The sequence below is a fragment of the Bombus bifarius genome, unplaced genomic scaffold (assembly GCF_011952205.1).
Source record: "Bombus bifarius isolate JDL3187 unplaced genomic scaffold, Bbif_JDL3187 scf7180000008138, whole genome shotgun sequence".
In the NCBI taxonomy this organism is placed as follows: Eukaryota; Metazoa; Arthropoda; class Insecta; order Hymenoptera; family Apidae; genus Bombus; species Bombus bifarius.
Window position 1 is genome coordinate 1,141,129 of NW_022884466.1, and position 124,530 is coordinate 1,265,658.

Here is a 124,530-nt window from a genome sequence, read left to right on the forward strand (position 1 = left end):
AAGTCAAGGAATGAAGGAGAGACATGTTCTTTAGCATTCGTCGAGCACATTTATCAGAAAAAGTCAGTCGGCAAGAAATGGCCGTTCGTATTTGTACTGTACACGTGAAGCAACGACGCGACGCTCAAGTTGCTGGTGGTAAATGACGAATGAACTGAAATAGATGACTCTCGTGAGCAGATTGCAGAAAAAGTTAGCGCAAGGACGTTAATAACAGATCATTTTCACGTGAAAACTTTAATCGCTTGATTTAAGATTTCGTGGATTTATCAATGTTGAGTGAAATTTGCGATGTATACGAAGTGTGTGTCGCTTCTGTGCCGCATAGGTGCGTGAAGAAAATCTCACGATAGTCACGACTTCATACGTAACATTCGTGTTTCTGTTTAAAAGCTTCGGACTTTTCATCTAGATCAATATATATCAATATTTTATATTCACAGAGCTTGATCTTTTCCATAAAACTTGATCTTTTCAGCTATTAAAACAAACTACATTCACAAGTTTTCCATTTGATTTTCACTTTGTCTTTTCACGAAATAATTTATTCGGTTCCTTCACAGATTGGAGTAACACACGTATGTTTCGATGAATTATTGAAAATGCAATTTTCAGCCCGCGCCCTGACACGTGACAATTCGCAGAGGATTGAAAATGATCGCCAGGTTATGGGAAGTAAAGGCGTATTTCTTTTAAACGCGGCAAAAAAGTAGCAGGTCGAGCGAAACGAAGTAATATGGTAGCACTTCGTGCCTCTACGATGGCGATGTTACACGGACAATCGGAGAAAAGAGATACCCGAACGATTTATCATGTCCCACATGGTCCGTGTCGTACATTTTCTCTCTTCTTCTTCTTCTTCTTCTTCTTCTTCTACTTCTTCTTCTTCTTCTTCTTCTTCTTCTTTTTCTTTTTACCTCAGCCGATGCTATCTTTCGTTTTAAAGGGCTATATCGAACGCTTCGAAGCAGAAAATTCCACATGAATTCCGGTCAAAATAAAACAAAGGTAACAATATATAGTAATAATCGTTTTAGAGAAAAAGTATAAAACAACAGATGAGCTATGTATGGCAATTAGAGTAAAATGGCAAAATCCGGAGGAGTGGGTATTCTCAGAGATAGCAGTTTCGTGAAACTTAAGATAATTTAAGAATAAATTTATGGACAACATCTCTCTCTCTCTCTCTCTTTCTTTCTAACGCTATATGTGTTTCAAGATCTATGCATCTATATCTCTTAAATTCCACTTTATTTCTTATTTCTTTAACATTCTACTCTATTTCCTGATAATAGACTACTTGTAACAATTATCAATTTCAAATCAAAGTGTTAAATGGAAATCAAATGATAATCCTTTGTCCTCGTAGGGAAATTTCATATATTCGTTTAAATAAAATAAAAGCTATTACGAGAGGAGATACTAAATCCTTTTTAATGCAACGTAGCAGATAATTATTCAAAATTACGATCGATATAAAAAGTCAAAAAAGAAAAATTCACCTTGCGTGGAAATATTAAATTACAAAGCATAATCTACAAGTTTACAGCTGACGACGTAATATATTCTTTTAACGAACATCTATAAGTTATTTCTTCGTGTTTCTCGGCTCATATTTAACACGTGTTCTACTGACTAATTGAATGCTTTCTCCGTTATACCCGGTGATCTCGACAGCCCAATTAACTTGAATAGTCTCGCGAGTCCTGTTTAATGAATGGAAACGAAAAATAAAGAGACTTTATATTTTCTGATCTTTTACTTTTGTATAATAATTTATTATTGCAAAAATTACCTCGCAATAGAAAATTAACATTGATTATTGTACTATCATTTCGTAGAGTTTCCACGTTGATTAAAATTTTACAAAGAATATTTTGAATCTAGTAATTCAATATAGAATATAGAATATAGAATAGTATAGCGAAAATTAAGAACGAACATAATTGAAATATATTATGTTCAACTAATAAAAATAGTTGACTCGAAATAAAATGTGTTAAAAAAAAATTGAAAGATTGTTATCTTATTAAATCTACTGCAGTCGCTCATACATCAACCAGTGTTTGCTGTAATTATTTTTATTCCTACAGAAACGCATTCGTTTCCATCTGCTATGGTAATCCATCTACTTCTCCATGAAATCAATCTATTTTGAGATTAAAAGACAAAATTATCAGTACAAAAGCGAAATAAATTTTCAGAAAATACAATTTTGCTCTTTTTGTAAGTCTTCGTAAGCGGATATTAATTTATAATAATGTTCCACATTTATAGCTGGAAATATTTTCGAGTGATATAAATATGTATTATGTTTCTTCAGTTAACAAGGATCCTACATTTACCAAAAGATACAACTAAAATTAAATAAATAAATATACATAAGAAGCTACATAAGAAGAATATACATAATATAAATATACATAAGGAGAAGAAAGATTTTATTTACTAGAATTCCTAAAAATTAACACCGAGATAGAGAAACAGGAACGTCGAATAGAATATTCAAGATCTAGGAAAATCGTCAAATATCTTTTAGAAGCAATTAAAGTTCTCTAATTTGAGGGAAAAATTAGCGCGGAAACTTTTCTTCAAGCGCTCATTCTAAACTCTGGGCTTGGCAAGCGTTTATGATGTCTGTAATTACTGCCTGTTGAATGGGAGCAACAAAAATCCAACCTTCTGTGCAGCTCATTCTTGCCTATCAAATTCCTTATTCTATTAATATTTTATCGATACTCCAGAAACATTTTATATTTTCAATGAAAATCATCTATCATCATATATCCTAAATATTGAACACGCAAATATTATAAAAATTTATTAGGAAAAAGGAATTTTTATTATTTTTCGTAGTATCTTCGATATTGAATTTCAATGATGTGACGTATTTATTTTTTGCAATGTAATTTCTGTTTTACAAAATGAAATTCTTCTCCGTAAAGTAGGAAGCAAATACCACTTCGCGATCGTGTACACTTGTTCCTGATTGATCGGTACTAATGCCCTTGTCTAACACGAGCATATATGTAGGATATATATGCATACATATGTATCCACTTTTATTACACAATATTTCGCTCTTTGTACCACACGCGATATACGTCTATCCTTGTCTCACATTATTGCGCTTATTGTTTCATACACCGTATATGTCTATTTTTATCTCGCACTATCGTGTTGCTTGTCTATGGACAAATCATGTATTGCCATCTATTGGATACAAAAGTAACAGTAATTTAGAGTATATACGGATAGATAGCAGTACATAATTACCGGCAGAGTACGTTGTGATGTCGGCCTACCGACGCCTTGCTGTTTTACCGACATAAGCAATTTTTTATCTCTCGCTTCTTCGTATATGACATCCGAGATCCAGGTATGCGAACGCGAGCCCCATTGTCAATCTTAATATCAACATCCATCAAGGAGGAGCTGCATCTTCATGTAGACCAGCATCTGACGTACAGCGATGAGCAGGGTATAAAACGACCTGTATTACTAGGCCTAACTCATTCTTTCATTGTGAAACCTCGTATGTGTCGCTATTTTCATTGCGTTATCAATTCTTAGCGTTAGCGTTACCATTGTTAATATATCTTATAGCATATAAGATTTGTAATAATCATATCAGTTTTGGATTCTTTATTATTGAATATAAAGATTTTAATATAAGTTCTTGTTAATAGTTGAAGATTCTATTCAGGCGACGAAGTAGAGAGAAATAGAAATTATAAATTTAGTGCTCGTAAATTTGAGTTGCAAAGAGGTCCACCGCGTAACTCTTGGGTGACGGGAGTGAGGAGATCCGCACGCTGTGGAAGCAATTCTGTACCTTAGTTTTAATTATTACTAATAGCCCAATATTGAAGATGCATTACATCGATCGTAAGAGTCAGTTGCGGAAACCTGAACTGTGGAAAAGCCATCCAAAATAACTGAGGACACTCATATCATCACGCCCGTCGTAGGTAGGTAGATACGTAGGTAGGCTAAAAGTAGAATCGCTCCAGACGACTGTTACATCAGAAATTTACACCATCTTCTCCTACCTCCTGGAAACTACAGTCCATCGACGCACACCCGAGTCCCCCCAACCTCAAGGATTTCTGCATACACAATTCGACAAACGATATGAATCTTAGGTATCGCCAAGCTATACTTCACGCCTATTATGGCGTGAATATATAGGCTCTATGCTACGTTTTTCGATAAAATAATGGTTAAATTGATCAAATAAATAAATTTTTACGCTAAAGCCTCGATTCAAAGATGTTTTTGTCTTCGAAAACTTCTTGCATAAAATTATCAACAAAAATCATACTTTTCTTGCTTCATATAGAGATCTTCGAAATTATCATTAAAAGGTTAGATGTATATACAGAATAAATATACAATTAAATACACTATCATAATGAGAATAATAAGAATGATAACAACTATTTTCATAGGCGAGTATTAAAATGATATAATAAAATCATATTATTTCTTAGTAAGTGTACTATTTTGAGGTGCATAACCTGAGAGCACTTTTATAAAAAATATATTTTATTCTGAATATCCATAATATGGCCCCTCATAGTATGCTTTCTCCATATCCATTGAATTTCGTCGAAGTCGTCTTCCAACGGGTTCTAAATCATTATAACACTTGGTAAAAACTCGCATCACAGCGTCCATTGCTTCCTCCTTTGGTATATTTTTTATAGCAATTAGTGACCTAACAGCCTTGTCCATAACACAGTCCTAAAGCAAAAATATAACTATAATAACAATTGTATAATATGATTATAATATATTCTATAATGTAAAATGGGATTAATATATTTTATTTGCATGAAGGGGAATATTTTGTACAATATTTACAATATATGTACAATACTTACCTGATGTGCCTTTTTAATATGAAAAGGTGAAGCAGTTCCTCGATACCATGCACCAAAAAAACTACAATGACATTGATTAGCTGCTCTTATTTCCGTACAAGCTAAATGATCTATATTGTTTAGATCAAGTTTGTTACGGCAATAATCAAACATATGTATCATCTCATGACTTAAAGTGCTTTGAACTCGATTTCTGCTCCTAGCAGTGTTTTGGCAAATTATAATCTAAAAAATATGAAATATTTTATATTACTTACATATTGATACATACAAAGATTTTTAATAACATTTACCTGATTTGTGTCAGGATCATAACCACCAGTAACTGTATTATCACATACTTCACATGAAATATGACGACCAAGATCAACTTCACTGAAATTATCTATCACTTATTTACTTCCTAGAATATAACAGAATAAGAAAGTATATAAAATCTAAATATTACTTACCATCCTGAACTTTTTAATGCTGCTAACATTAGTTTCACTAGAGGACCTAAAATATATATAATTTATTACTTACATAATTCTTTGATTAATATATAGCATATACTGTATAATATAAGTGATATAAACATATATATATTAATATTTGTATACAAGCAAAATTATAATATTAAATATGAGTTTTCCAATTTTGCTTCAGAGAAATTTTCTCATAATTACAGTTTTTAATTTAAGAAAAATATGTAGCAAATTTTGTTTTTCTTTGTAATATGAATTTTTGTTTATTTTTAATGTCAAAATAATATTTCTGTTGAGCACAGTTGAGATTTGAAAAATATAATAACCATGTAGTACAATAATAACCAAAGTAGAACAAACTTATTAAAAAAATGTTTAGAAATAGATAGAAGAATCTTACTCTTTTTTACACAGTTATAAACATTAATTTCACAGTTTATCTTCTCGTAATTTTTCCTTTTTTCATTAAAAGTAATTACATCAAACCAAGTACGGGATTGGTTTTCGCCACTTTGATTTTTTCTGCCTGGATAAAGATCAGAATATTCTATTTCTTCAATATTACTACGTTTCTCAGAATCTGATTGTTTTTCATTTTTTTCATTTTTGACAGTCATTATTTGAAAATATTAGTCTATATTATTGCTTTGAAGAGCACTAGTTACAAAAACAATCGAAATATAGGTTATGATACGGTATTACGTCATAGAACCTAGAACTAACACGTACATATGAACAGATACAGTGTTACAACATATACTGGAGATAAGTAGGGTGATCGCCGGAGAGCATTGCAGAAATTCAACCAAAAGTACGAAATTGGCTAAAATCAGACGTTTAGAAAATGTGCAGCGGAAACGCAACGCCATACTAGAGTAGTTTTAAGTTATTAGATTATTATACACAAAATTAAGAACTCATTGTAAAATTGTACTATTATTGCTTATGAATTGAATTAAATAAAACAATCTAATATTGCAAATGGACGTCTAACCATATAAAATCTTTTCAATATCCACGATCCTCAAATCTTTTTCAATTTTCATAGGTTTAAAGAATAAGTTATAAAAAGAGACAAAAGATTTCGAGAAAATTGGTAAGTATTGATAAGTATTAAGAGAATAAAATATCATGAGAGGTATTCGAAACTTTTTTAAATTCTTGGAAACGACGTGATCTTCTCTGAGAAAATTAAATATTAGTATAGGAGGTGGTACAATTTCGCCAATCCTTGAAAATGATGTTGTATTCCAGGAATTTTTCGAAGTTGAAATTTTTGTGTTTTGTTTTGATATAATATGTGTAACATATATGTTATTATGAGCTCAGAATATGCGGTTTGCTGGAAATAAGTCACAATATCGTAGATGTTTGTATACAACAAAGAAAAACTGCACTGAAATTACTCAGTAGTCATTACTCATGATCTATCAACGAGTAAAAATTACAGTACAATATTATATAAATTTGTAAGTATGGGACGCGGAAAAAAATTGAAAGAGTCTGAAAAAAAAACAAATTCTTGAACTAAAACAGCAACGGTTATCAGCAGTAAACATATCGAAAGTAATAAGAAGAAGTCGTAGAGTAATACACAATTTCTTAAAAAATGTTGAAGATTATGGCAAAAAGAAAAATACTGGTCGGCCGTCATCATTATCCGATCGTAGCATCCAACTCGCAGTTAACAACGAAACAAATAATGGAGAAATGTAGTATTAGTGCCAGTGTTTCAAGTGTTCGTCGAGTTCTACTATCCTGCAAAAATATCAAGAGGCTAAAACTGAAAAAGAAACCTTCGTTAACAACGAAACACAAAGTAGATCGTTTACGCTTTGCAAAAGAAAGAATGCATTGGAAAAAGAAATGGAGAAGGGTACTATTTTCAGACGAAAAAGGATTCAACTTGGATGGTTCTGATGGGTTCTAATATTATTTTCATGATATGTCAGCAATTCGACGACAAATGGGAGGAGGCAGCGTGATGGTTTGGGTCGGCATCGGTTATTTCGGCAAGATAAATACCTAGTTCATCAATGGGAGAATGAATAGTGTCCGATACATAAGTTTAATCAAAGAACAAATAAACAATCATGCAGAACGCATTTCTGGAACTGATTACATCCTTCAACAAGATAATGCATCTGTACACACATCAAGATTGGTCCAATCATATTGTAATGAAAATAATATATCTATTTTGTCGTGGCCCGAAGCTCCTGGGACCTTAATATTATCGAAAATTGCTGGACAGAGCTTGTTCACGATGTATACACGAATGAAAAGCAGTATCAAAACGTATAAGAATGGGATAGGTTAAGTCAAAATTATATCCAGAAACTGTATAAATCGATACCAAATCATATAATAGAAGTAATAGAAAATAAAGGGGGATGTACCCATTATTAAATAAGTATATATGTTTGACAAGTAATTATTATTAATTACAATTTATGTTGATTATTAATTTTCATATTGTATATATGTTATCATTTCGTTCTTAAAATAAAACAATTTTTTTTGTTACACACTAAACCTCATAATATTTTTAATTATTTTCAACGAACCGCACATTCTAAGCTCATAATGTTTTAATATTATACGTTACAGACGAAAAACTTTACACGCGTCATTGAGAAATTAAAGATAGCACACCTGGGTTATCTTTTTGACAAGAAGTGTATGCACAATATAAATGCGTTACAAATTTTTGAATGAACGCAAAATATATTATATATACAACTATTAACTTAATTAAGGCTATTATTATTAACGATAGAAAATTGTATGATAAAAAAAATAAAATATTTAAACAACTGTTATAAAGATATGATTTTAGAGCCTTTAATGTATATCATACGTTTTAAATATTTTAGGAACAGTATTTCGCTTGATTAAAGACGTCATTAGCCATATTTATTTTCGATCAACAAACACGTGTTAATATAGTACTTCCTTTTCATTGTTATACTCTTGCGCTATTTGACAACCGACGATATTTAATGTTGTCAATGTTATTAACATTGGTTAACAAATGGAAATAATATTAATAAGAAAGAGGTGAAGATTGTTATTATTATTTTCGCGTTGTTGGAACATTGTAACAACAAGAGTGTGTCATAATGAAGATTTTTTATACATTTTTAACATTCGCCTCTTTATATGCAGGTAAAGAACAAAGAGATTCATGTGCACATACTATTCTGTACATACTAGTTTCTAATATAAATTTGATAAGTTTGTCTTTATCTGTTGAATGAAACAGATTTCCATCAATCCTTGTGCGAAATTTAATGTTTATAGAATATCCTTGCATGCAATTTATTTAATGCGATATTTACACAAGATTACAGAGTGAATTCCATGTTATATTTCTGTATGCACATGGAATATTATTATTTAGAATCTAGAATATTGCAATGTGTTTGTATATAATTAAACTAACATCTTTAAATAGAAACAGTATTATCATATTTTTCAGTTAAGAGTCAGCGTATGCCAACAATATCTTACATTTCACAAGAGCAAATTAAAGATACTGGTGAAACTGTAGAGTTCCCATTGCTCAGTGCTAAATGGATCTGATTTTCCAGTTATATGGACAAAAATTAATAAAAATGCTCTTAATGATCAATTACCACTTTCACATGGTAGTACTTTAATTATAAGAGATACTAGATTTACACTCAAATATGATGATACCTTATCTACCTTTAGATTACAGGTAATATAATATTATGTGCAATACATATCGTACTTTTATTGTTTAACGTGTAATTCAAATAGTAATATAATATATACTTCAGATAAAAGATATTCAAGAAACTAATGCTGGATTTTATCAATATAAAATTTTGATTTCTTTGAATAATTATGTATCTGCAAATGTTGAACTGCAAGTTCGTAAACCATCCATTGTAAGTGACAATTCAACCAGAGCTATAGTTGTTACTGAAGGACAGCCTGTGCAACTTGACTGTTATGCTGGTGGCTTTCCTGCACCTAGAATCTCATGGTGTAGGGAAAATAATGCCATATTACCAACTGGTGGATTAATTTATCAGTAGGTAGTTATTTTTTGTTCTATGGACATTTAACGACCTTTTTAAATAACAAATCAAAATATTACAGTGGCAATATATTGAAAATTCCTATAATTCATAAGGAAGATAGTGGGACATATTATTGTATAGCTGAAAATGGAGTAGGACATGAAGCTAGACGTAATATTAGTGTTGAAGTTGAATTTGCACCTGTAATCACAACACCAAGACCACGACTTGGTCAAGCTTTACTACATGACATGGATTTAGAATGCCATGTAGAAGCTTATCCTCCACTAGCTATTGTTTGGTTAAAAGGCGATGTTCAACTTTTACAACTACAGATCAATATATTGATACAACAATTAGAGTGATCACAATTGGAAAAAAATAATATGGAGAATATGTATGCAGAGCTGCCAATAAATTGGGAACTGCAGAAACAAAGATCGAATTGTTTGGTGTGTATTATGAATTTTATATATATATTTATACAAGTTTAGTAATATAAGTCATTTATGAAATGTTGCTTTTGTTTTTCCACTTGCAATTATATGTATACAGGGTATTTTGTTTAACTGAAAATAGTAGAATATTTCACAAGGAATTAAAGTTATCAAAAAAATATTTTAACAAAAGTTCTTTGGTTTGAAGACAGACATCATATGAAGTAAATTATTTTTTTGCAGATCAAACAGTGTGAGAGATTCTAAAGTTAACTTCATATTTTTGAATGGATATATATATGTAATATCGTGATATAATATATTTACAAGGAATGGATGATACAGATGTTAATCGGACAGAAAAAGACGATTGTTGTTCAACCTGAACTATTCACACCAAACGTACAGAAAACAGCACAACTAAATAATTAGATTAATTAGATAACGACTCGACTTTCACAAAATGCAATCAACACTCTCTCGGCAACGCCACTCGCAAACTCTGTTTGTTGATTCCTTTTTTCCCGTCCCTTGGCAACCGCTCGTGGCCAAGATCACGTAGGCCTCCTCTTTCCAAAACTACGCGATCGAAAACAAACGCCTCGGCTCTCGCGACATTCCACGCGGTTCACCCGCCAACTCCCAGGCCTCTCACTCACGATACTACATATATATATGTTGGAGATGAAAGGACACAGGAGCCTTGCCTTTGGAACTTTGGGAAAATCCCTTAACACTGTAATCTAAGAGATCTGCCCGAGCAGCCGAGCTAAACGGACGTGTAAAACAGTACTTCAGAGAAAGTGTGGCAAGTGGGGAAAAACAAGTTGCGAACAACAACACCCATAGCCAAATGGTGGAAATCCGTGTCTTCTACTAAGAAGACTATTATTAAGTCTAAAATGCAACAACACATCCCACCGATAAAAATAATTAGTAAAGATGAACATACTACATAAACAAAGCGACAAACATATCAAAACCAAGCCAGTCACTAAACGAAGAACAGGAGTGCTCAGTTACAAACGAAATTGAGATGGAACCAATACCGAATAACAAACTAACCCACCAAGATGAAAGCTGGAAAGTGGCAAGTTACAACAAAAAACGAAAAATAACACCAAACACAAACGTTAAGAAAGCTATAGAAGCAGAAAGACAATAATGACTACAAGAAATTACACTCTGAGACTCCTTCAGCGCACTGCCAGAAGAGAAAGAAACAGACCAGGCCGGAAAACCAATAATCCACATCGCCAAACCACCGCCAATTTACATTGAAGCTCAAATAATAGATCCCTTCATTAAACTACTTAACAACACGGCAGGAAAAGAAAATTACCAGAGTCTGGAGCATACGTGTGCCGTGGACTAGAAAAGGAGATACCCGAAGAGGAGCGCCAACTATTGGTGGAGCGATGAGCTCGCTACATTAAGGAGCGAAACTATAAGAGCTAGAAGAAGAGCCCAGCGGTATTATGGCGTCTGGGAGTCTGTGGATCTATATGGTGCACCGATATGAGCCTCCTCCCTGGGAAGAGAAACAGTCACGGGGACTTTAATAGTAAGCCCAAGATATTCCGACTGAGCGAGGTAGACACGTGCGACTGCGGAGAGATAGAAACCCCTCATCATATCTTGGAAGATTGTCCAATCTTCAACGAAGATAGGCAGAGACTGCGGAACGCAATAGGAGAACTGGACTTGTACTGGCCGGAGGAAAAGTGGGAATTCGTGTCCAAGGATATATATCCACACTTCCGCCTGTTCAGAAGGAGTGTTCTGCAGGCAAAGGAGCAGAAGAGAAGGACAATCCAACGAGAGAGAGGGGGCACGCAGTCGCAGGGACGACCTCCAGAGAGGAGAATTACACAACATGGCGAACTGATACACCGGCCTCCAAGAAGAAGTCCAAGACTGGCACGACGACTACCCGAACAGCACAGAGGCGGAGAGGAGGAAGAAGAAGAAGATCCCGCAACGCTGGGCAATATAGGGTCCAGTGATGACGACGATGGTAACACCAACAATGACAACAACAACAACAATCACGGAGTAGACTAAATCTAATAGCGGAAGAAGAAGTCCCACAAGAAGAAAAATTGGAACAACAACGGCATTGGATTCAAGATAGGAGAATTAGTACAAAAGAATAGAAAATAATAAACACAGAAATAATACAAGGAAAGGAAAAACGACAAGAAAGAACTGGGGAGGAAACCCTGCGATCGTCGGTGCAGGCGGTATTCATGCAAATGAATACTGTGACGGTGCAGGGAATAATCGGCTGGAAAGCCAACCTACTGGGACCGAGCTATACGCTGGCAGCTCCGCCTCCTCGTGGCCCCCGCTGGTAACGGCGCGGCGAGATGCTCGCATTGCGCCGCGCCGGCTAAGTAAGCTGCCGCCCGAAAGGGCAGGTTCAACTTGTCCAATGACCCGAAAGAAGAGGGCAGGGTTTTTCCAAGTCGCGTGCTGACCACCCATGCGCGCCGTTCCCCGGGCATTGGGCGCCTGAAGGTAGATGGTAATTTAACGAACACCTGTTTAGCGAAGCCAGTATGAGTTTTATACTCGAGGAATGGCGCGGTCGGCCTCAAGCCGAGCCCTTGCATGCTCAGACTACTTGGGAAGAGAAACACTCCGCAGGGAGGACTTGCTTATGTAAGTCTATGGGGGCTGGCAAACCCACGTTTCCGCAGCCAGGGAGGACCGTCGGGACAAGCGTCCCGCTTACGTGAGTCCTCTATGTACATCGCAAGGAAGGTCGCCGGGAGTGTAGGCAAGAGGCTCGTCTATGCTCTCTCTACGTGGCCTTGGGTAGTAGCGCACCCACGATCCTGATGCCAAGGATAGGACCGTCGGGATAAGTTCCCGGGTACTTTGTACCTTGAAGCCCCCGCTTACGTGAGTCCTATCTGGATCTGTCGAGTACGGTTAGCAGGTCGCCGGCCGGCAGTGACGTGGCGGTACATCCACACGGTAGTCCCACCAATGACATAGGATGGTACCACGGGCGGTCGAGTGTAAGCCCGGAGGGAGTAGCGACCCATCTGCTCGGCCAATTGTGGGTTTGAACTATTGGTGGCAGTGGTTGATGGCCAAGATACTGGCAAGAGGGCCGATTTAAGGGGTAATGGCTCGCCCCGAATGGCCTTCGGCGAGTGAGCAGCGTCCCACCTGCTCCGGAACCATCCTGGTGAGACGGCAGGGCTTAGAATCGCCCCGTTCGACCTGTAACGAGCGAAGGCCCCTGCAGGCTTAACTAATCAAGGTAGCAAGGCACAAGGTGCCTTGCGCGCTGGTTGGGCGTATCCCAACCCCTATGGCCCTAGGAGTGCCCGGGTACTGTGTGGCGATAAGTTAACGCCGAGAAAAGCACCCGTTAACAAAGACTGACAATACTTGGGAAGAGAAACACAGGACAGGCCTACACTTTTGAAACAACTCGAGGGCGGTCAAATATAGATATAACCCTAGCGAATCCAGAGGCAACACCGCTCGTGCGAGAATGGAGAGTTCAAGAGGACGGAACCTCCAGCGACTACAGAGTCCTGGAGACGCACCGGGTTTTCGGGATAAGAAGTACCGAACAGCAGCTTCAGGAGAAACGATACGATACACGATTGGGAGGTATTCCAAAGAGTTATCATAGAGGAGAGAGAGACACTCCGAGGGACCACCCTCCAGCAAGCTGAAGACGTAGAACGAATGGCCGAACAAATGCAGGCGGTCCTTATAAGAGCCTGCGACGCGGTCATTCCTAAGAAGAAATGGCATTACAGATCGGTACCATGGTGGACGCCCGAGCTCACCCGAGCAAAGAGGAACACCTACCGAGCAAGAAGAAGGTATCAGGGGGCTAAGGACCCCGCAACGAGGGAAGAAGAGAAGCTGCGGTACAAGGAAATTAGAAAAGAGTACACGAGGTTGATCACGAGACAGTCACGGGTAAACTTAGGGGAGAAGAGGCAGTATCGACCCTGCGGACGCCACAAGGAGATACCTCCAACTGGCGAACGACCGCGGCGGCAATGCTGTCCGCCCTCTTATCCGGCGACCAAGAAGAAATGGACACGCCGGAGCAGACAGAGATCAGGAGGAGCATGACAACCCCTCCAAGCGAAGAAGACACCCCAGAGTTCCGGTTCGAAGAACTCGGCGGCACTGTGAAACGACTGAAGAGGGGCAAATGTCCTGGCCCCGACTTGATCGAAGCGGAGATAATACAACGTGCCTGGGGGGGGGGGATCCACCAAGAACTCCTCAGGCTCATGAATGGCTGCCTCACTTGGGGGGTCTTCCTAAGAATATGGAAAGTGGGGAACGTCATTACCATCCCGAAAGGACCAGATCGGGACAGAAGTAGTCCGAAGTCCTACAGACCGATTTGCCTACTATCTATGGTGGGCAAATTGCTAAAGGATGATGGTTACAAGGATGGCGACCATTTTTCACATGCACGAGATGTCCTCGGACCGTCAATACGGCTTTCGCCCCGGAAGATCGACGGTGGACGCAATCATCAAATTCAGAGAAACAGTCGAGCAAATGAGTGACAAGAAGTACGTCCTTGCTATAGCATTTGACATATCAGGAGTTTTCGACAACGTCTGGTGGCCGAACGTAATGCACGAGCTGAAGAGAAGAGGCTGCCCCAACAACTTGTATCGACTGACGAGGAGCTACTTCTCGGATAGAACCGTGCAAATCACCGGGAAAAACGAAACAGTCATCAAACCCGTCACGAAAGGATGCCCGCAGGGATCGGTCCAAGTTTCTGCAACCTAGTATTCGATGACCTGCTGGCTGAACTAACGACAAGCGCGATAGAATGTGAACCTATCGCGTACGCGGATGACATAGTGATCCTAGTCGCTGGAAACGCAAGGATTGAGCTACAAAAGAGAGGACAAGATGTAGCTACACGCGTTTCCACGTGGTGCACCAGGAAGAAACTATCGCTATCGGCGGAAAAGACGGAAATGCTGCTGGTCAGGGGTAAATTGGACGCGGAGAGACCACCAATCATCACGATCAACAGCAAGAGTATTAAAATAGGACAAGTGATCAAATACCTGGGAGTGCACCTTGAAAGAGGCCTGAAAATCAATCGGCATGTGTACGAAACAACGCAAAAGTGCCAGAGACTATTCAACAGCCTTGCAAGAGTGGCCAAGACGAAATGGGGACTCGGACACGCGGCCATGAGTATCCTGTACAAAGGATTGTTCGAATCGATAACAACTTACGCCGCAGCCGGCTGGAGCGACCTGTTGAATGGGAAAATGGTAGGCATGCTGATAAGATCACAGAGAATGACACTCCTCCAAGTGACGAAGGTCTATAGGACAACGTCAACGGAGGCACTACAGGTCATTGCAGGTGTAATACCCATCGACCTGCTAATTGAGATCAGGGCGAGAGCCCACAAGATGAAAAGAGGACTGGACGAAGCAACCAATCACAGAGAGCCATCGTCAGGAAAGCCATTGAAAAATGACAAGAACGATGGTAGACCACACTGAAGGGCAGAACAAGGTACAAGTACTTTGACAGTGTCAAGGATAGGCTTGAGGACCGCTGGGTAAGACCAGACCTCTACATGACACAGTTCATCAGTGGTCACGGGGTTTCAACAGCAAACTCAGGACATTCCGACTGAGCGAGATAGACACGTGCGACTGCGGAGAGATAGAAACCCCTCATCACATCTTAGAGGATTGTTCAATCTTCAACGAAGATAGGCAGAGACTGCGGAACGCAATAGGAGAACTGGACTTGCACTGGCCGGAGGAAAAGTGGGAATTCGTATCCAAGGATATATATCCACACTTCCGCCTGTTCAGAAGGAGTGTTCTGCAGGCAAAGGAGCAGAAGAGAAGGACAATCCAACGAGAGAGAGGGGGCACGCAGTCGCAGGGACGACCTCCAGAGAGGAGAATTACACAACATGGCGAACTGATACACTGGCCTCCAAGAAGAAGTCCAAGACTGGCACGACGACTACCCGAACAGCACAGAGGCGGAGAGGAGGAAGAAGAAGAAGATCCCGCAACGCTGGGCAATATAGGGTCCAGTGATGACAACGATGGTAACACCAACAATGACAACAACAACAACAATCACGGAGTAGACTAAATCTAATAGCGGAAGAAGAAGTCCCACAAGAAAAAAAATTGGAACAACAACGGCATTGGATTCAAGATAGGAGAATTAGTACAAAAGAATAGAAAATAATAAACACAGAAATAATACAAGGAAAGGAAAAACGACAAGAAAGAACTGGGGAGGAAACCCTGCGATCGTCGGTGCAGGCGGTATTCATGCAAATGAATACTGTGACGGTGCAGGGAATAATCGGCTGGAAAGCCAACCTACTGGAACCGAGCTATACGCTGGCAGCTCCGCCTCCTCGTGGCCCTCGCTGGTAACGGCGCGGCGAGATGCTCGTATTGCGCCGCGCCGGCTAAGTAAGCTGCCGAGGGCAGGGTTTTTCCAAGTCGCGCGCCGACCACCTATGCGTGTCGTCCCCCGGCGGCGGACGCTTGAAAGTGGATGGTAATTAACGAACACCTATTTAGCGAAGCCAGTATGAGTTCTATACTCGAGGAATGGCGCGGTCGGCCTTAAAGCCGAGCCCTGCACGCTCAAACTACTTGAGAGGAGAAACAAATAGGACGATTATGAGAAGGGCGCAAAGGGCGGCGTTGATCCGTACGTCTACCACCTACCGTACGGTGTCACATGGGGCTTTGTGTGTGCTTACCGGCAGCATGCCGATTTGCATCAAGGCATGGTTGCGGTGGAAGCAGTATGGAGTATCAACGAGAACTCTGAAGAAATGGCACATGTTGGGCAAGAAGAAATGAAGGATTTGGAGACGGAGGCAGAGGACAGGTGGAGATTGGAGTGGGCGTTCTACAACCCCTACAATTGGACTAGGAGACTGGTAGAAGATCCGCTGATCTTCTACAAAAGAAAGAGGAAGATCAACTGCCACACGATGCAGATCCTTACGGGACACGGTATCTTTAACTGTTACCGTCGGCAAAGAGTCGCACACCAGTTGTTGGGATTGTGGTGCGGTGCTGGATGACGCCGAGCATGTGCTCTTTTGTTGCCCTAGATGGACGGAGGAGAGAACGGAGTTAGAGGTCGAGATCGGTGAAGATTTTAAATTGGAGAACCGGGTCGCTGAGAAGATGGCCGCGGAGGAGCGGTTGTGGAATAGATTTTATGATTTCTGCACTAAGGCGATGAAATGCCGGCTTTTTAAGGAAAGGGAGATAGAGGCCAGGAGAAGAAGGGAAGGAAGGAGGAGAAGGATCAGAGTCGAGGAGAGAAGATAAAAGTTTGGGTACGTTGTGTAGATGCCAACCCGAAGTAATGTCGAATGACCGTACCGGGTTGGTGCCTCGAGTACCGTAGCAGAGGGAGAATGAGGAGGAGTTTTTAGTGGGTATGGCGATGTCACCTGCCGAGTCCTACATAATCCAGAGACGCGGGTCTCTGGGTATGCGCAATAGCATTTTCCCCTCCCCGCGCGCGCAAAGAAAGGGGGGTACCGCAAGGAAGCGTCTCAGGTCCAATATTACACATTATACACAGCCGACATACCAATAGCAAAATACAGACATTCGCGGACGACACGGCTGTACTAGTCAGGCACACTAATACAGAAACAGCAGACAAATTACTACAACAACATATCACAAAAATAGAAAAGTGGCTGCAAGATAAATAAATAAAAGCAAACCCCGATAAATGCAACCATATTACATTCATACTGTGAAAACATACACCACCAAACATCCTACTGAACGGCACGCACATATCGCAAACAAGGCAAGTCAAATACCTAGGACTCCACCTAGAAACACAACTCACATGGAAACAGCATATTAAATCAATTACAGACGAAATACAGACAACAAGGAGACAAATGCATTAGCTAACAAGTCGAAAATCCAAATTAAGCATAGAAAATAAATTAAAAATATACAAAACGATCATAAAACCAATCTGGACGTACGGAATACCACTATAGGGGACAGCAGCAATGAGCCATATAAACAAAATAGAGACAGTACAAGCTAAAATTCTTAGAACAATAGTAAACGCCTCATGGTACCTTAGAAACGAGGATATACGGAAGGACCTGGGAATACCAACGGTCAAAGAGAAAATTAGCAGATACTCAGGAAAATATAAAGAAAGAATAGGAACACACCCAAACCGGCTAGCTGTGGAAACGATCAACACCTCAAACATGGATAGAAGACTGAAAAGGAAACACCCAGCAGACCTCACAAAGGACACAACCTAGCAAACACGAAGATGGTATCCTGCTGGGGGTAGCCACCCACATGATAATCAAACAGCTAAAAAATTCTACCAAATGTCAAACTGGACAAATTGTGAATGTAAAGAATTAAATAAAAAAAAAACTGTAATCTAGAGTCTATCATAGCCGTAATAAAGCTCAGCGAGAAACGCTTAGCATAGCATATAAGAGATAGAACAAATGCACAAAAATGTATTAGACATTTTGTATATTTTGTGGAATATTTATTGCCTTTTTTATGTAGATGTTATCAAAGAGTGATAACAGTGATTGATTATAGTCGATGTGACGGACTTACTGTTATTACAATTGGATCAGAAACATGGCTCAAAAGAAATCCGACGCGGTTCAAATAGAGTTCATAAATGTTCGAAACATTACTATAATAATTTTAGGCACCCTTTTTTTACGTGGAGGAAATCTTCATAGACATCTTCCTTCAATTATTGCCGAATCCTGGCCGGTTAAATGGTGGTCTACCTCAGCACGTTAGGGAGAGCTTCCACAGTCCTCTCTCTGCGCCTCATTCTTGACTCGTCCTCTGGGAGAATACATCTACTACTAAAATGCACTTCAGTCACACGACGCTATGTGACTACACCATAGTGCCGCGTCATGTGCGATCGCAGTCTTCCCGAAACCCAATGAGATAGAATGCTCATCTTTGTGTAAAAATCGCAGAACTATTGATAAAAATAAGATAGAACAATGAATCTTGTTTAAAGTTAAAGCTAAGATATTGTAGAATAAGGAAAAAATGCAGAAGAAACACAAACAAGTCTCACAAGTATCACAAGTCTCACAAGTACAGAAGTATCACAAACAAGTTTTGACTTTGAAAATCTATATTAGATTTGAAATTTTCTGACAAAATTGCGATTTATCCATTACTATGTATTATTGAATTTTTATCACGGCTTATTATATATCATTTACTATAGATTTTAACATTGAATTTAAATCTAATCGCGAAATTTATCTAGTCCTTCAGGATTCTAGGAAAAATGCGATTTCAATGAAAAAATAAAATCATAATTTTTCTGGTTTACTTGCTTCGATAAGACTAGTTTAAATTTATGCATTGTATTTATTCATATAGAAATGCAAACGAAACGTTGGTCATTCCTAGAGTGCGACTGTTTATGTACATATGTATGTATTTATAGATATGCGGATTTTATACTTCGTCTGTGATAATATAATACTCGCGATTGATAGTAAATGGTGGTGTTGTTAATAATATAAAATTGATGAAATAATATAGATATTAAACTGAAAATTATTTTTCGAACAAACAAACAATAGATTATAAACTTAAATTTTTGGAAATTAGAAAAATATATTTTTTGTACAAATTACAGCAATGAAATATAGTATAAGATAACAAACAAAGAAAATATACATAATTCTTTTAAACAATAAAATTAGTGTCACATGTATGTTAGTTATACGACGTATAAATAATAAGTACAAGTATTTGGAAAATTTTTTCTTTGGAATGTCATTTACTATTGACTGTAGAGACCCATCCACAAATTAAAACAGCAAGCATTTACAAAACCTTCTATTAAATTATATGTGTCTTCTACACAACATGGAGCATTAATCATTTCTTCTGATTTACAATAAACTGCATACAAATCCTGAAAATAAATGAAAAATTATCATAAGTTTAATTACATGTTGCATGTGTATATAAAGTACATAAACAATAAAAACATAAAAAATGATACGAACCCCTCGTGAAGCATGTAAATCTATAGTTAACATCATGAAAACTTGAAAGAAACTTGGATGTAATATCAGTAGATGAGTAATATTTCCATCTGGTGTATTGAATTGTTTATGATGTTCTTGATATTTATTTTGCAAAACCTTTGATAAAGTTTGATACCAAGAAATTGGTTGATTAATAAATGGCCTCAATCTTGGATCCAAGTTTAATAAAGGTTCAACGTGAGCCAAAGAACAAAGTTCGGAGAATTCGTTATAATTCATTACAGATTTACTTTCTAATAATTTATTCCATAAAAGATGCGTTCTACATTGTAATGCTCCGCGTTTTATCATATTCATTATATGCATGCGAGCCGCATTTGCTTGAGACATTATTGTTTGTTGCATGAGTTGCTCGTGCGAGGAATAATAACCTAAATAATTAATCGATTCTTGTCGTATTTGAATTAAGTGTGGCGATGAAGAATTCACCGAAACACTTGGAGGATTTACATTTTGAGTTAACGGAGAATTAGGTACTGGTGGAGGTGTTGGTGCTCCCGTATTATTACAATTGGTACCAAGAGTAGCACTGTATAATTTAGTATCACCCTTTTTATCATTTGAATCTTGTTTACATTCTTGAAGATCCGAAGAAGATTCGTTTATAGTATCCATATCAGCCTCGGTATAAGTACTTGGAGATTTTTCGACACTGTACACCGTACGAAACTTCCCAAGTTTATTGTTTTCTACTTCTCTTTTTGGATATAATTCTCGTTTGCTTGTTAACATTAAATAGTATTTTAAAGTAATTTCGGTTTTTTCTACTTGTGGAGGCTGTCCTAAATGTGATACAATCAGAACAACATCGAAATCATCGGTGTATTTAGTATCTTGTGCGTCGCAGTAACTAATTAAAGGAGTACTTTTTAAGCTTACTAGAACATATTCACTTTCTTCAGAATGTTGAAGATCACTTTTCATTATAAATACACGCATATTATAAGTCTTCTCATGAGATAATAAGTAAGAATATAAGGTCCGACCTGATATCGCTAAATTGCGAATAGTCACTACATCTAAAATATAAAAATACGTTTATTGTAACTACTTATTTGTTTATTTGTGCTTTTCGCGATAATAAATCCCATACAACATATTTTAAAAGAAAACTAGAAATATTTTATTTTATTTCACTTACCACTGTATATAAGATTTCTCGCGTAATTTGGTGCTTTGCTATAATATTTGTTAAAATCATCAAGAAAATGAATCAAGTGATAACCTTGCTGTACTAACAAGGGCCCAGTCCCAGCTATGTACGAATGGATGGAACGTAAATGAAAATCATATGTAAATGAATGTAGATGCATACTAATTTTAATTTTATCACATGCATCCACGAAACTTAGCATAAACTGTAACAAATTAAAATTTTGTTATATTCTTTAATTAAAAAAAACAAATGAAAAGTATATAATTATAGCATATCAAAAAAATAAGAAAAAATGAAGATCTTATTTTTCTATGAAATTAAATTATAGATACACATGGAATTATAATTGAAGTTTGTAATACACTTTATAACATATTTAGTTTAATATCAAAAAACAGTACACGAGAAAATAAAAAAGTCAGGTAACTTACTTGATTCACTAAAGCGCTACTGGCTTTTGTTTGAAGTCGACTGCATTCAATAATATGTAATTTAACAATGAAAAATGGCTGTGATAAGTGAATTTCAAATAGTAATACTCCTCCAAGCATTGACTTCTTGAGATAATAAGATTGTTGCTGAATTGGTTCTTCAAAACTGAAAGTAATATTAGTTAATTATATAAATATTATTCCGTGAGATAATTTTCACAGAAGTGAAGGGGACGTATTGAAAATTTATAGAGTTAAGCTAGTGTTTCTAAATTATACTCCTATTAGCATTGACATAATATAAATATTAAAATTTTTGAAGGCACATAGTCTGACATTATCCTGTTTTTGAAAAATTTGATTTCTTTACTGAACATTAAGTTATTTAAATTTTAGCAGAGCTTTACCTATTATCAGGTGATTCTATTTGCACTGAACTAAAGCCTAATGAGTGAAGATATTGCTTGTATTCTGACAACATCAAACTGCACAATTCTTTATGCCATTTTATAAGGTTTGTTTGTTCATCTTGACCTTTTTGCATTTGTTGAGATAGTTGTTGACATACGTTGATGCCTGCATTTAAAGACGATTGTGCCGAAAGTGAGTGATCTCTTGTAGCCGCAGACTGTAAGCGCCATGAAGGTAAAAATAATAACGGTGTGTGGCAAAAATGTATTAAACGAGAATATTGTTTAAAAGTATTTAAAGCGATGATTGAGATTGGGATATTCGGAGCAGCATTTCGATTTTGCCACATTGCATATAGCTTGTTCAAATCTTCTGAAAATTGTAAAATAATTGTATAAGTATTTAGTTCCAAAATTTAATCGTGCTGTTTTACCGTATAACATTTATTATATCGTAATATTAATATTGTAATATATTAATATTTAAATAGTAGAAAAATTAGTCATATGTAATAAATAGAATAAAATTTAATTTCATTTCTTCATTTACCTTTCACCTTTTTTTCGCGTAATCGCAAGTCTTGTAAATCACAAACTGCTTTTATCGTCGGATCTATATTGCTATGAAAGTAATTATTAGGTTTTACATCACGCATTGTTTGACCAATTACTTCATTCCATGAAAATTGATTATGTTTTATATTTTGCGTTCTGTTATTCAATCTTATCCACTCTTTCCCATCGTTGTGTGGCACAGCAGAAAACTTTGTAAGACTTTCCATGTCCATAATTTGCAAATATTGTGAATTTGCATGTTCCCTCGAGAAACTTGGTCGATGGTGGAATATACCTAATTTTTGCATTATTACGTTTGTAAAAAAGTTTGATCTTGATGATAGCCACGTGCCCAAATTTGTAGTTTGCTTTATTAATTTTTCAGATTTCTCTTTTGACCAATTATACGTATAAAGAGCTATCTACGGTTGTAATTTAATTTGAAATTAATGGTACGAAGAAAAGTAATTTCACCTATTTATAAATATTTACATATATCTCTTTTAACTTACATTATCACTTCGAATTTCCGCAAGTAATATTCGTTGTCTTGATACGAAATTAGATTCTAATATCAGTGGATTGAACTTTTGCAAAAGTTTTTGATCTGTAATAAACAATTGCTATATTTACTTGTTAACTTTTTAATATTCCTTGTACTAGCAGTTTTAATGGATAGTAGTCAAAAAGAGACCCCTATCTTATGGCTATAGAAAAATATAATTACCTTTTGGGATAAGTAATTCTGGCTGTACTGTTTTGCTGAACGAAGCTTTCCATTGATGAAAGTTTCTAGCTATTAAAATACATTTAGTGTAGGTACCTTGTACATCCTTACTAAAGTCACATGGTATGTAAACGGGCAAATCTAACTTCCCTTCATTTTCTAACACAGAATAGTTATTATTTTTTAGTTTAGTTAATAATTCCCCATTTGAAATATATTTTTCGATGAAGGGTTGTCTATCTTTTAAGACAAAAGATCTGCTGGATGTATCCGGTGCTTGACCTTGTATAATAGCTTCTAACTCTGTAATAATCGTAGATATAGGATGTCTGTGATTAAGAATTACTTCATGCCTTTTTACCGATGGAACTCCAATTTCTAAAGCAAATCGAAACCATTGCGATAACGTTACACAGTAGATACCGTGTAGTTTTCCCTCTTCACCCGACTCGAATCTATCAATTGTTAAATCATGCATTATTTTTGGCAAAGCATCAATTTTTACCGAAGTTTGATTTTCTTTATTTTCAATAGATATCTCTTGAGCATCTTTTGTAAGTGGTTCTGTCAGAGGAGTTAACAAAAATTTATATTCTGTAACTAAGTCCCAAATTGCATGTTTAACTGCGGAACATAGCTTTTGTAATAAAGAGTCAAGATTAACTCTGCCTTGTTTCCAAATTTTAAATTCGATCAAAGGAGGTGATTCCGCGGAACTTTGATCATAAATTGACGTTGATACGATATTTTTAAAATCTTCTACGTTTATCGTTTCAGGGAAACTATCTACTGGGAATTTATTTTCTAATAATTTTATAGGTTCACCGTGTTCTCCTGTAATTGCCAAAGCTATACAAGCGATTCCTACACTCCCACTGGAGTGACTTTGATTACACAGAAAGATGTCTGATTCAGAAACTCTTTTGATAGATCCTTCGAGTTGTGAGTAATCTTGAAAGTGATATTCTGGTCTGTTATCAGTATATTTTGGTATATACAAAAATTGAAGTATATTTTGACGCAAATAAAATTCTAAAGCAGTTATGTATAATACGCAATGCTTCTGTACATTTAAACGTATGATAGATTCTGGCGATTTTGGCGGTTGAATAAAATGAACGTCCGCAGGTGTCAATTTACACATAGGATTTCTTGCTAACATAACAGAAAGAACTTCCAGAACCGCATCATCTAAGCGATTTTGTAAAGCTTGTACCAAATCGCGTTTAACTTCCGGCCCCGCGTCGGAAATTCCATGTACCATTAAGATGATCGAATCTTCAGTTTTATTTAAAACGTTTGATTCTTTTTCGCTAAAAGATCGAACTCTAGGTCTTGTATCATTTGCCGTAGCATTATCATTCAGCTTAACTTGTGATAGGGAGACTACACTATTGCTCCGAGAAACGACAAGTTGTTCATCGCTTTCCGATAATTTGTTTTGTAAAGTTTTTCCATCGCTAATTTGTTCGTGTAATCTTAAGTAAAACACGTTTTTATTATTTTCTTGGTATACAAACATATTACTCCGGTTACTAACAGCCAATCTATTAAGCACACCGTGTAGAACTTTTATACCTCGAGAAAGTCCTGATCTCCCTGGACCAGTTTTTAATCGAGGATGCAGTCGAAAGGTAAATTTCCAAACAACACGACATCGAAACATTCCTGGGGTGAAATTTTGTATTAAATCTCTATTTTGTACAGCATTACTAAATTCACTCGTCATCTCTGATTTCCAGTTATAATCTTCACTTGATTCTGTTTCTAAAAGTTCCGAACATTTACTTGTTTTGTGAAGATTTTGCAGAAGTAAATATTGGTTTACTCGACGACAAGTACTCTTTATTTGAGAGACCAACATTTCTTGAGTATGCCAATAACTATTTACTTCGGGCGATATAATCTCTAAAAACCTATTGATGATAACAATTTTTATTATGGTCCATTTCTAAGATATTTTTGATCTTTACATTTCATGAATGTTAAATATACATAAATAAAAAGGATAATAAATTGTAGTTAGTTTAAAAATTAAAAAAAAAAATTGATTGTAGTAGTTTACAAAATTTTGAGCAACCAAACATATCAACCAATTTTGAATTTCATCGATTTTTAGATAGAATTTTCAGTTGATACGTATATATAAAAACATATCTAAAATTAGAGGCAAAGGATCGAATTTTTAATACCAAATACTTGTTAAAAAATTTTCTATTTAAATTTGTATTATAAAATTTATGTATGTACATAAGCAAGCAGTTCATTTTAAAATATAATGAAATGAAATTATTTTATGTTTTGCTTTAAGAATATTATTACTTACCTACAATGAAAGTAGACACTGACATAATCATTTTCAACGTTTAAGATTAACCAAAAATTGGGTAAGGAACTTTTACGATTATCCAGATCTATTAACCATTGAAATCTGTTTTCCGACGTATTACTTTCTTCAAATCTGTCCTCAATATTTTGGTCTTCATATATTAAATTAATACCGTCAGAATAAGATTCCTCAGATTTAAAATTTGTATTAGGCTTATTTTCTGTACGACAGCTGTTGTTTTCTTGTTGTAGCTCTTGCGGATTTTCTTGTTCCAGATTTTTTAGGGCATTATCTGGAATATTGGCGATATTAAAATTGATAAGTTTTCTAACAGACTTTTCGTGTTATGCGTTTTAATCAAGTTTCATATTCTATGTACTATTAAAAAATATTCTACAGTAAATATTATACATATTTAGTGTTATAAAATGTTTTTGAGAAAAATACATACTATCTTTTGTTTTTGATTCCTTTCTCTCGTTCTTAGACTGTTCTGGTACAATATCGCTCACTTTTTCCATATTTTTCACAAAATAAAACAAGTTTCCTTCTTGACGAATACAATATTTATCAATTTGAAGTTTCTTTAACTCACTTATAAATTTTGGTTTGCTATCATCCGAGGGGAATACAAAATATAAAGGAACTTTTTCCACTTTGCAGCTAAATCTATCCGTTGATTCCGAAACGTGATTCGCTACGAAATTTAAAACGTTCTCGTTTATAACGGGTTGATCTAGGAACGCGGTTGCGGTTTCATCTTGTAACAGCCACTCAATTTCATCTTTTAAATTGCTTATAGCATTGTGTTGGCTTAAAGGTAAGTGAGACATTTTTTCTTGAAAGAATTCGTTTTTAGCATTATTTTCTAAGCTGCTTCCACTTTCCGTTCGCAAACTGCCTATAGGCGAACCACTACAAAAAGATGTTGCTCTTAAACCAGAATACCGTTCTAAGCTTACTTCCAATACTTCTTTTGGGAGATTCAAACAAATGATGTCCAAAGTGATTTTTAAATCAGCTAAGCTTAAGCCAGCTATATTTCCATCTTTATAGTCTTCCATCTTTTGCAAAATTTCCATGAAACATGTTGGCAGAGATTTTACAGGGATGCTACTAAGACCAGATCTAGATTGGAATCGAATAGAACAACTTAACTGTAAGAATAGCGGTTGCTCTCTTCCGAAAATGCTTTTTCGCTGGAAATCGCTGTTGACAGATTCTATAGAACCATGCCGTGAAATTTTCGGAACTTTGTTGACATTTGCGCCTGGCCACGTTACATTCCCTGATTGTACAATTAAAAATCAAACATTTATTTTTTATCTATTACCTATTTATTAGACATGTTAAAATTATATTAAGAATACTCTTATATATGCATTAAAAATATATACATTTCTACGTAATATTAAAGATTATTTAATTCGAAATATTATTATGCTTGTTTATTTTAAATAATTAAATATCAGTTGTAATATTTTTATTTTATATCGGTCAAAGTTATTTTCTGATAATCAAAACCGAAAACGAAAGAATTATCCTTTCCTATTCATTCCTTTCAAGTCGGAAGTTTGTTTTAAAAATTATTTCGTATTTACCTTTTCCATTGAGATTGCGTGATGTACCATCAATATTTATCGAATGGAACATAAGATTCTCTATCTCATCGTCATTGTCTGATTTTTGACATTCTATAAGATCCTATTAAATATTAAGATTAATTACTTGATTAATTAATCTTATTTATTAATTACTATTACATTATTTTAGCAACAAACCGTTTCATGTTCTGACCAAGAGGGTGAACAATAATAAAATTCAGGGTGTGCAGGTACAGGCCTAAAGGCAACTGTAATTATTCTTTCAAATTTTTCTTTAATTAAATTATGCAATGGCTCAACATCGTTACACATAGAAGGATTTAGTTCGCCCAATAAATTTTTATCCGATAATTTGCTCAAATGTCTGCATACAGATCGCAAATAATTTGTTATATTAATTTCAATTAGAGTTTCTTCGCATTGTTCTACTGCAGCTTCCATATCATTGTAAGTAAGAGGTTGTTGCAATACCAACGATTTATAAACTGCAACTACATAGCAATGACAGTGAGCCAAACTTAATACCTTGCAATGCTCCACAAGACTTCGTTGATCTGTTGTATAGAAAATTATCATTATTTTATATCAGTCTTCAAAACATTAATGTCACAACTTAACTATTTAAATATCAATTAAACTCTAATCATCCAAATATTAACATCGAACTACTATCGGTTGATTAATGGAATCAAGAGATTATTAATCAAGAAGTCAGGCGTTAAATAAACATTACTGTAAGAGTATACTGTTCAGGAAACTATACAAAAATCAACGTTATTCGCATTTTTATTTACCACTTGCAGTATTGTCGGAGTCCTCACTTTTTGGTTCCGGAGTCGGAGGTTTTGAATTATAATCAGATTTTAATTCGATAAAATCTTTACATTCCTGCTGACCAACTCTGAACGTGTGATCTTGATAAATATCCTTATTGTGCGAAATTTTTAATTTATCGACCAATGTGTCGATCAACAAAGCCAGCGAACAATCATACACATAAACTGGAATAACGAGAGATTCTTCGCAATCGTAAAATCTTTTCTGCGTATCTGTGTTTATTATACTGTCCTCGATACATTGACCATATAATATCGAGTCGTTATTTTCTAATGATGGAAAATCGGTTACGTTAATATCCATCCCGGTAGTTTTCGAGTACGTATCGTCTTCATTCAAATCCATATTGAATATGGTAGATTCGCCATTCCTTTCGGAGTTGTTGCTTGCTGATTGCTCTTCTGTATACGAAGGAGACGTAAATAAACGTACAACGTCTTTTTCTGATGCAGGTAATATTGTGATAATTACATGAGTTGTACTAATTCCTTTGATAAAACATTTCCAACGCGGATAAGAATTGAACTCAACGTTGGAAGAGAGCCTCTCTAGAAATAGTTTTAAAATCAAAAGATACGTATCCATAATATGTGAAAGTTGCTAGAAAAAAGTTTGTATAATTTCGATAATAAAGATAATACCTTTTTCAGAAAGAAACGGTAAAGGTGGACCACCGACTCGACGCCTGTCAAGAAGCATTTTTGTGAATCTTTGTGATTCAGCAGAAGTTAATAAAAGTTCTTTATTGTGTAACTGTTTCATATGTTCTAAGAAATTATCCATTAATATTTTATTTGCACTTCCTTGTCCCTTATCGTTGCCAATTGTACCTTGAAATAATGTGATAATTTAATATGTATTCCATTGTTGATAAGCTCATTTTAGTAATAAAAATATAATATGTATCAAGTAATAGAATGCAACCGAAATAAATTTTAAGTGAAAAGAAAAGGCTTTCGTGTATGAGTATTTGTTATTTTATCTTCCTTTGTTTTATTTCTTACTTCAATTATATTACGTTTTAAATCGAGCAAATCTGTATAACTGTACGGAGTACGAATATTAAATAACTGATCGAATAAAATTTTTACCATCAGCAAACATAGAAAATAAGAGCTCGGCTTGTTGACATTTTGGCAAGATATTCAATGTGTCGAAAGAAAAATGCATCATGTATATCTTTTCATCGATAGTTGGTAGACCTTCGCATGATTCTTCCACGGTGCAGCTATTAGTTTTGATGTTTTTGTTATATTTTTTCGGTAGTTTGACGTCATGGTGGGGGATTTGTCCATAAATAATTTCTGTATTTTTTTCGTTCGGTATTACTTGACTCAATAAGCTTAAGTACTCCAAAGTTAATAATGCATTGATGCATTCCTCATCTATCCGAGCAATCTAATAACGAAATATAACATTATTAGAAAAAAGGAAAACGATTTTCAACCTGTAAATTTCATAAAATTCCGAAATTTCTAGAATTGTCATATTTTTGTATTACATCAATATGCTTCGAAATAATATGTGAAATTATCACTAGATGCACTGATCCGATCAAAATAGTCCATTTGCAATTTTCTAAAAGTAAATTTTCGATATTCATAAATACTATGGTCTACAATTGTTTGTGCTTGTTTCTTTGCATGCTTATTTGTATTTGTGTTCATACTACAAACTTTTTATTTTTTATTTTCGAATTACATATGTTTCAAGCTATATAACTCTAAGTATATCTAAAAGGATCATTTGAATCTCTGTACATAATATCATACACAAAGTATCCGATTTCAATCTATATACACATATGTCTATATACATGCAGTCATATCGTAATATGCATATTACAAATTATAAATTATCTATAGTATGATGATCACAACGATAGGTATGACATATCTAATATATTTTGTTATGGAAGGGAAGTAAAAATAGGTAATATGCCAAAAGATTGTGAGACATGTGGTGTCAAATTATTTTTCATTTTATACAATATTGATATTCCACAGACAACATATTAAAACATTGGTAATATTTGTGGATTATAAGACAACAGATCTTATAAAGTTTTAATATGTAACTATTAAAAAAAGATTAAATCTTTTACGCATAAAAGATATGAATAATTTGAATTTGTTAACGTTTAAAGTATATTTAAATTTTTATATAAACGATTAATTTATTTTTATTCATTTATTTATACATAATCCTTGCCTTGCGGTTTTAAATGACTCCCAGCTTACCTTATTCCTACTGTATGCTCGTCTCAAATGATTAATTTATTTTAAACCTTTAAATTCTTCAACACACAAGAAAAAATGGTATAAAAATTTGGTGGATAATTATAATAGATAGATGCGTAAATATTTGAACAATAATGAATACCATAAGAAATATTTATTTCAACTTTCAAATAATGCAGTTTATAAAAATCCGATTTATTTGAAAAATACAAAGGGATACAAGTGTTTTGACCGCTTAAAATAGCACGACAAATAAAACTGGAAAAACAATATTCTTAAAGAAAGTATATTTATAACGCACAAAGAATATTATCGACTAAATTGAATCGCACGAACAATTATACGCAGTTAAACGCTTTCACGATAAGAACCGTTTTAAAAGATTTTATCGCTATTGCAACATGCCTGTCCAGCAAGGTATTAAGAAGCGCCAATAGAATGATTCCACGAAAGCTTCACTTATCTTCACTTACATTACTGATACATCTGTAGCGAAAAGATATTCTGCAGATAGAGAAGAAAAGAATAAAGAAACGAGGAACTTCAGGGATCAGGATTAAGTTGGAGGAGTTGAATCTCACTTTAATTCAAAGCGTAGAGACCACTTCTCCACTTGAACCATGAACCCCTTTTTTCTATATATTATTCAATTCTGATGTTTCGTTTGAATTTCGATTTGGATATCGGTTTTGATATGACGAGAAATATCCATTTCTTACGAAAAGATGATAATCAACAAGACCTTGAGTTGGAAGAGTTAGATCTGGCAAGTTATCAGAGCGCTGCTGCTCACTGCCTAGATCCTCACTTCCAACTGCAAGTCATGCAGATCACAGCCCATGCAACGCCCATGCAGTATCAACGAAGGAAATCAACTTCTTTTTGCCAGCTCACCTAGAAATCTTTCAAGAGATTTCGGTAAATTTGTAATCTTTACTGGAAAAAAACTTCTCTTTTTATTCACCAAATATCGATTGCGTATTTGAATTTTGATAGAAAAACATTTTTTTAATACAGTGATATGTGAAACGTTAAATAGAACTATAAATAACACAATGCACGCAAGATAGGATAAAGATTTTTAGATAATTAAAAACAATTAATTACTAATATATTTGTTAATGAAATAAACTTACATTGTTTCTGCTACGAAATATGTATCATAATTGTACTGCGTTTTATTCAAATTAAATTTTAATATATTTATCTTCCGATTAATTTTAAATCAATCGCATTAATTTGAAAATTAAAATACTTACTTATGTAGGATCACAATTTTATCAACATATTCCAATTCTAATCGATATGTGAAATCATATATTATGAATCTGCAACATTTTTAGCCAATTATAAAATATACACATACAGTTTCATAAATTTTTAGCTTCTCGATATTTTTGTGATATTGGATCAACGTTTTCTTAACATACCTGACCCCCGCAGCAACAAAATGTAACAAAACTAAAGTCAAGAACTACTACCAAAGAATTATTTCAAATTGTCACTGGTTAATTTCACCGACACTTGGGAGGTTGCCAGAAGAACCAATCGCAATTATTTTGTGGACAAATACTAAAGATCTTTATCACTCTTTAAACGTTCCACTCACATAAAACCGCAAAGATGCTTTGTGCGTATACGGTACGATACGAACGTTAGAAAACCTCTTATGTAAAAAAAAGTAATCAGAACACTAATAAACAGACGACTACGTGGTGGGCTTTATATATACCTGAGCTAACTGATAGAAAAATCTTGTTCTGAGTACCCTCATCGATATCGAAGCCCCACCTCAACAATGATAACGACACGTAGTGATAGACAACTTTATACACATATTGCTCCTTATTTTTGCCGGAAATATTACTTTAGTGGTCTATAACACAAACTAAATATAAATATACAAGTTATACAAACTTATATAAATATACAAAGTAAATCTAATAAATATGAACCTATATAAAAATAATTTTGAAAATTATTAAATTATTCTATTCTAATTCTAATTATAAATATTTCGTTTCAAATATGAAATATGTGAACTATTATATTATTTTTCTAATTTATTAAATTGAAATAATTAAAAAAAAGTAAGATAGTAACATATAAAAATAAAATGATAAGGCAACTATGAAATTAAATAACGAATTGTTTCATAACAATTTTTCAATATTGTTAAACAGGAAAGCCGAACTAAAGATGGTTTGACTGAATTTTCTAAAAAAAATGTGCAGGAAAATGAAATATAGCCATAATATATGACCGTTACAGTTTATCAAAAGAGACTTAAAAAATAATACTATCTTTTCCTATTCATCATTTGTCAATATATGTTTAAAAAATGTTTATCTTATTATTGAGTATATGATATCATACGGCATTTGTAATAAGGTTAACGAAATTTTTAATTTCCAAACGATTTCTTTGTCATAAGCAGAAATATCGTGACGATATAATATATGTATATAATTTAGGGTAAGTACATATTCGTGTAACTTTTTGTAACATGAAAGCAACATAAAAGGTGCAACTCTGTAGCGGAAAAATCATATTTAACTTTTTAATATATTTGAAAATGATCTTCAAATGTTACAAATAAATTGATTTCGGGCTAAAGATGCTGATGCAGATACTGATGAGATCTATTACTGTACCTAATAATAGTATAATACCTTAGATCTTTTGGCGTTAGCTTGAGTTGATTGATTGTGCTTATCATATTTAGAGAATTTACTAAAACACGATAGCAGTTTACGTGCGACTATTTATAGACTTTCCAAAAAGAAAAAGTATTGGAAAACAAAATATACCATTGATTCTTGTGTTTTATATATTTTAACACTGATGTGGCCATCACCACAAAGAGTAGTAAAGAAGAAACGTACAAGAGTAGAGTAGAACAATCAATGAAATTGTTCATACATATCAATAAATATGGGGCTTTGTTAGGTAATATATAAATAGAAGATGAATGGTAAGCAGCATACGGAAAAGAGACGTTAAATTGAAGGTTTCATAGACGGTACAGAACATACAGGCTCAGAACAAGGTAAAGTAATAAACACAGGATAGGTAATAGAAATAATAGAAAAGAATGGTAAGCGAAAACATGTCGACAAGTGCACCTTGAAGTTTGGTCTTTTGATGATTCGTAATCACCTTCCAAGCAACGAAACCTTAGATAACTTTTATCTTACATATAAAGTATATTTATAACAAACATAGATGAAAATTCTTACTTTCTACTTTTGTTACAGATAAGGTAAGAAACTGAATTATACAATTTTATAACAAGATGTAACACGATTAAATTTGTTTATTAGTTTCGTTTGACATTAGCGAAAAATACTTTAAACGTTATATATAAAAGATATATCTTCATCAACGAATTATATAAAATAATTTTATGTCAAAAGATTAATATCTAAATGATTAACTTCAATTGTAAAGGTTAATTGGAGTTTCTTTGTTTATCCAGAAAGTTGCAACTGTATTATTATCTTAAATAGGAATAAAATTGAAAACAAAATAGATAACATCACACTGTGACCATTGGCAACCAGTTAGAATCAAATCTTATCCTGTATATTTTTGAAGAACATCATTATGGCTATATCATTTTATGTATTAACATCATAACCAAAGAAAAGATAAGATTAAAGATAAATCAAATCCATTCACGTTCAATACCAAATGTGTTTCATAAAAGAAAAAATGAGACTGAATTAAGTTTGTTCGTGTTTTTCTAAAAAAAAGCGCTAAATTTACTTATATAATCAATGATGCATATACAGTTATATTGTACTAGTCCCTATAAATGTAACAAGTCATTTAACTTACTTATTATTATAATATTTTTTTGTCTTGTTACGGAAAAATTTAAGTACGTATACTATATTTATAATATATTTCTAACGAAATTGCTTGATAATTTCTCGCACAAAAATCTTTAAACTTTCAAAGCAGATAGTTAAAAATTAAATGCAGTAGAATCCAGTGGATATTTGAAGTATCATAAATTCCAAACAGATATTGTAACAGTCATTAATATATTCAGAAAATGCACAATCTGATATATAGTACAAACATCATAATTATTGTTAAGAGAATTAAAGAAATATCTATCCAGATTATATTTGTTTAGTTATGTTTCTAAAAATATGGATTAGTATAAAAATCAGAAGTGTAAAAAACTTGTTCGTTTTTAAATTAACAGTACTTGCATTAATATTTATTATAATATCTATTATAGAACACAAGACTCAGCAATCTACAAAAGAAACCAAAAGTGCTAAAATCAACGCAAAATTATCAATACGTATTTAATCTTTGAACGAAGGACCTTATCATAATCAGGATTAGCTAAAGTCAAGAATAAAATGCACAACATCAAGGTTATTTGCAGACAAATAAACATAAAATTTTGTTCATATTTCTCTGAGAAACATATTTTTTAAGGTGGATTATACACAACAATTTTATACTATGATAAATATTTTATATTATTCACGTATCCATGAATACAGTATGAATAAAAACTTATTCTGAAAAATAATATAACATATGTACAAAAATTATATTAAATTATGAATATCAGCATATTTACATGTACAAACCAATGATCTGATCAATCTATTTCACTGATAGCATTTCGAAATAGAAAGATAATCAAACATTCTTAACGTATCACTAAGTAAATAACGTTATGAACATGGTCTCTTTACAAGTGGAAAAGATTGGGGTCATTTTCGCCCCAAACGACATTTTTCCAAACTCTATAATTCTAATACATATTATTTTTTGCATTGCTTAAAATGAAAAACTGAATTGTTTACAATGAAAAAAGAAGAACAAAGGCTGTATTATGATTTCTTATTGTATCAAATATTTGACACAATCAACATTTTTGAAAAATGTCTGTTCTGCCGTTTGATTAAGATGTTGACTAGTCAAGATATGTTTATATGATCGTGGTGTGCTCTCGCGGTGCCGCGGAGTTCAACATATCCTTTAAGAGGTCGTAAAACCCACTTCCGGGCTGAGAAGCCGTGACTCGGGAAGAGTATCGGATACGTTCATCCTCGAGCTGGTTTTTAAAACGCGGTGAGGACGGTCACCATGGTGGTTTTAAAAAGTAAAATTCCTATATACCAACCCGGGCCGACCCCAGAATCATTTCATGATTCTCATTACATTAAAAATAAAATGAATCATCGATGGCCGGTCTAACGCAGGATTGTTTGATTGTTTGTATTAGACATGAATTATAAAAAAGATCTTAACGAATGTTTTATCATTTAACACGGTCTTAGTTATAATTAGTATGTTGAATGTAACAGATGGTTTTCCACAATAAACAATTGGGAGCGATATAATTGAAAAAATTCACCTCTTTTTTGATTCATCGGCTTATATCTTGGAACTGAACGAATATGGAGACTAATATTTCGTGTGAAAGTTATAAATGATTAAATATCGTACAAAATGAGGTATGTTTTGTCAAGATGGCACCATTGATTGAACTGGAAAAAATTAAAATGTGCGATGTTTTTCAGATAAGGAAATCTCAGTGAAAAATGTGTACTATTGAAAATTATAAGTAAGGTAACTCTGGTATTCCCGAATAAGTACCACCAAGTTTTGCCTCGTTGGTTAAAAGCTCTTTTGTATTATCAAATTATCAAATAAAACATTGAACGCTTCCTGTAGGCTGCCATAGGCAAGCAACATCGTTGCTTCCGGTTGTAATGACTTCTCCATGACTTAGATATTAATAAAAAATTTAAATATTTAATAAAAATTGAAACAGAAATAGGCACTTCGATTCTTCGGAAATTGCCTTATAAGTTATAAATGGAATAACTTTTGAAATATTTATGTGGAGGATTAGTCGTTATTAGGTTGAGCGAAATAACGAGAGCGAAATATTGCTGTTGCAGTCAGCCAAATATATTTTTGAATAAATAAATAAATAAATAAATTACAGACGAATGTGAGTCTTTGGTACAAATATAAGTTGCGGAATAAATACCTGATAAATACTCGGAGAAACTCTGTAGATCACTTCGGTACTGTTCGATAACTCTCTCGCTCGTGATGGCGTCCGTTTATTGATACTGGTCGGAGGAGAACGGGAAAATTTGAATTCGTCTACGTTTGACGGTTCTTTCTAGCGGCGACATTGTTTTTCCCGGAGTTCATTTGTTCTTTCATTACTTGTAACCTAATGGTCTTGATACTCCGAGGCAAAACAACAACAGAATTTGAATTGTCCTGACTCGCGTACCGCTACAATTACTTAACAAGAATGGCATTTTTGTATTGAAAAATGCTTATATTTGCGTGAAGTTAGAAAAAATTTTGCCTTACGTTGATGTGAAATCGAGATACAATCGTTTTTTTTCTTCTAAATTCATGTCTCAAAGGCACTTCAATATTAAAAGCTGAAATTTGCAAGTGGTGCAGAAAAAAGTTTAAAGTTTATGATACATACAATTTGAAATGAATTAAGCACACTGTCTTGTGAGAACTGAAACTGAAAGTTGATGCAAATGCGCGATGTCTATTATCATAAAATTTCTATATATGAAGAAATGTGATTTCTTCCAGTTCTGAAACAGGCTAATTTATTTGTACGTGTATGAGAGAATGATACAATGTATGGCAATAGTGCTGTAAAGCTAAAAATATTTTTTTCTTCGATGTATACGATCACAGATTATTAAGAGAAGTGAAAAAGGTTGGCAAAAAATAAAAAAGCCAACAATCACACGGAGTTTCCAAGTGACCACCCATATAAGTATTCTCCGTACCCAGTGTTGTTTAAATTTTTTGTAATCGGACGAGAATGTGTATACTCGCGGTATAAGCGTTGACTGGAATAACTAGTTTTGTTATTTGATATTAATGTACAGAAGAATAGTCAAAAAAACATGTAAATATTTGTGAAGATGAACAGTATTTGTATACGTGCATTCAGATGTGTAAAATTTTGCTTCACTTCATTTTCAAGAAAATGGACTACGAAGCCGTGCACTTCAGGTGTAATGAGAGTCAAGTGGACGGAACTTCATAATTGATTTTATCGAAAACAAAATCCTGTATTAAAAATTGTCATTTTACATTTTCGATATGTGTTGCACAGGAAACTACCCCCTTATGGTTCGTACTATAAAACAAAGTATCTAACTCCGAAGAAACCTGTTCAAATGATCGTCATTGCCTCTCAAGCATACTTGACGAAACTACACAGTCAATTTTTTAGAAAATAAAGTCTAGTATAAAAAATTATCACTTTACATTTCCAACTTGCTTTTGCATGGAGAATACTGTTTGACCTGTACCACGATTTTCGGAATACCCTGCATAAATACTAAAAATACAAAACAAATTTTTCATAGAGACATCGTTGTCTGAAAATGTTGCATATTTTAATTTTTAAAGCCAATTTTCAGCTCAACCAGTAGTGCCGTCTTAACTAAACATATCTAATTTTGTTGTTTCATCATCTACAACTCTCACACGAAACATTATTCTCCATATCCGCTCAGTTCCAAGATATAAACCGATAAGTAAAAAAAGAAGCTACTTTTTTCGATTATAGCGCTTCCAATTGCTTATTGTAGAAATTCATTTGTTACATTCAACATACCCTCATTCCTACTCATACTCAGGACCGTATTAAATGAGAAAACATTTATTAAGATTTTTTTATGAAATGGTGTATTTCAGGCCTGAAACCTCGTTTTCACTTGCGACTAATCGCCTGACTCGCCAAGTAATGCGACTGAGCCACGCGCGACGCCGAAATTACTCATAGACAATCTATAAATACATTATTGAGAAATATATAAACGAGGCGTAAATTGAGTAAGGTACCATTCTAAAATTATCGAAGGTATCAAAATGAAATTTGTCGAAAATTAATTAAGTTGATCAAAACCGTATAGCAGCATAGAAAAGTAATAAATATGAGAAAAGATCACAATGCATCATGACCCAAATGTTTAATTATCCATACAATTATCCATATCCAATTATCCAATTATCCAAATGGATTCTTACACCACGTTTGGCACGCAGCTGGGCTCGCTGCGCGGTGATGAGATTTGTGACCCGGTATTTGCTATTGAGGCAAGGAAAAGCGAAAACAGAAAATTTGGAAATACATGTTGTTTGTGGAAATTACTGCACGGTTGTTTGAATGTTGCTACCTAGATAGTAGAAGATTAAATCTTTCTCTCAAAAATAATCAATCGTCTTTGACCGTGTTGTAAATCTCGTATCACTTTGAACCTTCGTGAATGAGTTGTGAGAATTATTCGGAAATCGAACAAAATTCAACTTTATTCTTGTTAATGGAACCATTCATTTTTTAACATATTAATCAATCTATCATTCCTTATAAGAAGTTATTAATCTATTTATGTCGAAAAACTATTAATATAGAAAATAAAATTTTAATAAATGAAATAATTAAATTTTTTGTTTAAAATATTAACAAATAAATATATGTAGTGTTACGATAGACAATTTTTCATTATTATAGTATTAATTGTTGAAGTGGTTACCACTTCTAAGAAAACTCTACATCTGGTCTTTTTTAGTTTTCTCAAGCACTGAAGCCATCGACAGCGCGTAGACAAAAGACTGCGACGAAGTCAGGCCATAAACAGTAGACAGGCGACGTTGGCTTCGGGGTTTTTCAGTTATTAGGTAACACAGCTAGCGTGCGGATCTGGACCAGCTCAAATTGTATTTTTACTTATTACACTTCTATTTAAATATATTTTCTACCTTACAATTTATCCACGTGTTTTCTCTGTTTACACACCGAATAACCTCAACAGGTTATGGGCCCAGCACGCTTCCACTGCGCCACTCTGCTCCTTGTCCAGTAACCACAAACATTACATAACACGATAGTGTATGGTCTATGGCAAAGGCACCTATTCGCAGGTAAATTGCTTCGAGCTATCCCTCTTATAATTATTACCTTTTGTTACCAGTGCCACCGATGTTTCCTGGTCGTCTTTCTTCCATCTAATTTCTTCCGTCATCAGCCTGGTACTAAGCCTGTCTAAGGTCTTCTTTTCTTCTTCCACGGAATCCCACGCACTGTGAAAATGATCGAATTTGTTTGGTAACACCGATAAAATGCGTGTTATCAGCATTTTCTCGCCAATTTCACTCCCAAGGGCTTTCATCTTCGCCGCTATGAGTTCCAACTTTGATAGGTTGTAAGAGACATTTTCAGATTCTTCCCATTTAAAATCGAAGAACTGCTTCTGGACCATATTTAAATTCTCATCCGACTTCATGTCATATACTGTATTCAGCTTTTTCCACATTTCATGTGCTGTCGTGCAACATAAAAGAAGATCCAACGGTTTCTTTCCTACTGAGGTCACGATTAATTTTCTCGCTAATCGATCTGCTTTCAAAAATCTTCCACGAGCGATTTCTTTCTCCGCGCTGTTACCTGGATGACACAAATTCCCTTCACACACGTTGATCAGGTCGTCATCTTCCTCCAAAAGTGTACGCATAACAAAACGCCACTGGAGCCAATTTTCTTCGCCGCGTAACATCTCGACCTTCGCACTTGCTGATTCCATTTTAGCACTATCCCTTATTTTACTAAGCACAACACTTTAATAATTTATTCACTTCACGTTGCTACCTTGCAATTTACAGCCCTGGGCCCATAACCTGTTGAGGTTATTCGGTGTGTAAACAGAGAAAACACGTGGATAAATTGTAAGATAGAAAATATATTTAAATAGAAGTGTAATAAGTAAAAATACAATTTGAGCTGGTCCAGATCCGCACGCTAGCTGTGTTACCTAATAACTGAAAAACCCCGAAGCCAACGTCGCCTGTCTACTGTTTATGGCCTGACTTCGTCGCAGTCTTTTGTCTACGCGCTGTCGATGGCTTCAGTGCTTGAGAAAACTAAAAAAGACCAGATGTAGAGTTTTCTTAGAAGTGGTAACCACTTCAACACCCTCCCTAAAACTCTACATCCCTACAAACAATTATCTCAAATTTACAAATTATCTCTTAATATTTTCTAACTCTTGTCGTAAATATCTGAAAATTAATTTGTCAATGCCTTCTCAAGTACATTTGCCAGCCGCCTTTCTCTTTTCCATACAAATTAATTTATTACACAAAAAAAACTAGAAGACTAAACAGATCATGTAGAGTTTTTCCTCTTTTTTTTTGAGAAGTAATAATCACTTCGACATTAATTATTTATGTTAAAGATATTATAGATTCTAGTATTATATATTATTATATAATAATAATATTATTATATAGTATTACAAGTTAATAGTGTTATATACTAACACGTCCTCAGAAGAATTTCGCACATTCTAGCAGTAAAACAACGTTCAGTTGCGACGAAGAGTCATACACGTGGGCACAGCGCGTATATATTCCATATACTTTGTAGTCATATGCAACTGATCTGTCACGGTGAGCCTTGACTTCGCAGTCGCGCGTAACCCGTAATCGCGGCAACGCAATTGGATATTCTGCCATATATGATAATGAATTTTGTAGCTGCGTGCTACTAGTCACAAGTGGATAAAAGACCTAATCCGGCAGGATTAGTAAAGATTTTAGCAGATACGAAACCGGCACTACTGTCTATAAAGATTTCACCCATGTAGAAGAAAGACAAAGGTTGAGTGAAGTTTATGTACGAACATGATTATATCATATTCGTATGTTCGTAAAGCGATGCGTTTGTAAGTTCCACTTTTCAATTTGTAAACACAGCGAGATAAGAAAGAAACTCACCTTAGCTTAGCTATTCGAGAACATACACATACTTCAGTAAATATTCGAAGTTTGAAAAAGTCGGGTGATCTCAGCCCAAAGTTTTAGGCTTATTCGAGACAAAGATGTCAGGTGCTTAGATTAATTATACATAATAAAGTACATATACTCACTGCATCTGGAATCTCATGATATTGCAAAAGATGCATGTATGTTGCTGTGGATTGTACAGGTAATTGAGAAAAGCCACACTGTGGTTCAATCCAAATCTCAGAAATAATTTGAAAATCTCCAGAACTCTCAGCATCTTCTACACTTATTTCGCCATCTGCAGTACCTAAAATGCATACAAATTTATTGTCAAAGAAATATTTTTTATCTAATAACTATATATACGCATTTTCATTCGTGATCGATATACTGATAAATAATAAAGCTTCGAAAATGCACAGATTTCAAAAGCTTATGGAGAAACAATCTGCTGTATATCGATCATTTTTACACAAAATGTATTTGTAAACGTAGAAGAAAACTATCTTACAAAGAATGTTTTACACGGAATGTTACTGCTTTTTTGGTTATATACTACTTATTCACAAGTATTCTCTTTATATTATAAAATAATATAATGTAATATAATTATGTAATATAATTATGTAATATAATTATGTAATATAATTATTTCTACAAACATCAATATCTTTACCTTCGTCAGTATCTTCTTCCGATGCACTATCGCGTTCTAATGTTGTGTTTGACATAATATGTGGCGGAAATAAAATATATTGAATAATACACGGGTATGATGTATCATTTTCACCAACTCCTTGCATTTGTACTTCAAGAACCATGTTTATAATACCCGCTGCTGAATATGTGAAACTGAAACCCTCAGCCAAACGCATTCTACGAATAAAAATATATAATATTCAAAATTATTTCTTTACTGGTGTAATTGACAATGAAACAATAACGTTAATGTAAAACTTCTTTAAAACAAAATAACATACGTCGTTATATAGAATAGCAAAAAGAGGTATTAATATAAAGTACTTACTTTGTAATTGTGGAAAGAATCCTTGCGATCGCAGTTATATTCAATCGTGGTAATACAATTCCAGGAATGGTTTGTACGAATGGCCGTTTTACATGCCAAAGCCATCGATTATGGTATAAGTATCTAGACAAACTAGTCGTCAAAGTTCCACCTAACATTGGTGTAAGTCTCGTTGAAATAGTCTGAGCCGCATCGGGGAATACAATTAAACTCAAATCAGTTGGCATTCTCTCGTATCTAATTAATATCTTCTCTAAAGATTTATGGACAATAGTGCAAGAAGGTATTTCTTTTTGCTCCGTAGGTCTATTTGGTAAAGTAAGTTTAGACAATCGATCTAAAAGATCGACGACAACATTATGTCGAACAACTCCTTCTGTTCCAGCTGCGAATGCGATATTAAGAATGACACAGAGAGCTTTACAATTAATACGAATCAGCGAGAATGAAACTGGGGGTTTATCCGCTTCTCGATAAATAAATTGTACATATGTATGATTTTCGACAAGAACGAAAGTTGCCCAATTCTTTAACATGGCATAAAGGACAGCAGCTGCCTGACGGCTTTGAACACATTGAAAACGACCACTTTGATTTGCTTGATGTAAATGCCTTGGCAACGGTCTATCGTGTGATAAAATTAACGTTACTCTTTGTGTGTGCATCCAACGAGCCCACTGTAAAGGATTTAAAGACACTACAGGTTGCCAAATTTGTCCGAATTGTGGGCATGCAGCATCGCTAAAAATAAGTATATTCCGTGCATAAATTTCTTAAATGAACTTAGCTTCCGTTTACTCAAATTGTATTATAGTTTAATAATGCCAAATATTCGTGTGTTTATCTATTTAGTTATTAAAATTTATTTATTTAGTCACTCATAAAATTACGCTTAAAAGTCATACATACAAAATTCAATTCACAAACATACCTAAGTTGCACCGTACTAGGTGAAGGATAGGCCGATAAATAAAAAACTGGCATGCCGCTTCTGATTGTATCTGGTACACTATACCAAGTCCAACCAAAATCAGGACTCCAACTGAAGTGTGCAAGCATACTGTCACCTTCCGTTAAAGATGTTAAAGTTGCCCAAAATCGATTGACAACACTTTGTCGATATTGCGATTTCAATGGCTTTTTCGATAAACAAGTGATATCGTGTAAAAATTCATAAGGAGCTGTAATAAATTTGCTTTTAACACAAAGAATGTCTTACTTTCAGTTGGTTTTGTAGAATATTTGAAAACGATCAAGAAGTCTTAAAATAATATTAATATATTTTATTTTAATTTACCTTCTGTAGTAATTGTGTACTGTATTGTATTAGATGTAGATAATGATTTTGTTAACCAAGGACATGTTACTACATATTCTAATAAAACACTAGACTTCCACAATAATACAAAGCAAATTTCAAGTACTTCGTCTCTCACATTGGCACGTTTTATTAAATATCCCTCGCGGAGACGACAACACAATAAACTACTTAATGTACATGTCACTTTATCTTCAATTTGTTTCTTTTGTAAAAGTTGTGTCGATTTTTCTCCATAAAATAATAAATTCTTAGAATGCCAATTTGAATAATCTGGTACAATGTTACAACATACTTCACGATATAATTGCCAACATAAAAAGTTTTTGTGATAAACATTCATTTCGGTTTCGTTTAAATCTACCTGTAAAAGTTAATTAATTTATAAAATATATATTATATATTATATGTACATATAAATGCGTATCCTTAATTACTATAAATTAAATATAAATATGCACACATACATATGTGTTATCTGTAAAATTATAACAAAATATTCTTCAAAAGCTCGCAAGTTCAATAATAAAGCACATTTTTATTTAAAATACACATATTGTGTAAAATTGTCCCGATATAAATTCAAATATTTCAACTACAAAATCTAGGATATATAGATTTTTTCATCTGAACCTGAACGAACGTTTCGAATTGTAGGTGTAAAGAACTAAGATATATTGTATGTGTTGAAAATTAATATGAATAAAATTGTCAAGTTAAACCATTACTTTTTATCAAGATAGATCAGGAAATATTTGCAAGTACATAGATAATACATAACACATAATAACAATATACCATTAACAATTTCGAATAAGAAGTAAAGAAAATTTAGTAATTTTTACTTCTATGAAAGAGATTAATAATAATGCAATATTTAATATCTTTAGTATTTAAATATAAAAATAACGTAATGAAATATTACGTACACGATATGGAATAAAAGACATGTAAGTACCCAATGTAGCTCTTGCAATGAAATGTAATAAATCTTGATAGGGGACTAAACCATCAGCAGAATGTGGATGATATGTACTTCCAACATGTAGAAAACTGCATGCAATTGTTGTTGCACGTAACTGTTGTATAACAGAATCTAAGACATGAACATCGGTATTTCCTACTATACCATCCGACACAATTATCATATCTAAAAAATTCAGTACATTCTAATTAATTTTAGTAATAAAAATCTTTTTATTATTATATTACGATATTATTACGAATTCAGAAGCAGTGTCACAATATTTAAAGTAATATTTTATACTTCAGAATTAACAAAATAGTCGTAATGAATCTTTGCACCTAAAAATTATTTGTAACTGTTGTCAGAAACAATAGCAAATAGCTATTATTTCTGACCCAGGGCAATATTTTTGTTGTATCACATGAAAAATACTAATTTAGCGTTAGTGTTAATTGGGAATTAACTACAGATATACATATTGTAATGTTACGAACTTAAATATGTTAAACAACTTTTCTGTGTATAAAATTTCTAGTTTAATAGCAATTGATATATCGTAATCTTACTCTTCTTGAATCGAGGGCCAAACGAACAGATGGACAATTACGTATGTGTGGACAAATAGATATTTGGATAAGGATGTATTTGAAAAATCATGAACTATCTTGAGCAATATATTCTCCAAGTTATTTAAATATTCTACAATATTATCTAAATCACTGTACTACGTCGTCCACCCCCGATCAATCTATGAATTAATTGGATCAATTCGGAAAATTACTCGGAAAATTTACGCGGATACATCTGAATGGATTTAAATGAATTACCTCATATTTTTATTTTTATTATTGTTCTTTATAGAACATTAAAAAAAACAATGCACATAGTAGTATGTCATATAGTCTGTAATTTGATTGACAAAAGCAATGTATATAATATTATGAAATTCAATGGTAGTATCGTTTACCAAAATAAGAATTCAAAAAATATCCTACATTTCTATAAATACAAGAATCATATTTCTTCTATATATTTATATTTCTACGCAGGGATTCTGGACGAGAGGCTGAAAGCGGAGACCGAAAACAAACTAGGAGAGAGTCAGTTCGGGTTCAGGAGAGGAAGAGGAGTGATGGATGCGGTGTATGTGCTGAAACACATACTGGATAAGCAAGTAAGCAAAGGAAAAGGGAAGCTGTTCGCGTGCTTCGCGGACCTGAAAGCGGCGTTCGACAGGGTAGACAGGGGAAAGTTGGTGGAAAGAATGAGGAAAATGGGGATCAATGAGAAGCTGACCAGGAGAGTAAAAGAAATATATGAAGACACAAGGAACATCGTGAGGATAGGTAACCAAGAGACAAGAGAGTTCTGGACAGTGAAGGGAGTGAGGCAAGGGTGCCCGTTGAGCCCGGCATTATTCAATGTATATGTGGCAGGGCTAGAAGAGGAGTTAAGGAAAGGACAAGCAGAAGGCATAGTGGTAGGAAATAGGAAAGTGTGATCACTCTCATACGCAGACGACATCGTTCTGATAGCGGACAGGGAAGAGGAACTAAAGGAAATGATGAAGAGATTCGAAGCATTTCTGAAGAACGCAGAGCTAGAGCTGAACACAGAGAAGACAAAAATAATAGCATTCGAAAGGAGAAAGAACAAGAGGAGACAAAGGACATGGAGATGGGGCGGACAAGAAATAGAAGAAGTGGAGGAGACAAGATACTTGGGATACATTCTGCAGAAAAATGGCGGGGACGAAAAACACATACAAGGCAGAAAGAAGAGAGCAACAGTAGCGATGAAAAAGACATGGAGCATAGGAGAAAGGGCCTTCAGGTCGGATTTCAAGAGAAGGATGGAGATGTTCAGAGCGCTGGCGGAGAGTGTGGCGCTATTTGGTGCGGAAGTATGGGGATGGAACGAAGAGAAAAAACTGGACAAAGTAAAAAGAAGATACACAAAGTGGATCCTGGGCCTAGAGATAACAACGCCGAACCACATCTTAATAGAAGAGAGCAAGATAACAGAAATAGGAGAAAAAGCACTGAAAAGAGCTGCAAGGTATGAGGAGAAAGCACTAGTATCGAAGAAGGAACTAGTAAAGGAATGTATAAAAGAGAGAGAGAAATTGGGGTAAAGTAAAGGCCAAGAGGGGAAAAGAGCAAGAGAAAGAAAGAAGAGGTTAGAGGAAGCAAGAGAGGGAAGGGCACAGGTGGAAGCAGAAAACGGACAAGAACGGCTAACAGCAGACCAAATCGTGGAAGAAAGAAGGAAGAAGAAAACAAAGGAGAGAGAGAAAAGGATAAGAGAATCGAGGTATAATAGGTATTACCTAGTAAGTACCTAGAAGGGAAGATGAAATGGAAGGAGAGAAACACGCTCGCCAGATTTAGATGCGGCAACGTAGCTAAGGCAAGGGAACACTGGAAAGAGGAGGAAGAAAGAAGCTGCAGGCTGTGCAATAAAGGAGAGGAAGATATGAGACATATCCTGGAAGAATGTGAGGTAACAGGGGGACCAAAGGGACTGGAAGAGACACTAAAGGAGACAGGAGAGGGGCTAGCAGTGCTGAAAGAGATAATGGAGAATACAGCTAGAATCAAAGGCCAAAGAACGACAGGCAGAGGGGTTAGGGCAAAATAACAAAGTGCAATGTAACATATGTCGTATTACAAGGTAGCATAAGCGTACTGTAAGGTGACTTAAGTAGTAATGTAAATAAGTATGTAAACCGGAAGTCGTCCAAAGCCGAAAGGCAGGGACTAAGTTTAATAAATAATAAATAAAATAAATAAAATATATATTTATATTTCTGTTTACACATATATTCTTTTTCCCTATTCCAATATGTGTTAATACATATGTATATTCATAATACTTACGTGCACAACTATGTTCCGGTAGCAGAGTAAGTGCTAACATTCCATATCTCAACATATTGATAAAGCTTGATTCCGGGGAAATTAATGAAGTATTAGTAACACAAGTATTATTATTTTTATTTAGACAAGTATTGTTCTCTTCAAAAAGACCTCCGACTAAACGTTCGTTTTCAGCTTTTAAATTTTCCAATTGTTGACTAGCTACAGCGGTAACACATGCCACTTTCTCTTCTAATATATGAAGTTGGTTTTCTATGAAATTTGTAAGCTGTTTAACGTTATCCAAAGTTACAAGCCAACCTTGTACTAACACTTGCTGCGCAGGGCTTGTAAAAAAGGGTGTATGGGCTATTATGGTTACATAAATCTCTGGTTGCATTATTCTTTTACTTCCTGGTATTGTAAACTACAATAATATTAAACTCGTTTGTGCAATAATTTTATATTCATATAGAACATTTATTTGTTCTTAATTTTTTAAATTATAGGTATACCTTTTGTGAGATAGTTTCAACGGAAAAATGACACAAAGTACATTAAATACATAATATATAAATTATGACAATTGTTCTTAAAGAGATTCTATATAAAAATTTTGAGGTTCGATCAAAACTCGGTTTGACCATAAGATGTTTTAAACATGTATAATCTTATACGCATTTTTTAGATTTGGTTGATAACTATTACGCGTAAGGTATATCTATTGTTGGTCGAAAGTTTGGTTTCACTGCACGATATAAGTAGTACATATTTCGCGATATTATATGAGTTTGAAATAATAAATTATTACTTACAGGTCTAATAATGCTTTCCAAGAAATGTTTAGTAGCCATATATACTTCATCTATGACTATTTCACCATGTTGTATATCCTATAATAACAATAAATATACGAGAAAAGACTTTTTACATTATATAAATATTTTAATAAATATATTTTTAATTTAAGAATTTTTACATGTCATAATACATATACGTTTTTTTAAGATATATATAGTGTCAGCATATGATCGAATTGAAAATGGAATTACAACTATCCCTTGTGATCATCGGTTAAGTAGCAAATATTTAACACTAAACCTACCAGCGGCGGTCAAATTGACCGCTCTCGAACTTCTACACAAAGTTAACCATATTTAAACTTTATCATATCGCTTCATAATTTCTGACTTTTCCTAAAACATACATACAATATATTTTTCGGTATTTACTTTTAATTTGCTCTTTTATTTTCTGGGAAAAATTTGTACTCTGCCTTGCCTACCGTGAGCGGTCACTTTGACCATCCGACAAAATATTTTCGTTATTCTTAAAAGACTATCTCATGGTTAAATGACAAACAAAATTAGTAATAACAAATAATAACAGCTGTTACACCCGTAATCTTGTCATAAAGCATGATCCATCCCTCGATCAAGATGGCCACCAGCTATCAAGACATACCAACTCAGGTCCATAATAATCCTAAGGAACCGCCGTAAAATTTAGCATTTTTCACAGTCCATTGTTACAAACATTTTAAAAGTCGAGAAGTTTCTTAGGGTTATTGCTCATTGCGATGAAACACGCGAAAAGCTTTCCCAACTCCACCCTGGAGTAACCATTGGTGGAGAACGGCCAATACTCATCAATATTTTTATATAAATATCGCCGTCACAGGCCATATTCTTATTTGCTATTGTCCTTTCGACTAGAATACATCTCAGTTTGTTAGTCAATTAGTCGACATCTAATTGTTATCTCTAAAACTCAGACAGAAAGCATCGCAGAGCGTTTTGCGTAAAGCATATCAAATTTGACAATAATTTTGTATTCCGTACATGGTATTATTCTGTGATAAATATTTACCCTAGAAATGTCAAGATTTAAAAAAATTATAAAAAAAAATTACGGACATAGAAGACTGTTCAGTGTGCGATGAACAAGAAACTTCAGCAACTGATAAAGGCATGGAAACACATGAAAAGCTATTTACAACCGAATCAGAGTTGAATATTATAAATAAGTCCAGGGTAAAAAGGAAAGAAATTATCGTTGACAACAAAGAGTGAGACTGATGTAGAGAACCAACGTATCAAAACTGGACCCGATAGGACAGTTTGGAGAGAAATAGATGCAAGTCCCAAACCTGGCAGAATATCAGTCCATAATATTTTTAGGGATATGCTAAACGGCATATTATGAAAGGACAAGTAAAGACGGCATTTTATCATTGATCACCTTATAAGGGATCATATAATAAAATGTACGGAAGAAGAAGAATTAAGAGTATTTGGGACTAAGAGGGAGCTAGATACAACAAAACTACATGCATTTATTGCTCTGCTATATAAAAAATTTAGATGTCTCATATTTGTGGAATAAAATTTGGAGACCTGCAGTTTTTTCACAAATAATGGGCAGGAATGACTTTGCTGAAATTATGAGGTTTATACGATTTAATAAGAAGAGCGAAAGAAGCCAACGTTTACGAACCAATAAATTTGCAATGGTATCTACAGTATGGGGCCAATTTACAGAGATTTCACAAAATTGTTATAAACCTGGTGCATACATTACTTTTATATAAAGAATCGCGAGAAAAAAACCATGCAATAAAACTATCAACAAGTTCAGATTCATCACTACAAAAAACTTGTCAAGTAAAAGGTTGTAAAGGTTACAAAATTACGAACATTTGTTTAAGATGTGGAAAATATTTATGCGGCAAATGTACATTTGATAATAAGATAATTTGTAAAAAATGCAGCAAAGTTGAATAAGATATATCTCTATATAAATAAAAGTGTAATTCTATTTAAATCTATAATTGAAATTAAACAAAAGTAAATTTGGACGAAATTTTATGAAAGCTCATCATTTTATATACATTTAGTTATAAATTAACAATTATCTAAGTTAAATCATAAAAATTGTTACTTCTTTAATCACCAGTCATTTTGACCGCACACGGTAGGAATAGGTATATATAAAGTGTCGATAGGTTTAGTGTTAAGTACTTTTAGTATTATTTTATATTATTTAAGTACTATTCGTATGATATATAGCGTCAACCAGGTTTTATTCGTGCAAAGATCAGAATAAGAAATATTGAGTGTGACCGAGAAAGAAATGTTTGTCAGATGCTCCACAGTATCATTGATCTATGTACACAGCTAATCCCTATCAGTGAGTAGAGAGATCGACTATAATGCAGCAATTTACCTATTTTAAACAATCATCGTACAACACCGAATTTCCCACAGTATGTAAACTTTATTAAGCATCAAATTTTATTACTTTGCACAATAAAAAGTTTTTTTATAACAATACACCTATCTTTATATATTGCATTGCATTTACACTTCGATATAATCAATAGCATATCTAAAATAATATACAGTTTTGGAAGTTTTTCGTTCCGCAACTCTCTGCTAGATAAATGACACTGTGATAAGTTCGCAGAATTTGTATAACAGCGTAAGACGAGTTGTGTTTGAGAAGGGATTCCTAGCGAAAATTGAATTATTTACAACTTGAAAAAATAATCTTCAACCGATATTTTTGGATATCAACTTTCCTTTGTTCCTGATCCTTCAAAAGTGACCACACATTCATTAACACTCTATATGAGCTCCTATTCCAGTTCCTAAACTGAATCGTATATATTACGAATATACGATATAGATGTACGAGTAACGTTATTAAATTTACTTATTAATATTAAAAAGAAAGATGTTGTGGCAGAGAAAAAAGGGATGAGTAAAGATGTTAATATATTATTAACAACCGACTAACCATGTCGCTAAATAAAATCATTAAGAAACTTTAATAATTAGTGTGTTTGTAAATGTGTATAGAAACTCTACTCTTACAATTTACGCTTTAACACCAATTTAATTGCATAAATTCACGTCCAAGTTATAATCTTTTATTGTTAGTAAAAATATAGAAAAATATAATACTTGATTCTTTATCTTAATTATTTTACTGAATTTAGAACTACATACTTACCACAGTTGCGAGTGATGGACTTAAGTCCAAATTAAAAACCATCCTGTACTTATGCGCCAGAAATATTACTGAAGTTGTAGAAGTCACTTTGTAAAGATACTGATGACATGTTTCAGGGGACCATGATCCAGATTTATTTTTCGGTAACACTGATACAATTTCTAGTTCTGCTGCTTCCCTCGTTTTAAAACTTGAACATTGGATACTTATCACAGTATCTAAATGTTCTAACATCCATTGAGCTCTTACATTTCGAGATATAGGAAATCCTTTTTTCATTAACAAAAAAACAGTATCTGCTTCCAAAATAACTTTTTCCTGTAATATAATATTTCCTTTGTACAATATAATATCAATTTTATCAAATAATGAGATTACATTAATAGATTTGATGATGTGGAACCCATCTTACACAACAGATTCATGGCCGATTATCAACAACAGACGAAGTCGATTAATGGTTATTATTAATTAAATAAATTAAAATTTTCTAATTAAATAAGCAAACAATATTACATAATATTGAACATACATAACATTACATACTATTAAATAAATTAAATATGATATTATACATTCTTTATTATTATACAGGGTAGAGAAGATAAAGTGTAACAAGCTGTTTTTTTAGAAACCATTACAGACGTAAACTTGAAATTTTCAAGTATTAAATGGTGCAGAAAACCTAACATTTTAAGATGTAAGACATTGTATGTAAGATATTGTGGGAGTGAGTTTCTTAAAAATAAAGAGAATGCTACCCCAATTTTTTTAAATGGGATTGCAGATAAATTTTTCAATATTCGAACAGATATTATCAAACCTAACAACTTTTATTTAAGACATGACAACATGTTTAATTTATGACAACTTCTTAACAAAAAATCATAGGTACATGTTTTCCTTACATCTACAAAAATATGTAAAAATCGTTTTTAAGAAATCAATACTTTTAAAATTTCTTCCACCACTAGCTCTCAAAAAATATTTGTACTATGTAAAAGCATTTCTTAATTTTGTTTCACACATATAAATAATTTATATGTTATACATATTTTTTTGTAAGTAACTAATATCTTTACTATTAAATTTGAAATTGTTATCTTTAAATCTATTTGCAATCAATAACATTTTGATTTGGATAGTATATATTTTTGATTTTACATAAATAAATCCTTTTATTCTTAATATCATCTTTGCTGATTATAGATCAAACAATATATAAGAAATTCTTTTCGTATTAATTAAAGTACACATTTTAACTAATCTTTTTTAATTTATTCAGTTTTAATCTGAAAATTGCATTTTCAAGAAAATGAAAGTAAAGCAGATATTGAATATTGATACATATTAATAAAATATTATTTTCAATTAATATTTAATTAATATTATATAATAAATATTATACTATACATATAATTTATTTGTTTAACTATGTAGAATTTGATGTTTGTGTAAACTTATATAAGTTTAAAAGTTATACTTCTTTTAATCATAAATCATCAAACATACAAAATAATGAGCTATATGGGGAAAGGTACTATGTATCATGACAATATTTAATATAAAATTTTCATAATTACCTCATTTTTTATAGAAGGCATCATGTTTATTTTTATTCACTGCACATCAATCATTATTAGTAGAAAAAATAAATTTCTCTATAACTTCCACTAATGAGTAACACAGAATTCATGTTCACAAAATCAAATACACTAATGCACTATTATCACAATTTTCACTGTTTTCACAACTGTTCAAAGGTTACATTACTAATCATTGATTTGTATGTTCGTTTATATGTTTAAAATAATAAATACAACCTCAAAAATTAAATAAATCAGTATAATATCAACATAAAATTATATTACATTGAACTACGATTAAACTCACAATATTATTACTTTATGTATTATTATTGGTTCCATGTTAGTGAATATCACTATGGATATCCTATGTAATTAGAATTGAAATAACTGTTTAAAATTAGATAATATTACATGAATCAAAAACATATAATGTATCATCTTTAAAAATACACTATATCATACTGCAATATTGACAGAATTGTGACCAAATTACTTATAAATAACAAGGTGCATATAAACTATATTGATTAAACTCTATGCAAAGATTCAATGGTATAAAAAATACAATTATTCCAGATTTATTTACAAAATTATCTATGACTTGTATATAATGAATAGTATAACATCATAAATATGTCAATAAAAGATTAAATCATCAACTATGATTTAATATTTTTAGTCTACTCTAATTTGCATGACGTTAATAAAATAATCTTTTATGAAAACTAAAGATAAAGACGTAAGACGTCATAAAATCTTAAATAAGACTGCAAATAAAAGTGAAAGTTTATGTTTTGAATATATTTTTAAATATATTTAATATATATTTAAATATATTTTGAAATATTTAATAATTATATAGTATACAAATATGTATATAAAATAACATAGCAGACTGTAAATCGAAAGTTAATGCTTTAGATATAATAGTATGTGTGTATATCTCGTATAACCCATCTTACTACTTTTAGGTTAGAAAGGAATGAAAGATAATACAGAATGAACTAACCTACTATCATATTGTAACCCACTATAATCACCCTATCACCAACAATCACCACAGATGAATATTTCTATACGTTACTATTAGATGACAACACAAACGATTTTAAAGCATGCAGATATGTAATTGTAAACAATCTGGCATGGTTATATTAAATTAAAAGGTGTGGATTTCAACTTAGTGGACGCAATCTTCGCAATGGCCAAAGAGTAAAGTATAACAATAACACAAATCTAACCCAATACTCACGATTCAAAGTCCCGCTACAAAATGGCCACTACCCACGTGCTTCTGTCTATAATCAGCATCTCCATTCATTGGATGAATCATGAAGTCAATGGCGTCAAATTAACCTGTCAAATACGCTAAACGTGCTCAACTTTATGTACGCGTAACTTTGGAACCAGTGAATTCAGCATCTTAAAACTTGCATTTTCGAATTCTACACATCAATGACTATAAGACTAAATAAAAAAGTTAATAATATTACGTTTACTAAAACGAAGTTCAGTCCTAAAAGAAATTTTAAAGTAGTTTTATATTATAGAAATTTATATATAAATAATTGTAATTGAATTAATACCAATTATATGACTGAAACATTGACATTATAATGCAATTGCAATACGAAAATTAAAATATTTACATTCTTTATAATTAATATTGTAAAAGAATTATAGTATTACAAAGAACCTGAAAAATATTTTAATAAATTGCTATATTGTATAAAAATGTTGTAATTGTTTATATATAAGTAAAAATATGAGCACACAAAGAGGAAATGCTAACCGATCAAGACCACAAAAGTATCAGAATCAAACTGTTTTCAAAAACGATTTACATGACACATCAAATAAAACAAAATATATTAATAGCATTCAAGTTGTACATGTATGTGAAAGATGTAAACAGATAATTGAGTGGAAAATTAAATACAAAAAATATAAACCATTAAAAGCAGCTGCAAAATGTATCAAATGTGAACAGAAAACAATAAAACATGCTTACCACAACATCTGCATACCTTGTGCTATACAATATAAAGTTTGTCCGAAATGTGGCAATAAAAGTAACATTGTTAAAGAAGAACCTGGTATAGAAGAAACTAATAAATTAGATATAGAATTACAGAATCTGCTCAAAGGATTATCTGAAAGAAAACGTAGAACATTCATACGTTACATGAATAAAAATGGTATTTTAATTAATATTATTATATATATAATTACATCAAAATTAATTTTATATAATATTGCATACCTGTATAAAATTAAACTTCAAATCATATACTATGTTTTAGCTACAAGTAACAAAAATAAATGTATCAAGGAAAACAGGGAAGAAGCTACAAATGAAGAAAAGGAACCAAAAGATAATTGTATCAAAAAAGAAACATTATCCAAAGAAAATTTGTTATTAAAATTAAAATCATTAATGATTAAAGATGATGATAATGACTTGGATATTGTTAATGATACTGATTCAGATTTGTCTATATAGAAAAGTAAAATGTAGTTTTTAGTATATCAAAAAAAAAGGAAGTAATGAATTCAATAATAATTATCATAAAAATGCGCTATATATTTGCAACTGATATTAAATTTTGACATTTTAAACAATTTGACAGTATGATTACTATTATTATTGTTGTCATTTCCTTGCAACATTCTGTATAACTTTTCCTTTTGCTTCCTTTAATGATATATAATCCACAGAATGGAGATAAGATATTTTTTAATTACTTTACATATCTCTTATTCTGTAGCTGGAAATAAATTTACTATAATGATTTTGAATGCAGCCCCTTTCACGACTGGTTTATGAAAAATATACTTTCCTAATTCTCTTCTCGGATATTACATTAAATATGTGCATATGTGACCTCAAATGGTCATTCCATGCAAGTTAAAGAAATGAAAAGATAATCTAACTGGGTCTATGGAAATGGATAGTCTATTGTTAGATGTGTAGTAAATTGATTGATTAGATCAAGTCATTCTAAAAATGCAATATTTCCTTCCATGTATGTACAACAAACAATTTCAAATTTCGCATATCGATATCGCTACATGTGAAACCAATTTCACACGATAGCGTAACATCACATGTAAACGGTAGTTGTGTACATGTGGTATTGAATTTCGGTCTATTGTTTCTTCACGATAATTCTTAAATTTTTATAATAATTATAAATATGGCCTCAGCAATAGAGTCCATGGTAGTAGATGAAAAACAATTACCGGAAAAACCCATAGACAGAGAAAAAGTACGTAACATCAAAAACTTTTAAGAAATATCGATTGAAAATTAACTCTTCCAAATTTAGAAACAATTACTCATATATTTAATATCTTTTGGAACAAATACTTATTTTATACCTAATAAATTTTTATAATATTTTCTTTCAGACATGCCCACTTCTACTCCGGGTATTTTGTAATACAGGAAGACATCACAATATAATGGAATATAGCAGGGGAAATGTTCCCTCAAATGAATTACAAATATATACATGGTAAAATATTTTTATTACAAATATTTAAAATTACACATACATTCATATATTATAATTTGTAAAAAGGTTAGACATATCAAGGTTAGAAATATCAAATCTAATCTTTTTAAACTAATTCAATGTAACCAGGATGGACGCAACCTTACGCGAGATTACAGGATTAGTTAAAGAAGTAAATCCAGATGCTAGAAGTAAAGGAACATACTTTGATTTTTCATTAGTAACACCAGAATTACGAAATTCTGGATATCGCATGAGAGAAATCGGTGTTACTTGTTCAGGACAAAAGGGTGCAGATGATAATAAAACACTTGCTCAAGCACGGTATGCTTTTTTATAATTAAAGTTAATTTTAAAATAAAGAGAATAATTTTACTTATTTTTATAATTCCAGATTTACAATTGGTGATTATTTAGATATATCAATAACACCACCAAATCGACAACCAGCAATTAGACGTGGCGCACTACGCCAATACTAATTTAAGTAACAAAGATTTTATTTACTGGAACTTATGTTAACAATTTATTAGTTTTCTATTAATAAAGAATATATAATACTGAAACTATGATATCATTATATAAATATATCATTTACTTTTCCCATTTCATGAAAGTCATGATCTGGTGATTGATTATTCCACATCAAATGTTCAGATTACATTGGTGGTGGTGCAAATTCATGAAGCCAATGAGGATTTTTTACTGTCAAATGATGCAATTTCTTTCAATTATTAATTTGAGACTATCGCAGTAACTATTGATTTTGGACCTTATTTCTTATAATACATTTTATGTAAAATTGGATGTTTCATCCAAATTCGATAGAAATGTTAAACATTCTTCTTAAAACACTCAAGATGACCAACATATCTTGATAAGAAAACAAGTAATTTATAATTTATTTGAAGGCATGTTATGGGATTCATCATTGCAGAAGTAAATAAAAAATATAGAATGTTTATTAATATGCATTTACTTTATTATTTAGTTTTTATAAAATTTAGTATATATATGCAAGAAATTCCTTTATTACAATTCATAATAATAATGTTTAATTGAATAGTATAAATGCTCTGAATGTGGTTCTTATGTCAATTTTATTCAAATTTCAGATTATTAATAGTTTTCATTTTCGTATTGTATTATGTTGTAATTTTTTTATTATTTTTTTGTACGTTCTTTATTATAAAAGATGGAGGATAAGGAAAATAAACCAAAGTTGTTGAGTTGTATGATAAAAGGTAAGATTTTATAGAATTTTGATATAAAGATATAGTATTTGATTAATATTTATGTCAATAAAATAAAATTTTAATTCTCATATTTTTTGTAACAGATATTTATTTATAACTATAACTTATGTTAATGATTTTAACACATTTTACTTTGTTTATTAATGTATGTTATTATGTTATATTGACAAACAAAGTTATTTCTTATTAATGAAATTAATATTATAATGATAATTATTACAGCCATTATTTTATTTACCAAATAATTCATACTATCAAAAAATTATAACAGATATTTAAAATATTCTTTATTAATTTTCAAACATTTACTCATTGCCAATTTTATACATAATAAAAATACATATTTATGTGTGTTTGTGTAGGTCCTGCTCCTATATATAAACTGCAAACCTTAGTTGGATATGAGGGTCACTGTCTATCTCGACCAAGAGGTCCAGCATATACTATAAGACCTCGAACGAAACTTCATGTATCAAGTATTGGACCTGGACCACAATATAATGTTTCAAAATTAACGATTTATGGAGTAGATAATCCTCCCGCATATACAATAGTTGGTCGAGAACCATTCAAAGGTAGCTATATTTATATCATAACATTTAATAAGTAATTGATAATATACTTCATTAAATAATAAAAAGTTACATTCATGAAATTTTAAGTAAAAATAATTCAAGAATCATAATAGTTCATGAATTAAAGTGAAAACCAATTCATTTAGCTTATTATATAGTAGTTCAAGCTAGACAGACTTCTTTACATTTTACATCCACACATCTTCTACACTGTAATTTTTAGTTACTTTTTATTTAATTTTTCTTTGAAGTTCCAATCTTATTTTAAGCTTTAACGATGAGTGATTGTTTAAAAAAATAATTTGATGTATTTTAAGTAAATATCTGTTATAAAAAACCATTTTTTTAATGTAGTGAGTGATTTTGGACCAGGACCAGGAGCACATTATCCAGAGTTATGTCCCCCAATGAATCACAATATTAGAGCCCCTGCTTATACTATTAAATCTAGGAGTAGAACAAAACTAGATGACAGTGGACCTGGTCCGAGTGCATATATTTTACCAACTACTATAGGACCAAAAATTCCTGACAAAGCAGCTCAAGGTGCTTTTTCTATGTACGTAAGTAAATTTGAAGTTGAGACTAAATAATTATGTTTAGATTTATAGAATTGAAGAATTAAATTTACATCTTGATAATTTAATTTATTTATTTGTTTCACGACCGAGGTAACTTCATATGCACATATACATAAAGTTATATAATTTCTGCTGCTTTAATTTCAGAGATATAAGTGAAAGTATTTTTAATGCCTTGATATTTATAATATGTGAATTTGAGTGAACAAAAGAACAATAACAACTGTGAATAAGATATTGTTATTTAAGAATATCATGTAAATACTCTTACGCATCCTCGTGTGTATCTCATTGCTCCTGTTTTTGAAAAAAATAGTATTAATGCTGCATGAGGTACACGCAAGAAAATACACATTCAATTAATTCCTTATATATGAAATTATACTCAGAAATTATGAAATTATCTAGGGCATTGATCTCAACAACATATTTTGAAACCATTGACGTCTATAAGGTGTGCTCTATTGTCTATAGGTACAAAAAATAATTATAATAAAATATTTTAATATATTTTACTATTACAGTGCTGGGATTCACAAACTTAGAGAAGAAGATATTGGTCCTGGTCCAGCAGCTTACAGCAATATAGATGCCAATCTTACAAAACGTAGTTCTCCAGCATACAGTTTAAAATGGAGGACTGGATTACCAGATATAGATAAAAGTCCAGGACCACAATATTATCCTCAATATGATACTGGAAGACGTCCTCCTATGTATTCTTTTGGTATAAGACATAGCGAATGTGCTGGTTTACCTATCACAGGCTTGGATGAAGATTGATATGTTAATTTTGTAAATTAACATAATTTTGTATATAGCACTTTACATGCTTGTGATGTCAAGTTAATGTAACTTGTTTTATATATATATTTAAAATAAATGTTTATATTGTGCTAATTCAAATTGTTTCGTTGAGTTATGTAAAAAGTCTTCCAACTTATTAAAAATCATATCTTACATTATTAAAATAAGAATATCCTAGATTTGGATTATAAGCACTATACTATATTAACACAATATCTATTTTTTCTTATAATCATTTAATTTTTGTAAAAATGAATAATGGTAGGAATTAATAGATATAATTTTGCAGTCTTTATACAATATGATAGCAGCTTTGTCAGATTTGATGTACAAATGTATATTTACAAATTTGTTATAACAAATCTTTTTGAAGAGTGTACAAATTTTGATGAAAATAGATTGAATTAATAATTTTCTTTTTCAAAACTATTATTCTACCCTTTAGTTCAGATTTATATTTATCAAGTGCAATTCTATTCGAATTCTATGAAATCATTGATGCTTGCTTCTGTTTGCATCTAACGTGGCGATTTTGAATGATTTCAGAAGTTTTAATCTCCTATAGCTCTCTGATTTTGCGCCTGGTTCGTTGTACGTAAGTATACATACATGCCACAGTCGTACGACCGTGGTACATATTCTACTTTATATATTTTACATATTTTTACATTTTATGTGCATTCTGTGCACTTTTGCGCCTTGAAATTTCTCATAAAAGCATAAAAATTTGCGATCTAATCATAACACACATACACAACTCTTAAGCAACTGTTTATATTTAAAATGAACAGACTGAAATAATATCACCCAAAATTTTTATCTAATTTAAATTTTTGTGGAAATGTAAATTATAAAGTATAAAAATGCCACCAAAACCAGGCACACAACCAGATACGCAAACACAAACTAAATCACATAAAAAAATAGGGAGTCTTACATGCAGTTTTAGAAGTAAATAATTAAATGTCATTACATTATACATCGCAGATGAATAAACATTTCTCGAATATTAAATATAAATTGTTTATATGTATACATATGCAATATTGTATATTAAATTTAATCTTATGTAAAGTTAGTTTTAAAAATGTTATATTTCAGGTCCGGGTCCAAAATATCCACTAAAAACTCTCGTGGGTTATCAAGAGCATTGCCTTTCGAGGTATCGAAATCCAGCATATACATTTGGCAACAAATATCCTAGTTTACGAATATGTGAGGGACCAGGACCGAAATATTTATTAGACAAGCCCATACGCGGTGGTTTTTCATTTGGATTAGTTGGAAAGACTTTCGGTATTCTACTTATTCTTATATTCTTTGAATTACGCACGAATCATTTCGTGAATTACACGTTCATTATACATATACGTATTTAATTCCAGTCAGTATCTTATATCTAATGGATTGATTATAACATTTCTATTATAAAAACAACCTCAATATCTTAAAAATGTTATACTATTTTATTACTTCCGTTATCTTTTTAACTACGTAATTACATTACATTACATATTCCGTAATAATAATTTTTAATAAAAATTTGATGTAATCTGTATAACGTATTTTGTACAAGATTATTGACATTTGACTCGAATACAAAATATCAAATCAATTGATTATATAATATTCTTATTTTCTCTTTTTCGCAGATACTTCTTGTACGCCTGGTCCAAAATATCTATTGCCATCTCCAAAAGGTCCATCTTTTACACTAAAATCCAGAACTAAACAGAGAAAATGTTCCTTTTCACCAGGTCCTTATAATGTAAAATTTCCTATACCAGGTCCAGCTTTTTTTATGTAAGTACTTCTTGTTACGCATCAGTAATCCTTGAGACATTCGTCAATATAAAGATTATTACGGCTCAAATATAATACCGACACAATACCGTTAAAATATATAAGGATCCGGATGTGACGGGAATGAAAATAAACATAGCAAAGTATTATCTTTTTCCACCATAATTTTTCGTTCGAATCGTTAATCCATTTGGGATCGATACTTGAAAGGAAGAGGGCCCGATTTATAGTATGTACATCTGTTTGCGTTTTCTCTCCCGACAGCCGAGGATGATGAAAGCTAGGCAACCGTTTTTGGCATTCGAACTTCACGTTTTCTTATACACATCAGAAGGGAGTTTTGTTTTTCCCATTTGGTGGCCAGATCTATTAACAACAATGATCTAAACTTGTATTGAATTTAAATTTGATGTAAACTGAATGATACTCGATATTTGCATGACTTCGAGTCACCAGCCATCGTCCATCGAGTGAATTACCTATTCTCGTAAACATTTTCTTCGGCTACACGTGGTCTAGTCCAATCATAAATCTTACGAAAGGAAATATGTACAATCTGCCTAATTTATATTTGTTTACTTTTAAAAATGCACTATGTTTATACATTATAATACAAAGAAAAATTATCATTTATTAAGTAAACAAATATATTCCAAATTATATCGTGTTTGGAGTCATTCTAAATAGAAAGTTGTAATAAGCATATTGATAAAAGTTTCATTATACAATTTCATTGATCACAAATCAAAAATAAAAAATTTTGATTTTTGAGTTAGAAATCTCAGATTATTGCAAGCCTTCAATGTTTTCTGAACGCTTCTACTCTCGACCCCTCTTTTTCTTTCAGCCGTGTTGTCTTTTTCTACGTTCAATTCATCTAACATTTCAGTTTTGAAAAATAGAATCGTTTTTACCTTTCTATAATTGCAATACTTTGGTCCCGAATTTCTGACAATTATCGGAAGTTTTCGTATTTAAAAAAATAGTTCTAATTAACTTTTATCTTATCAAAATTAAATTATATTAAATGTTTGTTACATGATTTTTAGAGGAGAACGTTTACCTGCTTTAAGACGTGATCCTACACCAGGTCCCAAACTTTACAATGATGCATTGGTTGCCCAAAGATCTCCAATGTATAGCGTAACTTTCAGAAGAGACGAAAAAATAATTTGCCGTTCTCCGGGTCCGAAATACAATCTGAAACCTCCTAAACCACAGCCCATGTTTTCTTTTGGAATCAAACACAGCGAGTGTTCTCCTCCTTATATCGTTGAATGCGATGATCAATGTTAAAATTTTGGCAACTATAAATAAAAAGTGTAAACATTTACGTATAAAATATAAAAACAGAATCTATGAATTTCTTATTTCAAATCGGCAAAAAGCAATAATAAAATATCTATAACATAATATATATTTCATACATATTAAATTCAAATGTGTAGAAATAAGACGTTAATTAGCGAACGACACAGACGTAATGTATTGCTTGATTGAGCAAAAGTAGATTCTGGAAGAAGTTAACATAAAAAGAACATGAGAGACTGAGAGATTTAGAAGATATCTTTAACTATAGATCAATTGGAAGGTAAGATTTTCTATGGTCTCAGTCAGTCAAGTTATGAGAAAAAGTAAAGAAAAACAACATAGCTAAAAATTTCACTATGTAGAACCATATGTAGAAAGATTAGAGCATTGGAGTACTCCTTTATTATAGTTATATAATAGTACTACCTATCTAAGTACTTTATTATTCATTTTTACTCAACCAAACATTAGGTTCTTGAATTAGTTGACGAATCTTTCTTTTTGTCATATTCATTATAAAGTAAAAAGTTATATAATTAGAGGTCCACAAATGAAAAAGATTAGTAGTTGGGATTCAATACTTACACTTTGAGTATAGTGAATGTTAATGGATAGAAGCAACATCTAAGAAAATCAGATATTAAACTCAAGTAATTTTCAAATAAATACATTTTTATTAACATTTTTTATTTTACATTCAAACAATGGATACCATGAATTAACACGAATTATCCAATAAGAAGGAACTCGAAAAAATGACATTTCTGTTCTCTTCTATCAACGTTATGTACTACTAAAATTCAAAAGCTTAATGCTATAAATTTCTTTGTTGTTTATTCTCTGTGCGCTTGTTTCATCAACTCCTTCGACAAATTAAATTTATCGTTAAAAGTAATAAACCGGATGGACAAATGTAGGATGTGATAGCTACGAATGGGTTTTGATATGACCTGTGGGTGTAGAGAGAATGATGAATGATTGTGGACAGAATGGAAGATGTCGAATATTCAATTTAGAATATCGATTGCGAGTGAAGATTCCTAGAATGCACGTGACTACGTAAGTAGAGATTTGGCTGACATGGTAAGAATGTGTAATGTCTTCAAAAATATGAATTAGGAAGCGAGAGAGTTATTCTGTTACTGTTACATTGAAGTCGTTGCGTTATGTTAAGCTGCGCCTTGATTATAAAGAGTATTAAAGATATTCGTAAAGATATTAAAGATATACGTGTGAAGACTTCACACGTTTCAATTCATTGATTTAAAAAAATTAAGGACTCATTTCCGATAAAAAAATTAAGGACACGTTTCAATTCATTGATTTAAAAAAATTAAGGACTCATTAGGGACTAATTAGTTAGCTCCATTGAAGATGTAGTAGAACATGAGGGTGATTGTGTAAATGTAGAATACAATATACGTCAAAAAATAGATTCCGTGAAAAGAAATAGTATTAGATATTGCAGTATGATCTAGTAATTAATTGACCCAAAGATATTGTTTCTTACTGAAACGTATTAAGTTTTTAAAATATGTAGAGGAGGGTGGTTTGCCTTCAACAAAGAGAAAGTACCGATATTTTTCGTCCACGACTGACACGTTCATTTTTGTCTGGTTCTAACTCAATCAACTAATTCGGTTATAATTTATTTAAAGCGCGCGAATTAAACCCGATAGGATTACTGCTTTCATCTCCGATGCCTTTTGATAAATTTTTTAACAATAGCTACGGGAGTGCTTCAAAGTAACGGCCGCATAGCGTAAGTACACAAAATGGTAATACTCTTACTTATTACATTAATAATCCTGAACAGTGGTATAAATATCTAAGTTTGGCACAAAGATTCAATTTTACGCCAACTAAATATACCAGAAGTCACGCTATTCGCAAAATGTTTGATGTAAGATACATTGTTACAAGATCTGATTGTAGAAGATTAAGATAATATATATCAAGAAAGTCGTGATGAACTGGAAACACCCGAGGAGGAAATAATTCTAGAGATATACGAATAAAATAAGAAAATTTAGAATATAAAGGGGAAAAAACATAAGCCATATAAATTCGATGTCTTAGGTGCAACACAAAGAACACAATTGGCATTGGGACAAAAATCTGGTCCGAAATTTTTAGATACGTATGTACTAACCAACGAATTATGAAACAATAAACTTATTATATGTAAGATAGGAAATCAAGTTCTCAATGTTTTGACGATAGAGGATCATACGAAACCATACATTAAGTATGAGAATCATAATACAAGTAAAGATGTTTAACCTAAGGGTAGGGCAAAATGGTTAAATATAGGGTACGACATATATAGGTGGAATTCGATTGTATCTGAGAATGGAGTGGATGATGGGTAATTGAAGGCCAAGTGAAAGATATTGAATGAAGATACTGCATTAGACCAGAGTGTCGATCGCAAGTAAAGAGTAATTCCTAAAATGTACACGAGACATGTATGGGATCACGTAAAGGCTATACGTGATGAAAATGTGTGTTGTATGTATGATGTCACTATGAATGTGGTCTGATTACAAAGCGAGAGAATCGCTCATGCATTGTCGAAAAATTCATGTCGTCAATGTGTTGTATTAAAGTCTTTGCGTTGTGTTAAGCGTCGTGATTGTAAAGAAATGTTAAGTATATCCATTTTATTTAATAAAGACTTCACACGTTCATTCGCCCAATCCACTGATCCTACACAAATAAATATATTTCCATGGTTGTAACCAATATGTGTAACGTCAAAGTGTAATTACACTTTCTCGGCCTGCTCCCACTCCAATCCATTTAACTGAAACAATAATAATTTCTGAATTTAATGTTATTAATAATATTTAATTTTTTGTACTTGTAATACGTCTAAGTTCAAGACTTTGCATTTTTAACTAAATATGAGAGGAATTGAAAACAAAAAAATATTTTTTATATAACAAGAAATTTTTATTATTCAAGTCAGAATCGGATCTTCATCCTATATAACGATACTCAAAAAGTTGATCAGTTTTCAAAATAAATGCATAGATGGACATTCGCAATGTAATTATAATATTGAATAGGTAAAACAGAACATAGAGTTGAAAAAATTAATATTTTACTAATTTTTTACTGGAAAAGATTATTAATATGCTCTTTAGTTTTAATCGGCGATACTGTACGCAAAGCCCAAAAAGTCACAAAACTGATCATGAGATTACATAATAGTTTCACATATTAAAATATTACCTGGCACGCCAAGATGTTCTTCTATTAATTGTATATATTTTTTTGCATTAGGAGGTAGCTTTTCCAAGGAACGTACACCCTCTGTCTCTGACTCCCAACCATCGAGAGTCTCGTAAATTACTTCTACTTTTGCTAAATCAGAGGTGCTACTTGGAAAATAGTCAATTTCTTTTCCATTTAATCGATAACCTATACCAACTTGAATTTTTGGAAGTGTATCTAGAATATCTAATTTCGTAAGACATATTGACGTATATCTGCAAAATAATTTAAATTAAATTATATATAATTTAAATTATTGATGAAGGTAAAAAATTTGAAAGTAAAAAAGTGCATGTAATATACAAAAATATACAAATATCCAAAGTATAGTACTCGTTATAATATTTTGTAAATGCATAATTCTCTACGCAGATTCCTCTTTATCTAATTACATTCATAAAAATATGAATTTGCCTAAAAGTCCATTTATCATATTTATTATAAAAGTATTTCTTACCCATTAACCAAGGCGGTGAATTTAAGAAGAGTTAAATCTAGCCAACCACAACGCCTCTTCCTATTTGTCGTAACACCAAATTCGTGTCCTCTTTTTTGTAAAAGTTCGCCTGTAGCATTCAAAAGTTCAGTAGGAAATGGACCATCACCAACTCTTGTGGTATACGCTTTAACAACACCGACAACTTCTCCGATATAAGACGGCGATAATCCAAGACCGGTACAAACACCACCTATACTGCAGTTAGAACTCGTAACATAGGGATATGTACCAAAGTCTATGTCTAACATTGCAGCATTTGCACCTTCTACTAATACTTTTTTTCCTTCGCGTAATGCTTGATGTAAATACTGAACTGTTTCTTTCACTAGTGGTCTTATTCTTTCTGCATAGCTGAAAAATAGGATAAAGGAAATAGAATAAAGAAATTGTTTTTTACTAAGTACACTATTGCTTATAAGAATCCGGATATTTTAGTCGATACATAGTACATGATAATACATGAATAGTATTATTTTATTAATATATAATAATTATTCACGATTCAATATTATTTTCAACAAACTCTCCTCATACTTGTTTAGTGCTAATATCTGAATCATATTCAGATTTAAGTGAAAAATAAATAAAAATACGTACTCTTTATACCGCTGAAGTTCTGCTTTCACGTCGACCTGAAGTGCTGGAAACATTTTTTGATACGAGGTAATCAGCGCATCAAACTTTTGTGAGAATTTGTCGAAGTCGCCGAGAAGATCACCGATTCTAAGTCCATTTCTAGCAGCTTTGCTTGAATACGTTGGACCAATTCCTTTTTTAGTAGTACCCAGGGACTGCGTACCTTTTTCTAATTCTTGGAGGCCATCGACTTGCTGATGAAAATCAAATACTATATGCGCACGATCAGAGATTATCAATCGCTCCTGCCAATTTTTTAAACCTTTCGCTTCATTGCTTTCTAATTCCTCAAAAAGACCCGGTAGGTGTATTACTACTCCGTTTCCTGAAACAAAATTCATGACAGGATAGTATTATAATTATTGTAATACAGTATCAGCAGAAATATGATCACGGTGATCAATTTTCTCTTTTAGACTCATATTAGTATTATAAAATCTATAGAAGGCGGGAATAAATCGCATTACACGATCAACTTAAATTATATTACTATTTTACACTAATAAATCAATTGCAAATTAGTTTGTGTCGCATAATATAATTTGAAGTACAGGTAGTACATTTTTTATCAGTTTCCTCTTTTTTCAGGTTTCCAAGGTTATCCTCAATTTTTTTTTTTTAGAAATAAATCTATAACTTTTTTTTATGCTGGATTCTTAATGGATATTGAGAAGAGTTGAGAAAGTATCATAAAATATATTATAGAGAAGGAATATACATTTATCATAATAAAATTAAGAGCAACTTTTGAAAGAAGCAACAAACTGGTATCTGCAACGGTTTCTTACATTTCATGTGCCTCACCTGGTATAGTGTAATGTAACCGTCGTATCTGTTTCCAAGGTATTTTGCGGATAGTGTAGCGAACACTATTATATAGAGTAAGTAACGAAATTGGAATGGGTTATATTTGGACTTTAGTTAAAGATAGAAAGAGATTAAAAATTTCATATATAAATTATATCTAAAAATTATATATGGAATTTTTTAAACTAAACAACATTGGATTACTGTATCTACCACAGAGCCCAGATTTAAATCCCATCGAACATTTATGAGACCATCTCTATCAAATACCAGACAACATATGAAATAACAAACTGTTATTTCAAGATGCGTTGTTGCTCATTTGCTTAAATATAGATAACAATGTTGTCAACAAACTAATATTAAGTACGATTTGAAAACGCAATTCGAAATTATGGATACCAAACTTCCTTTTGAAAGCACATCTACATCTGTATTTTCCTTATTAAATTGATAGTCAACTTAATTTCCGCAGATGGTGGCGGTTTATTTTTCTATAAATGTAAAGACATGTTTCAATACATGAACAGTTAAGCTCATCTTAATTAATAGCTTTTTGGGTCTTTTGCTTCATATGAACAAAATGACTGAAATCATTACCACGACAATTATGCTAATTCTTCTTTATAACATTTGTGTATATTGCTGAAACACGAATAAATTCATGCACAAGATATCAATGAAAATGTTGTATAGATTCTTTCCAGAATCAAAGCATAGCTTAAAAAAGAGTATTACAGGAGAATACAACTCTAACATTTTCATGTTGGATGACGTAAGGAAATTTACATCAAGACGAAAACTGCTTCTATTATGACGCAACGTTGCGTTAAATTTCTGTCTTGAGAACCAAAGATGTAGTTTTAGTTGCAATTTATATTGCGATCAGAATAGATAGATTCGTACACAATACATTAAATATGACTAATTTCCACAATATACGATTGTATTACAGTTGTTGTTATTATAATTGTATATATATATATATCTACTTCCATTATAACTGTCGGTTAAAATTATGTCACAAATAGCTAATGCCAAAGAACTATAAAAAAACTTTCAACGAAGATGTGTCACCGACTATTTTTATAACATATTTTGTAGTCGGTATCTTCATTTTTTAATATTTAACAATTTGTTATACGTAACATAATATGTGTTATATAAACTAGTTCCACTGTATTTATGTGTTTCTATTTCCCGTATTATGTAGTTAGTAAGTACAGTTTTTAGTGAAATGGCCCCGACACGACCTAAAGATGATAAGTCCTTATTGTCCGTATCGCCACCAGCTTATGTAACATGTATATTGTTACATTCTATACCCAAAACAGTTACGTAGATACTTAATTTTTTCTCTGTTTTTTTGGATGTTTAGCTAGCGTAATATGAGATCATCGATATTCTATTAAGGGCCATCATAATCGAAAAATAATTACCTATAAGCGAAGTGCATCTAGGATTGATTATTCCACTGGGTAGAAGATGGAAATGGAACTCCGCACCGTCTACTACTACTGTATGCCCGGCATTGCTTCCTCCCTGCAAAATTAAAATTCTCCTTTTGCTCCAATGTAAATATCTTTTTCCTTCATCTTTATTCCATACTTTTTAAACACTTCCAGTGACAGATCAGAACAGATGTTGTTCATCTTACTCAAACATCAAAATTATTATGACTTTCAATGAAACATCTAAATAATAATTACAAAACGAACAATTTAATTTACATCCTAAAATATTTTTCATACGGTTTACTAATGTTGCTGGCAGTGAATTAATGAAATATCATTTTGTAGATAACACAATTTAAAGAGTGCAGGGTAGAGTGTCAGATTACAGTTATTTTATGATTCCTCGAATGAGGAATGATTAACATGTTAAATGAAAAATAGAAGAAATATTGAACATGTGATGTCAATAAGCAATATCTAATGAGGCACGAAATTAGCATTATTTACTAATGTTAGCACATTAGAAACTAGTGACGAGAATTCAAATTTTCAGATACGTGTATTACCTTTTAATTTTTTTCCTGATAACGGAGCTTTTCGTTCTCGATATTATCGATTTTAATTTTAGACTTTGTTATAACGCATGTTTTCAGCTTGACGTTAGAGCAAAGGCGTATACAAGAAACATTCAAGCATACATAGGACCAATTATAATGTTAAGAAATTAATGGTCTTTAGTGAAATTATTAGAGGAAAAATATATAACGAACATCAGTTGTGATAGAAAAAATTAATTAAAAGATATTACTGTTACTATATAAAATTATGTACTCGTAAAAAGAAAAGATACGTTAAAACTTACAACATATTATATAATACGGATTGAAACTACATACGAAACGAAATTTTCAGATTCTAGATACAAGATGTAAGAAGAATAATTTGAATAGTTTAGGGTAGAGCTTTATATGTTTGGATTACCGATATTATCTGAAAAATTAATGTCATGTTTTCCGTAAACAGTTCATTTTAATTTTCGACACGATTTTTTGATCGTTTACAACAACGTAATAAAGAGAGATATTAAAGAAAATTTATTTATATTGAGCGAATAACACATAACGATAACAAATATTTCGAAAATATTTTTTGATAGCAAATTCATGGTCGCCTTTTAAGTTTATTTAAATACAAATTTTAATTTCACTAGTAAAAAGTTACGGATGTAAACTCTCGACTACTTTTTAGCTATTATCATTTTGTGTACATCAATTACAATTTTGTTGGCGTTGAAATACTATAATAGATCAATTATAACAAAAGTTTAAACAAGTAAATATTATCTCAGAATTTATGAGAAATTATATTGCTTTAATTCTAATGCATGGAATTATGATATAATTATAGTATCTAAATACAAAGTTGAACGAGATATTAAACCTAACAAATACCAAAGTCGTATTCTAAAGTCCTATTCAGATTAATTCAAGCAACTTGAAATTTCGTGATTCCTTTGACTATTAGATATATATTTACTTAATTTAAAATATTCTTTCAAACTACCTTTATTTTGACTAATTCACTTGACTTCAAGCAATTTGAAACATTTGATAGTTTCAAATAAAGCAAAGAAATAAGGATACAAGAAAAAAAGCTACCTTCGGAATAAAACAAGTATTATATTTATGAACAATGCGAAACATCAATGTCAAACACGATTTATGATAACTTGTGCAAATTAAGTCATAATTATGGTAGAAAAGTTGATTTTACTACATTTGATATTCATAAGCACCAGCAAATCACAGACAGCAATCGCTTCCTACTAGGGAAGAACTTATGTAAGAACTAAATGTAACGAAGTTCTGCACAAATGTACTAGCCATTAAATCTCGGACAAGCAGCGGTAGAAAATATACCTAATCGCCTATACAGAGGCGGTTGCAACGAAATCGAAACGCTGAACCATATTCTAGATACACTAGATACTATATACTAGATATTTACACAAGAGTGGCCAAGCACAAAGCTATTGCAATATTTTCTGTTACCGAAAGGATTCTGAAAACAGAACTTAATGGCAAAGCTAAGAAGAACTGCGTTGGTTATAGATGGGCAAGTATGTAGCTAGTGAATAAACCTTACAAAAGCCTACAAGAAAAAGACTAATTACTATCAAGGACTGGAAGATGCTAATATGAGATACAACGCCACAGAAGTCAAATTCACATCTGCTTCCATACCTTGTCGGGATATATGAAACAGAAAGCAGTAGCACAATTAACCGGTATGGAAATAGAAAGAAGGAATTGATTATTCTGTCATCTCGAGCCCTAATTGGTGAACTTAATGCATTCTGTATCTTTAACAAATCCATACTCAAAAGGAGAACGGGTGTAGGTTGAATTGGACCTTGATACTCGATCTAGTTATGTATTACCTGTAAACAGGTATAATGATATGCTTACTAATACATAGTAAGATGGATAAAAAACAAAAAAGAAAAAAAATAGTTAAGCAGTAATGGTCGTGTGCAGTACGTGCTTGTTGAATAAAATTAATACTCGTTAATCAACTTCTATTTACGAAATCCTTCTAGAAGGAAACCTACCGAGGATATGAAATAAGAATAATGTACCGTTGCAGAAAGATACAAAATTAATTTTATAATACCCATTTTATATCGTTTCTTTTACTTCATGATAATTTTCTCTATTTTCTGATTTTAAGAATATCGCTCATTATATTTATGTGGGGTTAGGTATATCTTTAATGATCGTAATAATAGACGTATATTTGATTTTGTCGCATTCTCTCGTGTTTTAACTCATTATGCAGTAGATGAAGTACAACGACATCATATAATCGGTAGAACATTCGGGTAATTATGTTTAAACTACCTATTAGGTGATCCGAGAAGTTCGTACCATGTTACATTTACATATTTCATGAAGTGAACAAAGAACGATAAGATATATAATGAGTGGCAGAAACTTTGTACACTACCGTTTAGAAGTATATAGAATACTGTAAATGAAGAATGTAGATAGTTACTTTTCTTGACAGAATGTAATTCAGTTACAATATTATGGATAGAAGGACTCAAAACACTTTTATCTTTTATTAAAGTTATCATAAGATATTACGACAAAATATTTTATTTTGAAAAGTTAATATGTAACACAAAAATTGACATTAAACAAAAAATTGCTGGCATAGTTAGAAAAAAGAAACAAAGCTACAGGCCAGCTCACTCCGCACTCCCAGCATGGCCTGTACACATGTATACCACGTGCGCTGACTAGACTAATTCGTAAGAGAACGAAAAACGAATGTGGACAAGTATCACGCATCTCCCCAAGAGGAACCGACCGAGCTCTGCCATGAAAGCTGGCCACAAATCTTCAATCAAATACATGCGCAACCAACGGCGACCCCCACTAACCCCTAAAAATATTACCAAGTACCACTTTGCAGGTATCGACATAAAACCACGGTACCCCATATAGACAACAGAATCTCAAAAACTGCCCACTTCGGAACAAAACTGTAATTCGGAAAACTCAGCTACCACCAAATCTCCATCAATTATTTTGTGCGAAAATCTGATTAAATCAATTATTCATCTACTGTTCAAACACTTAAAAGATTTCAACATAAAATGCATCTACATGAACAAACACAGAATATAATAACAAACAAGTATATTGGAAACATCTTGCAGCGATAATAATAATAGATAATAATACTAGTAATAATATCAGTAATATCTTATCTATATTTATCTATAATTGTGATAAGTATCTGCTTATAGTAATAGGAATGTACATACATATTTTTGAAAAAATGTTTATATTACGTCATATCAATTGCAGTATATTGTATACCGATGAATGATATGTGAAGTATCTAAAAGCGATTAATGAGCATTGTACGTGTAAGTGCTTAAAAAATTTAATAGTTGTGGCAATTCATAGTAGTCTAAATAAAGCTTCATTTTAAGCCAATTTATGTTTATAACGACATTCAGAGTGGATAGAATATTATGTAACGAACTGTGAACCTTGCTTCTTGTGTTAATAACCCATGTAACTCACATAAGTGGTTGATATGACTTTAAACAAAAGGAATAAAAAAAGAATATTAGGTTTATTAAAAATCATTCTTTTATTTGGTACATATAAATTTTAATATTTATGCAGGTTTGCACCAGATCTTAACTGTAGTATGATTGTTTAAAAATTATGTCATATTATATCATTTATAGAGATATATTAAGGTCATCTCATTAAAAAAGATCTTAATAAACCAATATAAAAAAGAAATTAATATATAAATTGACTTTTAATTTATTATACATATAAAGTTATTAATGATAGTCAATTATGTAAAAATTATAACATCATCATTAAAATTATAACTTCATGACTACATGATTATTACAGAGAAATATACTTATATATACGATATTAAAATTTGATCTAATAAAGTAAGCGAATCATTTTAATTAATACACAAACATGTAAATGGACACATGTCAATTATTACATGCATACACATTTATATGTCAAATGTAATTAATGCTTCATAAACTAGAATATGTGAAAATTCTGCATCAATTACAAATGACTAAGTACTATTTTACTTCTATAAAGATATTGTGTCAAGATGGGTTATAAAAACATTTAGATATGACAGATGCTATGTGTAAGTTATTTACATACTTGCGTTTATCTATATGAATTTAAGAAGGATTATATCTAAATATAAGGTACGAAACATAGAATATGGAATATATAAATAAAACAATAATAAGAAAGAAAATTATGAAATATTTTATATGAAATGGATATCTGAATAAGATAAGTAAATTACCGCCAAGATAAGTAAATAAGTAAATAAATTTGAAAAAATGCTAATGCAGAAGCTTTCATTTTTTTACTATCATGATAATAAAAAATGCAGTAGAGGATTTTGGTAAATATAGAACTTGTCATAAAAATGAGTACTATATGATATATGAGTACTATATGATATTTACTAAATATGTATTATAATTTCAAAGTTTCGTTATCATAAATTATACTCTTTCAAATGCTTAAATTAGCTTACAGAAGTATACAATATTTATTTACCTCCGTAAGAGGAGGGATATCAATATAGAGAAAGAATCACTAATAATCATGTGACATATATGAGAACAGTGGAGAGAAAGAGACAGAGGAGGGAAAATTTTCGTCACTGTTCAAAATAAAACGATAAAAAGGGAAACATATAACCTATTGTGTGTCTTTTAAACGATGGATATAGTAGTCTACGATACTAAATCTTCTAATAGAAAGTACATTTTGGATCAAATTTAAACGTATAGAACTTTATGCCGGAAAAAAGGCGGACGAGAATGAAAAAATGGCGGACTCACCTGACACCTGCAGACGACGTCAGCATCCATAGCAAGCATATCAACGACCTTGCCTTTACCTTCGTCGCCCCATTGTGCTCCAAGAACAACAGTAACTTTGGCTGTGTTAGTATTTGACACACGTTGCTTTTTCCTCGGTGATGCAAGAACACCATCTCCATTTGCTTGTTGAACGGAACGCTGCATTTTCGGGTACTATATTCGTAACTTCCCGAGCAACTGAACAAATTACGCGCGCACGCACACACCTCGAAAACCGTCGCGCGACTGCTGAAACATAGACTGGTAGTCTACCAGTGATAGAAGAGTTTGACTGACTTATATTTGCCGAATGGAACGACATCTAGAGGGAAAAATAAAGATTATAAAAATTAAATAATCTGAAGTAAGATAAAAATTATAGAATAACACAAATATTAATTCTATGAAGATTTTCATCATTAAAAATATAACTTTACAATTAAATGAATAACACGTTTAACGATTTATTAATAATTTTGTTATTAATTAAGGTGATTGACATCAGGCATAACATTATTTTTTAGATCAAACATATTTTAATCGGTAAAGTAAAAATATTGGCTAATCGTAAGTACATATGTACCAATTAGTACCGAATAGACTTGATATTTAATGTTTTTTCGGGTCTCAAATTTTGCAACTTTACCATTTTCACGTCGCATGCAACTTTATCGATGCTAGTATAATAGAAGGTTCAACAGTTATGTTAGTGAACGTACTGCATACTAATGCATTCTGTTTCTGTTATATAGTTACAAGTAAAGTACGTGTTACTATAATTTTCTGACCCAAGATATTATTTTATCTGGAACTAAAAATTATTATCTTTCTATTTTCTACCTATTAAGTAATTTTATTTGATCGAATTAAATATAGCACGTATATTAAATTTTTAAACGCCAGATATTTACATTACAGATAAATTACATTAGCTCACGCTTACGTATATATTTACTTTGTTTACATAATAGAGTGATGAACGTTAAGCGGTAAGCGATAAGCGTTACGGCTTGTCACGCGGATTTTTGACGGCGAGAGGGCGGGGGATCCTCTTGCAAGTCGAGCGTGCACGAATAAGGCCACGATTATAGAGGAGAGTGATAAACGGTAACTGATAAGCGGTAGAGTGATAAGACAAGTGACGGCTGAGCGATCGGAAATAAATCTATAGATTTGACTTATAGTATGTTTGACTAATAATTAAAATAAATCAAACCTATGGATTTATTTTCTGTCGCTCAGCCATCACTTGTTTTGTTGTTTCCTAAGTCTTAATAATCAGATTTTTATTCATGCACACTCGATTTACAGAAGGATCCCTCCGCTCTCTTGCCATCCAAAATCGCAAGTCAAACCGCGGCGCGTTAGGATTAGGTGTATCCGTGTTACTTTGCGACAAGTGTTAATCTCTGTAATACCTCCGTAATCATTCATTCATACGCTACTATTAACCCTATATTAGTATTTAGTTGACGTACATTTTTATTTAATAATATATTACAATCTTATATAATTTATGATATTACTAATATCTCATCCACCTTACCAATTTTGGTGATTTTTGAATATGTTGCCGGGGGCATGATTCTGAATAACCTTTTCCTATACATGTAACCGCCGCTCCACCTTAATTTCCAACATATATATATCTTCACCAAAAGTTGTCGGTACTGTTACAGTGAATTCTGTCTATAATTGTGCGGCTGTGACTAATGTGTATGTTTAGTATTGGCTACTGGCCGCTTCAGGACACGACGCAGCTGTCGCATAATGAATTAATTTAAGTTTCTATAAGGTTTTAAAATCTAGTGATATTCAAAGAATATTAAATGTTGTTAAAATATAATAATTGTACGAGAATATTATTTTGAAGAAGATAACTATATTATATTTGAAAATAAATACTCGTTATTCGTATAAATTGTGTAATAGGCTTATTTTTTATTGTATTATTATATTTTATTACAAAATTCACGTCGCTCCCTGGCACGTCGATTTTGAAACCAAATCTTTATCTGAAACAAATTAGTATTATGACAATAATATATGTATGAATACGTAAATACCTTTTCCGATAAATGTAGGTATTATTTCTTTTAACATCTTCCGATTATTGTAAAAAATTAAGTTCTAAGTATCGTCGCTCACAATCAGAAAATTTTAGTTTAGACAAAGAAGAAACAAAAATAAAAGTTCTTAACTTTTTCTTGAACAAAGAATTATAACGTATAGTTTCAATCGTATTAAAACAAGTTAGTGATAAATGTATAAAACTTTGAAAGTACCCGGTTAGGAGGAAGATTTAAAACATTTGATATCTCCAATACGTTGTCTTTTGAAAGATAAGCATTGATCTGAAATTGCTGCTCGAGAAAATCCAGTTGAAAAGTTGAAAATGGTATCCGAGGATGAAGACTAGGCTTTCGTCTATTTTTTCCAATCGCACGTTTTCTAGGAATTTTTGGAGGTTTATACCTTGTACATCGAAGCCATTCTAACTCTGTTGCATTTTTCATTACTTCTACATAATCTGTTTTGTTATTTAAAAGATTAATTAGCTTTTCTCTCATATTATTAAGCGACGGAGATCTATTTTCTATCTTTGTCAACTTTTTTGAGAAATTGATTTTGGAATCTTTATTTTTATTTTCTAAAGAGTCATAATTTATGCATTTAATTTGTTTGTTGCCAAATTTTTCTTCGTGATCTTGTTTCAGTAATTCTTCTTGAAATTTGTTGCGATAACATCTTTGGACTACTTTCAAATTTATTATGTTATTTTGTTGTTCATTTATATTAACATTACCATAACGTTCATTTATTTCTTCGTAACACTCATCACCCTTCTCAGGTTTAACGTATTCATAATTTGTTACGTGACCTTTTCCAGTGTGCGTTATTACTTTTGAGCCGCTTATTTCATTTGAATTAAATTCCTCTTGTTCAAAGGGTTTTGAAAAATGTTGATAGACTGCCATATGTTTTTTTTCATCAGCAATTAAACAGGACTTTTTCATATCAGTGGTACATTTTTCAATTATGTCAAACTTTGAAATTTTATAAAACTGGTTAACGATATTATTTTCTTCAGTATTTAGTAAACTTATACAATGTTCCTCATCCTTATATTGTTTGAAATTGATTATTTTGAAATTCACTTCGTCGGTTTCTTTTACGTTAACTTCACTTTTTCGTTGAAAATACACACCATAATCTTCCGCATCACTAAATTCGTTATTTTTAAACACATTATTTATTTGATACGTATCTCTTGTGCCAATTCCGAAGTTGGTCGGTAAATTCTGCGCAGGATTCGGTGCAGGATTTTCCTTAATGGATGCAAAATTATTTTTTGTATTTACCGCGACATCTTCTTCTATACTAATTTCAAAGGCTGTTCCAACATTTTTTTCAAATTTTTCTTTCTGTAAATCAAGTTCATGAGTTTTTGTTACACTAAATTGAGACAAGTTTATATATTGGTCATTTCGAAGAAATCTGAATTTATCGGCTAGAATACTCTCGATGCTAAAGTCTTTTGGTTTTCTAACCGATTTCATGTCGAAACTTCAACTGTGGTCGCTTAATAAAATCCTCTTTATATATGGCTCTCCATTACATGCTACTATGGCCACCCCAAATTTTCGCAACTTGCGCCTGCTGAAGCTCGATTTCGAATTAAACGCATAGTTGAACACACGATGCTATCTTGTTGGACCAATGTTACAGCATTCAGTGACTTTCAACCTTAACTTTTTGTATCTCTTTACAAACAAGGTTCTCGAAATTTTTCATTAAACGACTTTACTTTTAATCTTCACGCCTTCCCCCGCCCCTTCTATTTTTAGCTTTATTAAGCATTCAAATTCGTAAATACGAAAAAATACAGAATGTTCTAGTTTTGACTTTAAATTTCACGTCAATAATTTATATCAAGTCAGATGGCTAGAATTCAAAACTTATAAGTTAAATATTTAACTGGACTTTATGAAAAAGAATCAGATTGCGTATTAAAATAACATTCTATCAATCATAGACAAAAACTTTAAAGACGAGTAAAGGAGATAAAAATTAGGAATTAAGAAATTTGGATGACAGACACTGTTCGACTGCTAGTACTCAAAAACATCACATAATCCAGAACATATTATCCACGGGATATTGATCGGTGTTCTACTGTAACAATGTAATTGATACTCTTGTGGGGAGAGAAGAAAAAGATGAGTGAAGCGTAGAGACATCCTTGACACAATGATTTGTATAGGGCAGATGGGATACAATGATGTTCATATAATTAGAAATTATAAAGTATCCAGATTATCCGATAAGTGAAGTGGACTGAAGAGAAAACGTAAATATTTAGACACTTTTGAAGCAAAGCAAAAACTTTTGAAGATCAAATACTTGCTTGCTTTCTTGGATAATTACCAGCATCGACCAAGTACAATACATCGATCTTCACAAGTGCAGTAAAAGTTATGGATGTGAGGTATGGATAAGTGTTCGAAAATCGAAGTCGATTACTCGTATTTAATCAATGACGAAACATGATTATCTTGTCGTTCGTCGATGATAAGGGTGGTTTCCTATAATAATCTCCAAGCAACTTCCTACAGTAGTTTCTAAGGGACAAAATAAATTAACATAGTTCACTTTGAGCATCATAGATGGCGCTATGAGTATGTTAAAACAGAAGGCTACAGTTGAAGACCACACGGGAAGATACAAGTTTATTTTTGTTGATTTGTGACTTTTATGTCACTTGGTTGAAACGAATTAAATAAAAGTAAATAAAACTTTATAAATTCCAGGATATGGGTAACGATAGGTGACAGTTTGAAAATAGGTGCCAAATCAATAATATTTTGTGAAACACCAATGATATTAGTTCAGCTTTTATGTTAGTTTATTTAATTAATATTAGTCTGTATAATTAACGTTATTAATATCTTTTCAAAAGGCTAACAAAAATACATATTTAGTCCAAAAATCAAATGAAACATAGTTTTGATGTGGAATTGATTAATAATATTAAATTTTAAAATTAATCGTTTATGAAAGATATAAAATATAATATTTTATGATTTTCATCTGTAGCCTTATACTTTATTGTCTTATATTTAAACAGGAAAAGAAAGTTTATGGGCCAATGTTGCTTTTTAATCTTTTAATCTGTCCTTCCAATTTTTCTCAGCTAACAAATTATAAAGTTTTGTTAAAATTAATGGCTAGAATCTAGTCAACCTCTTGAACTCAAAACAATCTTTTTTTTTGTGCTTCGTAACATCTAATAGTTGCTTCTTTCGTTATGAATACTTCTAAATGCGTTATACTATACTGAATAGTGTTTACAGAAGTATCACTGATACATTGTTGTTTTCACTACTGTCAAATCTTCCTTTAATTTTTTTTTTCAATAATCTCTTCGTTGCTTACATATTTAATGATCAATTGAAAACAATAGTCTGATTGAGGAATATAGAGAGACAGAGAATTTAGGATAGTTAAGTATTTATACTTCGGATATTTTTGTTCTTTTATTATTCGTCATTATACAGATAATCGAACGTTAGAATAAGAAGTGTTTGGAAAATCCTGGTTTTACTATATTTTCATACCACTAGAAAGAAGACACTCCTTCAATTAAGTACATCGATTGTCTCTCGTGCTGTGTAGCTTCATGCACATTTATATCTTCCTCGTGATTCTGTCTACCGAGAAAGACAATTCTTGTATCTGACGTACATTTCTAACGGCTACATTCTAATATGTGCTACGCGCGTCCAATTGCAAGTACTGCACGCCTATATTTTCATGGCATGACGTATCGTGCGAACGAGGCCAAGTATCTATTTCGAGTCGACGCCTGACAAAATAGCAGCCTGACTAAGGAAACCAAAGAAGAAGATTCTCGCGGCTGGATGGCAAATGGATAGCTCGGTCGACTACAACCGCGTGCATCAATTTCAAATAAGGTCCTTAAAGCTTGATCGAGTTTCTGGAACAGAAGCCTGTTTGTCTGTGTGCGACCTTTCCGTACGGTGTTCCAGTTTTCCATCGAGAGTGGTCGTTAATCCGTTCCCTAAGCCTCTACCTTTTTGAATGTTAATTATTGTTCTCATAGGGATCACGGGACTTCCAGCAGAACGGAAGTTCATTGAACCCGTGCATATCTATTCATGCGGTGCAACGATATGCGTTGAGAACGGAAGATGCGTACAGTGCTTTGGCAATAATTAATAGTTTGGATATTCGAAGTAAAATGATGTTAGAATTGTCAGAGAATTGACAGATTTCGTATTGGTAGAAATATGTACCGACTAGTTCCTGATCTTGTTACTCGTGGGCTAGGAATTTAGTATTACGTTAAATAGTAAGGTCTTTGCCGCTTCTTTAGAGACTTCGAGTGTTGGTAGCTTTATATATACATATATTCATTGTATATATTCTGACATCTTTTTAATAATTTAACATTGATGATGACACTGTTAAATGTACATGTCGCGATTAAATTATGTTAATTCTTAAAACGAAGCATTGTAGCATTAAAAATTTTAAGAATTTTATATTTTTGAAATTTTAAGAAGTTAAACAAGGATCAAAACCACAACGACATGCTCCCTTAGAACAGCCTGACTCGTTTAGAACTTCAAGAGGCGTTACTTTTTTTCTTTTATTCCATTCGACCCTCTAGTCGCTTCAACCCTTCCTGATCGTACAAGGGGTTCCCTTTTGCAGGACGAAGGGCGTATCCGAAAAAATAAAAGAGACTGAATTCCCATCGTCGTGCTCAACCCTTACGCGTGAATACTAAGAGAAAGGGCACGCACTATGCGTGGAATAAAGTGGACCACATTGTCGGGGGAAATTGCTTTTGCAATCTTCAGGAGGCTACTTCCATTCCATCGCCACCTACACGAACCTGCGTTTTGTCTGGGCGGAAGTTACACGTAGGAAGAAAGAAAACAGCGTTTCGCTTGACTACCCTTAACCTATGACGATACCCTCCGAGGGCAGACTGTTATCTGGGAAGCTTTCTTGTTCACCTGGGATCCAGAACTTTAGAGACGGATGAGACACAATTCCGTCAAAACTGTTTTACCTGAGTAATAGAGCATGCGGCGAGATGGTTGCAATGAACCTACGATTCTACTGATTAATGAAACGAAGGCTGTCTGTGTGGTTTAAACTTTGCGCTTCGGTCTCATATATTTTTTACGTAAACGGTTGTTTTAATAATTTATAAACTTTTTCAGATTCTTCGTTGCACGATGTTGTTTCAAGACATACGTTACAACTGCTTCTCGACGCATTTGAACATTTCGAAAAAAGAGAAAGAAATTCTGCATGATTTTATTTTATCTATTAGGAGATAAATCTTTCTTAAGAAATAAAACACTATCAAGTGGTTTTTCAGTGTGTCGATGAAACAAAAGATATCTTTAGTTCGAATACTGTATATCGAACATATTCATCGTTCAAATATGTAGTTTATACTTTCGACCGATTAAGTATTGAAATATCACTCTTATTTGGAGCATTCGAAGAAACGAAGGAAATGGATTTTCTCGTATACGGTATGTGTCATGTGCGCGTTTTCCTTACGCGAGCGACAAACGACGACCATGCTTGATGACTGCAGAACTTCCTCTGCCGTATCATAAAGGCCCACCCTCTAGAGCGCTTTCATTTCCACGGTTTTAGATTACAACACGCAGCAGTACTTTCTTTTTCGCTGCGATCGTTCCTTCCGTGAATACTGAAAATACTTGAAATAAGAACGTTTCGCTTTTATATTCTTTCTTTTTTTCATCACGAATAAGCGGGAGCACTTTCTCTATTTTTTATTAATTGCCAAAATATAGGATGAATACAAAAGCATCTTCTAGAATACATAATACTCAAGCTTAACTCAAATCTAGGATTTTATCCCCGCATGCAAATTCCTTTTAAAGTAGAATGTTTTTGTTTTTACTGATTTTCGAGGAAGAAACAAATTCTCGTGGAACGGGGTCCGCTAACGATCGGGCATTACGAAACGGGAAATAGTAAGCTGAAGGGGATTTCGAAAGGCGCGGAGTTATGCTCTACTCGACGTTTCACAGTTCGTTGAGTTTTACAATTGGTCAATGGATTTTTATTGTCCAGCTGCTTTTGTGAGGCAGTGCCTTCGGGAAATTTATTAAAGCGCATAACTCGTGTATTTCCTATTCTATCGCGGCGAGGGAATAAACTCGATAGTGGCCAGACTGTTCTGTAAAAGCGCGTTGATCTTTTTCCTTGTGTGCTGGGTCAGTTTATGCTCTTTTGCCGCACTGTGTCTTCCCAGAGACGCGATAAGGAGGATTTATAGCTAAAGTAGAATCTCCATGATTTTTAGTTTCGTCCGTCCTAGAAACCAGAACCTGTTTTTCGAATTCGATAAATAGGCAGATTTATGAGTTTCGCGGTCCCATTTTGATATGATTTATTTGTTCTTTCGAGGGACGCTTTATTAACATTTGCGAAAAGTATGATTTAGAGATTGTCTATTGACGCTATAACGTAGGTTCAATCCTTAACTATATCGTTGAGTTACTCGTGAAACAAATTGCGCAGACATTATCACTAGAGTTCATCAAAACCTGCGTGTTACTGTAAGGCAACATGGATTCTCGCTGAAATTAATTTCTACGCTAATTAAAAAATTTTTTAATTTAAAAATCACAATTATCACACATGAATATATCTACAGTAATATTAGCTATAACATAAAGAAAAAAAAATTATGTGTATGTACGTAAAAGGCCATGGGTGATGTTGAAAAGATCATCGAAAAATGATACTTGAGAAAAATTTTTCTTCCGTCTGATTTGTTTCTTGAAACCATTTCAATGACACGAGTAACATTTCTGGTATTATTACGGACGAAGGAGATATCTAGATTTACGCTGAATATTTTGCATGTTACAATTTTTTATAAATTTTTTTTCTGTGATTATAATTCGCAATAGTTAGTGTTCTGGTATGCGTGAATTCCTGCGTATCGCCCACATTACATTTCCATCTCGGATGCTTATCCATCGTCCTGTTTCGTACGTGTCTTTTTGTTACTCTTGATGCTCTTCTCCATATCGAGTTCATTCCTGTTTCTCTCTTCGTCACACTGGTGACCTATCTTCCAGCCGAGGCCATTCCATTGCGACGGGCTACGTAGTTCTCTAACGCTGTGTCGGCGTGAAATACCCTGTTGCAAAACACCCCGACCTCCCACGCCTTCGAGGTGAGACTAGAGAAGATATACGCCTGGTACACACGTACATATGTAAACTTGTTCTCTTTACTACGCGGTCCGTTCGTGTAAGGACTGTAGGAAATTTTGGTCGGGTCAAGAATAGCGGATAAGTTGCACCATACACTGCCTGAAATAAAATAAAATACCAGTGAGCCCTTTGTATTTTTTTACATTTAAAATTTACAAATTGAGCGCCTTTATATTTCGTAATCTGCATAGATTTTTCCTTATAAACTGTTTGTTTTTTGCGATACATGTGATATGAAATGTTAATTAAGTAGTATATAAATGCTATAAATAAATTTCGTAAATAACTTTCGTAGCGACTGCATGTTTCTTTTCCACTGGGTTCCTGAATTATCGTTCCTTGGCTTTCCCTCTGCATGAGACACATTAAACTTCCATTTACCTTTCTAAATTTCGTTTGTTCATTTTGTTCGTTCTGAAATGGAAGTTAAAATAACGTGCAAGAGAAAGTTCGAGATATTTAACGGTAGAATTTTCTTGGTAATTGATTTGTCTATCACGCTCGTCCCTGGAACTCGTTGTTTCGTAGCCAGTAGTAATAGACTCGATGTAATCAGACCGGGTCGTTCGGGTAAGTGGGCAAGGATTAGTTGTCCGGTTAGCAGTAATGGACTTTCCATACTCAGGCTGCGTAGTCAAGGAAATTAACGACCGTTTTCCAAGGGAGGAGACGTTGCAGAAGCCATGGATATTCGGCGATCGTTCACCAACTTCTTGAACCTCGATTATCAATAGTTTCAAACTTTTTGAAAACCTTAATTCTACGGTTTATATTCGTAGTTCCTTCTTCAAATGTTCTATATTTTATCCCCTAAACTTTGAATTTGATGTTTATTGGTTAGCTTCCTGATTATAATGTGATTATTGAGCACTTTCCGTTTTAATGCTTTCTGAACTGCGCATTCCATTAAAAAAATTGTCTAATTTTGAAAAATACGTAAGAACATTAATATGCGTTCTTCTTCGTTTGAATTTTTGAAGGGGAATGTTAACATTAATTTAATTTAATTTAGTATTCTCATGTTCGCTTTTAATTAAATTTCTCATATTGCCCAAGGAATATGTTGATACTATAATATATATCCTTACGGATATATTGAAGTAGATTTTATTGCGAAGAAAACGCAGGAAACTACAGTGTACGAAAGAGCACTTGTCATTATCGACTGCGAATGGTTTTATTCATTAAGAACCAATAAATATTTCATATAAATATTTCAATTTCTTGAACCTTTACCAATTTTTAAAATGAGTGAAGCAGGAAACAGCGACGAAAGAAATATGAAGAATATTTATTAACAAAATATTTTTAAACGGAAATATAAATCTTTCTCATATATGTACATATGTATGTAGGTATTTCATCCTTCGAATACCTATATCATATCTACACAACATCAATCTTTCAGGATATTGTGAATAATACATATCTTATTTACTATATCTTAACAATTTAATTTATTAAAAAATATATCTTTGTCTGTGTTATAAATATGTAAAATAGTATTTAAAAGAATTCGTAAAGATACATGCTAGGCACGTGCCAACGCGTTACTATGCAACCATTCTAAAATTCCACTCGAACCATTAGACCTATTTAACAAAACAGGATTATGTGACTCACCTTGGAAGGAGACGAAAAAGATATACATGTCATGTTCGTTCCGATAGCATGGTCGGCCATTCACAAAAACCAACTGAAATGATTCTCTAAACTGATCTACATTTCCGGGCCTCCCCCTTTCGAGAGAGAGAATTTCTTATCTCGATTTCGAAGCGTTGCAGGCTGCCATTGCTGCTCGGTACTCGAGAATGCCAAAGATAGATCCTTCAGCCTTCGTTGCTTTAGCGAGCACTATTTTCTTTTCAATCCGGATATATTCGCAACATTTGTTACAGTTTTGTGCAAAATTAACTCTTTATTGAAGAATATACCGCCGTTACAGCGATAGGAATCCAATAGCTATAATAAATATACGCGAAACACGAGTTACCATTCTGTAACATTACCAGCGATTGAAACCGCTGTGTGTCTAAAGAAGAAGAGCAATACAAAGAACCATAACATTCATAATTGCAGACATTGCTGTACAATTCTTCTCGATCGCCTCTCGGATGATCATGGAAAAGCCGTTCGAGAGAACGATATTTCAGTGGTATCCAGTAACGTCGGACCATTTGCAGTTTCCGGTGTAAACGTGCCTTCACGAGTTATTCTATGGAAATATCGAGCCGCTGAAAGGGAGATCGAATGTAGCTTATAGTCGATGTAACCCGCTTCGCAGATAAGCCTTTGTAACGTTTTAATGCCTATGTCTTGCTCTTTGACGAAGAAGAAACATTATTGGTCGCGACTTCGTAAAGCGAAGACAAAACTATAAACGACGTTGCAAAGGGAAATGCGAAAGACGAAATATTTCAAACTTAATATTCTGGAAAATGAAACACGAGGAACTCGGAAAAATATTTATCCCAGGTCGTAACGCATGAAATGGTTGTTTTCTTCCGTTAAAATAAATGTGCTTTTGAAAGAAACTGTAATTGTTTCGTTAGCGATAAAAACAACGAGAAGATAGACACCCCGCCACATACAAAACAAATCTTCTCTTTTCACGAAGTATTTAACCGGTTGAATCCAAATTCTCTCTTTAATTCCGGCGAAAATCGAGGGAAGAGTAAGTCGAACAAAGGACGCGAAATCGTAGGGATGTTGGCAGTGTTACGCGTAACATGAACTCTCGTTCGTTGTTCGCAGCGAAAGACATTAGCAACTGCTATGCAGCTATTCAACCTGAAGGAAAGAAGAACGGACGCGATTCTGAGCGAGTAGCGAACACGCGAGCAAATGCACCTATTACCGGTGATCATCTCGGAGTGCAGTTGGTGCGCAAAACTGCAGTGACCAAGCCGGAGTTCTCTCAGTAGTAAAGGTCCGCATTGAAGCTGGCAACAGTGAGCGCTGGGGTTTCGCGATCATCAGCTAGCTGGTGATCGTAAAAAGTACGTGAAACCAGTGCCGTTTCCTCAGCTGTGGTACGCGTCCATTCGCATAATTAAAAAAAGAGAGAGGAGAGAAGGAGCAAACTCGGAAGAAGTAGCATCGAAACAAGTAAGAAAGAGGAACAAACAGGGGGAAAACAAAAGTTTTCGTTACAACGGGAATTCAGTTTTTCTCGCGAAACGAGACTTTCTTTTTTCGTCATTGTATCGTCAATTCTTTATCGATCACTATTCATCTTGTAGAATCGTATACAGTGGGGAATAAGATTATTGAATCAGATTTTCCTGTGAAATCTTCCATGAATCTGGAAAATACAAAAACATACGATATTTTGTTTAATTCTTTTTGTAAAATATAACATTCGAGTCTGAAGTTTAAATACTGACTCACGTAAATGTTTGACTTATCATGGAAAACTTTCATGTACCTATGTACATATATACATTCTACGTGTTATATGAAACTTTTTGAAGCTTCATTAATATTATAACGAGACACGACTGTCCTGATTACACTAGTAAAATTGGAAGTGCTAGTGTACTGTTTAATTGCTGCTGTTTGTAATGATATGTATAGATTTTTATGTATGTGGGTTCAATTCTTTGCATGTTACGTATGTTCTTGGAATAACTCTTGCGAATCAAATAGTAATCGCGATTATATTAACTATGTCTTGGTCCCACATTTGTTGTATTTCATCTGCAAAATATTTCTGCGTTCTTTTTATTTTTATTAGCATTACTATGTCATCATTTTTATTATTATTAATATTTCCTGGAATGTAACTGTAGGGAAACAAAAAGATCAAATCGATCAATAATGGACCAATTTTCAATTTCTTTATATATTGGATTCCGATTATTAGAAGTTGAAAAAATTCAGTTATCATCGACGCTTTGGTGAGCAATTTCTACTCATTTTTTTCTGCGAAATTTCTTTTGACGAGGCTCGACTGACCGTCGCGCCGACACGACTTTACTATTCCATCTCGAAGCGAAACTTGGCGCGACATAAATGCGGGACCATAAAGCACGACGTTAAATTAACTGCGGTGTATGTAACTCTTTTCACGTGAAATTACAGGTGGTTTTTGCCGTACCCACGAGGGAAAAATGTTCATCATGAAATTCATTAATTATGTCTCTTTTTTTTCGCGTGCCTCACTAAAAGCCGAAATATTCAACGATGGAGGAAGAGGTCGGACGTTATTAAGTCGATTACGCTGATGATACATTTTAAACTCCAGCATCCGTCGATTTCGAAGAACAGTGAATGCAGACTTAATTCTTGTTTACATATATAAGATCAGTTGTATGTAAAATTAACTCTTGTTTATGTATATAAAATCTGTTGCAAAACTGAATGGACGCGTCTTATTGTATTCAAGTCGTATGAAATTATTTGATATTCTTTTGGAGTATTCGCTTTTTCAAATAAAGTGTATAAAGTAGGTATGTGTGTTCGATTTATTTCGAACTGCCATTAAAAGAGAGAATGATTAAAAATAAATTGCGTGTCTTTATTGGTTAATTAAGTCATTCAATTGAAAACACATATTAGGGTCATTCCAATATACTCAATAATTACAAACGAATCGATTTATCGATTCCACTCGTTGATGTTAATACCGCCGTAATTATTCTATCTTCTTTTGAATTTTCTTTCAAACGCATTAGTAATTTAATTTTTCTATGTTACTTGGTAGTTTTAAAGATTAAAAATCAGATATTTTGTACATAAAAATATATATGTATATAAAATATTTACGATCAATATTTAGGTATATAATTAAGCCACGACGAAAAATAACTTTATACGTTTTATATTGTATATAATAGCTTCCTAATCTCATCGTCAGCATTCTTTCTTAATTTATTCTTCCAACTCAATGTCATAAACTGCGTGTAAACGCAATAATGTATTCTCTCGAAAGGCAGGGATCGTATTGTTTAAAATTTCTTTAAAAATAGGTATTTATTAAAAGAATGCCTTACGGTCGACCTGTATTAACAAAGAAGTAAACACGAAGCTGGTCGTTCAACTTGCCGTACAATTGTTATAAGTACGTTCGACGATGAATAAAACGTGTCACGTTGCAGAACATCGTGTCTCGGTGTACCGTAACAATTCATAGAAAGGATCGCATGGCTGCCAAGTCCGATACTCGTTGGATCGCTAACAATTCCTCAACTCGTAAAATTATTTTTGATTGGATCGCTCGAGTGTTGGAATTAGGTCGCCGTAAACTTGCTTTTCTCGAGCTTGTTCTAATGTGGTAGATTAATCTGGAGGATCATTTCAACGAGGTTTCAGCACGTGGCTCTTCGTGCTGTCGGAATAAGCATAACACCTGCTTTGTCCTTCTCTTCTTTTCCTCTAGACGGTAACCCCCAACATGTTGGCAAATATACTTTCATGTGTCTGAACCAGGATAGTGCACTTTTTATTTGAAACGAAAATAATATAGAAATATTAAGTAATTAATAAAATAACACATATTCACCAATGAATTCCAAGATCTTAAAATTAAAAATTAAAAAATAAATAAGAATGCTTCCAAGTAATATATTTGTCAAATATTGGCGTGAAATGTTCGTGTTAGGAACAACTTGGTATTGAAATATTTCATTAGATCATATACCGTGAAAGTAAGGAAGTACGGAAGGGCTATCCTAGATCCATAATTAGATACTTTGCTCTCAGCAAAAACTAGAGATGTTATGTATTACGTGATCATCTACCATTTATCGAAAAAGAGTTCATGGTTCAGGAAGTTATGTTCTCGATGATACTCGTCACTAATTTCATGTACTATGTATATCGTACATACCTACGTGGAGAATTTTTAATCATTCGCCACGTTTCTCATGCCTCTGCATGCTCTTCTATGATTTATCTCTGTTCTCGGTGAATTCTATTAGAACTCCCGGATGACTTATGCTGTTAATTCCTTTGCAGACACGCGTAAAATTTTCCAGCGGTACTTCCAACAGCTGTTTAGTTGTTATGTTTAGCATTATATGATATTAACGCATTATTAAAAGATGCGTGTTTTGCTATTCGAAAGTTCCCTTATCCGAACAGTCATGTCTCCCCGTTAATTCGGATATTAGAGGTTCTACTATACAAATAACGAAACCTGGTACCACAACGTTCTGGTTAACCTACGGCCTCTCCTAATGTAAATTGCATTGAATTGCGTCCGTAAAAGGAACGTGAACTGATTTCATGACTACTTTCATTCCGATTATTTCGTTCATCAAGTTACACTAGTATTCAGGCTCAGGGTACGTCAGCGTATGGTATAACTCGTACGAAATACGAGAAAAACGAGAAGGGCTGCCAGCAATGTTTTGAGATGGGAGAGATATAGGAAACGTGAGAGGAAGAAGCCATTGTGGTTAGCAGTAACCTGGACGTGTTTTGATTTACGCGCGAAATTTTAGCCGTATACTCGTTAAACATACATGCGGTGGCCGCAGTTTGCCCCTTAGATATCATTATTTTTGCTCTCCATTTCGAACTCACCGCCAGTCCGAGAAAAATACGATAATTGCGTCGGATGAAAGTACGATCGTTAATCTTTGTGTGATTATTAACCCATTCGATCGTTAGGTGACTTGAAAAGATCACGGAACTTCTTTGTCTTTCAGTTCAGGAAATCTTTTTTCGACGAATTATGCAATGGCCTGAATGATTGTTTTATAATATTGATAAGGGTAGTAGTATACAAAATATTATTATTTTATCGTAATTAACACCTTTCAAATATTCAAACTTATACACAATGTACTGGCGGAGTTCTGTTTCGTGAGAACGGAGAATATTTGGCAAAGTTCTGAATCTATTTGCATCTTCTATCGACCATTAAAACAATAAGTATATCATTTCAATTTATTACAGAAAACCCAACCTACAGTAGTAATATTTATGTATGTAAAAAAGCAGAAAATAGAAAATTTATTTTTATTCAGAAACTACCTTTCAAATAAAAGTAATCGAGTATTCAGGCACATAATACGACGACTGCTTACTCGCGAAAGGAAACACGTATGCATTCTCCGTCGACCATTAAAACGACAGGTTTCACGGCATCGTTATAAACTACTTTAACCAACCCCGGACAGCGGAGACCGCGCTCGAAACGCCCGTCATATATCTTCCGTGTGCCCGTACGTGATGACTTCCGTTCGCCAAAAACAGGTAGCCGAGGGATGCACGCGGAAATTCGTGAATCACTCGCGCTCGGTCTTGTCTATCCATCAGAATTATAGGCACGTATTATCCATCGGCCGAATCTATCTGTCGGTGCATATTCAAGCGAATATGCATCGTCGCATACGTGCACTGCTATATATATAAATTAACACAGTTCTAAATCAAAAACTAGTATCACAGAAGTGTAAGTTTAATTTTAGATTGTAAAAAATATCAAAATTATAAAAATGATTATTGTTATAGATTATTGAAGGGGTCAACTTACAATAAATATTGAAAAATTACTAAGATTTATTGTGCTTTAATAGAAAAATCACTTTTTACGATATCAGCAAATCATCACCACTTGATTATGCTTGCGGAATGTGGTCGTCCGGTATATAGATATATAAGGAACTTCGACTCGCACGGGAGCTCATTTTTTTCCGATCTGTCGCATCATGTAGATCGAAACAGAACTTTTACTTACCTATCAATAATCTCATTATTAATTTATGACATTTGATCAATATACAACATTTAAACTATTACTTTATAACACTTAAGCCATTAATTTATAACATTTAAGCTATTAATTTACAACATTTGATCTATTAATTCGTCATAGTTAAACTATTAATTTATAGCGATTAAATTAATAATTTATAATAATTATGCTATTCATGTATAACAATTTATTATTAATCTAAAACAATTACTGTATTAATTTTTAACAATTATACAGTAATTTATAACAATATCTTCCCATTAATTTAAAATAATTATGCTTTTAATTTATAACAGTTATACCATTAATCGAAAGCAATTTTATTATTCATTTAAATCAATACCGTCAATTTGTAGCGATTAAATTATTGATTTATTTCGTTTTATTTAATATTAACGAAATTTTTGAAATCTTTGAAATGGTATTTTATTTCTATTTAGTTTTATTTTTTAATTTTAAATATAGTATTTAATTTTTCATTTAATTATTTCATATAAGATCAGTGACAATGCAAAGTGTAACTATTAAGTGTCGTCTATGACTGGAATGTAATTCTTCATGTTCACTCAAAGCCAAGGAATGAAACCGTTTTCATGGACTTGGGGAAGCAACTGCAATTTAATCGAATGCAAAGAGATCTCATCATCTATTCATGCGTGCTATAATTGGTAAATCGCATGGTTTGGTTTCTTCGATTATAAGTTCAATGTTCAAATATGATTATGTGGATCCATATACTATACCTACTCTAATTAATAAATTTTAATACATACTACTTCTTTGCTATAAAATAATTTTAAATCTTCCGCTTCCGATGCTTAAAAACTCTACGTAAATGGGATCCGGGCGTAGTTACCACCCCGTGGCGGATCCTGGTAATTGGTATCCTTTTCCAAATAATGATACACAAAGTACTATACTGGAGGACTATGTATGTATACAGGATTATTTATTTATTCAGAAATATTAGAAATTACAGTTGTATTTTCGACCAATCACGGGGAGATGCAATCGGCAAGCGGTCGTACCGCAGGATTACCGGGTCCGCAGAAAGCTCCGCCTCAGCCGCCAACGGCTGCGGCGGAGGCGCGGGACATCGCACACGGCGGGGTTACGCGTCCGCGGGGGATCCGGACTCCGCGCTACTGCCAGCTCCCGATAAAAGGACGAAGAGGGGCGCGAGGCGGGGCGGACACCGACATCGACACCGACGCCGAGGCTGCCACCGTGGCCGCCGCCGCCTCTACCATCCGCGGCGGTGCCGACGGCGGTGACGACACGAGGAGTGACGAAATGAGAATCGGACCGGTCAATAAGCAAGTGACCGTGAAGGACGCGGAACCGACCCACGATCAAGAAGAGGAGGACGTCGCATACCTGCGGAGGAGGGTGCGCTTTCTGGATAGAGAGGTCAGTCGTCCCCAAGAGACTGTGGAACGGCTGACCAAGGTGTGCACGGAGAGGGCAGCCAAAGATGATAACAACGACGGTGAAGGACAAGAGGTGGAGATCACCTCTACGAACCGCTCCCGCCGAGCTCAGGACTTAATTTTCCAGAGCTTGACGGAGCGACGGATTGCCCTGGCGGCAGTGGCCGAGCCGTACAGCATTCCCGACGCGTCACGAGGCGCTGGGGATCTGATCGGCTCGGTCGCCATATTCTGGACTGGGATCGCGGGAAGCCCCTCCTGCTCGGTGATCGAGCGGGGACGGGGCTTCGTGCCCGTGAAATGGGGCGACCTGGCCGTGGTGGCCGTCTACGTGTTGCCCAACATCAGCCGGACAGAATACGTCTCCTTCCTAACTCGCGGCTTGCGCGAGGCGTTTGGGCGCCTACCCGTCACTGGTCCTCGGGGACTTCAACGTCCACTCAACGGCGTGAGGCTCCCGCAGGAACAACGGAAGGGAGCGCGACGTGCAGGACTGGACTGCCGCATCCCGTCGTGTTTCCGGTTGGGAGGTATCCCCGGAGGAGACCCTCTCGGACCACCTCTACATCTTGATGGAGGTGGCGGTTGGCGGCGCGATGGATTGGTTCGTTGGCTGCGCGCGGGCCCATCGGCCCACGGGGAAGGAGAAGAAGATTTCTGCGGTGGGCGGTGACACGCCGCGACGAGGATTTCATGGCGGCGCCTGCTATAACCGTCGCTTGGTTGAAAGAATCCCCGACCGACGAGGACGGGCAAACGGGAGCAACCCACCTGAGGCGCGACATGCACGCGATCTGCGATTCGTGTATGCCGCGGTCTGGAGCTCCGCGCCGCGCCGGCGCAGTGTGCTGGTCGTCCGAGGTGCCCGCTCGTCTCCGCGAGGAGTGCATTCACGCTCGGCGCCAGTAGACCAGATCCCGCCGTAGGCGGCGGGTGGACGAAGCCACGGTGACTCGTTTGTACGAGGCCTATTGTGAAGCGCAGAGGCCCCTGCAACGAGCCATCAACGAGCCGAAGAGGCGGACCTGGAACGAGCTTCTGGCCAGCCTCGACTCTGATCCCTGGAGACGCCTTTACAAGATAGTATTGAACAAACTACGTCCATGGGCGCCTACCTTAACGGAGAGCATGGACTCTCGGTTCCTGGAGGACGTCGTTGGCACCCTGTTTCCGGGAGCAGCGAACGAGGGAGATGGCAGCTTTACCGAAGTGGAGGATCAAGAGCCTCAACCACCGGAAGAAGAACCACGTATCACCGCGGGAAGTTAGAGCCTGGAATCGACGGTCACCGAGGAAGAACTGGCCGGGGCCGTCGGGAGGACCGGAGCGTGGAAGGCTCCGGGTCCCGATGGAGTCCCGGCCCGCCTGTGGAAGGGCGTCGCCGGGGTCTTGGCCCCGAGACTAATGCGTCTGTTCGACGGATGCCTGTGTCGAGGTGAATTCCCCGCTTCGTGGAAGGCGGGGCGGATGGTCCTGCTGCCAAAGCCGGAGCGCCCTCCGGGCTCGCCTTCCGCCTTCCGGCCGGTGCCTTTTGGACGAGGCGGGCAAGCTGCTGGAGAGAGTGGTGGCTGCTCGCCTGGAGTCACATTTGTCCCGGAGTGTTCCCAGACTGCACGACGGCTAGTTCTGTTTCCGGAGAGGGCGGTCTACGACCGACGTTGTCGCCCGTGTCCGCTTCCTTGTCGACGGGACCGAGCAGCGTGGTTACGTGGCGTTGGCCGTGTCGCTGGTCGTGGTCAACGCCTTCAACAGCATCCCCTGGGACAGGATATGCCGGGCCCTCGAATTTCATCGGTTACCAGCGTACCTGCGGGGTGTGGTCCGGGCGTTCTTCCGGGACCGGAGTATCGTCTTCGGGGTGGAGGGGTGACCGGGAGGGCTGTACACCGCGGGCTCCCGCAGGGTTCGGTGTTGGGTCCGTTGCTGTGGAACATCGCGTACGACGCGGTGCTTCGGACGCCGATGCCTGGGGCACGGCATGGGGTAGAACCGTCCGCCTGGCGGAGCTGGCGGTGGCTTGCGTGGTTGCCGGGATCAAGGGATTGGGACTGAAGGTGTCCTTTGAGAAGTCCGAGGCAATGTGGTTTTGCCGCCAGGCCGATCACGGGACGCCTCCAGCGCTTTATCGCCTGAGGTTGGAGGGGGCTGAGATCGGGGTCGGAACCAGCATGAAGTATCTGGGCCTGACCCTCGACAGCCACTGGACCTTCGGCGCTCACTTCGAGCGCCTTGCACCGTCTGTTGAGGCGACGGTGAACGCTTTAGGACGTTTGCTGCCTCGGCTCGGCGGGTCCGACGTCGGAGTGCGCTGGCTGTACGCCGGCGTAGTGCGATCGAGGCTCCTCTACGGAGCCCCGGCCCCGACCTGATGACCAACCGTCGCAGTCTCCTAGCGGTCAGGAAGATGCACAGGACGGTGGCCATCAGGGTAGTGAGGGGTTTCCTCACCATCTCAGCGGCAGTAGCGGCGGTGCTCGCCGGGTTTCCCCCGTTCGAATTGCAGGTCCTCAGGTGTCGCGAGATTTATCTCCACACTCGTGGTCTGTCGGGCGGGGTCGGCCTGGTGGGCGCCGACGTTAGTGTTCGGGCTCGGTGGGCTTTGCTCGACAGATGACGCTCCAGCCTCGACACGAGAGCGGGTGCGGCGGGGCTAAGGGTCCTCGAGGCCGTCCTTCCAAACTGGGACGTGTGGTTGGACGGCAGCGGGCCTCCTCTAACCAACAGGGTGAGGCAGGTGCTCACCGGACACGGTTCTTTCGGTGAGAGTCTGCACCGAATCGGGTAAGGGGCGACCGCGCGTTGCCACCACTGCGATGCGATCGTGGATTCGGCGCAGCACACACTGGAGTACTGCCTGGCATGGGCGCGGCCGCGCCGCGACTTCATCGTGGAAATCGGATGGGACTTCTCGCCGCTGACGATCCTCAAGGCATTTTTGGTAAGCGAGAGAAGGAGGAGGGCCGTGGCCTCCTTTTGTGAGCAGATTATGCTTCGGAAAGAGGCCGCGGCGGGGGTGAGGGTGCAGTACTCCCACCCCGAGAGGATCGACCGGCGAGAGCGCTTTGGTGAGGCGCACTAGGTCCGCCCCCCCCCCCGGTGTGGTTCAAACTTAAGCGCTGACAGCTCAGCGCCTCGGGACCGCAAGGCAATCCGGTAGGGGAACCGGACTGCCTGGCACGGCGATTCCGGTGACGAGGCGCGGTGTGACGTGGCTGCACATCTCTCCATTATGGGTGGTATTGTGCTCGTGGGGGCGGGGGGGGGGGGGTCGTTCACACCGGTTTCCGGGTCCGTCTCGATCGCAGCCGAGACGGTCACCGTGGATGTTTTAGTCGGTTGGAGTCCGGCACTATCGCGCTGCTTTTCCCCAGAAGCGGCCTGGTGTCCGTGCGGATTTCCTCCATGTTAATAAAAAAAAAGGATGAGTTGTGTGGTATCACAATCCAAGATGCTCGTTACCGTTTGCACGTTAGCGTTCCTTATAATTCCATCCTGAAATGCTGCTTGATCTGGTGGATACACTGCCAACTGAATACCGGCATGGTTGAACGGTCCTGAAATCACGCTCCCATAAACTCGTTAGTGTGTCGCCTATCAGGAGCTGACCGGGAGTGACGACAGGAGGATCATTCGGATCGGATGATATGGGAGTCAATGGGCGTGAGTTGAGAATGGCTTCGATTTCAAGGACAAGGTTGTTAAGATCCTCAAAAGACGCGGATGAGATGGCGTTTGAATGATTTCACCGCGGCTTCCCATAAATCGCCAAAGTGGGGTGAATTTGAAGTGTTGAAACGCCATTGTATCTGTCGGTCGGCGAGAAAACCTTGTACCCTGTCCTTGTGTTCGTCGGGCTGCAATAGGATCCAAAGTTCTTGCAACTCCCTGTTAGCCCCGACGAAATTGGTGCCATTGACCGTGAGATTTGTCGCGCAGTATCCTCGCTGAGAGATGAATCGGCGTAGAGCGGCCAGGAATGCGTAGGTTTATCTATTCAATTCTTGCCCGATTGGTGTTTGGACGATGCCCTTTGGTCGGTGCATTTGGTCCGTGATGATCGAGACTCATACGGAGGATGAGATTTTCAGTCTTTTGGAGTCGACTGAGTGGATTTCCGCGAAGGTTTGGTTGTACGTCTAGAACGATGTGAAAAACGCGGTTTCGATGATCTAGATGGAGATCGTCCATTATGGGATCGGTTATGATCTGGACTGACCTGAGTGTATTCTCTATGTAAATAAGTGTGATATCGTTGCCCGCATATATGACACGAGCCGGCTGTGCATTGGGTAAGCGCATGTCCCTTGCCTAGGCAATTTGTACAGAGCTATGCCTTTTTTACAACTTCAAAGTGTTTTATTGCCGATTGGGCTTTGAAGACCTTACAATGTCTGATTTCGTGGGGTCCTTGGCGGGTCGGATACACCAACATTCGATCTGTGGTGGCGAATGTATGCTCTCGTGGCGCGTTCCGACGACGACGGGTGCGTTGGTAGGAATCCCCTTTTATCATTGGTGTTGAAACGTTCGTTTGATCGCCGTTTGCCTTTGTTTGTAAGAAGTCTATCAAATGGGTATAATCAGGCAGTCTTTTGTTCGGCAACGTTCAATGCCATTGGCGTACGGTGGACTGCGGTAACTTTGAGGGGATCAGGTCGCCTATCACGGTATTCGACGTTAGCGGATCGCCTAATTTCTCTAACGCTTTCAAATTTATCTTGAACGTTCCGATGAGGTTCTCTACGGCTTCGGACGTTTCTTTCGCCATCTTGGGATAATAGAGGGGTGCGTGCCAGTGACGGGTGCATAGTTGACGATGGCAGTCAAATTTGTCGCGCAGAATGTTGATGGCAATAGAATAATTATAATCCGTGACTTACAACGACTGGATGGTTCGTTTCCGGTTGCCATTATTTGTTATATAATTGAGAAAGAAATTGTTAGAACTTACTTCTTTTGCCAATAATGCAACGGCGGCAGGAGATTGTGTGGATTCACGTGTATGGTCACTGATGAGTGCACTGTTCACTGACACTAAATCCGGCTCGAAGGACCATATATTTTCGACCAATCGCGGGGAGATGCAATCGCGAAAAAACACGTCAATGGGAGTCGTAAATTCTCGTTACGATTATAATAATCGACGCTGCGAATAGATCGATCCCCTGATTTCCGTTGAGATAATAGGGGTGGTTGAGAGGGATTAACAGGGTTATAAACTATATATTTTTAACACTTAAGTTACACTGTTGCTTGTGATATACGTCGTAGACAATGATTTGGCGTATAGAGATGCGATACACTGGCACAATATTCGTTGGTAATCGAGCAAAGCACTTAGAGTTTTTTTTTTTATAGTTGACGTAGCAGTAAGGGAGACTAACCCGGTACCGACATGTTGACTATTCTAACGTTGAAGAATAAGTAAAGTACAGTGACGATGATGTGTCGGACGAAAACTAGCGATGGGTGTGTCTAGCGCAAGGGACCATCGGATTTGTCATTATATTTTTGGTCAGGAAAGTGAGGGCAGTATACATTGCTTCCGATTGGATAAACGAAGGTTGATGGACTAGGAAGGGTTTTAGCCGCCCTCGATAGAAAGTTGCTAGTGGGAAGTATCGTACATGAGAAAAACTAACTTTCCCGTGTCAAGCCGTAGTAGACAATAATCTTTAGAAAGCGATTTAGAAAAACGATATTTGTTCGGACAGAAGGACCTTAGCTAGCAATTTCCTGAAATTTACGGTGGGTCCTTAAGACTATTGAGTGTACGCGGCAAAGATGAGCGGACATCTGGCTCCCATCTTGCCCGCTGTGTGTGGCCTGGTCTACGTAGAGTGTCGCCCGACGTAACAAGGATTTCCAATAATTTCTGTAACCGCGCAGCGAGATTGACTAGCGAAACCGAGAGCGATACTCGACACGATCAAAAGATGACACTTATAAATATATCGTTGACCTAAACACCGAGTGATTATTTAACGCACTACACCCAATATCACCTCAAGTTTATTGATAGATGGATGTATTTACAATGGATTAAACAGAAAATGATGGTTATTCAATGTGAATTAAATACATTAATGTGCTATAACTAAGGTGGTGTTATATGTATGGTAAGTGCCCAAGAAATACTCTCGATGTTCAATAAAAAGGTTTATTAAACAATTAACAGTCAACAATCAACAATTAACAATCACGCTTCTCGAATGTGTTTGCTTCGCTGTTACGCTAGACTCTTCGCACTTCGCAGTCCGGAACGGAGTGAATTTTTTGTTCAAAACTAAACGGTATCTTTTCTTCGTTGCCCCTCGATACCCCCACTATGCACGCTTTTGTTAGATGTCCGCGACCGTTGCCGCGTATGCATTATGTATGCGAATATTCAGCGAAAGAACCGTAGGGATATCGATGGTACATTAGGCTTTGCGTTTTGTCGTCAAATGCCGCCACATAACTAAGACGACTAAATACTTAATTCACAATTCATAACAACTCGGCAACTCAACCCCCAGCTCCTCACAACTCGACTCTTAACTCATGACTCGACTCTTAACTCATGACTCGACTCTCAACTTACGACTCGACTCTCAACTCGACTCCTCACAACTCGACTCTCCACTCTCGACTCTCCACTCTCGACTCTCCACTCTCGACTCTCCACTCTCGACTCTCCACTCGCGACTCCTCCACTCAACTCTTCACCACTCGACTCTCTAGCTAACGACCCCCCGGTAACAACTGCCAAGTCTTTTTGGCCTAACGGCACTTAGGCTTTCTTACAATATTGTTTATGCTTCACCCGACATTTCTTAGGCCGTTCTTCCACGATACTACACTCGGCCATTCTGGCAAATACATCTGATCTCAGATGTGCTTATCGTCACTAGTTTCTCTCGCACTACTAATTCCAACAATGTCCCACCACTTCATATGATCAGCCGCCGTGGAGCTCGTTAACGGTCCCTCGTGTACGCCTTCTCGCTGCACCATGTAACGGTCATTTCGTAAAACTTTCACCACGCGGTACGGTCCAAGGAACTTCGAGTGGAGCTTTAACCCAGCACCGGCCTGTGTCCTCTTGATCACCACCAGATCCCCCTCCTGTTTTCAGCTTGAATCTCTGCGATTCTTCCCACTCATCCTCGATCAGCTGATCTGCAGATCGTCCCGCATTCTCATCCGCGTTCCAAACGGCAGCTGGAACGGGGTAACGTTCGTACTTCTGTTGAGGGTTGCGTTCAAGTACTTCTGCGCTGTCTCTAGGTGTTTGTACCACTCGTCTGGAGTTGGCGCAGACAACTTCGTCAGTAGGGGAATAAACGTCCGGTTTATTCTTTTCACTTGACCGTTTGCCCGCGGAAGTCCGGTTGTAGTCCAAATATACTGTATGCTTCCTGATTGCAGTAGTCCTCAAAGGCGCCGACAGTGAATGCCGTTCCGCGACTGGAGATAATTCTTCTCGGATTCCCGAAACTCACAGACTGTTTCTTCAAGCAATTAATAATCTCCGTAGAACTCGTTAACTTCGTGGAATACAACCAAACGAACTTCGTAAAGGTATCAATCACTACAAAGATATGCCGATAACTTTTCTTCGTAGAGGGTAACGGTCCAAGATAATCGACGTGATAAGTGTCAAATGGCAACTCTCCCTTGTCGATAGTGTTCAGCAACCCGTCCTGTTTACCTTACTTTATGTTTACTTCGACGGTATTCAGGAAGTCTGCGCCAATAATCAACGAATGTTGCATCAAGGTATCTGCATCAAGGCAGGGTACGCGATATAAGTTAAGATGGTTACTGGTCAAGAAACGTAGAGCGACTGTACTTTCTGTGACGATGATGTTGCGGAGGAAAAATGTGATGGATGTGTTTAAGGATACGAGATAATCGGATTCGTTAAGGGAACTTTTCATTAGAAAAGTGAGGGAAATGGACGTCACTGTTAATTGGTTAATCTACTAGGTAGGTTGGTGAGGAAGGATGCTAAACGCACTCGAGAGAAAATTGCTAGCGGGAAGCATCATACGTGAGAAAAACCAGATTTCCCGTATCTTTCCGGTGTGGATAATAAATTAAGCAATGCTACGACTAAAAGATGTTTGTTCGGTCTGAAGGACCTTAGCTGGAGAAGTCCTAAGATTTATGGCGGTCCATAAGCTAGTTGACGGTATGCGATGAAGATGTTTAGACATCTGATAATCATCTTGTCCCAGGGATAGAGTCTACTTTGTGTAGCCACAGGACAGAAACTGTTGGAAAGTTTTATAGTCGAGTGCCGCTACATACATGTCGGAGATGAAAGAACACCGGAGCCTTTGGAATTTTGGATAATCCCGCAATCTTGTAATCTAGAGTCTACTATAGCTGTAATTAAACAATTGTAGTTATTCAATCCGATTGTAATTGTTCGCGAGTTGTGATGGTGAGCTTGGGCTCAAGGCGACAGCCAGTCGCCGAACGTAGCCGCGGTCACGGGATGAACGCTCTGTCTAACAAAGGTATGGAGTAATTCTATAACTCTTCTTAAAAGAAATATTTGTGGCGGCACGCGACAGTAAACATTCCAACGGTCTCTGTCCCGTGGCTCGCCACACGCAGACCCTATTCTTCGAGCAAGATGATTGTCAGATGTGGATGCGTCTCCGGAGTACATGTTCAGCTAGCCTGAGGGCCCGCCATAAATCTTAGGATTTAGTTGACTAAAGTCCTTCAAACAAATAGTCTTTGTCCCAGCTACGGGAAGATAGGACATACCTATTTTTCAACGAGCGGCGTCTCCCACTAGCAACTTTCCCCTCGAGGGCGGCTAGCATCTTTTTCTAACCACCGATATGGAGATTGACCAATTAGCAGCAACGCCAAATTCCCTCACCTTCTGAACGAAGGCTATCCTCGACGAATCCGATGATCTCGTGTCCTCAGACACACCCCATCATAGCTTTCCTCTGTGGCATCATCGGGACGGGAAAGTCATTCGATCTCATCGACGAAAAGAGTAACCCTTTACGACCAGTGAATATTACGCGCCCGACTTAGATTTTGTGAGCACGTTCATCTATCATCCCGTCGACCGCGGATTCGTTATTGAACCTAGAATCATTGTCATTAGTTTCTCGAGTATCTAATTACCACGGTTACTTGTCCGGTTCTATGATAATCGTATTTGCACTTGTCAATGTCTTCTCTATTGCATAACGACAAAGTGTAATCCAAACGAAGATTCGTTTCACGCCCCTAACCCTAATTCTAATGTAAACCCGACATATATATGTCGGAGATGAAAGGACATCGGGACCTTTCTTTAGAATGTTCAGAAAAACCCAATACCCCAATCCAGATGTTTACGACAACGACATTTAAACAATAAACGAAGAAATAGTTATGCGAGCACTTAAGGTGGGTTTGGGCTCGAGGTGACATAATGAGTCACCGAAAGTACCCACGGTCACGGGAGGGACGTGTAATAACGCAAGTAGGAAATAGTTGTGCAGTTCTCTTCAAAAACAGAGATTGACCCGAGGAGTGGGATCAGGACAGCTTCAAGAGATGCAAGGGCAGATCACTGTTATGCGCGAGCTAATTCAGACGCTAATGCAAAGGCCGGGTACGGAATCTACAAATTTAGCGTTACCACGTTTTAACCCCGAAGTCGCGGGCTCCGATTCCGCTACATGATGCGCAGCTGTCAATTTTATTATGGAGGAAAATCCTTACAACACAATACCCCGAATATGATTTCAATAACGAGCGTCGAACTGGTCCTCGGGGACTTCAACGCCCACGTGGGGCTCCCGCAGGACCAACGGAAGGGGGCGCGACGTGCAGGACTAGGCGGCCGCACTCGACTTCCGGCTTATGAACCGGGGGTCGTCCAGCACGTGCGCGGCGTGGCGGGACGAGTCCAGAGTGAACTTCGCATGGACAAACCCTGCCGCATCCCGCCATGTTTGCGGTTAGGAGGTCTCCCCGGAGGAGACTCTCTCGGACCACCTCTACATCTTGATGGAGGTGGTGACTGGGGGTGCGCAGGGGCCCATCGGCCCACCGGGAAGGAGAAGATATTCCCGCGGTGGGCAGTGACCCGCCGCGACGAGGACTTCATGACGGCGGCCGCTATAGCCATCGCTTGGTTGGATGAATCCTCGACCGACGAGGACGCGGAAGCGGGATCGACCCAAATGTGGAGCGACGTGCACGCGATCTGCGATTCGCGTATGCCGTGGTCTGGAGCTCCGCTCCGCGCCGGCGCGGTGTACTGGTGCTCCGAGGAGATCGCTCGTCTCCGCGAGGCGTGTATCCACGCTCGGCCCCGATACACCAGACCCCGCCGTTGGCGGCGGGTGCACGAAGCCACGGTGGCTCGTCTGTACGAGGCCTACCGCGAAGCGCGGAGGCCCCTGCAACGAGTAATCAAGGAGGCGAAGAGGCGGGCTTGGTACGAGCTTCTGGCCCGCCTCGATTCTGATCCCTGGGGGCGCCCTTACAAGATGGTATTGAACAAACTATGTCCATGGGTCCTCAGTTCCTGGAGGAGGTCGTCGGTACCCTGTTCCCGGGAGCAGCGAACGAGGGAGATGACAGCTTTGCCGAAGAGGAGGAGGAGGAGCCTCAACCACCGGGAAAAGAACCACGTGTCACCGCGGAAAGTTTTAATCCGGTATCGAGGGTCACCGAGGAAGAACTGGCCGTAGCCGTCGGGAGGATCGGAGCGCAGATAGCTCCGGGTCCCGATGGAGACCCACCCCGCCTGTCGAAAGAGGTCGCCGGGGTCTCGGCCCCGAGACTAATGCGTCTGTTCGACGGATGCCTGTCTCGAGGTGAATTCCCCGCTTCGTGGAAGGAGGAGCGGATGGTCCTGCTGCCGAAACCTGGGCGCTCTCCGGGCTCGCCTTCCGCCTTCCGGCCGATTTGCCTTTTGGACGAGGCGGGCAAGCTGCTAGAGAGAGTGGTGGCTGCCCGCCTGAAGTCGCATTTGTCCCGGAGTATTCCCGGACTGCACGACGGCCAGTTCGGTTCCCGGAGAAGGCGGTTTACGACCGACGCAGTCGCCCGTGTCCGCTCCCTTGTCGAGGGGGCCGAGCAGCGTGGTTACGTGGCGTTGGCCGTGTCGCTGGACGTGATCAACTTCTTCAACAGCATCCCCTGGGACAGGATATGCCGGGCCCTCGAATTTCATCGGCAACCGGGACCGGAGTATCGTCTACACCGTTCGGGACGGAGAGGTCACCGGGAGGGCTGTACACCGTGGTGTCCCGCAAGGTTCGGTGTTGGGTCCGTTGCTGTGAAACATCGCGTACGACGCGGTGCTTCGGACGCCGACGCCTCCGAACTCGGCACTGGCGTGCTATGCCGATGACACGTTTGTGTTGATCTGGGGCACGGCATGGGGTAGAACCGCCCACCTGGCGGAGCTGGCGGTGCCCTGCGTGGTCGCCGGGATCAAGGGATTGGGACTGAAGGTGTCCCCTGAGAAATCCGAGGCAATGTGGTTTTGCCGCAAGGCCGATCACGGGACGCCTCCAGCGCTTTATCGCCTGAGGTTGGAGGGGGCTGAGATCGGGGTCGGAACCAGCATGAAGTATCTGGGCCTGTCCGGCAACAGCCACTGGTCCTTCGGCGCTCACTTCGAGCGCCTGGCACCGTTTGTTGAAGCGACGGCGAACGCCTTAGGACGTTTGCTGCCTCGGCTGGGCGGGCCCTACGTCGGAGTGCGCCGGCTGTATGCCGGCGTAGTGCGATCGAAGCTCCTTTACGGAGCTCCGGTCTGGGTGGGGCCCTCCGGACCGTCGCAGTCTCCTAGCGGTCAGAAGGATGCACAGGACGGTGGCCGTCTGGGGTTTCTGCACCATTTCGGCGGCAGCGGCGGCGGTGCTCGCCGGGTTTTCCCCGTTTGAATTGTAAGTCCTGAGATGTCGCGAGATTTATCTCCACACTTCGGGTTTGTCGGGCGGGGTGGGCCCGGTGGGCGCCGACACGAGATCGGGTGCGCCGGGGATAAGGGTCCTGGAGGCCGTCCTTCCAACCTTTTTTTCTTTTTTTGTACGTGGAGAAATCCTCATGGTCACTTCGCTGCTGCAGTAATCGCGTAACAGCAGAGTAGTGTTGGACTCCTACCGATTAAAACTCCAGGAGTGCTTCAGGAACCTCTTATGAATTAACTTCCGTTGCACCCCCTTCTCGCATCCTCTTGTTCGAGCCAGTTCTAATACCTCCCGACTATTGAATTGGGGTTAGGGGGGGGGGTCATTGCCCCTAGTGCTGTCGCTCCTTCCAGTCGTGGTCCGTTGGGACGGCGATGGAGCGGCTCTAGGTCGTCTGACTACCATCCTTCTCCATCGTCTTATCCTACGAGGATGAGAGTTTTTCTTTCTCTCCCTTTCCGCTTGCTCCTTCGCGAGCATAACTCGCTCGCAGAGGAGACGGACCGCCTCGTATTGCTGTGACCCTCTCAATATCGCTTCTACAATCGCTGAGGGGGTCAGTGTTTCTCCTATGGCGTGCCGCAGAGTATAGCGGTGTAGCTCCCACGCCGGACAGAGCTCCAGTGTGTGCTGCGCTGTGTCCTTGCCCTTTCCGCAGTGGTGGCAGATGTCTGTCGTCTGTCGTCTGATTCTCTTCAGGAACTCTCCGAATACGCCGTGTCCGGTGAGCACCTGGGTCATCCTGAATGTGAGCGAGAGGCCGTGACGGTTTCTGCATGCCTTCCAGTTTAGGAGGTCCGCCTCCGCGCCTTGATGTTCACCTCCCTCGTTGATCGGCTGGGATCGCCACAGATCCCACATGTCCTCCCCAACCGTTCCTAGGTCGTTTGGAGCCGCCTGCTCGGTGAGATCTTCTCCCGGATGCCATACTCTCCGGTGGGTGTATCTCCTTTTGAGCGCCTGCGCCCGGAGCTCCCACGGAGGGGACGCGGCGACGCGCGGGCCACCGTCCGGTATCCCTTAATGATTCTGATGGCGGTTACCCTGTGCAGCCTCCTCAGGAGCAGGGTACTGCGACGACTCGCCATCAGATCGTCCGCCCATACCGGGGCTCCGTACATCACTCGGGACTGAACGACGCCCTCGTAAAGTCGGCGCACCGCTTCTCCCGCCCCGCCGATGTTCGGTAGCAGGCCGCACAAGGCATTAGCAGCCGCCGACACTTTCGGAATCAGGGAGTCGAAGTGTGGCTCAAACGTCCACTGGCTGTCGATGACAAGACCTAGATATTTCATCTGCGATCCCTCCCTTGGAACTCCAGGCTCTATCCTTCTCGAGCTCTCGTCAGGAACAATCTCCTTTTCTTCCCTCCTTTCTATGTTTTGAAGGCGCTCTTCCAACCGGTGCAGCGAGGGTTTTGTCTCCTCTATCTCGTGTTCGATTGCGGCGAGACGCGCCGTGTCACTGCTCTTCTCTGCGGCGGGGCGCGAGGCCAGCTCTTACCGGAGCGCCTCGGCCTCCGCCTCTAGTGTCGCTATGCGTCCTTGCGCTATAGCGAGGCCGCCGGAGGCGGTGTCTATTCTCCTCACCATCTCTGTTGCGCCCGCAGCGGTAGTCCTCACCGCTTCTTTCAACGTTTTCCCCTGCGTACCTTTGAGGTTGCGAGATGTCTCGGCAACTTTGGTCACCTCTGCGGCTCGACGGATCAGTTCAGCTCCTATGTCCGCCGTAGTAGATGTTCGCATCTCTTCGGCTAGGTCCTCCTCCTCTGTCGTTTCTTCCGTCCGTAGGTTCTCCGTGTGCAGTGTGGAGTGGGAGGACCCCTCTTTTAGCGGGACCGCCCTCGTTATGCTCCTGGTGCTGACGCGTGACGGCTCAGCAACCAGCTCCGCTTCACCCCCTCCTCTGACGATTTCCCCACCCTCCTTATCTTTCATTGGAAGCAAAAATGGCCACTTCTTCCGCACTTGCTACTCCACCAGTCACTGCCACTTTCGAATGGCCCGCGCGGCGGGCTTTCGACGCACGTGCCAATATGGCTGCGTCTGTGTAGTTCCTCGGCTAGCCCGTGTAGCGACGCTGTTGTCACGCGTCCTAATATGGCTACCCCACCGTCATAACCTCACATTCGGTTTAATTCCGCCTTTAACGCCTTTCCAAACCAAATTTCATGGGTTCCTACACCCGCTTTACTTTCACAGTACTAATCCTTCACTCTGGTTACCTTCCTTGCCTGATTTCTCCAGTTTTCCAGAGATTTAGTTTACGCTCTCGGCTCCGCCCTCCCTACGTCTGCTCCCTTCCTAATATATACCTGCCAACTCGTCCTTCCAAACTGGAACGTTTGGTTGGACGGCGGCGGGCCTCCCCTGATCTACGGGGTGACGCAGGTGTTCACCGGACATGGTTGCTTCGGTGAGTATCTGCATCAAGTGGGAAGGAGGCGACCGCACGCTGCCACCATTGCGATGCTAGTGTGGATTCGGCGCAGCACACGCTGGAATACTGTCCGGCGTGGGCGCGGCCGCGCCGCGACCTCATCGTGGAAATCGGATGGGATCTCTCGCCGCCGACGATCTTCGAGGCATTGTTGGTAAGCAAGAGAAGGAGGAAGGCCGTGACCTCCTTCTGTGAGCAAATTATGCTTCGCAAAGAAGCCGCGGAGAGGGTGAGTGTGCGGTACTCTAACCCTGAGAGGACTGACCGGCGAGGGTGCGGCAGGGGCCGTGGATGCACTTCGGTGAGGCGCGGCAGAGGCCGTGGATGCGCTTCGGTGAGGCGCGGCAGAGGCCGTGGATGCGCTTCGGTGAGGCGCGCTACGTTCGCCGCGCCTCCCGGTGGGGTGCAAACTTAGGCGGTGGCAGCTCAGCGCCCCGGGGCCGCAAAGCAGCTCGGTAGGGGAACCGGACTGCCTGGCACACCGGCTCCGGCGACGAGGCGCGGTGTGACGTGGCTGCACATCGCTCCATTAGGGGACTTATCGAACGTGGCAGGGGGGGGGGGTGTATCGTTCACACCGGTTCCCGGACCCTTCTCGATCGCAGCCGGGACGGTCATCGTGGAGATTTTAGTCGGTTGGAGTCCGGCACTACCACGCCGCTTTTCTCCAGAAGCGACCTGGTGTCCGTGCGAATTTCCTCCACGTTGATAAAAAAAAAGTCTTGAGATTTTCAGTCAAAAGAACGATTGATATAGTCGTAATGCGAGGATAAGAAATATTTGTACTAAACGTACACCTCAAATCTTGTCCGTTGCCGGTGTTAATGGTTTTACATTAGAGATAAATTCTTCATGTCCTCGCTGATAGTTATTTAAAATATGATATCGCGATTGATCGTTAAATTTTAAGCCAAGGTTTTGACGTAATATTACACAAAATAGCCTCGCTATGTTTAAAACAAAAATAATTAATGCCTGTAATAAAAACCGCTGAAAACGAGATTATGTACGTGGTAGTGATGGAAGTCGATTAATCTTTCTTTCTTTTGGAAAATTCAAAGATTCATCCGTTATTGAACCTAAATTCGATCTGACCTGAATTGTCATCAACATCTAGACCATCCGATCGCCGCGAATATTTGTAATCTGTATATCGTAACTGATTGTATCAATAAACCTTTATTGTGACTACCATGGCAAATTCGAGAGGAAGTTCTTCAGACGCCCACACTTCCAATCCAAATCCGACATATATGTTGAAAATATCGTGTAAGTATAATATATACAGGGTGGTTGGTAACTGGTGATACAAGCGGAAAGGGGGTGATTCTACGCGAAAAGGGAAGTCGAAAACATAGAATAAAAAATTCTTTTTGTTCTTTTTTTAAATTTTCCATCGAGACAACAATCTACAGTGAGATCCCTTATAACGTACCGCACGCGTACCGAGCGAGAATTCAAAGTCGATTTTCTCGAAAACAAAGTCTCAAACGAAAAATTTTTATTCTATATTTTCGACTTCTTTTTTCGCGTAGAATCACCCCCTTTCCGCTTGTATCACCAGTTACCAACCACCCTGTATATGAGGTGGTGTTTGGTGTAGGATGCTAAAGAAATACTCGGCGGTGTTCAACAGTATATTAATTCTCGCTGTTACGACCGTTCGCGGAGAGACGCGATCGCGAGATAGCACGTCAACGAGAGTTGTAAATTCTCGCTACGATCATGTTAATCGACGCAGCGAAATAGTCGTTCCCCTGTTTCGTTTAGGATAACAGAGGTGGTTTAATGAATATAACACTGTATTAACAGGTTAACATAGAACAATATATTTTACAATAATATGATGAAGATGTTACAGAAATTTGACTCGATTTTGCGATATCTCTAGATAAATTCGTTTGCTCGTCAGATTTGTCGAAGTGTCATGTTTGACTCGTCAGAAGGAACTGCCCGCCCTTCGATTATTTTCGTCTTTTCTGGAAGGCGACCCCCACTACTTTCGGATCACGCCACATTCTTTTACGCGAGGTAAAATAACGGCCACGAGTCGACGTTTCTGGAGGTCGCCCTGCTTAATGAACCGGGTCCACAAGATGGCGGCATACTGAGAGCACGCGTTCACGTCGCTCCGTACTTAATGTTCGAGTTCTTGCGGAAAAGTAAAGAAATCGGGCGAGAAAATAACGCGAAAGTGGAGTGAAAGTGCTCGGGAAGGAAAGTAATAATAAAGAACAGTGAAGATCGCTTTTATAGAAGCGTGAGTGGACACAAAAAAACGTGGCTGAGGTTAGGGCAGAGTGGAAGACATCTTGGGACGCGCGACTGCAGCGCCGCCGCACGGGCTACTTGGTAACTGCGCGCCAACGTTCGTAAAGCAATACGCCGCGGGACTAGCGTCCGCGTTCGTAAAGCGATACGCCGGGGGACTCAGTGCAGGTGTTCGTGAAGCCGCTCGCAGCGGTACTTAGTGTATCCGCGTCCGCAAAGCAACACGCTGCGGTCTAAGTGCCACGTTCGTAAAGTGACACATCAGGACACAGCAAAAAGTATCCAGTTTTGAAACACAGAGAAGTGCTAGTGCAAGTGCTTGACTAGTGCCGCCATTACGCCTTCGGACTTAGTGTCTGTGCGCGTAAAACAATACGCCGCTGGGACTTAGCGTCTGTGCGCGTAAAACAATACGCCGCTGGGACTTTGTCCCGAGCGAGTAAAATAAAAGCAATAGAGCGAGAAAGAATAGTGCAGGGCAAATACAAGTGCGTGACTAGTGCCGCCGTTACGCCGTCGGACCTAGTGTCTCTGCGCGCAAAACAATACGCCGCGGGGACTTAGAAATATCAGAATGGCTACGAAGGGTCAATCCCCAACCGCTACAAAAGCAAGAGTGGTTCTCCAACCACTGAAAACGCAAAAGGTGGAGGGGAAAAGCCCGGTTCAGGAGAGAAAGAAGAGAACAGAGGAGAAAGAAAAAGGGGAAGAGGCGAAGCAGCAGCAATCGCCTGTAGCAGCAGACGAACCCCGCACTGTGCCCGATTTAAGAGCACAGGCAGGGGAAATAGAGAGGGCGTATTAGCCTTCTGTCTGGACCCAAACAAGAAGGTTAACAAGGAGCAAACCGCAGCCATCATGCGGTATTTCCGGGACATGCGAGGGATAGTGGAAGAACTCTTACTCCACAACAGCTACCTCACCGGGAAGTTGGACCAGTGCACCGGCGCGGAAAAGAAAGAAACGGCGATACTGAGTGCCGTCAACAAGACGCTACAAACGAGCAAGCGGCTCGAAACGGCAGTCAAATCAAGGATGGAGCCTAAGCAGTCCTCCTACGCCGAAAAAGTCAAAATGAAGAATAGTATGGTGGGGCAAATCGCGGTCAAACCACCTACAAATGCGGTGATAATCCGGCCGGAGTCGTCAGACTCCGAGATAAAAACGAGTGAGGAAGCACGGGAGGCAGTCTTCACGCTGGTGAACCCACGCAAGAGAGGAATCCAGATCACCGCAGTGAAGAAAATCAGCGGAAACGGATTAGTCGTGGAAACGGCGAACCCCGAAGGCCTAAAAGCGTTCACGGAGAACGCCAAGCTAAAGGAAGCCGGCCTAAAAACCAGCACGCCGCAGAGGAGGCTGCCCCGGGTAATATTATATGATGTTCCACGGGAAATGCCGGAGAAGGAAATAATGGGCTGCATCAAGAAGCAGAACCAAGAAAGGCTAACAGATGAAGACGTCGGAGCCATCAAATTCTGCTTCAGAACAGGCCGCAAGGACTCCGAGGAAACTAACTGGGTACTGGAAGTGCCCCCCCAGGTAAGAGACAAACTACTAACTGGCAAGATATTCATCTCGTGGAATGCTTGCCGGGTTCGGGATTACATAGCCGTCAGCCGCTGTTACAAGTGCCAAGGCTATGGGCACGTGGCAAAACACTGCCGCTTGGGCTATGAGATCTGCGCACATTGCGCGGAAAGCGGACATAGCACTAAAGAGTGCACGAACAAAAACAAGAACGCCGGCTGCGTCAACTGCAAGAAGGCAGGGAAAAAAGGCGATCATGCGGCCTCTAACGTAGACTGCCCTATGTACAAGAAGGCGTTAGAAATAATTATCTCCCGTACTACGTATGAGTAAAGCCCCGAGCAAAAATGGAAGAGGACACGGGGGTAGAAGGGGTATAAGGATCCTGCAGCACAATATGCAGCGTTCCAAAACTGTCCCCCACGAAATCAGGACACAGATGGAAGCTGATGGCGACGAAATCTTGCTAATGCAAGAGCCATACAGCATCGACGGAAAAATACCCGGACTCGGAACAGGAATCTCGATCGCCTGTCGGGGTTCGAAGGGTGACCCACCAATGGCAGCAGTAGGAGTTAAATCGAAGGAGCTAACGCCGCTCGAAATTGCCGGACTATGTACAACGCACTGCGCTTGTGTACAAGTAAGCGATGGAGAGACGGAGGTATACTTCGTCAGCCAGTACTTTCCGCCGACCGAAAATATCGAAGTCGGCCTCGAGCAATTAGACAAAGTACTGAATAGGCTTAGAGGGAAGAAAGCCATTATTGGCCTGGACTCCAACGCCAAATCTCCGCTGTGAGGCAGCAAGGACATCGACGACAGAGGTGAGGCCCTGGAGGCTATCATCGCACAATATAACCTCCACATCCTCAACCAACCGGGACAGGCACACACATTCGAAACAACGAGAGGGCGATCGAACATAGACTTGACTATGGCGACTCCGGAAGCAATACCGCTCGTGAAGGAATGGAGAGTACACGAGGACGGATCCTCCAGCGATCACAGAATACTGGAGACGCGTCTTGATTTTAACGAGGGGAGTAACGAGGGGACAAACTCCCGGCAGCCGAACGAGGTTGAACGAATGGCCGAGCAGATGCAGGAAGTTCTCAGAAGAGCCTGCGATGCCGCCATTCCGAGGAAAAAAATGGTATCACAGATCGGTGCCATGGTGGACGCCTGAGCTCACACGAGCAAAGAGGGAAGTCTACCGGGCAAGGAGGAAATACCAGGGGACCAGGGACCCCGCAACGAGGGAGCAGGAGAAGCTGCGGTATAGAGAAATCAGAAAGGAGTACGTAAAAGCAATCACCAAGGCCAAGATACGCAGCTGGAGAGACTTTATAACAAAGGAGGGCAACGCAGAACCCTGGGGTATTGCCTACCGAACGGCCACGGGCAAGCTAAGGAGGGAAGAAACAGTGTCGACTCTGCGGAAGCCACAAGGGGAAACCTCCAACTGGCGAACTACTGCGGCGGCGATGCTGTCCGCCCTACTACCCGACGACGAGGAAGAAACGGACACGCCGGAGCAGACAGCGATCAGACGCGACAGTACAACCCCCCCGAACGTCGAGGACACCCCAGAGTTCCGCTACGAGGAACTCAGCGGCGCCGTAAAACGACTAACGAAGGGGAAATGTCCTGGACCTGACCTAGTCGAGGCCGAAGTAATTCAACGCGCCTGGGGCGGAATCCATCAGGAACTCCTCAGGCTCATGAATAGCTGCCTCACCTGGGGAGTCTTCCCGAAGGTTTGGAAATTGGGGAACGTCATCACTATCCCGAAGGGACCAGAACGGGATAAGAGTAGCCCGAAGTCTTACAGGCCGATTTGCCTACTATCGATGGTGGGCAAGCTACTGGAAAGGCTGATGGCTGCCAGGATGGCAACCGTATTCCACGACCACGCCTTAACGTCGGACAGGCAGTACGGCTTTCGCCCCGGACGATCCACAGTGGACGCGATCACAAAATTCCGCGAGATAGTCGAGCGAATGAGTGAGGAAAAGTACGTACTCGCAATCGCGCTCGACATATCAGGAGCATTCGATAACGTGTGGTGGCCCAACGTGATGCACGAGTTGAAGAGAAGAGACTGCCCCGCCAATCTATATCGACTGACGAGAAGCTACTTTTCGGACAGAGCCGTGCGAATCGCGGGGAAAAATGACATGGTCAGCAAGCCCGTTACGAAGGGTTGCCCGCAGGGGTCGGTACTGGGTCCAAGCTTCTGGAACCTAATATTCGACGACCTGCTAGCCGAACTCACGACAAGCGCGACAGAGTGCGAACTGATCGCGTACGCGGACGACATAGTGATCCTGGTCGCAGGAAACGCGAGAACCGAACTGCAAGAGAAGGGACAAAATATAGTCACACGCGTTGCTACCTGGTGCGCCAGGAAGAAACTCACGCTGTCGGCGGAGAAAACAGAAATGATGCTCGTCAAGGGCAAGCTGGATGCGGAGAGACCACCGATCATCATGATCGATGGCAGAAGCATAAAAATGAAACAGGCGATCAAATACCTGGGAGTGTACCTAGAAAGCGGCCTGAAAATAAACAGGCATGTACACGAGACGACAAAAAAGTGCCAGAAACTATTCAACAGTCTCGCGAGAGTGGCCAAGGCAAAGTGGGGACTCGGACATGCGGCCATGCGTACCCTGTACAAAGGGCTGTACGAACCGATAACCACATACGCCGCAGCCGGCTGGAGCGACCTGCTGAAAGGTAAAGCAAAGAGCAGACTCATAAGATCGCAAGACAAAGGCATACAGGACAACGTCAACAGAGGCCCTCCAAGTCATCGCCGGAGCTATCCCGATCGACCTCCTCATCGAAGCCCGAGCAAGGAAATACCGATGGGGGAAAGGCCAAGACGACGCGAGCAGCGAAAAGGAAATCGCCAGGCAAACAATAGAGAAGTGGCAGGAACGCTGGCAGACCACGAGCAAGGGGAGAACGACCTATGCGTACTTCGACAGCATTAAGGACAGGCTTGAGAATCGCTGCGTAAGACCCGACCACTATATGACACAGTTCATCAGCGGTCATGGGGACTTTAACAGCAAACTCAAGACGTTCGGTTTGAGCGAAGTGGACACGTGCGACTGCGGCAATGAGGAAACCCCCCACCATATCCTCGAGGAATGTCCTCTCTTCGAAGAAGACCGTCAAACACTGCGGAACGCGATACGCGAACTAAAGTTAGACTGGCCAGAAGAAAAGTGGGAGTTTATAACGAAGGACGTATACCCCCACTTCCTCCAGTTCACAAGGAGCGTCCTGCGGGCAAAGGAGGAGAAGAGAAGGAGAATTCTGAGGGAGACAGAGGGACCCTCGCCACATGGGCGATACTCAGGGACAGGAGCAACACAGCTGACTGAACCGACAGACGGGCCTCCAAGACGGAGTACAAGGCTGGCACGGAGACCGACCGAACAGCGCAGGGGGGAAGAAGAAGAAGAGGAGGAAGAAGAAGAACCCGCGACGCTGAGAGGCGCAGAGACCAACGACATCGGACTCTAAACAGGGAAACGAAATATAAATGAACATAAAAGGGCAAGAAACAGCACAAAAGCAAAAGAACACGAAAAAGGAAAAGGCAAGGAAGATCTAGGAAAGACCCCCTGCGACCGTCGGTGCAGGCGGTACTCATGCAAATGAGTACTGTGACGGTGCAGGGAATAATCGGCTGGAAAGCCAACCTGCTGGGACCGAGCAACACGCTGGCAGCTCCGCCTCCTCGTGGCCCCCGCTGGTAACGGCGCGGCGCGGTGCGCGCATCTCGCCGCGCCGGCTAAGCGAGCTGCCGCCCGAAAGGGTAGGTTCAACTTGTCCAAAGACCCGAAAGGAGAGGGCAGGGTTTTTCCAAGTCGCGCGCCGACCACCCGCGCGCCGTTCCCCGGGCAGTGGCCGTCAGGAAGTGGATAATAAATACCGAACATCTATAGAGCGAAGCCAGTATGAGTTTTACACTCCAGGAATGGCGCGGTCGGCCCCAAGCCGAGCCCTTATACGCTCAAACTAATTGCTTAATGAACCATGCGCTTGCCACTACAATGTTTGTTTGCCGGCCAGCCGCGACGATCCGTCTGCGATGTTGTAGGACCGCGAGCGACGGTTAGAAAATACAGCCTGTTGTACGCCTCGTGGCGTAACACTCGCTTTCGACACTTTCCTTACAATTCTCGATTCCAACTGACTATTCACACATCTCGGTTACAACTCGACTGTTTTCTTGATCTGATTCGTTTCTTTCTGTCGCGTCTCAATATCCCCATTACGCACACGTTCGTTAGGTGTCCGCGACCGTTACCACATACACCTTCTTCGAAATATTTGACGGAAGGACTGTAGGGATATCGATGGCTCTGTGACATCAATCACATCTCAACCTACATCAGTGATAAGACATCGACCGCCGACCTTCGGACTCCTTTGGACGCATCACCACCTTATCATCATAGCATACATCAAGGCTGTGACGCACCTTAGTCCACATCAGAGATAGGATATCGATCCCCGACCTTCGGACACTTTTCCACATCTCAACCTACATCTAGCTCCTCAACATCCTAAAACCAAAACGTATATAAATCGAGACTTCACCCAGCTCGAGCAGTTCTTGTTCTTGTTCTATTCGCCGTTTCGTACAACCCCTTTTCTCCGGTTCAGTGTTATTCTTGTAAGTGTTAAAATTTATAAGAAAATTTTATAAAGGAAAATTAGTAGCTGGGTTACGACTCAGCCTTCTTACTACAATCCAAGTATCAACTTTACGCGACAGTTCATTAGGCATATCGGCCTTACGCTTCGATGATATACTTTGTATCGACGAAACCTTCGTTTCGTTGTCGAGTGGCGCTACATATATATGTCGGAGATAAAAGAACACCGGAGCCTTTGGAATTTTGGATAATCCCGCAACATTGTAATCTAGAGTTTACTATAGCTGTAATTAAACAATTGTAGTTATTCAATTCGATTGTAATTGTTCGACAGTTGTGATAATGAGCTTGGTCAGGGGAGGCCCGCTGCATTTCAACCAAACGTCTCAGCTTGGAAGGACGGCCTCGAGGACCCTTATCCCCGGCGCAGCCGCTGTCGTGTTGAGGCTGCCGCGCCATCTATCGAGCAAAGTCCGCCTAGCCCAAACCCTAACGTGGGCGCCCACCGGGCCCACCCCGCCCGACAAATCCCGAGTGTGGAGATAAATCCCGCCACACCTCAGGGCCTGCAATTCGAAGGGGGAAAATCCGGCGAGCACCGCCGCTGCTGCCGCAGAAATGGTGCGGAAGACCCTCGCTACCCTGATGGCCACCGTCCTGTGCATTCTCCTGACCGCTAAGAGACTGCGACGATTGGTCATCAAGTCCTCCGCCCAGATCAGAGCTCCGTAGAGGAGCCTCGATCGCACCACGCGGGTGTCACAGACGAAATTCGAGCAACTGTATATAACAAACCGAAATTCCGAACGCCTTATCGCGTGTGACCGTCCGGTCAGCACCCGTTCTCAGCCGCCTGAGTGGCATTCGATCACTCCAGCCGTTCTCCGAATTTTACACTAAGTATAAACAAAACCTTCTCCCACTCCAACGAATGGAAGAATATAAATGCTCCCTTCAAAATCATCCAGTCAGTCTAATAAAAAAATTCTTAACTAATCCAAGTATCGAAAGTGTATCATCGCGAACCGAAAAAATTGTATAAATTGAGTAAAAAAATAAAAAGAACTTTATCTCCTTTTCGGAAATTAACAAGTTCCTTACTGTTTACCTTAACTTTACACGACATTTTTGGCGATCCGTGCCAGGATCTATTCACTTCAGTGCAAACAAAATTACGATTTCGGCGTACGCGCATCATTGAAGATCGAAGGATCAACGGACCCAGTGCGAATCTTTGCTACTACGAGGCCCTGCAGCAACTTTCAACGGTGAAACTAGACGAGAGGACTACGGTCAGCGCAGAGCAAGCCTACGAATAAGATTCGGAATCTAGAACCAACCAGAGAGGAAACATCCCTGAGACTCCTCAACGGTCATAGCTACTACGGTAAGCTGAAAAATCTGGATTCATTTTCACGATACCGTGTGAGAAAACCCAGTTTCTCAAGCGCTTCGAGTCCAAATAGCAACAGTAGTTCAGACTCAATAAGCTCAATTAGAATCATGCCCACATCACGAAAAGACAAAGTCGAAACTATTGAAACCGTTTCTACAAACGGAGGTACGGACAATTCGATTCGTGCCATACTCGACGTAATTCAAAAACAAATTGAAATTCTTGCGCAACGTGTAGAAGAGACACAACGGACGGCCGACAGTGAAAATAAGAAGCGTGCAGCGGAAATAGAACTATTAGGCAAAAATATCTCTAAAATAAAAATAGGACGCGACGCTACTACAGAACTAGGCTCCCTTATTACTATGGACGAATCTGTTGCCGCGAGAGGTAGAACTTCCCCACCATGCGTTCCAATTCGAACAGAAGAAGACAACCATCCCTCTTACGAAGACCGTCCACCGCAATTCGCCTCTCCGAGCTTACGGGCCAAAGACGCGATAGTATGTATTCCGCAATTAAACGGCGAAGACAATATCGGAGTAGAAGAATTCATACGCGAAGTACGCGAATTACGAGCCATGTGTAGCGAACCCACGTTACTATTAAAAATGATCAAAATAGGGAAAATCACGGGTAAAGCCGCAATGGCCATTTGCAATATATCGATATACGAATACGGACACCTGTACGATGCCCTAAGACGAAACGTAGCCACCCAAGACTCTGTTAGAGAACATCAAGACCAGCTACGCGAAACGAGACAGCGTCACGACGAAAGTGTGCAAAGTTATATCATCAGGTTCCGCAGAGCACTCAATAAGTTACAATACAGTATAACGAACGAATACCGTGACGAAATTACTAGACGAGCTATGAACGACAGGATTTTAAAAGACTCCGTGATCGATTTTATCCGAGGCCTGAAAGGCGAAATAGGACAATTACTACTCGCCAATCCACCATACAATATCCTTGAAGCCGAAAAGATAGCCACCGACATCGAGCGATTCTTCAGGGAAGATCGAAATCGACGACTAAAACCAATAGAACGATTACGACTTCCTGAGCAGCAACGACTAACAACCAATAATCCTAATCAGATCACTAAAAAACCAACTCCAACACCCAATCCAATGCCAAGAAGCTTCCGACAAACCGAACAAATACCACCTGCCCAAAGGACACAATTAAAATACTTCAAATGCAACCAAATCGGACATGTCTCCAGTCAATGTAAAAATTTTCGAACACCCAGCCAATTTCCGAGACCACCAGCAGTCCACAATCTCGAGACACACAAGGAAGAAATAGAGGAACCAACAGACCAGACCTACGAATTAACGCCACAACAGGAAGACTACCCACAGTACTTTTACGATCCGACGGACAGCGACATAAATTCCTCATTGACAGCGGAGCAGGAATTAATATACTCAAGCGAAGATGCGTATTACGACCAAGAATAACAAAAGAACGGAAATTCTCGATGGGACACTCTAAATTTAAAACCAACGAACACGCTTTGATAAAACTATTTGGCAAAACTCTAGAATTTTTTGTGGTAGAAGACAACTTTCCAATTATAGAAGACGGCATACTCGGTTTGCCAGCCCTATCTAAATTCAAATTTGAACTCTCGAATCAACAATTAAAACTTGACAATAATATACTTTTATTGCAACAGGAAAACGACGTACCTCCAAAACAAGCAGTGTCAAAAACAGCCTACCTGGAAGGAAAACCGACAACGATATGCTTTATCAATGGTGGTGAGTGCCCAGCCAAAATGACTAATTTTATCGAAAATTCAAATACGTATGATCAAGTCTCCACGTTTAAAGATTTAGTTAGACTTTCGCATATAGAGAAAACCCTCCGTGAACCAATCGAAAAGATATTGCTGTTCTACCTCGACGTATTCAATCTAGAGACCGACTTATTACCATGCACTAATCTTGCTAAACACACAATAACGTTAAAAGAAAATAAAATCATTAACACAAAATCTTACCGACCGCCTGAATGCCATAAAGAAGAAATCAAACGACAAATGGACGAAATGCTACAAAAGAACATTATAGAACCATCTGATTCTCCTTACAATTCACCAGTCTGGGTAGTACCAAAAAAGGCAGACGCCTCAGGGAAACAGAAATGGCGAATTGTAATAGACTTCAGAAAAATAAACGAACTAACTGACCAGGACGCATATCCATTACCTGACATAGACGACATACTATCCCAACTAGGCAACGCAAAATTCTTCTCAGCCCTCGATTTATCCTCCGGATTCCACCAAATCCCAATGGAACTAGACTCTAAAAAGTACACAGCATTCTCCACACCACAAGGACACTATCATTACAATAGGATGCCATTCGGTTTAAAGAATGCACCTGCAACATTTCAACGCATGATGGATACCGCGCTAAGAGGACTCATAAATAAACATTGCTTCGTATATTTAGACGACATTATAATATTCGGACAGTCGATTGAAGAGCACAATAGCAACCTCGCGATAGTATTGCAACGCCTACGCGAACTCGGACTCAAAATACAGCCGGACAAATGCGAATTTCTCAAACCAGAATTAGAATATCTTGGACATATAGTAACCGCCGAAGGTGTAAAGCCAAATCCCAAAAAATTAGAAGCCGTTAGCAATTTCAAACAGCCACGTAATCCCACAGACATCAAATCGTTCTTAGGACTAGCAGGTTATTACCGTAAGTTCATCAGAAACTTTTCTAAGATCGCGAAACCATTGACCGAACTTACAAAAAAGGAGACACCATTTCATTGGACAGATAAAACCCAGGAAGCATTCCAGACATTAAAAGACAAACTCTGTTCATCACCCGTACTAAAATTCCCAGACTTTGCGAAACCATTCACATTAACGACTGACGCCAGTAACGAAGGTATAGGTGCAATCTTATCACAGGACGGACATCCATGTTGTTATATCTCGCGAACTCTAAACCCACCGGAACGAAATTATTCCACTACAGAAAAAGAACTTTTAGCAATAGTATGGGCCGTGAAACGCCTCCGACAATATCTGTTAGGACGGAAATTCCTCATCCGAACCGATCACCAAGCACTAAAATGGTTACAGAATTGCAAAGACCCCTCATCACGCTTGATGAGATGGCGATTAAAACTAGAAGAATACGAATACGACATAGAATACACGAAAGGAAAAGATAATACTGCAGCCGACGCACTATCTAGAATACATGTTCTGACCAGACGACGCGAAAATTTGAACATAGAACTCGATAAAAAATATCACGATTGGGAAAAATCTACCGACGCGTTACCCAAAATTCTCAGAATGACTCCGAACCGTAAATCTTTCTATCAATTATCCAAAACAGAGCTAGGAAATTACGACAGAATCGAATGGTTAACTAAATTAAACGAAATTATTCATATAAACGAAAAGATAGGTATAGGCGACGACAGTTTCACAGAGACCGAAAAGAACGCGATCAAACAAATTTTACTATTCCTGAACGACACCGTAAAAGAATTAAATTTTGCATGGGAACCAATTCAAACATATAGCGACGAAGAAATAGACGAATTATTGAAAGAAAATCACGATTTAGTAGGACACCCCGGTATACAAAAGACATACGATCGCATTCGTGAACGGCACAGAGTACCAGATTTGATGAAACGTATACAACAACATATAGAATCATGCGACACCTGTCAAACATCTAAAACTACACGTATCAGACCGCGCGAAGAACCTTGTATCACCGACACACCCCTCGAACCAAACGATAAAATTGCTATGGACTTATTAGGCCCACTGAAAAAGACGAAAAAAGGCAATCAGTACATTCTATCCATACATGACGAATTGACAAAATACTTAATACTCGTACCACTAAAAACTCAGCAAACGGAAACAATTTGGAACGCACTCTTGAATCATTACATTTACATCTTTTCCGCTCCAAAAAAGATATTAACTGACCGCGGACAGAATTTTATATCTAGTTTAATGCAACAGTACGAAGACGCGTTCAAAATCAAACATATCAAAACGACATCCTTCCACCCACAAAGTAACGGATCGTTAGAACGGACACACGCAGTAATAACAGACATGTTAAAATCGATACAGCGAAATTCGGATGAAGAATGGGACGATCAACTTAACTTTGTATGCCTTGCATATAACACAATGATACACGACTCTACTGGTTACACGCCATTCGAACTCACATTCGGACACCAAGCCAATCTTCCCTCCACAATATCCAAGAATCCCCAACGCACATACGCAGACGAAGTCACGTTCCGCAAAAAGGAATGGGACTCTAGACTCCGACACGCTCGCGAAACATTGATCAAAAGTAAACAGCGATATCAGCGCGATCAAAAACGTAAAATTATAAAACCTCAATCAGTTTTCAAAGAAGGAGACTCTGTTTTAATACATAACGATCATAAAAGGCATAAACTTGATGTGGAATGGTTAGGACCGTACACGATTGATAAAGTATGTACTCCATACTATCTGATTCAAGACAAAAAGATACACGGTAATCGTTTAAAACCTTACTTTCCAGGTCGACGCTCCTCTTTGCCGGAATAGTATCCGCGCAAATAAATATTACACCATTAGAAGGAAACTCTGTATTCGTAGAAAACATAGGAAAAGGATATTTATACAGCGACACTGCCAATGTAATAGTAGGATTAGACACTAGCGACATATACGAACAGATAAGCGCAATAGAATCATATAAATTAACAATAGACTCACGTGCAATCAGCAAACAATACGTCGAAGAGTTAGGCGGATTACAAAATCGCATCAATAACCTAAAACAACTCGCAAAACACTTGAAAGCGTTAACACATACCCGGAGCACACGAGGTTTGCTTAACATCATAGGTTCCGTATCGAAAAGTCTGTTCGGGACTCTCGACGATGATGATCTTACGCTCATAAACAAAAATATGGACAAACTATTCGATGATAATAATAAAATCAAGACCATAATAGCTAATCAAACAGCACTTATTAGAAAAATTGTAAACTCAGAAAACCTAAACCACTTAGAGAGATCATATAGTGATATATTAAAATTACAACAGCAGGCAAATATCGATAGATCTATGCTCAAGATGATCATGAAAGTCGACACCGCGATGCAAACTTTACACTTCCAATTAGATGAAATACTTAACGTCATGATATTAGGCAAACAAGGAATAATTAGTCCACAAATACTTGACCCCAATGAATTCATAGAAAATTACGCCAAGGCAATAGGTAGCCAGATGTACAACACCGCGATTTCTGCCAAAACCGAACATTTTCAATTCATACTCGACATCAGTGATCTTAAAATCTTCACAATAGATGACAAAATATTTTTCAAAATCATAGTACCTTTAGTCTCTAACACAGAATGGAACATATTACAAGTATATCCTATCCCGAGTAAAAGAAATGGAGTATTTTTGGCTCCAGTAGTCGAACATCAGATATATTTAACTTCAGGTCTTTCATTTATAAACGCTGATATCGAGTATTTCAACAAACTTTGTAAGAATCGAGCCGGAACCACTATATGCAAACAAACACTACCAATCCATGACAGAAATTCAAAAACCGATTGTCGCAGCGAAATAATAAATTTCAAACCACACATTGAACATTGTCAAATAACTGTACTTAAGATTGAAGACATTAGCTTTATACCGCTCAAAACTAGCAACTGTTACATTGCGATACCAGCAAATCCGATAGAAATAGACACAATTTGCCAAACGAAACATACCTTACAAAAACTTGACAAGCCTTCCATCATAAGAGCTAACACTTCTTGCGATATATTGTACAAAGACGAACACATGCGTATAGGCGAAACAAAAAACGAAGTCATATACGAAATCAAAACAAAAACCCTAGCGCTCAAAACAAACGATAGTTTCACTCATTTATTAGATAAACTCGAGCGAGCACCGAAAATAATAGATAATTTACAAGGCTATAAAACAACGATCGATAAAATAGGCGACGAGATAGAAACTCTTAATTTCGAACACAGAATTAAAAATATACAGTATTGGGGACTAACCACGCTCCAGATATTAGGGTACATAGCATTAGGCATACTAGATATATATGGATTAAACAAAATAGGGGTATTCAAATGCATCAGGAAATGTATACCGAACAAATTATGTATCAATTTATTTTGCTGCCGAAATGAAACTGTAATCAACAGCCACAATGCGACAGCCCCACCAGTACCACTCACCCTGGGCTCAACACCCAACATCTATATTCCAACCAACACATACCACTCAGATGAAGAGGAGGAATCAGCTGTAATTTTCAAGCCACGTCAAGTCCGATTCCACAAAAGTTTTCTGAAGAAAACTTGAGGGATCAAGTTCAATCTAAGAAGGGGGGAATGTCACAGACGAAATTCGAGCAACTGTATATAACAAACCGAAATTCCGAACGCCTTATCGCGTGTGACCGTCCGGTCAGCACCCGTTCTCAGCCGCCTGAGTGGCATTCGATCACTCCAGCCGTTCTCCGAATTTTACACTAAGTATAAACAAAACCTTCTCCCACTCCAACGAATGGAAGAATATAAATGCTCCCTTCAAAATCATCCAGTCAGTCTAATAAAAAAATTCTTAACTAATCCAAGTATCGAAAGTGTATCATCGCGAACCGAAAAAATTGTATAAATTGAGTAAAAAAATAAAAAGAACTTTATCTCCTTTTCGGAAATTAACAAGTTCCTTACTGTTTACCTTAACTTTACATGACACGGGCGTACTGCCAGCGCACTCCGACGTCAGGCCCGCCCAGCCCAGACAGAAAACGTCGTAAGGCATTCGCCGTCGCCCCAACAGACGGTGCCAGGCGCTCGAAGTGAGCACCGAAGGTCCAGTGACTGTCGAGGGTCAGGCCCAGATACTTCATGCTGGTTCCGACCCCGATCTCAACCCCCTCCAACCTCCAACCTCAGACA

The 124,530-nt window shown here is 37.2% G+C and overlaps 7 protein-coding genes, 1 long non-coding RNA gene and 1 pseudogene across 11 annotated transcripts; 5 read left to right on the forward strand and 4 right to left on the reverse strand.

The window, feature by feature from the left end:
- Window positions 1-4,480: 4,480 nt before the first annotated feature.
- LOC117208514 (mitochondrial inner membrane protease ATP23 homolog) lies at window positions 4,481-6,090 on the reverse strand. The gene is made up of 5 exons (XM_033449712.1): window positions 5,754-6,090; window positions 5,339-5,384; window positions 5,180-5,261; window positions 4,887-5,111; window positions 4,481-4,746 (listed from the first exon to the last, which is right to left on the reverse strand). The coding sequence occupies exons 1-5, from the start codon at window positions 5,968-5,970 to the stop codon at window positions 4,549-4,551; spliced, it is 768 nt and encodes a 255-aa protein (XP_033305603.1). The 5' UTR covers window positions 5,971-6,090; the 3' UTR covers window positions 4,481-4,548.
- A 2,061-nt stretch (window positions 6,091-8,151) lies between these two features.
- On the forward strand, window positions 8,152-11,217 carry LOC117208517 (annotated as a pseudogene).
- An 8,473-nt stretch (window positions 11,218-19,690) lies between these two features.
- Window positions 19,691-53,993, reverse strand: LOC117208528 (KICSTOR complex protein SZT2-like). Of its 3 annotated transcripts, none has more exons than XM_033449738.1 (26): window positions 53,858-53,993; window positions 52,843-53,082; window positions 51,260-51,577; window positions 48,061-48,138; window positions 47,267-47,672; window positions 44,350-44,570; window positions 43,400-43,784; window positions 43,034-43,283; window positions 42,103-42,843; window positions 41,752-41,951; window positions 41,219-41,382; window positions 29,109-29,415; window positions 28,659-28,847; window positions 27,975-28,565; window positions 27,358-27,734; window positions 27,178-27,280; window positions 26,028-26,864; window positions 25,574-25,868; window positions 23,248-25,163; window positions 23,033-23,127; window positions 22,516-22,942; window positions 21,963-22,338; window positions 21,556-21,721; window positions 21,110-21,326; window positions 19,927-20,987; window positions 19,691-19,832 (listed from the first exon to the last, which is right to left on the reverse strand). In XM_033449738.1, the coding sequence occupies exons 2-26, from the start codon at window positions 52,864-52,866 to the stop codon at window positions 19,698-19,700; spliced, it is 9,879 nt and encodes a 3,292-aa protein (XP_033305629.1). In that variant the 5' UTR covers window positions 52,867-53,082; window positions 53,858-53,993; the 3' UTR covers window positions 19,691-19,697. The 3 variants fall into 3 exon arrangements, with proteins under 3 accessions (XP_033305629.1, XP_033305627.1, XP_033305630.1); XM_033449736.1 differs by having other exon boundaries at window positions 52,843-53,212; XM_033449739.1 differs by lacking the exons at window positions 44,350-44,570; window positions 48,061-48,138; window positions 51,260-51,577; window positions 52,843-53,082; window positions 53,858-53,993 and having other exon boundaries at window positions 47,267-47,399.
- Window positions 30,432-32,129, reverse strand: LOC117208532. 2 transcript variants are annotated; one of them, XR_004487721.1, is made up of 3 exons: window positions 31,688-32,129; window positions 31,517-31,585; window positions 30,432-31,159 (listed from the first exon to the last, which is right to left on the reverse strand). It is a non-coding gene; the product is annotated as an uncharacterized LOC117208532 (long non-coding RNA). The 2 variants fall into 2 exon arrangements; XR_004487720.1 differs by having other exon boundaries at window positions 31,517-32,129.
- LOC117208531 (histone deacetylase complex subunit SAP18) lies at window positions 34,334-56,933 on the forward strand. The gene is made up of 6 exons (XM_033449742.1): window positions 34,334-34,356; window positions 45,400-45,410; window positions 56,016-56,117; window positions 56,260-56,366; window positions 56,496-56,690; window positions 56,761-56,933. Exons 3-6 carry the CDS (start codon window positions 56,046-56,048, stop codon window positions 56,846-56,848), a joined length of 462 nt encoding a protein of 153 aa, XP_033305633.1. The 5' UTR covers window positions 34,334-34,356; window positions 45,400-45,410; window positions 56,016-56,045; the 3' UTR covers window positions 56,849-56,933.
- Window positions 54,126-55,651, forward strand: LOC117208530 (uncharacterized protein C9orf85 homolog). The gene is made up of 2 exons (XM_033449741.1): window positions 54,126-55,046; window positions 55,152-55,651. The coding sequence occupies exons 1-2, from the start codon at window positions 54,614-54,616 to the stop codon at window positions 55,349-55,351; spliced, it is 633 nt and encodes a 210-aa protein (XP_033305632.1). The 5' UTR covers window positions 54,126-54,613; the 3' UTR covers window positions 55,352-55,651.
- Window positions 56,934-57,351: 418 nt separating the features above from the next.
- Window positions 57,352-59,684, forward strand: LOC117208529 (outer dense fiber protein 3-like). Its single transcript, XM_033449740.1, has 4 exons — window positions 57,352-57,610; window positions 57,985-58,197; window positions 58,552-58,756; window positions 59,303-59,684. The coding sequence occupies exons 1-4, from the start codon at window positions 57,562-57,564 to the stop codon at window positions 59,559-59,561; spliced, it is 726 nt and encodes a 241-aa protein (XP_033305631.1). The 5' UTR covers window positions 57,352-57,561; the 3' UTR covers window positions 59,562-59,684.
- Window positions 59,685-60,238: 554 nt separating this feature from the next.
- On the forward strand, window positions 60,239-62,764 carry LOC117208519 (outer dense fiber protein 3-like). Its single transcript, XM_033449719.1, has 4 exons — window positions 60,239-60,536; window positions 60,687-60,881; window positions 61,238-61,388; window positions 62,438-62,764. The coding sequence occupies exons 1-4, from the start codon at window positions 60,449-60,451 to the stop codon at window positions 62,682-62,684; spliced, it is 681 nt and encodes a 226-aa protein (XP_033305610.1). The 5' UTR covers window positions 60,239-60,448; the 3' UTR covers window positions 62,685-62,764.
- Window positions 62,765-64,285: 1,521 nt separating this feature from the next.
- On the reverse strand, window positions 64,286-75,109 carry LOC117208498 (adenylosuccinate synthetase). Its single transcript, XM_033449693.1, has 6 exons — window positions 74,797-75,109; window positions 69,360-69,462; window positions 67,075-67,438; window positions 66,436-66,828; window positions 65,937-66,193; window positions 64,286-65,505 (listed from the first exon to the last, which is right to left on the reverse strand). The coding sequence occupies exons 1-6, from the start codon at window positions 74,980-74,982 to the stop codon at window positions 65,456-65,458; spliced, it is 1,353 nt and encodes a 450-aa protein (XP_033305584.1). The 5' UTR covers window positions 74,983-75,109; the 3' UTR covers window positions 64,286-65,455.
- Window positions 75,110-124,530: the final 49,421 nt, after the last annotated feature.

What these genes read in the sequence shown, in the direction of transcription:
- LOC117208498 (XM_033449693.1), bottom strand. Translation starts at nt 74,982, where the DNA reads ATGCAGCGTTCCGTTCAACAAGCAAATGGAGATGGTGTTCTTGCATCA. An exon ending in TTCACCGCCTTGGTTAATGG is followed by an intron (nt 66,194 to 66,435) that starts GTAAGAAATACT and finishes ATTATTTTGCAG; the next exon opens with ATATACGTCAATATGTCTTA. An exon ending in AGAACATCTTGGCGTGCCAG is followed by an intron (nt 65,506 to 65,936) that starts GTAATATTTTAA and finishes TTATTGTTTCAG; the next exon opens with TTAAATGGATTGGAGTGGGA.
- LOC117208529 (XM_033449740.1), top strand. Translation starts at nt 57,562, where the DNA reads ATGGAGGATAAGGAAAATAAACCAAAGTTGTTGAGTTGTATGATAAAA. An exon ending in TGGTCGAGAACCATTCAAAG is followed by an intron (nt 58,198 to 58,551) that starts GTAGCTATATTT and finishes TTTTTAATGTAG; the next exon opens with TGAGTGATTTTGGACCAGGA. An exon ending in GCTCAAGGTGCTTTTTCTAT is followed by an intron (nt 58,757 to 59,302) that starts GTACGTAAGTAA and finishes TTACTATTACAG; the next exon opens with TGCTGGGATTCACAAACTTA.
- LOC117208531 (XM_033449742.1), top strand. Translation starts at nt 56,046, where the DNA reads ATGGCCTCAGCAATAGAGTCCATGGTAGTAGATGAAAAACAATTACCG. An exon ending in GAATTACAAATATATACATG is followed by an intron (nt 56,367 to 56,495) that starts GTAAAATATTTT and finishes CAATGTAACCAG; the next exon opens with GATGGACGCAACCTTACGCG. An exon ending in AAAACACTTGCTCAAGCACG is followed by an intron (nt 56,691 to 56,760) that starts GTATGCTTTTTT and finishes TTATAATTCCAG; the next exon opens with ATTTACAATTGGTGATTATT.
- LOC117208519 (XM_033449719.1), top strand. Translation starts at nt 60,449, where the DNA reads ATGCCACCAAAACCAGGCACACAACCAGATACGCAAACACAAACTAAA. An exon ending in TCTTACATGCAGTTTTAGAA is followed by an intron (nt 60,537 to 60,686) that starts GTAAATAATTAA and finishes GTTATATTTCAG; the next exon opens with GTCCGGGTCCAAAATATCCA. An exon ending in ATTAGTTGGAAAGACTTTCG is followed by an intron (nt 60,882 to 61,237) that starts GTATTCTACTTA and finishes TCTTTTTCGCAG; the next exon opens with ATACTTCTTGTACGCCTGGT.
- LOC117208530 (XM_033449741.1), top strand. Translation starts at nt 54,614, where the DNA reads ATGAGCACACAAAGAGGAAATGCTAACCGATCAAGACCACAAAAGTAT. An exon ending in ACGTTACATGAATAAAAATG is followed by an intron (nt 55,047 to 55,151) that starts GTATTTTAATTA and finishes ACTATGTTTTAG; the next exon opens with CTACAAGTAACAAAAATAAA.
- LOC117208514 (XM_033449712.1), bottom strand. Translation starts at nt 5,970, where the DNA reads ATGACTGTCAAAAATGAAAAAAATGAAAAACAATCAGATTCTGAGAAA. An exon ending in TTATAACTGTGTAAAAAAGA is followed by an intron (nt 5,385 to 5,753) that starts GTAAGATTCTTC and finishes TATATATTTTAG; the next exon opens with GTCCTCTAGTGAAACTAATG. An exon ending in GCATTAAAAAGTTCAGGATG is followed by an intron (nt 5,262 to 5,338) that starts GTAAGTAATATT and finishes AGATAATTTCAG; the next exon opens with TGAAGTTGATCTTGGTCGTC.
- LOC117208528 (XM_033449738.1), bottom strand. Translation starts at nt 52,866, where the DNA reads ATGATGCCTTCTATAAAAAATGAG. An exon ending in GTCCATCACTCGCAACTGTG is followed by an intron (nt 48,139 to 51,259) that starts GTAAGTATGTAG and finishes TTGTTATTATAG; the next exon opens with GATATACAACATGGTGAAAT. An exon ending in GAGAAATCTTATATACAGTG is followed by an intron (nt 20,988 to 21,109) that starts GTAAGTGAAATA and finishes TTTATATTTTAG; the next exon opens with ATGTAGTGACTATTCGCAAT.